Source organism: Balaenoptera acutorostrata, chromosome 15 (assembly GCF_949987535.1).
Source record: "Balaenoptera acutorostrata chromosome 15, mBalAcu1.1, whole genome shotgun sequence".
Classification (NCBI taxonomy): Eukaryota; Metazoa; Chordata; class Mammalia; order Artiodactyla; family Balaenopteridae; genus Balaenoptera; species Balaenoptera acutorostrata.
In genome coordinates, this window is record NC_080078.1 from 15,335,050 (window position 1) to 15,460,470 (window position 125,421).

The 125,421-nt window shown below is 43.2% G+C and overlaps 6 protein-coding genes, 2 non-coding genes and 1 pseudogene across 15 annotated transcripts; 5 read left to right on the forward strand and 4 right to left on the reverse strand.

Moving 5' to 3' along the window:
* Positions 1-4,720: 4,720 nt before the first annotated feature.
* On the forward strand, positions 4,721-4,794 carry LOC114238466 (small nucleolar RNA U3; annotated as a pseudogene).
* Positions 4,795-21,357: 16,563 nt separating this feature from the next.
* NUPR2 (nuclear protein 2, transcriptional regulator) lies at positions 21,358-22,218 on the forward strand. Its single transcript, XM_057530057.1, has one exon. The coding sequence runs from the start codon at positions 21,372-21,374 to the stop codon at positions 21,666-21,668; it is 297 nt and encodes a 98-aa protein (XP_057386040.1). The 5' UTR covers positions 21,358-21,371; the 3' UTR covers positions 21,669-22,218.
* Positions 22,219-27,585: 5,367 nt separating this feature from the next.
* CHCHD2 (coiled-coil-helix-coiled-coil-helix domain containing 2) lies at positions 27,586-33,607 on the forward strand. Its single transcript, XM_057530056.1, has 4 exons — positions 27,586-27,744; positions 30,258-30,507; positions 31,907-32,057; positions 33,310-33,607. The coding sequence occupies exons 1-4, from the start codon at positions 27,695-27,697 to the stop codon at positions 33,318-33,320; spliced, it is 462 nt and encodes a 153-aa protein (XP_057386039.1). The 5' UTR covers positions 27,586-27,694; the 3' UTR covers positions 33,321-33,607.
* A 2,311-nt stretch (positions 33,608-35,918) lies between these two features.
* PHKG1 (phosphorylase kinase catalytic subunit gamma 1) lies at positions 35,919-44,658 on the forward strand. Of its 2 annotated transcripts, XM_057528423.1 has the most exons (11): positions 35,938-36,081; positions 36,747-36,995; positions 38,283-38,374; positions 38,895-39,073; positions 39,507-39,561; positions 42,001-42,066; positions 42,344-42,507; positions 42,892-42,982; positions 43,119-43,272; positions 43,418-43,543; positions 43,913-44,658. In XM_057528423.1, the coding sequence occupies exons 3-11, from the start codon at positions 38,292-38,294 to the stop codon at positions 44,156-44,158; spliced, it is 1,164 nt and encodes a 387-aa protein (XP_057384406.1). In that variant the 5' UTR covers positions 35,938-36,081; positions 36,747-36,995; positions 38,283-38,291; the 3' UTR covers positions 44,159-44,658. The 2 variants fall into 2 exon arrangements, with proteins under 2 accessions (XP_007186550.1, XP_057384406.1); XM_007186488.3 differs by lacking the exon at positions 36,747-36,995 and having other exon boundaries at positions 35,919-36,081.
* Positions 44,522-64,378, reverse strand: SUMF2 (sulfatase modifying factor 2). Of its 4 annotated transcripts, none has more exons than XM_007186492.2 (9): positions 63,321-64,378; positions 60,391-60,547; positions 51,112-51,226; positions 50,634-50,678; positions 50,118-50,268; positions 49,200-49,255; positions 46,942-47,026; positions 46,617-46,761; positions 44,522-45,358 (listed from the first exon to the last, which is right to left on the reverse strand). In XM_007186492.2, exons 1-9 carry the CDS (start codon positions 63,385-63,387, stop codon positions 45,274-45,276), a joined length of 906 nt encoding a protein of 301 aa, XP_007186554.1. In that variant the 5' UTR covers positions 63,388-64,378; the 3' UTR covers positions 44,522-45,273. The 4 variants fall into 4 exon arrangements, with proteins under 4 accessions (XP_007186554.1, XP_057384408.1, XP_007186551.1 ...); XM_057528425.1 differs by having other exon boundaries at positions 46,942-47,047; XM_007186489.2 differs by having other exon boundaries at positions 50,118-50,391.
* Positions 64,379-64,524: 146 nt separating this feature from the next.
* Positions 64,525-74,126, reverse strand: CCT6A (chaperonin containing TCP1 subunit 6A). The gene is made up of 14 exons (XM_007186487.2): positions 73,889-74,126; positions 73,371-73,434; positions 71,830-71,964; positions 70,795-70,968; positions 70,146-70,249; positions 69,416-69,526; positions 69,027-69,186; positions 68,857-68,939; positions 68,098-68,194; positions 67,640-67,787; positions 67,084-67,217; positions 66,429-66,531; positions 65,172-65,244; positions 64,525-64,920 (listed from the first exon to the last, which is right to left on the reverse strand). The coding sequence occupies exons 1-14, from the start codon at positions 74,023-74,025 to the stop codon at positions 64,848-64,850; spliced, it is 1,596 nt and encodes a 531-aa protein (XP_007186549.2). The 5' UTR covers positions 74,026-74,126; the 3' UTR covers positions 64,525-64,847.
* Positions 67,452-67,591, reverse strand: LOC114238487 (small nucleolar RNA SNORA15). The gene has a single exon (XR_003623834.1). It is a non-coding gene; the product is annotated as a small nucleolar RNA SNORA15 (small nucleolar RNA).
* Positions 71,101-71,234, reverse strand: LOC114238490 (small nucleolar RNA SNORA22). Its single transcript, XR_003623837.2, has one exon. It is a non-coding gene; the product is annotated as a small nucleolar RNA SNORA22 (small nucleolar RNA).
* Positions 74,127-95,455: 21,329 nt separating the features above from the next.
* Positions 95,456-120,473, forward strand: PSPH (phosphoserine phosphatase). 4 transcript variants are annotated; one of them, XM_057528313.1, is made up of 7 exons: positions 95,458-95,736; positions 100,894-101,026; positions 114,915-115,073; positions 115,974-116,108; positions 116,574-116,719; positions 117,726-117,874; positions 119,975-120,473. In XM_057528313.1, exons 3-7 carry the CDS (start codon positions 114,934-114,936, stop codon positions 120,080-120,082), a joined length of 678 nt encoding a protein of 225 aa, XP_057384296.1. In that variant the 5' UTR covers positions 95,458-95,736; positions 100,894-101,026; positions 114,915-114,933; the 3' UTR covers positions 120,083-120,473. The 4 variants fall into 4 exon arrangements, with proteins under 4 accessions (XP_028023379.1, XP_057384296.1, XP_007186546.1 ...); XM_007186484.2 differs by having other exon boundaries at positions 100,972-101,026; XM_028167578.2 differs by lacking the exon at positions 115,974-116,108 and having other exon boundaries at positions 95,456-95,736; positions 100,972-101,026.
* The last annotated feature ends 4,948 nt before the right edge of the window (positions 120,474-125,421 follow it).

Genomic DNA, 125,421 nt, shown 5'->3' on the forward strand with positions numbered 1-125,421 from the left:
GGGGAAGGAAGCAAAGAAGGGAGTGAGGAAGAAAGGAAACAAGGGAAGAAAAGGAGAGGAAGGAAGGAAGGGAAAGGAAGCTGGCCCCTCCAGTTATAGGAGGCTGAGTCTGCCTTTCCAGCCCCTCCAATGTTTGTGCTCCTTACCCTGTGACTTCTTGACTTTCACTCTGCACCCTCTTCCTGGGTGAAACCATCCCCTCCCATGGCTTTCATCTAGTTGATGATCACACCAAAATAGGCATCTTCATCCTAGACTCTTCTTCTGGGTCTCTGACTTCCATACTGATGTGCCTACCAGAATCCACACTAGGATGGCCACAAGCATCCCAAATTTAACACGTCCTAAAAGCATCTTATTACAACCACCGCCCCCCCCACCCCTGCCGCCACAACGTGACCCTATTTCTGCATTTCTGTCTCTGTGAAAAGCACAAGCAGAAGCACCTGTTGCCCAAACAGAAACCCAGGCATTCCCTTTAATTCCATTCACCACCCCTGATGATTCTGTCTCCTCAGCATCTCCTACATCCATCCATCCATCCTCTCCATTTCTGCTGCCTCTCCCCTGGGCCCCTCCAGCTCTCCCACTGAGCTGTCCGCTCCTATCAGTGCCTTCTCTGCACAGCAGCCTGAGTGATGCCTCTACCCCATGAATCTGACCGTGTCGCTCCCCCATTTAAATACCTTGCCTTTGGGATAAAGTCCAAACTCCTTAACGGTCCCTGCTCTGTCCTACCTCGCAGCATCACTGTTTTCCCCTCTCCATTTTACCCGCTGTCTAGCCCGCCTGAATCTCTTCTGCCCCCCAAATCCCTCATGCTCTCTCTTCAGGGAGCCTCTGGAGTGTGTTATCCCCTCTGCTCGGAACATTCTTCTTAAACCCCTACTCTCAACTGGCCTTGCTTCTGCTCCTGCTCATCTGACGCTTGTCAGCTTTGACATCACCTCCTCCTGGAAGCCCACTCCGATTTGCCAAACCTAGGTGAGGTGCTCCCCCCATGAATGAATGGAGATTAGGGAGCACGAGTTATTCATGCTTAATTTCCCAATGCTGAGCTCAGCACTTGGTCTTGTTAGTATAGTGACAAAATTGTCACTGTGGGAGGCAAAATAATGCCCCCCACCCAAGACATCCTTGTCCTAGTCCCCATGTAACTATATTATGTTACAAAGGAAGGGCGAATTAAGGGTGCAGATGGAATTAAGGTTGCTAATCAGCTGACCTTAAAAGAAGATTACTTTGGTGGAAAATCTTGTCTAGGTGGGCCAGGTGTAATTACAAGGATCCTTTAAATGCAGAAGAGAGAGGCAGAACCAGAGGGATGGCATCATGAGAGAAACTCGACCAGCCATTGCTGGCTTTAAAGACAGGCCACATGGACTTCCCTGGTGGCGCTCTGGTTAAGGATCCGTCTGCCAATGCAGGGGACTTGGGTTCGAGCCCTGGTCTGGGAAGATCCCACATGCTGTGGAAGCAACTAAGCCCGTGTGCCACAACTACTGAGCCTGCGCTCTAGAGCCTGCGCACCACAACTACTGAGCCCACATGCTGCAACTACTGAAGCCCGTGCATCTAGAGCCCGTGCTCCGCAACAAGACAAGCCACTGCAATGAGAAGCCCGTGCACCGCAACAAACAGTAGCCCCCGCTCATTGCAAATAGAGAAAGCCCGCGCAGCAACGAAGACCCAGTGCAGCCAAAAACAAATTAAATAAATAAATTAAAAAAAAAAAAAGGTCCCAAGAATCAAAGTGTTTCATGGCCACCTGATGTGCTGTGTTTTGTGTCCTGCTGGAGACCTATAACCCAGCCGCTGCCTGATGCTGGGCTCCATGCACCTCCATATCAGAGCTGATAGGCTCTCTTCACCACGACCAAGCATTCCCAGAGTGCACCGGTCTATATATTATAAGCCATTAATACTGTATTTCAAACTAAGTGCTTGTTGCTATAAAGGCCCAGTAAGCACATTTACAATTTTTCCGTTTTTGCAAATTCTGAAGAAACCAAGAACACAACTCAAAACTGTGTTTTATTTTGTTTTCCTTTATGACAAGCTACTCTTAAAAATAAAAATTGATACCTCTGCATTAGTGTTCCTTTATGGTTTATTAGACAGTATTACCCCATATATCAGTTTATTTGGTGCTTGGAACAACTTGCAAATTATGATTATCCCCGTTTTTCAGGTGAGAAGTCAGAGGTTCAAAGAGGTTTTGTAATTTGCCCAAGGTCACACAGCTAATAAATGGCAAAGCCAAGACTAAAATCCAGGTCTTTGGGTAGAAAATACTACTCTCTCTACGTTGGAAAGAACCTTAGTGATATTTATGTATTTATTTATTTATTGGCTGAGTTGGGTCTTCCTTGCTGTGCACTGGCTTTCTCTAGTCACGGCGAGCGGGGACTACTCTTCGTTGCAGTGCGAGGGCTTCTCATTGCGGTGGCTTCTCTTGTTGTGGAGCACGGGCTCTACAAGTGCAGGCTTCAGTAGTTGTGGCATGCAGGCTTCAGCAGTTGTGGCTCGCTGGCTCTAGAGTGCAGGCTCAGTAGCTGTGGCACACGGGCCTAGTTGCTCCTCGGCATGTGGGATCCTCCGGACCAGGGCTCGAACCCGTGTCCCCTGCGTTGGCAGGCGGATTCTTAACCACTGCGCCACCAGGGAAGCCCCTTAGTGATATTTAACTCTGAGCCCAAATGAGAAACTGTAGCTCAAAGAAACTAAATGGCCTTCCCCAGGTCATCTGTCTGGCAGGCTCGTTTACAGCAAAGACAAAGCTTTCAGTCTCCACTCTTCACCCTCTACCCTAAGGATCTGCCATGTTCAAAATCACCCATATACCCAGAGGTATAGAAAGGACTTGAATTATTAATCATTTAGTGATTAGGTTGAATAACCTGAGAGATATGGGTCACATTCTCTTATCACAAACCTCCAAGGGACTCTCCAAACATCTCAGTTCTACTAAAATATTGTACTAAATATGCTTTTAAAAAGTGGGCTGAGGGACTTCCCTGGTGGTACAGTGGCTAAGACCCCGCACTCCCAATGCAGGGGGCCTGGGTTCGATCCCTGCTCAGGGAACTAGATCCCACATGCCGCAACTAAGAGTTCACATGCCACAACGAAGATCCTGCACGCGGCAATGAAGATCCCACGTGCCGCAACTAAGACCTGGTGCAGCCGAAAAAAAAAAAAAATATATATATATATATATATAAAAAATGTGTGCTGAAATCATCTTGGGACTGTACTGTGATATTCCCATGATGCTCAAATAGTATGCATTTTTCTGGGTTTTGGACAATGAAATTGATGTTACAGGGATTTTGTGACCGCTCTGCCTGATGCCAACAATAGATATGGTCTGTGAGAGTAAAATCTATGGATGTTCAGAAGAGGAGAGACTTAAATCAACTTCTTTGATAGAAGTACAGTGAGGGACTTCCCTGGTGGCGCAGTGCTTAAGAATCCGCCTGCCGATGCAGTGGACACAGGTTCCAGCCTTGGTCAGGGAAGATCCCACATGCCGCAGAGCAACTAAGCCCATGTGCTACAGCTACTGAGCCTGCACTCTAGAGCCCGCGAGCCACAACTGCTGAAGCCCACGTGCCGAGAGCCCGTGTTCTCAACAAGAGAAACCACCGCAATGACAAGCCCGCACACCGCAAGGAAGAGTAGCCCTGTTCACCGCAACTAGAGAAAGCCCGTGCACAGCAACAAAGACCAAATGCAGGCAAAAATAAATAAATAAATTTTAAAAAATAAATTAAAATAAACACTATGTATCAATAAATGCAGCCAAAATTCGGTTAACTCTCTTCACTGTTTAAAAAAATAAATAAACAAATAAATAAATAAATAAAATGGCATCTTCTTTAATAACAACACCCAGAATGTTCCAGACTAAAAAAGCTCTAATTTCACATTTGCTCAAGCACTGATTTGATGTAGCCAATGTGACTCCAATCTTGGATAAAGTGTGCAAACAACATAATTTTATTTCCTCATTTATCAAAACTGATTAGGGAAAAATTAATTAATGAGGGAACCAATAAGATGTTACAAGCTGCTCAAAGAATTCCCAAAACCGCATGTATACAATACTATCAAGAATGATAAAGATGTGGAATCTAAAATATGACACACATGAACTTATCTACGAAACAGAAACAGACTCCCAGACATAGAAAACAGACTGTAGTTGCCAAGGGGGAGGGGGAGTGGGGGAAGGATGGAGTAGGAGTTTGGGATTAGCAGAAGCAAACTATTACATATAGAATGGATAAACAACAAGGTCCTACTGTATAGCACAGGGAACTATACTCATTATCCTGTGGTAAACCATAATGGAAAAGAATATGAAAAAATAATGTATATATATGTATAACCAAATCACTTTGTTGTACAGCAGAAATTAACATAATATTGTATATCAAGTATACTTCAATAAAATAAAATTTTTTAAAAGAATGATAAAGTAAGTTTGATTAACAGATGAAAAACAACAACAACAACAACAGGCACCAACTGTGCAGGAGTCTCTCCTAATCCTTAGTAACAAAAACCTGATTGTACAGTTGGGGTGTTATAAGGGCTGTATAGTCAAAGAGGGACTGGTCTGACTTGAGATTTCTTTAATCTAGCTTCCCATTCTTGGTAGGATTGGGAAAGGCAGTACTATTTTTAAAAATCATTTAAGAGTTCCACAAAAATAAAGACTATACTTTCAGGGATCATTTCTATAGTTTGTTACTAGAGAAGTCTCGAAAACCATAACTCAAAAAGAGTCGTGTACCACAATGTTCATTGCAGCTCTATTCACAATAGCCAGGCCATGGAAGCAACCTAAGTGTCCATCATCGGATGAATGGATAAAGAAGATATGGCACATATATACAATGGAATATTACTCAGCCATAAAAAGAAATGAAATTGAGTTATTTGTAGTGAGGTGGATGGACCTAGAGTCTGTCATACAGAGTGAAGTAAGTCAGAAAGAGAAAAACAAATACTGTATGCTAACACATATATATGGAATCTAAAAAAAAAAAAAAAAGGTCATGAAGAACCTAGGGGCAAGACAGGAATAAAGACGCAGACCTACTAGAGAATGGACTTGAGGACACGGGGAGGGGGAAGGGTAAGCTGGGACAAAGTGAGGGAGTGGCATGGACATATATACACTACCAAGTGTAAAATAGATAGCTAGTGGGAAGCAGCCGCATAGCACAGGGAGATCAGCTTGGTGCTTTGTGACCACCTAGAGGGGTGGGGTAGGGAGGGTGGGAGGGAGGGAGACGCAAGAGGGAAGAGATACGGGGATATATGTATATGTATAACTGATTCACATTGTTATAAAGCATAAACTAACACACCATTGTAAAGCAATTATACTCCAATAAAGATGTTAAAAAAAAAAAAGTCTGTGAGGAAGTAGAGGTGAGCTACAACCTTGGGTAAGAGTCTCACTGTTCTATGTATATAAAGAAGTTAGAATGATAATGAACTACAGTGTAGTACATTAATTATAGCTATCTAAGGTATTCTGATATTAAAAATAAAATATTTTCATTTTAATAAAAGAATATTGAAGGTTATAAAAAAAAAAAGAATTCCACAAAAATAAAACTCAACCTTGACACCCCATATCCAGTCTGTCAGGAAATCCCGTTGATGATCTTCAAAATGTATTCAGGATCTGACCACTTCTCACCACTGCTATGACCCTGGTCAGAGCCACTATCATCTCCCACCCACATGTTGCTATAGCTTGGTCTCCCTGCTTCTACCCAAATCTTCCTGGAGTTTTCTCAACTCAGAGCAGCCAGAGGGTCCTTTTAAATCAGGAGACAGATTGTGTCACCTCTCTGCTCAGAACCCTTTCCTGATTTCCATATCAGTCAGAGTAAAAGCCAAATCCTGGCAATGACCTCCAAGGGCTCACATGATCTGCACGGACCCCAGCTTGTCAACTCTCTGGCCTCTTCCCCCACTTCTCTCTCCCTCACTCTCTCTGCTCCACTGGCCTCCTTCCTAAGCCTCAGACACACCAGACAGTTCCCTCTTAGGGCCTTCATTCTGTTCCTTTTACCTGAAATGCTCTTTCCCCAGGTAGACCATTAGCCAGCTCCTTCACTTCCTTCAAGACTTTGCTTAATTTTTACTTTAACGAGGCCAACCCTGACCACTCTACTTAATACTGCTGTCTATGCCCACCCCCACTATTAATTTCCAATTGCTGCTGTAACAAATCACCATAAACTTAGTGGCTTGAAACAACACAAGTTTATTATCTTACAGTTTTGGAGTAACAACCAAATCTGCCTTTTGGAGAGAGAACTTTGGAGGGCAGCATGGATGATGGATTGGATGGGGAGACAAAAAAGAAGAAAGGAGGGAGGGAGAGGAACAGAGAGGAAGGGAGGAAATTAGATCATTTCTGTTTACAGTTGACCCTTGAACAACACTGGGGTTAGGGGCACCCAACTGCCCAGTGAAAAATCCTCCAATAACTTTATAGTCAGCCCTTGGCCCTCTGTGGTTCTGCATCTGGATTCAACCAATTGCTCATCCTGTACTACTGTATATATTTATGCAGTGGGGAAAAAAATCCACATATAAGTGGACTTGTGCAGTTCAAACCCATGTTGTTCAAGGGTCAACTGTACTAAGATTTTTCTGTTATGTTTTGTTTTTTGGGTTTTGTTGTTGTTGTACTAAGATTTAAATAATTGTCACACACAGGACTTGACAATTTCAGTTGCCATAACCCAGACGGTAACAGTGGGCTTGAAGAGAAAGCATCCAGAGATTCTTAGAAGGTAGAATCAATAAGGTTTGTGATGACTGGTTTGATATGGATGGTGAAAGACTACGAGGTCTTGAGAAAAAGGGAATCCGTTTTTGTGGGTGCGTATAGTGAGTCTGGCTGGAGAGCTGTTGTCTTGGAGATACAAGACATCTATCTGGATAGGAGTAGAAGGCATCTGGGGAAGAGTCTGGTGCTAAAGAGACAGATTTTGAAGCAGATAGGGAAGGAGCAATTGAAGTTATGTCAGGGGATAATAAAGCAAAAAAAATAAAGCGGTGGGGGAACTGATTCCAGAACACTGAATATCACCTTCCTAGGGTGGACACTGGAGGAGATGTTAGAGCTGAGGGGGTGTCCCTCCCACGCCCAGCATGCAGGAGCCATGTTGCCTCCTCAGTCTTTCTTCCTAGATGGTGAAGCCCAGAGTAGAGCAGAAGACACCGTGAAGAAAAAGAAGGAACACACAGACAGCTGTTAAGTTCTTAAAAGTTTTAAATGGTGTGTGAAAAGTTAACAACATTCAAAGGCTTATGGGGAAAATTTAGACAGGAAAATGTTACCAGGAAATGTGAGATAGTTTCATTTTTTAATGATGTAAAGAGCTCATAGCAAATGTGAGAAGGAATCTAAAAGCCTACAGGGACTGGTTAGAAAACTGTAATCCATCCATATAATGACACACGACATGACCACGAAAAAGATTAAGGTAGATCAGTAGATATAAGCATAGGTGCCCATGATGTATTAAAGTGGAAAGTATGAAGTGACCTCCCTCCCACTACCCACCCCAAACTTTATTTTTTTAAATGTCCCTCTTTTTTTTTTTAATTTTATTTATTTACTTTTGGCTGCGTTGGGTTTTCATCGCTGTAGGTGGGCTTTCTCTAGTTGCGGTGAGCGGGGGCTACTCTTCGTTGAGGTGCACAGGCTTCTCATTGCAGTGGCTTCTCTTGCTGCAGAGCACTGGCTCTAGGAGCACGGGCTTCAGTAGTTGTGGCGCACGGGCTTAGTTGCTCTGCGGCATGTGGGATCTTCCTGGACCAGGGCTCAAACCCATGTCCCCTGCATTGGCAGGTGTATTCTTAACCACTGCGCTACCAGGGAAGCCCCCAAATTGTTAACAGTAATTATCTTTTAAAGTAAGAGTGTGGAGCTAAGGAGTAGAGGACAATTCTCACATCTTTATTTAAAAATAAGTATTGGGACTTCCCTGGTGGCACAGTGGTTAAGAATCCGCCTGCCAATGCAGGGGACACGGGTTCAAGCCCTGGTCCAGGAAGATCCCACATGCCGCGGAGCAACTAAGCCCGTGAGCCACAATTGCTGAGCCTGTGCTTTAGGGGCCGCAAGCCACAACTACTGAGCCCACGTGCTGCAACTACTGAAGCCCGCGCACCTAGAACCCCTGCTCCGCAACAAGAGAAGCCACCACAAAGCGAAGCCCGCGCTCCGCAGGGAAGAATAGCCCCCAATCGCCGCAACTAGAGAAAGCCCGCGCACAGCAATGAAGACCCAACGCAGCCAAAAATAAATTAAAAAAATAAAAATTTAAATAAAAGAAAAACTGACTTCTAAAAAAATAATAATAAAATAAAATACATTTTTAAAAGAAGAAAATTGGACAAAGACTTGAATGGCAGAAATATGTGGGCTGGGTTAGTGGTTCAGACTTGAGCAATGCACTTACATCTTGTAAAGGAAAAATTATGAGCCTCAAATGTTGACCTATATTATTTTTATTATGATGCTACTTAAATATGTACAAACAGAAAAGCAGATATAAATGCCTTATTCTAGGGCTTCCCTGGTGGTGCAGTGGTTGAGCGTCTGCCTGCCAATGCAGGGGACACGGGTTCGAGCCCTGGTCTGGGAAGATCCCACATGCCGCGGAGCAACTAGGCCCGTGAGCCACAATTACTGAGCCTGCGCGTCTGGAGCCTGTGCTCCGCAACAAGAGAGGCCGCGATAGTGAGAGGCCCACGCACCGCGATGAAGAGTGGCCCCTGCTCGCCACAACTAGAGAAAGCCCTCGCACAGAAACGAAGACCCAACACAGCCAAAAATAAATAAATAATTTAAAAAAAAATGCCTTATTCTAAAAAATAAAATAAATGTCTTATTCTTATAGCTCCTTGTACAAGGATAAAACCAAAGCAAGTTAGAAAATTAAATGTAATGGTACAGCAATACAAATATAAAATATAGTTTAAAAACAGTAAAATTCAAATGAGCAGCATTCAGTTAATATGATGGATGATGTTTTCTGAAAAGGAAATTCAAATTAAAGCCACAAGGTACCATTTCCTACCCACTAGAATGGCTAACATTGAAAACAATGACAACGCCTACGCTGGTTGGCAAAAGGAAGAAGAGCAACTGAAACATTCACACGTTGCTGGAAAATGTAAGATGGTAAAACACTTTGGAAAATCTGGCAGCTACTCATAAAGCTAAATGTCACCTACCACATGACCCAGCAATTTCACACCTAGATATTTTCTAGAAGAGTAATGAAAATATATGCTCACAAAATATACATGTACAAAGTCTTTTTATGCATACCATTTTTATTCTTAACAGCTAAAGATTGGAAACAACCCAATGACCACAAACAGGTGAATGGAAAAGCCAAGTATGGTATATTCATACAGCAGACTTGTACTCATCAGTAAAAAACAAGAGAATGCCAAAGCCTGATAGTGCAAAACTAGTTCCTGACTGTAACAAATGACTTTTTCTTTCTCATTTGGTGGTTACCAATGCCACATGCATTTATCAAATCAACCAATGAATTTGCAAAACCCAGTGAATGGGAACCCTCTTACACTATTGGTGGGAATGTAAATTGGTACAGCCACTATGGAAAACAGTATGGAGGTTCCTCAAAAAACTAAAAATAGAGTTGCTATATGATCCAGCAATCCCACTCCTGGGAATATATCCCGACAAAACTATAATTCAAAAAGATACATGCACCCTTATGTTCATAGCAGCACTATTTACAATAGCCAAGACATGGAAGCAATCTATTTACTTATTTATTTTTTTTAATTTTGGCTGCCCTGGGTCTTAGTTGCAGCATGCGGACTCTTAGTTGCGGCATGCATGCGGGATCTAGTTCCCCGACCAGGGATTGAACCTGGGCCCCCTGCATTAGAAGCCCGGGGTCTTACCCACTGGACCACCAGGGAAGTCCCAAGACATGGAAGCAATCTAAATGTCCATCGACAGATGAATGGATAAAGAAGATGTGATACATACACATACACACACACACACACACACACACACACACACACACACACATTGGAATAGTACTCAGCCATAAAAAAGAATGAAATATTGACATTTGCAGCAACATGGATGGACCTAGAGATTATCATACTAAGTGAAGTAAGTCAAAAAGAGAAAGGGACTTCCCTGGTGGTCCAGTGGTAAAGAATCGTCTTCCAATGCAGGGGACGCAGGTTCGATCCCTGATCAGGGAATTAAGATCCCACGTGCCACAGGGCAGCTAAGCCCGTGAGCCACAACTACTGAGCTTGCGCACCTCAACAAGAGAGCTCGCGTGCCACAAACTACAGAGCCCACACGCCCTGGAGCCCATACACCACAACTAGAGAGAAGCCTGCACGCCTCAACGAAGACCCGATGCAGCCAAAAAAATAAAAGAAAAGAAATAAATAAAATAAAATAAAATATATTTTAAAAAACAACAAAAAGAGAAAGACAAATACCATATGATATCACTTATATGTGGAATCTAAAAAAATGACACAAATGAACTTATTTATGAAACAGAAACAGATTCATAGACATAGAAAATGGACTTGTGGTTGCCAAGAGAGAGGATGAGGTGGGGGAGGGAATCGCTTTGCGGTACACCAGAAACTAACACAACATTGTAAATCAACTATACTTCAATTAAAATAAATAAATTAATTTTAAAAAATAGCGAATGCACACATAAGCTTTTTCCATGTAAGTTTTACTTAAAATATGTATAAATATAAACATATAAACATTAAGAAGTAATAGTATTTCAGAGTGTCTGAGTGGAGCTAATGAACTGAACGTTTGTGTGACTGTCACTTGAAGACAAGTGGCACTGGCAGCGTGGTTGACCAGCTGAAGGGAAAACAGAGTGCAGAATTGAAAGAAGTTTTCCACTATTTGACAAGGATGGTGACGAACATCAAAAAATTGGAGACTGTAATGAGGCCTCTTGGGCAAAATTCCCTAGAAGCAAAGTTTCAGGATAAATTAATGAAACAAATGGTGATGGAAATAGTACAATTGACTTTCTGGACTTTATGACAATGATGACAAGAAAAATGAAAAACATAAAAAAGAAATTAGAGAAACATTCCTTGTGTTTAATAAGGATGACACTATCTGTGTTGGTGCGACATAACTACATCACATGATAAAACACCTTCAAGAAAAGTTAACACATGAGGAGGTTGATTGATTAATCATGGAAGCACATATTGATAATAATAGTCAAGTAAAAACTGAAGAATTTGTATAAATGATGTCAGCAAAGTGAGACCACTGTAGAGAATATGTTAAAGTTCCTGTGCAAATTATTTGCCTTTTTTTTCTTGTTGTCAAAAGAATATGCATGAGTAGTCATTGGGACTTACGCCTCTGTGTTTTTCTTTTTTTTTTCTTTTAATTTTAATTTTTGGCTGCATTTGGTCTTTGTTGCTGTGCATGGGCTTTCTCTAGTTGTGGCGAGCAGGGGCTACTCTTCATTGTGTTGTGTGGACTTCTCATTTTGGTGGCTTCTCTTGTTGCAGAGCACGGGCTCTAGGAGCACAGGGTTCAGTAGTTGTGGCATGCAGGCTCAGTAGTTGTAGCTCATGGGCCCTAGAGCGCAGGCTCAGTAGTTGTGGTGCACGGGCTTAGTTGCTCCACGGCATGTGGGATCTTTCCGGACCAGGGCTCGAACCTGTGTCCCCTGTATTAGCAGGTGGATTCTTAACCACTGCGCCACCAGGGGAGCCCTATGTTTTTCTTCCTTATCTCACTGTCACTACCCTATACCTTATTTTTTTAAAATACATCAAGTAGCAAGGTGCACATGGCTTGCTAAATTACTTGTTCTCAAATTTTGAGGGTTTAGCATTCCTTTACATTTTAAAATTTTATGAAATCTCTAAGACTTTTTGTTTGTATGAGTTATATATATTAAAAGTTTCCATATTAGAAATTAAGACAGAATTTAAAAATATTTGTTCATTACAAAATAATAACAAAACCATTACAGGGGGGCTTCCCTGGTGGCACAGTGGTTAAGAATCCGCCTGCCAACGAGGGGTACATGGGTTCGAGCCCTGGCCCGGGAAGATCCCACATGCTGTGGAGCAACTAAGCCCATGCGCCACAACTACTGAAACCCACATGCCTAGAGCCCGTGCTCCGCAACAAAAGAAGCCACTGCAATTAGAAGCCCATGCACTGCAATGAGGAGTAGCCCCTGCTCGCTGCAACTAGAGAAAGCCCGCGTGCAGCAACAAACACCCAATGCAGCCAAAGATAAATAAAATAAATAAATTTATTTTTTTAAAAAAAAACCATTACAGGTTGACATATTTTAAAAATAATTATACTTTCCAAAACAAAAAAAGCACATCAGTGAGAAAAGTGGACTCACTTTACATTTTTGCATATCTCTTTAATGTCTGGATTAATAAAAGACAGCTGGATTCTCATATCAACATTCAATCTGTTGTGATATCACACTTCATGTAGCCTCTGGAAAATTCCACTCTACACTAATGAGAGAACAAGAGTGAGAGGCAGATAATGTCTTTAATAGTGTTGTTAAAATGGTTTTTACCTCATGGGTCCCCTTTGCTCACACTTTGAAAACCACTAACCTGCGTCCTTCAACACATCTAAACTTAGATGGAGTTGGTCAAATACAAGAACACCTAAGTTATGCCTTTTTAAAAATAGTTTTCTTTAGGGACAGTCAGCCTGTTGTTGTATATTTCAGAATTCTGAACTATAGAGAATCCACAACATATACGTAAAGTTGTGCTATTGCAAAGTGGGTTTATTATCCAAGTACTCATACATCATTATTTTTTTACTACTGATCCTATACCAGAAGCTTTGTCTTATATTGATACTTGCTTTTAAAGATTTGTTTGGCTCTTAAAGAAAATCTGCTTGTGGTACTATTTACCTCAAACAAGTTACATATTTGATTTCCAACTTAAAAATTACAATTAGTTTTGTAGGAAACTGACATACTATCTTTCAAAATGACTGTACAATTTTACATTCCCAGCAGCCATGAGAGTTCCTGTTGCTCCACATCCTCACCAATGCTTGGTGTTGTCAGTGCTTTGAAATTCAGCCATTCTAATAGGTGTGTAGTAGTATCTCACTGTTTTAATCTGCAATTCCCTAATGACATATGATGTTGAGCATATTTTCACATGCATATTTGCCATCTGTATATCTTCTTCGGTGAGGTGTTTGTTCAGATCTTTTGTCCACTTTTAGTCAGGAAGTTAGTTTTCTTATTGTTGAGTTTAAAAGAGTTTTTTAATATATTTTTGATACCACTCCTTTATCAAATATGTGTTTTGCAAAGATTTTCTCCCTGTCTGTGACTTGTTTTTTCATTTTGTTAACTGTCCTTCACAGAGCTTAAGTTTTTAATTTATTATTTATTTAATGCATGGTTTTTTAAAGTTATTTTATTTTATTTACTTATTTATTATTTATTTATTAATTTATTTTGGCTGCACCGGGTCTTAGCTGTGGCACATGAACTCTTAGTTGCGGCGTGCGTGCGGTATCTAGTTCCCCAACCAGGGATTGAACCCAGGCCCTCTGCATTGGGAGCACGGAGTCTTATCCACTGGACCACCAGGGAAGTCCAAGTTTTTCATTTCATTTAATTTTATTTTTAAAAATATTTTATTTATTTGTTTGTTTGTTTGTTTGGCTGCACTGGGTCTTAGTTGCAGCATGCAGGATCTTTTATTTTTCTATTTTTTAAATTTTTAAATTTTTTTATTTTTTAAATTGTTATCGGAGTATAGTTGCTTTACAATATTGTGTTAGTTTATACTGTACAGCAAAGTGAATCAGCTATGTGTATACATATATCCCCTCTTTTTTGAATTTCCTTCTCATTTAGGTCACCACAGAGCACCGAGTAAGTTCCCTGTACATGGGATCTTTTAGTGGCGGCATGCATGCCGGATCTAGTTCCCTGACCAGGGATCGAACACAGGTCCCCGTATTGGGAGCATGGAGCCTTTTTTTTTTTTAATTTATCTGTCCATGGCTACCATTTCCCCTAGGAGATGCTATATTCCAGCCTCCCCTGACATTTTATATCCCCCCACAGCTCCTGGCATAAGGCCTTGCAATATGGCAGGCTGCTGAGTCAATGTTGCAGCTCTGACTTCAGATTTCATCAGGGCAGTTTGCATTTCAGAAAGCAAACAGGAGAGGATGGACTCGGCCCGGCAATGGCCAACTTAGCAGTCTGAAGATGTGAGCTGTTCAAAATGTGGTCGATGCCTCTGATTTTCTGAGCCTACCTTTATTCCCAGGGCTCTTTGAATGAAACAAATTCACTTCTCCTTAGGAATCCTCAAAGCACACCGCCACTGAGGGTGGATTTATCTTTCTAGAACTCATATCTTAAATCTCCCTCTTTAAATCCTCTTCCTCTTTAAATTACCTCCCATCCATCTGCAGGGATAGCAAACACAGATCTCAGTGAGGCAGGCAGCCAGCTTCAATGAGGAAAGGAGGCCCATGCAATGTGGGGACCAGTGGGAATTGTGGCAAACTGAAAGGCATACACATTCAAAGGTTCTTAAAACTGTGCTGGTCAAACCAAATGTATGAACAGGAAGCCCAGTTCAATCACCAGCAGCCAATGTGGGGTGTTTGATTTATATTTTATAGCAAAAATTGCTCAGTATAAATTACAGGGCCCTTCAGGTCCAGCCACTCTTACCCATGTTCCTACACTCTGCTTACATGACATACTTTCACACATTCTCCCTGTCATCTTTGCTGGTTCATTCTTTTCCCCCCAACATTTATTGAGCACCTAATATGTACCATGCACTATAATATTAATAGATGCTGAGGAAACAAGGGTGAACAAGAGTTTCAGTCCTCATGGAGCTTGTAGTGTAGTGTCAACGAAAAATTAATCAGTCCATCTAAGAAATGGAAAATTTTATTCAAGCCAAATTGAGGATTATAACCTGAGAACAGCCTCTCAGAAAGCTCCAAGAACTGTTCCACCCATTAGAAGTCAAAGCACAGTTATATAAGTTTTTTTGAGACAAGGAGCTGTACATTAAGTGACGCATTATTGACAGTTTACACAATCCAGATCTGTGAGTGCAAAGTAGTGGGTCATCGTGACCCCTTACAAAATCAGGAAGGAATGTTATCTTTTAAGGAGTTGTCTTGTGGGTGCTAGGAGAATGTTGCTCTTTATGGCTGAGCAGGTATTTCTGCCTATGGGGAGGTTTGGTCGATGCATAATGCAGATACACAATGCACAGTAGAGGGGAGAGAGGAGGCCAAAGGGCAGAGAAAAGTTTTTATGTTTAAATTTTTCTTTTCTTGCTACGAAGTATGAATTTCATGTCATGGTAGTGAGGGGACATACATGTTAACAGACAGTCACCAGACTGTGATAAGCATTATGAGAAAAGTACCGGGTTTGACTGAAATATACACAAGGGCCGCCTAGCCAGATCAGAGAAATATAGGTTTGGGAAGTCTTCTCCGAGGAGTAGATATCTTAGCCGAGGCTAAGGATGAGCTAAGGAAGCAAAGATGAGAGCGAAAGGGTGAAGGTGGTGGTAGGGAGAGGGTTTCCTGGAAGAGGGAACAGTACTAATAAAGGTTCCTAAGGAAACATTCCATGTGGCTGAAGAGTAAGAATACAGGGAGGGGTGGCACAAGATGAAACTGAAAAGGTGAGCAGAGGCCAGATCTTTCCAAACCTTGTGGCCAAATGAGTCAGATTTTGTCCTAGGGGCAATGGGCAGCGACCAACAGTTTTTAATCAAGGACTCACATTTGTCTTTTAGAAGAATCTCTCTGGCTTCATTGTGGAGAAGAGGCTGAACAAGCGGTGGAAGCAAAGAGGATAATTAGAGGGCCCTCACAATAAACCAGCCAGAGACGGTGATGGCCTGGCATGAGATGTGGCAGTGGGGTGGAAAGCATGGACCAGACTTGGGAGATAGAATTGATATAACTCAGAGATTTAGTGATGGTGGGAAGAAAGACAAGAGGAGGTGTTAATAATGAACTTGGAGTGCCCTGATCCCCTCCTCATCCTTTCAGCTTAATTCTCTCAGTCTTCATGGACCCTCTAGGTATCTTCTTACCCACTACCCCCAATACTCTGTCCCACTATTGGTTTAGCACACCATACTGTATAATGGGGAGAGACTGGGCATCCTTCTTCCTTGCTGTGTTGGGCAGAGACCCCGTATCACTCAAGGTCAAATTGGGAGATGGAAGCCACACAGCAATTTGAACAGCGAAATTTTAATACATATAAGTGTTAACTATAATAGGGGATTTGAGTAAAGTGGGATTGGCTCCTAGTCAAAAAGTAAAGAAAACTCTGGAGAATATAGGATTGGCATATATAAGGTGGCATCCATCACCCCCTAAGCTGAGGTGGAGGACGAGGGCTGAGATCCAGACCTTGCTGGAGAGTTACACAGCTGTAGGTAACTGGATGGCACAGAAGTCGCTCAATGCTGGGCCAACTGTGAAACCGAGTGAGGCCCTGTGAGGCTCCCAGGTATAGAGGCCCTTTTGTCCCCTGTTTCTTATAGGCAAGACTCCAGTCTCCATGACCTTCCCTGAGTTCCAAAGGGCAGATTCAAACTGTTGCTAATCAAGGGAGGAGCAGCCAGGAAACCAGCTGAGGCGAGATGAAAGGGACCAGAGAAGCTCATCAAGATGAGGAGACCCACCACCTGAGAAGAGATCAAGGGAGTGCAAGCCTCGAACACACCCTAATCTTGTCTGAGACCCCACCTTTGAACCACTGTTGTAAAACCCCTCATCAAATCCTCCCGGGTTGGGACACATAGTTTTTCCAGGCAGGAGTCCCCCTTTGCCTGGCAAAGTAATAAAGCTATCCTTTTCTACTTTACCCAAAACTCTGTGTCTGAGATTTGGGACTGGTGTACAGAGAAGCTGAGCTTTACACAGCAATGGTAGTTGCTGGAAATTTGCCCTCCAGAACTTGCCAGAAACCTACCTTCTAGGGTGTCAAGGAAAGTCATTCTTGGAGAGGTATCTCAGTGGAGGCACCCTGACACAAAGCCAACCAAGGATGGAAGGATTCAGGGGAAAACTACTGGCTGGGTGGTGCTGGCCACTGTCACTGCAGGAGCGGGGCTCTGGAAGAGCTACATGAGCTGCAGAGCCCTGGTGCTGGGGAAGCCATCTGCACTGCAGGAGCTGAGCACTAAGGAATGCATGCATGCTGCAGGAGCCTGCTGAAAGAGTACATCAGAATGAGAAGGGAAACCCCTTCCTCCTGCAATTACTCTCCGGAGCCCCTCACCTGACAAAGACCAACATTGTGCCAACTGGTAAAGAAAAAAATACTTAAATGGTCCAGCTCCAATTTTTGCACAGCAAGCAATGAAGGGTGAATTTGGAGCCAAAAGGCAATAAATTGGTAACTGGCACAGACCCCATATTGTTTATCATAGCTGCTGGAGTACCACAGAGGGCTAAAAATCAATATGGCAAGGAAGGTTAGGAAAGGAGAAATGTATATTCAAGTCTGTTGCCCATTTTTAAGCTGGGTTGTTTTTTGGTTGTTGTTGAGCTGTAGGAGTTCTTTATATATTCTGGATACTAAACCCTTATCAGATAAATGATTTGCAAATACTTTCTTTCATTCCGTAAGTTGCTTTATCACTCTCTTCATAGTGTTCTTTGAAGCACCAAAGTTTTCAAGTTTGATGAAGTCTAATTTATCTATTTTTTCTTTTGTTGTCTGTGCTTTTGGTGTCATATCCAAGAAATCATTGCCAAATCCAATGTCATAAAGCTTTTCCACTACGTTTGCTTCTAAGAGTTTTATAGATTTAGAGCTTATGTTTAGGTCTTTGTTTCACTTTGAGCTAATTTTTGTATTGGATGTAAGGTAAAGGTCCAATTTCATTCTTTCGCAAATGGATATCCAGTTTACCCAGAACCATATGTTGAAAAGCATTTGATCATATATGCAAGAGCTTACTTCTGGGTTCTCTATTCTGTTCCATTGGTGTATATGTCTGCCTTATTCCAGTACTACATGTTTTGATTACTGTAGCATGTCTCTTAAATTCTGTGAAAAATTAAAAGTGGGGTTACAAAAAAATTTATAACAATAGGTTTTATTTATTTATTTTTGGCTGTGTTGGGTCTTCGTTGCTGTGCGTGGGCTTTCTCTAGTTGCGGCGAGCGGGGGCTACTCTTCGTTGCAGTGCACAGATTTCTCATTGTGGTGGCTTCTCTCGTTGTGGAGCACTGGCTCTAGGCGCACAGGCTTCACTAGTTGCAGCACGTGGGCTCAGTAGTTGTGGCTCACAGGCTCTAGAGCACAGGCTCAGTAGTTGTGGCGCACGAGCTTAGTGGCTCCGCAGCATGTGGGATCTTCCCGGACCAGGGATCGAACCCGTGTCCCCTGTATTGGCAGGTGGATTCTCAACAACTGCGCCACCAGGGAAGCCCCAACAATAGGTTTTTATATGTGCCCATGCATTTACCTTTAACAGGGATCTTTATGCCTATATCTGGCTACAAGTTACTGTCTCGCATCCTTTCATTTCAACCTGAAGGAATCCCTGTAGCATTTCTTGTAGGACAGGTCTAGTGGTAATGTGTGGGAGAGTGGTATGGGGGAGAGGGGTAATTGGATGAAGGTAGTCAAAAGATACAAACTTCCAGGTATAAGACAAGTAAGTACTAGAGATGTAACATACAACATGATAAATATAATTAACACTGTTGTATGTGATATATAAAAGTTAACAGAGCAAATCCTGAGTTCTCATCACAAGGAAAAAAATGTTTTTCTATTCAATTTTGTATCTATATGAGATGATAGATATTCACTAAACTTACTGTGGTCATCATTTCATGACGTATTAAGTCAAATCATTTTGCTGTACACCTTATACAGTGCTGTATATCAACTATATACCAATAAAACTGGAAGAAAAAAGGTATATCAGGGTAACCAAAGAGTCTAAATTCATGAGGGAAAGAATCCTAGCTAATAAATGTGGAAGAAAGGATTGAATTAGAAAATTACCATTTCACAGCCCCTAATGAGATAATAGCAAATGAACACAACAGCAAATAAAGCAATGAACTATGGTTGAAACTATTAGATAAAAGCTTAATGTGGAACTATACAATTGCAGGGGCAGGCTGTCACCACCTGAGCCTATTGATCACTAAAATTGGGACCATGAGCTATTGCAGGTCTCCTGGTGTGATACCAACACAGATCACCTCCTAGCCTCTAGAGCCAACCTCCATTTACACGATATGGGAGAGAGAGGAAAAAGTTAAACGACACGGCAAGGAAACAGAAAAATCCACAAAGTGGGGCATTTTACAGGACAACTGACCCAGTTTTTGCAGCAAGTCATGACACGGAAAAATGAAAAGGGCAGGGGCCCACCCTAGATTATAAGAGACTTAAACACCATACAAGAAAATTTCATGTGTAGATTCTGTATGTATTCTGAGTTGTATGTTTTCTATTGTCTTTTAGACAATCAGAGAAATTTGATTCTGGACTGGGTTTTAGATGATAACAGGGCCAAGTTGACTTTGTCAAGTATGAAAATGGCATTGAGGTTATGTAAAAAAAGTCTAGTTTTTTAGAGCTGTATATTGAGATATATAGGAGTAAAATGACATAAGGTCTGCAGCAGAGCAAAACAGAAAGGCGTAAAGCAAACCTGACAGGATCTTGATAATTGTTGAATCCGTGTGATGGGATACGGGAGTTCTTTGTTCTATTTTCACTTCTGAGAAGGTCTGAATATTTTCATAACAAATTCTAGAGAGAGTTTTAAAAAGAGATGATGTGTGGGAGAGTGGTAGAGGGATAACTATTAGTTTCTCTCTTTCCCAGTAGCAGGTGTAAGACACGTGGGTGGAAGAGAAAATCCTCTCTGCGTTTTATTAAAAACTCTCTCTTGGGATTTGCTCATTTAAGGAACTAACAAAATTGCCCTCGGAGCGTGGTATGTAGGCCACGCCCCACCAGGGATACTTCAGAGAGCAGAAAAAAAACTCAAATTGGCAACTTGGTCACAGACAGAAACTCAGCAAGATCAAATACCTGAAAAGGACTTTTTTAATTTTAAGTATTAAATTATTTTCGATCTATTAAAAAGAAAATCCCCGAGGGGATAGATGCAATTTTCGTGGGAAGAGAATTATCTGCGCTAGTTAAACCAAACCAAAACAAAGGCATTCGTCGCAATAACTCCCTGAGAGCAGCGTTTACGGAGACAGTAATTAGGTAATTAGACCGGGGAGTCACCGCAGAGCCTCGGGTGCCGGAGGGTGTTAATGACTTCTGCTCAGCTGTGCAGCTGCCCTCGGCGAGGAGGTAGGCCTGGCCTTTTCTGAGCGCAGGGCACTCGGCCTGATTCCTCTCGCCTCTGCAGCTCTCGGGGAGCATCCTTCCCCCAACGCCCGCGGGGCCGGGCGCACCCGAGGCTGGCGGGTGGGACGCTGGGCTCGCGCTGGTTCCCCCGCGCGGCCGCTACCAACTCTCGGCCCTCACCCCAAAACTGCCGGCGCATCAAGCTACCACAATTTTAGCGTCCCCTGGCCGCAGGGCTTGGGCACCTGCTGATAATCCGAAATTGCACGCGGTTCCCGGCCTTGCACCAGGCAGGGTGACTTTCCCTTCTTAATCGCTCGCTCGCTTAATACAGTTAATTCGTACCTCTTATCAAACACGTGGACTGTGGAAAGGAAAAAGAACTAATGTGTGTATGTCCCTACCAGCCAGAAATACTTTTAGCATTCCAGCGCATTTCCTTTCACTCCAGACATGTTTTAAAAATATATTACTGGGATACCAGAGATATTACTTCAGAAGCTCATTTTTCACTTTGCATCATTTATTGAGCACTTACTCCTGTCATCAAATAGCCTAACAAAATGTTCAATGCTGATAAAAGTCCGCCAGAGGAATGCACAGCTCCCTCACACTTGATACTTGGATAATTTCCCATTTTTGACCGACATAAACAAGTGTTTGGTCGAATTTTGCCAAATACCCTTCTCGCTCCGGCGGCGCACAGGCCGGGATGGAGGAAGGGATCACGGTTCCAGGTGCCAGATCGCAGAGGCCTCGCGCGGAGTACCTTCCCGGCTCTGTGACGTCGGCCCTAGGCCCCGCCACCTTCGGCGGAGCCAATCGAAGCGCTGTTGGGGGGGGGGGGGCTCCAGAAACTCGCGCGCGCGGGGGCGCGCGCGGGCGACCAGGAGGCCAGGCGCGATGGACCCGGCCTTTCCCGGTGTCCAGGGTCAGGCCCAGCCGCCGCCACCCGAAGCGTGGCCGCTGGTTGGCTCCGAGGAGGAGCTCTATGACTGTCCGGATTACTACTACCTGCGCGACTTCCCGGCCTGCGGGGCCGGGCGCAGCAAGGGCCGGACGCGGCGCGAGCGGGAACTGCGCACCAACTGGCGGGTGCCCGGCGGCCACGAGCGCAGGATCGCGCAGAAGCTCCTCAACGGCCAGCGCAAGCGTCGCCAGCGCCAGCTGCAGCCCCGGCCGCGCACCCGTCTCGCCTGAGCGCTGGTGCGTGCGGGCAGCCACGGGCCGGGGCCCAGGGCAACCGCGCGAGCGCCCTGGTAACGCTCCGGTCCGCCCCCTGCGACTCGAACGCGGCACAGTCGCCACCTCCTGAGGCTGCCCTGCGTAGCGAGTGATTAGCTGGGCCCCCTAAACTCCCAGCCTATCTCCCGGCGGCAGTTAAAATTCTACCTTTTGGAATTTTTTAGTTGGGTAGAAGGGGCTGGGAAACGCAGAAAACATCTTTCTAAAAATACAAGTAAGGGATTTACTTCCAGTTTTTATGCACGGACTAAAAAGAATAACTGATTTATGTTTTTGTCTGGTTTTCAACAGGATACCCATACCCGAAGGACCTGATAAAAGTATTTTCTGACTCCAGCTGTAACTGTGGTCCTAAGGGGAACAGTCCATGTTGCTCAACAGAACTTCTTTTCGACATCGCTTAAGTTCAGTATCTTTTCCTTACTGATTGTTAATTAAGTAACATCCAAGTGGGTATGCCTGTTTAGGGTTTTTAATTAAAAGAGCAGCAAGAATGGCATTTTAACTCTTCTGGTGTTTTGTTTTGTTTTTAAGTTGCTGTGGTAACTTGTTTCAAGTCCACAAATATTTGAGTTCTTATCTGCAAAGAAGGGGTGGCAAAGATGAATGCGGGCAGAACAAAGATAGGAATTTGTCAAGATTTCAACCCAAGTGTCATATACTACTGTGCAGGCTTAATATTTATTTGCCAGAATAGGAATATTTTAAATTGTAATGCTGTATGCTAGGTTCTCTGCGCTGCTGACCCCACAGCAATCCTTTAAAGCGAATGCTATCTCCATTTTACGGACGGGATTCTGAGGCACAGAACTCAAGTAACTTTCCAGAGGTCATACAGCTAATTAGAAAACGTGGCGTAACCGATACTCAAAAACATTCACTCTTCCCAGCATCACAGTTTTCCTCAACTGTAGACATCCTTCTGTGGTTCAGAACCACCCACAAACTCCATGTCCAAGAACTAGGGTTATAGTTTAAAAATTATGCAGAGTATGGCAGGGTCCCTTTTCTTTCTCTTCACTCTGCATTCAGTCAGGTCTCTGCGCCCAGCGGTGAGTCCTTTGTTGGGGGAGAAGGGTGGTGTTCTGGAAGGAGCAACTTGAATTTTAATCCTAGCTATGGGTGTTCATCAATCTGACATTCAGCAAACTTCTGAGTGGTAGCTACTTTCAAGTTCCACCACGCTTCAGGTTTTGCATTTGTAAAATGGGAATAATATTGGGTTACTTCGCCAAACAGGATTATAGATAAAATATATAAAATGTCTGACACCCTTAAGGGCTTGGCACATAACCGATGCTCAATAAATGGTAATTATTTTCAAGTTTACAGAACATGATCCCTCTTCTTCCTCTCTAGTCACGAAGTCTTTTTTTTTTTTTTTGGCCGCACCATGCAGCATGCAAGATCTTAGTACCCCAACTAGGGATGGAACCCTTGCCCCCTGCGTTGGGAGTGCGGAGTCTTAACCACTGGACTGCCAGGGAAGTCTTAAATTCTTTCACTCACTTCATTAATTCTTTTAAAATGTCTCCAACATTCAGGCAGTGTGGTATGGTAGGAGTCTTCGCTTTGGAGTCAAACACCTGTATGGACTTGGGCAAGTTGCTTAATCTCTAAGCATCTGTTTCCTTACCTATAAAATAGGGATGATACAGTACCTATTTCAAGAGTTCTTGTGAGGTATAAATGAAATAACGCACGTAAAGCTCTCAGTGCCTGGTATACAACAGGCACTCAAATAATTAGTAATAATGTTCCCATCACCACTGTCTTAGCCTTCAGGATTTTTTTCCTTACCCCTAGTCTCCCTCTGCTATATCTCAGACATGTCCAGATTAATTTTCAGAAGACCATTTTAATAATATAAAGACCCTCAGTGCTGCTCTAACTTTGCAGGCCAAAAAGCTTAGATGCCTTATATTATGCTGCAAATCATCTATTGGATTTTTTTTTTTTTTTTTGGCCGCGTCGCGTCTTAGCTGTGGTACATGGGATCTTCACTGCGGCACACGGGATCTTTCGTTGCAGCGCGCAGGCTTCTCTCTAGTTGTGGCGTGTGGGTTTTCTCTCTCTAGTTGTGCCACGCGGGCTTAGTTGCCCCGCAGCATGTGGGATCTTAGTTCCCTGACCAGGGATGGAACTCGTGTCCCCTGCATTGGAAGACACTGGACCACCAGGCAAGTCCCCATCTATTGGATTTTATTAAGTTTGTTTCTCACAACTTCCAAAAACACACTGGTTCGTGACACACGTCTTCTGTCCTCTAAATTCACCATATTCAATTCTGCTTCTTCCTTTGAATCTGTGCTGTGCTACTCAGTGCGCCCTTTACAATTTTAATTTTTCTAAAACTAATTTCACCTAAGTGAAAGTGGCACCAAGTGCCACTTTCTCCCTGAAGCCTTCATCCACACTGAATGTCCATTCCTTTAAAATCCTTTAGAACTTCATATAAACACCACTTAACCATTTGTTTTATAGTATTCTGTACTTTTAGATCAACAGTTTAATTCATTCATTCATTCTTTTTTGTACGATATGTGCAAGGCACTATTTCATATAACTATGTCTTAGTTGTCCAAAGAAAAAACTACATTTACAGTGTATGGACCTTAATGTCTTAAAACATCTCAGTTCCTACACAATTCCTGCTGTAAAGTACAGCATACCCAGACAGACATCAGCTATGTTAAAGCAACACTGTAAGATGTTCTAACTAGATTTTGCTCATTTTAGATACTAGAGCTTTTAAAATTTAAATATGGTCACTGTAGAAGTTATGTGTATTAGTTACCTATTGCTGTGTAACAAATTACTATCTCAGTTTCTGTGGGTCAAGAATTTGGGAGTGGCTTAGCTGAATGATTCTAACTCAGGGTCTTTCAGGAGGCTGGAGAGGAATTAGGCTCCACCTTTTGAAGGGAGTGTCAAGGAATTTGAGGACATATTTTAAACCACCAATGTAGGTTTAATTATTGTGTGTTCACTGTAGACAAATTGGAAAATACAGACAAGCCAGAAAAAAAAAAAAAAAAAAAAGGAAGAAAGAAATCACTATCCAATGGATAACATCACTACTGGGATGTATATAATTACAGCCTTTAAAATATAAAAGAACTTTCTCAAAATACAAACATACTATGTATACTACTTTGTAACCTGCTCTTTCACTTGGTATTTTGTGAAGATACTTCTCACTTCAGATATTCTTTCACAACATTTTGAATGGCTGCATAGCATTTCATTGTATGCATGTATTATAACTTATTTAACTAATTGTATACTGCAGGACACTTAGGTTATTTCACATTTTCCCTATTTTATACATTTTGTTAAATCAACATCCTTATGGCTAATTTCTTTCACATTCATGACTTTCTCAAATTCTTAGACATGGAATTTCTGGAACAGAGTTTGCACAGTTTTAAAACTTCTGATATTTACCACCTAATTTCAGTAGAATTTTTACTGCAATCATCAAAAGTCCATTCAGCCAAATATCTGTATCAAATATCTGTAACAATGCCTGCAAGAGTTCGTTGTTCAAATTTTGATCACTGTAATTGCATTTGTTGAGAATGACTGAGATCACTACGGAATAAGTTGTTATATAAATTTTACTAAAGTGTGAACTTCAGCACACCTAACCCGCCAAACTGCAAATGATAGGTAGCAGAATTCTATGTATTTTCAGTTCCCACTTTTTTGCTATTCATTTTAACTTTTTACATGTTCTTGTCTTTTGAACAGAGGTAATACATTAACTGTTTCAAAATCCAAGAGATAGAAAATGTTACCAGTAAAAGTCTCACCCCTGTGCCACTGCCTGAAGGCAACCAGTGTTATCAGCTAAAGATATTTTATGCATGTACACTATGGGCTTTTCTCTCCATTTCACAAATAGCACCCTATACTCAATTCTGCCCCTGGCTTTTTTTCTCTTGACAGTTTATCTTGGAAATCATTTCATATCAATACACAGAAAAACGTCTTTCTTTTTTATAGCTGCATATTGTGTGAATGTGCCATTAATTGTTTTTTAACCTGTATTCTGCTGACAGGAATTTAGATTGTTTAATCTTTTACTATCACAAAATAACCTTGTACAAACATCTAATTTTCTCTCTTCAATTTAGGAATTAATGACTTAGCTAAGTATGATTAAAATTGTCTCCGTTCTGGTCTGCATGCCTGTCTGTCCAAAGCTCTGCTCACTCTAAGCTCTTCTGGTGCCAGAATGTCCTTTATAAATAAGGTTTCTTTCTCCCATCTCTTTTTATGAATTATCCAAAGGCGAATACAAAGGCTTATCATTTGTAAACCTTTCATTTCTTTAAAAAGTTCTGTGAAAATAAAACTTTGTTTTTCACAAAAGTTTTTTGCATTATTTACCCCTCAGTTCCACAAACATTCTGCTGTTGCTGGAAAGGCTGTGTTAAACTCTGCTACCTCTGGTGGAAGGGGGAAATTTCTGATTGGCATCCAAGCAGAAATGGAGGTTCTACCTCTGCTTTCTCTCCTCCATAAATCCCACCCCACCCCCAAGGACTTTCCCATGAAGCCCCCCATGAAATGCCACTAGTTAACTTGTCCCCTACTGCAGAGGCGCTAAAATGTACTGTTAAAAGCATTTCAGGGCTTCCCTGGTGGCGCAGTGGTTGAGAATCCGCCTGCTAATGCAGGGGACACGGGTTCGAGCCCTGGTCTGGGAAGATCCCACATGCCGCGGAGCAGCTGGGCCCGTGAGCCACAACTACTGAGCCTGCGCGTCTGGAGCCTGTGCTCCGCAACGAGAGGCCACGATAGTGAGAGGCCCGTGCACCACGATGAAGAGTGGCCCCCGCTTGCCGCAACTAGAGAAAGCCCTCACGGAAACGAAGACCCAACACAACCAAAAATAAATTAATTAATTAATTTAAAAAAAAAGCATTTCACACCAAGTATCACTGAAGCACAGATCCTTGGGGCCTTTGCAATTGCCATTCCCTTTGCCAGGAATGCTCGTACCCTTGATAAACACAAGGCTTGCTTCCGCACTTCCTCAAGGACTCCATTCAAATACTTCCTCTTCAAAGACTCATGCCCTCTCCAACCCCTAACTCCCTACCACCCTTACCCTGCTTTCGCTTCATATCACCACCATCTAATTTATGTAGGTGTTTGTCTCTTGCCTCCCTGAATTTAAACTCCTTGGAGGTAGTCTTATTTCCTGCTCTATCTCCAGAACCTAGCTAGCACTTGGAGATCATTCAGAACATCTCAATTATCAGTGAACGAATACTCTACCAATTACGGGCACAAATTCTATAATATATGAAAGGGGTTTGAAAATGTATGAAATACATAAGTGTAAGGCATTATTACTGTCTGAATTTAACTTTCGTTGACTGGATCCACGGACAAAATACAAGTAGAACCAACTCAGCTCTGTCGATCCCTAAAGTTTTCCGTCTTATTATGTGCCCACATTGTGCCTCAAAAAATATTTACCCAAATGAGTAACTTAATGGTGAGAAAGGTTAAGTAACTGGCCCAAGGTCCAGCGACAATCACGCCAGAGCTCTGACTCACTCTCTCAAGATTGGAGCTGACCTACCATGTTAATAAGGCAAACGTTTGAAGGTAGTAGCGACGCTCCTTGTGCCCTAGGAAGCAAACAGCTCGCTGTTGTGACTCGCGCTAGGCTCGGAGGACAAGGTCTGCACAACAACACGGCCACTTCCGGTTTTCTAAACAGTCCTGGCGCCGAGCTCCCGACGTCAACCGTGCACGACAAGGCGCCGCCGTGACGTCCTGCTCTTCCTGTGACCTTCAGACCCGCGGAGACGTCGGCGAAAGGAAAGCCTCTGCCTGTGCTCTGATTGGCCGCGCGCTGAGTCCAGCCCCGCCTTCCGACTTCCGCTCTCGCTTGTCGCAGAAGCAGCCAGGGTCTCCTCCGAGTCTCGCGCTTGAAGACCCCGCTTCGCCACGCGTATAAGATGCCTCGTGGAAGCCGAAGCCGCACTTCCCGCGTAGCCCCTCCGGCCAGGTGAGGCCACCGCGAGGTTTGGGGCCCTGCCGGCGCCGTGACGCAGAGGGAGGTTGCGCTGGGCCTCGGGGCGGAGGGGCGGCGGGGCGGCGGGGGACGGGGGCGTCCGAAGGCTGGGGCGGCGTGGGCCCGCCTCCGGTCGCCGCAAGCTGGTTGTAGGGCTTTGGCTAGTTTTCCCGTTAGTGGCAAACTTGCTAATTTGGAATGTCCATGAATTATTACTTAAAATACTTAGAGTCCATTTTAAGTTAAAACAGGCCACTTCTAGAAAGAAATGGATATTCCTAAGTGTAATTTGGCTGAAACGTCAAAAATAGCAAGAAGAGCTTCCCTGGTGGCGCAGTGGTTGAGAATCCGCCTGCCAGTGCAGGGGACGCGGGTTCGAGCCCTGGTCCGGGAGGATCCCACGTGCCGCGGAGCTACTGGGCCTGTGCGCCATAACTTCTGAAGCCCGCACGCCACAACCACTGAAGCCCTTGTGCCTAGAGCCCATGCTGCACAAGAGAAGCCATCGCAATGAGAAGCCCGCGCACCACAATGCAGAGTAGCCCCCCCTCGCGGCAACTAGAGAAAGCCCACGCGCAGCAACGGAGACCCAATGTAGCCAAAAATAAGTAAATAAATAAAATTTTTTAAAAATAGCAAGAAAAAAAAGTGTAAGGTAGTATAATCAGGATAAATGATCGTATTTCAATTCAGTAAATAATCTTTGAGCACCTTCCAGGAGCAGTGAGCATTCTAAGGGCCCAGCCCAGTAGGGGACACAGTCACTAAGGCCTCACGTGTACATGACGTTTTCTAGTTCATAAAATACTTGTAAAATGTACTGCCAATTGCACCTCCTGATAGCCTCAGAGGTAGATGTTTTCCTGTTTTACAGGAATAAGGAAACTGGAGACTCAGAATAAGTGACTTGTCCAGGGTCATGCCACCAATAAGTAGAGAAGCCAGGTCTCAGACCTGAGTTTTCCGGTGACAAATTCAGGACATTTAGCAGAGTACCACGTTGCTTCTCTAGACTAAGGTGAATTGTGTTCAGACTGCATGCTAGGAGCGTAGGGAAGGAGTTCATTTAATGGAAAGACGCTGCTCTCCAAAGGAGGGGAAACCACATTTTTGTAAAGTTAGACCAGATACCACCTGATAGGAAGTGAAGTCATAAACTTTTGACCTAGCATCATTTGAGGGAAGAGCGCCAAAGGAAACAATCTAAAAATGCAGAGTTTGTGTAATCTGAAAGATTTTTGGAGCAACATTGGACATATTAGTGAAATTTTGAAGACATCCAAATGTTCTACAGTTGGGTAATAGTTGAAATCAGTTTAGGTATAACAGTTAAGGCAAGTCACTTCCACTTACTGGGCTTCAGTTTTCTAATCTGTAAAATGAAGGAATTGGACTAGTTTATTTCCCCATATGACTATCTTTCCGTGTTCATTCAATTGTTAGCAGCTCAGTGAGACCTCCCTTGACTGTCCTAAAATTGCAGCATCCCACAACATGCTGCCCTCTCTCTCAATATTTTTTTCTTAACATTTATTTGATCCCTCAATAGGATGTCAGCTCCACGAAGGTAGAGGCTTTTGTCTCATTAACAGTTATATTGATTTTTATGACGTATTGGAATAACTGTTCTCTAAAGATACTATAGACTTTGTGAATACATGGACATGGTTAGAAAAAAGCAGGGAAGAAAAGGTTATACTTGGTGATCACAACCGTAAAAGGTTAAAGAGAAAATGATGTAAATAGTTCAGGGAATTGTGTTCTGTAAGGTTTTCTTGTATGTATGTAGTATTTGCGTTTAATAATTTATTTTATTTATTTATTTTTGGCTGTGCTGGGTCTTCGGTTCGTGCGAGGGCTTTCTCTAGTTGCGGCAAGTGGGGGCCACTCTTCATCGCGGTGCGGGGACCGCTCTTCATCGCGGTGCGCGGGCCTTTCACTATCGCGGCCCCTCCCGTTGCGGGGCACAGGCTCCAGACGCGCAGGCTCAGCAGCTGTGGCTCACGGGCCCAGCTGCTCCGCGGCATGTGGGATCCTCCCAGACCAGGGCTCGAACCCGTGTCTCCTGCATTAGCAGGCAGATTCTCAACCACTGCGCCACCAGGGAAGCCCTGCGTTTAATAATTTAAAATGAAATCCTGAGGTTATTTTAATATACAAGGGATTTTCGTTTGTTTGTTTATTTAAGTTGACAATTTCCTGGGACTTCCCTGATGGTCCAGTGGTTAAGACTCCACGCTCCCAATGCAGGGGGCCTGGGTTCGGTCCCTGGTCAGGGAACTAGATCCCTCATGCTGCAACTAAAGGTTCCACATGCCACAAAGAAGATCCCGCGTGCTGCAACTAAGACCCACCCAGCCAAATAAATAAATATTATTTTTTAAAAAAAGAATATAGCATAGACTTAATATCCCATTGGATTTATTTAAAAAAAAAAAAAAAAGTTGACCATTTCCAAACTTGGTTGGGAGTGGGAACTTCATACTTTCTGTTCCTTTCTTTCACAGCCGGGCACCTCAGATGAGAACTGCGCCCAGGCCAGCGCCCGCAGCTCAGCCACCAGCAGTGGCTCCACCATCTGCTGTTGGCTCCCCTGCTGCTGCTCCCCGGCAGCCAGGTCTGATGGCCCAGATGGCAACCACTGCAGCCGGCGTGGCTGTGGGTTCTGCCGTCGGCCACACTCTGGGTCATGCCATCACTGGTGGCTTCGGTGGAGGAAGTAATGCTGAGCCCTCAAGGCCTGACATCACTTACCAGGTAAGATTTGGGGCAGCATTCTCTTCGGTGGTGTATTTTATGAGAAAACCTAGTTAGTTGTAAGTGCCTTATGTATTGGGACTGTCTCCACATGTGGAGAATGGTTTATCCATATTTGGCAGCAGTTGCGTTAGTACCTTACTTAGGTAAGAGAGTCAGAGAGTCCTGGACAAATGGTGTTTCTTCTCAAGGAGTAGAATTGTGGCAGTTCAACCTGATGCACTGTCAAACAGCCACGTTCCCCTTATTTTAAGTATTTTGGGGAATTCCCTGGTGGTCCAGTGGCTAAGACTTGCCGCTTTCACTGTCATGGGCCCGGGGTTCAATCCCTGGTTGGGGAACTAAGACCCCAGAAGCCGTGTGGCCTGGCATAAATAAATGAATGAGTGAATGAATGAATGTGTATATATATATATACACACATATATATGTTTTGTTTTGTTTGTCCTAGTCACGCTTAACTAATTCAGTCTCAATCTTCGTTAAGTGTTCAGAAATCTTTTTAATGGCTCTGTGCTCTCTCATCTCTTACCTGATATTTGCCACTGCCCTTCTTTCTGAGATATGTGAATTTTCTCCCCTAAGGAGCGTGGGTGTGTACTCTATTGTATTTCTGATGTACTTAAAACTCTCATCCATCTATTTTTCTACAGTAGGCCCATTTTTTCCTCCATGAAACGTCACTGAACCACTGGTCTTTAGATGCCCAGATAACCACTTTATTTGCATCTTTGTTCATGAATCTTTCTGATTACAACTGGGATTTTTGTTAAAGCTCATTTCCTTCTGCCTTTAATTTTTTCCACTGTCCATGTTATTAGATAGAAACTTTAATTTGCATCTGGTTCTAGTTCTGTTCCCCCAGTTAACCTCACAGAGTGGCTATTGCTCTTTGTTCAGGTATAAGTCTGATTTCCTTTTTTTTTTTTAATTTTTATTTATTTATTTATTTATTGGCTGCATTGGGTCTTCGTTGCTGCATGTGGGCTTTCTCTAGTTGCGGCAAGTGGGGGCTACTCTTCCTTGTGCGCAGGCTTTGGGCGGGGGCTACTCTGCTTTTCATTACAGTGGCTTCTCGTTGCAGAGCACGGGCTTTCTAGTTGTGGCGAGCGGGGGCTACTCTTCGTTGCGGTGCGCGGGCTTCTCATTGTGGTGGCTTCTCTTGTTGCAGAGCATGGGCTCTAGGCGCACGGGCTTCAGTAGTTGTGGCTCACAGGCTCTAGAGCGCAGGCTCAGTAGTTGTGGCGCACGGGCTTAGTTCTTCCGCGGCATGTGGGATCTTCCCAGACCAGGGCTCGAACCCGTGTCCCCTGCATTGGCAGGCAGATTCTTAACCACTGCGCCACCAGGGAAGTCCCTGATTTCCTTCTTAACAGTCCTGAATGTTATGCCTTTGCAGGAGCCTCAGGGAACCCAGCTGGCACAGCAGCAGCAGAATGGCCCGTGCTCTTTTGAGGTGAAACAGTTTTTGGAGTGTGCCCAGAACCAGGGTGACCTTAAGCTTTGTGAAGGTTTCAGTGAGGTGCTGAAACAGTGCAGATTGGCGAACGGTAGGTGATACATCAATCCATGGTTGAACTTGCATCTGCTTAATTCACTGAATGGTACCCCTGGACCTTATAAAACTTAGGGAGTCTGTGTTTGATAAATTAAACTGACAAATTAGAGGAGATATTGTTTAAATTACTCTAAAAATAATCTAACTCTTCTAACAAGGAGCTGGTCCAGAGTTTTCTAGTCATTATCTTAGGCTTTTACCTGCTTAAGGAAGAATCAGATTCAGTTACGTTGTGACTCTGATTCTTCCTTAGGCAGGTATAGATTAGTGTGCCAAGATCTTATTGTGGTTATTGCATAGCCTTAGTGCTGATTTCACCAAAGTCCAGGAATGAGCACAAAATCTGATAGAGCATTGTCATTCTGCGCACCTCATTTGAGAGGGGCAAGTTTATTAAATCCCTCAGTGGGACTTTGAGATTTAGGTTCTCTGGAATGTTGGCAGTCAACTTGTTTTTGTGTGATTTCCTCCTATCAACCTAAGAATTCACCATCTATTAAAAATGATTATTTTCATTTTCCCGCCTGCATTTTTATTTATTTATTTATTTATTTTATAGTTGTGCAGATTTTATTTAGAAACTTAGAAAGGGTTTTTGTGGATAAATCTATAGTTGATTCTCATGGAGTCACAGAGTATATTTAATATATACTGAGTCATTTTTCAGGCCTCTTATACTGAATTGGTCTAGGCCAGAGGTTGACCACCTGTGGTCCATTTACCAAAGCCATCCTGACACCTGTTTCTGTAAATAATTTTATTGAAACACAGCCATCTCCTATTCATTTAGGTATTGTGTATGACTGCTTCCCATGGCAAAGGAAGAGTTGAGCAGTTGTGACAGAGACTTTATGGCCCACAAAGCCAAAAGTATTTACCTGATTCTTTACAGAAAAACGTTTTAAAACCCTGGTCTGGGCCAGTGGTTCTCAAAGTTCCCCACCTTCATTTATGTAGGAAATAGGGGAGAAGTTAATCCTTACAGGTGGTCGAACTGTGGAATTAAGAGATTGCATGGCCAAGTTTATCAGAAGTCTTTGATGAAGCTACGTCTAATACCAGAGTAATTATGCTTCTGCTTCAAAGTGTAGAGTTGAGGTTTTATTGGTTGCAGGATGCCTTAAACAGCTTATGAAAGAAACTAATAACCTTGGGCTTCATCCCTGCTTTCATAATTTGGAGGACTTCTGTTTTTTTGAGAATACGTAGCTAGTGCTCTTCTAACAAACCTTTTCTGTTTGCAGGGTTAGCTTAATCAAGAAGTTCCAGTTGAAGGCATGGAAAATCATCTCTCATGACCACGTTGATTTAGCATTAAAAATATAATTGATAGTGAGGATATAAAGTGTGAAGCCACCAGTTAAACTGCTCCTCAATCATTAACAGCTTTTGTGCTTCAGGATTGCAGTGGAAGAGGGTATTCTCACCATATGGAAGCTCACTGAGATGATATTGAGTTTGGGGCTAGGCGGATGTTTGTGTGGCCTCTTAAACATGCTTTTGTTTGTGAATTAATTAGAATAAAGTGATTTTATTTCCAAATGTGTCTCAAGTATAAGGTTATAAATCACACATGGTATACACATGCTGAACAGAATGCATTTTGCAGAAGAACACAGTTGTCTCTACATGTCTTTAAGTGTATCTAGTCTGTAGTCTCTGGATGTTAAAGTAGTGGCCACCTGGAGGATCTGGCAGAGCTTCCTGAGGAGCTTTGGTAGAGAAATAGTTATGTGAGGAGTAGCTCCCTAGCAAACGTGCTGCTCATTAAAAAGATTCCAGGTGGTACAGGCCTTTGGAGCCAATGTTCAGGAAACTGAGCAGTAACGAAACTAAAATACTAACTGTTCTAATCAGGTGAATGATAAAGGAAATGTGGGAGCAGACCCATTACACGTGTGGGCTCCCTGTGGCCAGGTCAGCACTACATGGCATTGTTAACCTAGGTTATCCAGTTGGTTGGAGATGAAAATTCATTCTCAATACAGGCAGTTTCCCTGCAGCTGTTTTTATTCTGCTTAAGGCATTGTAGCTTCCTCTTCCTGAAAGACTCAAGTTGCCCTCTCCAAGCTGTCTTAAGTCCATGTTGGACTCAATTTGGGGTGCATCTTTTTTTTTTTTTTTAAATGAACCCAGCTCCATCCCTCACAAAGAGCTCAAAATTTCATTTACTTCTGGGAGTTGACCTCTAGTCTCCATTATGCTCTGCAGTTTTCCTACTTTCAAATATACCTTTCAGAGTTTACATTATCTGATTTTTTTTGCTGTTACTGCAAGGTGAGTGAAGTGCTGTTGAGAAAGTGAATTATTCAGTTGTTACCTCCTTGTCCTCAGCGGTGTTCTTAGAGTGCCCCATTCTGTACCTAATCACTCACTTCCTGAAAGAGGCCAAGACTACCTTGCCCAAGGACCAAAATGACCACAGACAATTCACTACTGGCCAGTCCCCCCGGCATATTCCCTCCTGGGTTCATCAGTGGGCTCCTTTGCCCATTTTCCTAAAGGCTCAGGACCTCTGAGTTCATAGTGTTAATGCCCCTTACGTCCAAGGCGTGATGCTGTATGGTGAGTACCCAAATATGGCTGAATCACTGAATCAAAGGAAAATGAACCACTGACAATAAAATGCAAGAGTCTGGCTGACCTGGCCTGCCCCTGGTGGGAGCCATGGCTACATAGAGAAGGTCACAGGGAATAATCCACCAGGTGTACTGGCCTTTTGCCCTAAAGTCAGAAGGGATTTTTATTATGTATTGAAAGTGTAAGCCAGCAGGCGTCTGCAGCTTAGAATCGGGGGAAAAAGGCTTATTGACAGTAAGTAAAAGGAGAGTTCAGTGTTTTCATCTTTGGAACCAGATGTTGCATCTCGATAAGCTGGAGGCCTTTAAGGATAGGGATAGAGTCATTTACAACTCCTTTCTGTATAGCAGTTAAGCAGAGTATTTCCCCAGAGTGGAAGAGATGGTGAGCGTGATACAATGGAAAGAGCACGTGGGCCTACATCTAAGGTTCACCTAGGCCCTCCTACTCACCTCATCGAGCAAGTCACATTCTCTCTAAAATTGGCTTAATACCAGAATTTTGGGGGCCCAATGAGAGTGCGTATGAAGTGCATTGTAAAATGCTCATTAAATGGGTTTTTGTGGGCTCAGCACCTGTATGAAGCAGTGTATTACCCCTTTCTTTGTTTGGTATATTAGAAGAACTAGGGGTTTGAAGAACAGGTGGCTTTAGAATGAGGGTGAGCATTTAAAAAGTGTCTACTTGTGTGCCAGCATGTTTCGTACATTATTTCCAACTCCGTCAGCCTCTTAAGCTAGGCTCGCACCGATGAGGACCCTCTCACCCAAAGAGCCTAAAGCCACACACGGTTAGAGCCCATGTGCTTTTCCTGGCCCATGGAGCTCCTCTCATTCATTAGAAAGTGCAGGCTGAAGTTAAGGATGAAATGGAGGCAGATGAGAGATGGAGTCCTGAAGGGAACGTTCCCTAGCCTTTGAGGTCTGCATTGGGTCAGGCAGCCACACAAACCGTAGCTGAGCGGGTCCCTGTGGCAGCCAGGGCTGCAGGGTGGGCACGCCAGTGTGCTGGGGTGTCTCCAGGGCTCTGCCCTCAGCACACACAGGAATGGCTCCCAGAGAAGCCAGCGTGTTCCCAGCGAGCTGGCTTTATCTCCTCTAAGCCTGGAGGTTGAGTGAGCTCCAGAGGGAAGGTGGGTCACCTTGTGCTGTCCTGCCTGCTCCCAGGCCGCCGGAGCTTCCCTCACCCTCCACCAGAGGTCGCCCCTGCTGAGCCTTGGCCTGCACCCCAGCTTTGCAGCTGGGATTTATTTTTGGCACATCAGGCTTCCGTCCTCAAGTAGCAAAGCCTGAAGGAACAGCAGCAAGATATCCTGTTCTGGCCACAAGCGTCTGCTCGGGACACGCTTCAGCTCTCTGTTGTCCCCTGTCCCCAGGGGGCTCCTGGACCTTTGGGATTCCTGTCACGTTCATTCCAGGGCCTGCGAGGACATAGAGGTGAGTAGCTGGGTGGGGAGCAGGAGAGGCTGTGGCGTAGAGAAGACAGAACCCCCCACATCCATTAGACCCACCTCTCCCTGCTTCTGAAGGCACATGGGCCCAGAAGAGTGGCAGCACTGATTCTCTAAGTTTCAGGGAGGGATGTCATGTTCCAAAAAGGACCAGGCTACCTACTCCCATTTGGGGACCCTTTCCAAAGGCATCTTCAGTAAGGCATGGGGAATGCAGGCGGGGGCAGTGGACAGAGGCACAAAGTTGGCCCCAGGTTAGGCCTAGAGTAAGGGGATGAGGCAAGATAGACCTCCGCCGCCCACCCCAGGAGACGGGAGTGCTGCTGGGGCTCAGTGGGGCCGGTTGTGCCAGGGAACGGGCCCTGATGGGACGGCATCCCGGCCTGGGTCCACATACACCGTCTGTGCAAGGAGGGCTGCAGGAAGGAGAGAACTTTCCTTGCCCAGCTTTGGGAGGTGGGGGGAGGAGGGGGAACAGATGCCCCTCGTGGGAACTTTAAAGGGCTTACCAGGGACTGGGCTAGTTTTTGTGGGGAACAGACACTGCGGTGCTCAGCTGGGGTTGCTGACGGGGGTGGAGCAGAGGCAGCTCCAGAGCCTGCTGCTGGCAGAGGACACTGTTGTTATTCTCATCCTTCCTCTGGTAACCAGGCACCCAGCAGTGGGGACTCCAGCCTTCCTAGAACAGCCGGCCTGTCCCGAGGCAGCCAGGGCTGCTGCTTGGCTGGTCAGCAAATTGGCCTCTTTGACAGGCCAGACCTTCTTGGACCCAGAAAGGGCGGTGGAAATGGGACCGGAGGCATCTTTGGCCCTGCTGAGAGGCAGCTCGTGCCCATTTTCTATCTGCCCCTCTTCCTGTTGGTACAGAATTTTCTCCATTCCTCAAGTCCTCGGTGTGAGGTAGGAGTTCCATACCCAGTGGCCTCTATGTTCCTGAAGCAAAGCCGGCCAGCTCCTCTGGGTCTAGGCCTGAGTGTCCTGGCTCCGTTGTGCCCCACACTGCAGCAGGACCACTCAGGGCTCATTGGCCATCATTAGGTAGGACACAGGGCATTCTGAGGACACGACCATCCTGCTGGCAGGAACCTGGACCAAAGGGACACCTCCAGCCATTGACTTACATCTACGGAGCAGCACCTGCGACACACCTGCACTGGGCACAGTGGGGAGGGATGGTTGGGATGATCTAGAGATGATCACGGTGGGATAGAGGTGAGACAACAAGTGATACCAGAGGCTGGGACCAGGACTCACCCATCAAACTCTGCATCAGAGCACCTGGCACAGTACTTCTCTGAGTATGAAAGGAAGGAAGGAAGGAGGGAGGGAGGGAGGGAGGGAGGACAGAAGGAAGGAAGGAAGGAAGGGTCAAGGGGGGACAGTGATCACAAAAACTAAGGGCGGAACGGGTGAGGAAGCAGCAATGGGAAGCACAGCAAGGCTGTCCCAGGAGGAGGGGTGTTTTCTGGGTAGGACAGTTACAAGTGGGGGAGATAAGGAGAGGTTATGGGAGCAGCCTATTTGAAAATGAAACCATGAAGCTTCTCACCTTTTCCAGAAGTGCAGAGAGCAGGCCGAGGAAAAGCAGGACCAGCCTCGTCGCCTCAGAGAGGAAAGAGCACTTTAATTTGTCCTTTGCAGAATTTCTCGGTGGCGCTTTCTAAAACCAAGCGTGTGCTGGCCCTGTCAGAACTAACCTTGCAGCCTGGTGGCCCGATTCCTGCCTCGAGCCTGAGCTTGGGGCTGGCTGCCCATCTATGGCTCCTATCGGGGAGCAACAACCAACAACGAGAACATGCCGGGAGCCACGTGGTCACCTGGGTTTACGAGAGCTTACAGCCCAGTGGGGAGGAGCAAGTTGGGCTCTTTCCAAAGCTTTTTTAAAAATTCATAAACATTTATTTTGAATATTCACAAGAGGCCAGACCTATGCCAGGAAATACGAAGATGAGGGAGAGGGACTTCCCTGGCGGTCCAGCGGTTAAGACTCCGCGCTTCCAGCGCAGGGGGCACGGGTTAGATCCCTGGTTCCTCTGGGTTCCTGATTACCAGAGGAAGGAACTAAGATCCCGCATGCTGTGCGGTGCAGCCAAAAAAAAAAAAAAGGGAGAAACGGTTTCAGCCCTCAAAGAGCACATCCCCCAGGTCAGGAAGGCTGCACCGCTTCTTTCTGTTCCCCTCTTTAAGGAGCTGAACATGACCCAGGACAAGGCACTGCCGGACTCCCGTTCCGCACAGGGTTTCTATGAGAACTACGAGCCCAAGGAGATCCTGGGCAGGTAAGGCCCGGACCTTCCCCATGAAGTTCTGTCCTGGGCTCCAGCCGGCACTGCGGGCGGGATCCATCTCTGCTTGACCCTGAGCACTGACCCCATTTCCATCCTGAGAGCACTGTCCACTTGGAGAATCTCTCAGTTCGGGGTCCTGCCCTCCTGCACCAGGATGGAGGAAGCGGGTATAAGAGCACCCAGATTAGAGACCTCTCCCAGCAAGGAGCTCCCCCAGTTTGGGGCCAGGGTCAGGAATCAGGTGTCAGAGAGAAGCTTATGGCCCTGAGAGGGTGCAGCTTCTTCCTCCGTGCTGAGAAAGAGCACTGAACTAGGAGCTAGGAGGCCCCAGAGCAGGCTTCCTCCTCTTGGGCTCCAGGCAAATCGCCCTCTCTGTGCCTTCTTCATCCTACCGTCCCCCAAAGCTCACAGGGAGCTGGGGGACAAGGCAGGACATCTCTGCTGCGGCCTGGATCTGGGCCTCCCCCTGGGCTGAGGGGGCCCGGGGATGATCTGTCCTCTGCACCCCCAGGGGAATAAGCAGCGTTGTCAGGCGCTGCATCCACAAGCCCACACGCCAGGAGTACGCTGTGAAGATCATTGACGTCACGGGTGGGGGCAGCTTCAGCTCCGAGGAGGTGCAGGAGCTGCGAGAGGCCACGCAGAAGGAGGTGGACATCCTGCACAAGGTCTCAGGACACCCCAACATCAGTGAGTGACGGCCCCGAGCCGCGGCGTGGTGCCCTGCCATGGGTCTGCTCTGATAACCCAAGCCGGGGAGTGTGGCCCCAGTGCAGCTAGCCAGAACCACCAGTGTCTCCTGCACCCCGAGGCCCTGAAAGCCCAGTGCCCAGAGGCTTGAGGCTCCCGGCTCCACCCTCACTGCTCCCGGGAGTCAGCTCTAAGCCTCCTCTTCCAGCCCCACAGAAGGGGTGACAGGCAGGGCTGGGTGCAGGTGCGGGAATGGGAGTGTGAAGTCCCTGGGTGCCCCCTCCCCTGGTGCGCCTCCTTTGAACACCATCGCGATACCCCTTCCGGCTTCTGAGTCCGGCTACAGCGGCCTTAGTCCCCTTCCCCCCGCGCCTCCACTGCCCCCGCCTGGGTTCCTCTGTTGCCTGAGACGAGTGAGCCATTTCCATTTCAGTACAGCTGAAGGACACTTATGAGACCAACACTTTCTTCTTCTTGGTGTTTGATCTGTAAGTACCCAGGCCTGGGGCCTATTGGAGAGGCTTCTATTGTAGTCCCCCACCCAGGGCTTCCTGGAGACGAGCAGCCAGCCCCTGACACCGTGGATGCCAAATAAGGCCACAGACGCTTTAGGCAGATCAGCCCCTGGAGTCAGGCTGCCAGGTTTTAGATCCTGGGTCCATCACTTATGGGCTGGATGACTTCTGTCAGTATCAGCTTTCCCATCGGTGTCGCAGGAGGAATAACGGCACAGTGACTGGCACAATGTAAATGCTAATAATTATGAACTACCATGATGATGACCATGGTGGTCCTTCAATACTTATTCTAGACGTTGAGGATACGCAATCCTACTTCATGCACTAATTTTCACAGGGCGTGAACAGAAAGCAGTCAAGTCATAAAACACACACAGAGTTACACATATATGTAAAGCTGAGCAGGGGTCAGAGGGAGTGGGCAGGGAATGCTCTCCAGGAGGTGACCTGAGCAGAGACCTGGATGAAGGGAGGGAGGGATCTGAGCCAAGACCTGGAGAAGGAGCCTCTAGCAGAGGGAACGGCCAGAGCAGGGGCCCGGCAGGGGTGGGTTTGGCATGTTTGAGGCTCGGCAAGAAAGTCAGGATTGGGGAGTGGAGCAAGCCTGTGGCGATGGCAGGATGCAAGGTCAGTCCGTACCAAAAAGCAGATTATGCAGGCATTTTGGAGGTAAGAATTTTTGGAGGGCCAAGGGCAGGAGGGTGATGTGATCTGACTTACTTTTATAAAGGATCCCACTGACTGTAAGGAGGCAAGAGTGGAAAGGAGGAAGCCAGCAATATGGGGGCAAGAGGCCCAGCAGGGAGACAGGTGGTAGAGATTGTATTTGGGATGTGGTTCAAAGATTGACGTCATCATCGTTGTCGTCAGCAGCAGCATCAACAGCAACATGTCACCATGTTTGTGCACCAACAGGCCTATTGAGATGAGCTCCTTGTCACAGGGCCCTCTGCCCCCAGGGACCAGCGGGCCTTTTAGCTGTGAGAGCCTCTGTTTTCTCAGGAAAGGAAAAACGATACTGTCCATCTCACCAGGCTCCAAGCATCAAATTCGAACAACACAAAGTGTTCTGTGAACCGTGCCCTCAGACTTCTTACCGTTTTTACTGGAAAAGGTTCCCAAGGAAGGGAACTCTCCAGCTCCCATGCCCCCACTCCATTGAGTCCTCACTAAAGGACACACACCTCTGTTGCACGAATCATTGTTGGAGAGCGGTCTTGACTTCTCCATACATAACTGCTAATTTAGGGACTAGCTTTACTTGAGAAGATTATTCAAGCAGATTTTGTATTGCTGGAACACTTCATTGTGTAGTCATACTGAACATGTGCAGTGTTAAGTTTTTCTTGGAGACACAATTTAACTTGGCCTGTGTGTACAATTCAACCACCAGCTCCAGGAAGGCAGGAGCCTGCTGATGGACCTTGCAGGGTCCCAGTGTTGTTGACTGGTAAATCTTTTTGCTGCTGCTGCTATTAGTGAGTTCTCCTAGCGTGTTTAAAATGGAATTAAAGTGATCAAAACTGGAGGCACACACTGCCTTTTAGGGACACAGTACCAATCGTGTATGAAACAAGGCTCACTTCTGTAATTCCTGGGTTGCTCCTCAAACAGAACTCAACTCCCCGCCCCACCAGTTAAGTTCAAGGATTTTCTTGCCTCCCTCAGATACTGGCCAGAATTCTTCCCTTGGGCGCTGCTTTTCCTGGAGGGGCAGGCAGGATGCACCTTTCCTATTTAACTTTCCTAGGACCCCTCCGGACTTGCCCAGCTCTAGCTGTCTCAACTCTGTTCGGTGGCACTGTCCTGTAGAGTCCTTGGGGGCAGCTCAAATGTCTCTAACCTTTGAAGAAGTTGCTTGGGGAAGCTATTTTTAATGCTGCCCCAAATTGCCCTTCAGGGTATAACTAGATGATTCTAGCAGAAACCTCTTTCTAGATCATCCCAAGTGAGAAAATGGAACCGCAATTCTTAATCCTAAGAAATCCTAAAATAGGTAAAACTGTTCTTCCATCACTACTGTTGCTTCTGTTTGTTCCTGGGGAAAACCAGGATACTCCTGTCCTTCTGATGTGGGTCTGGGGCCTTGTGCCAGTGGCTCAAGTTCCCTCTCCCCCCTCCCAACCCTGACTTTGACCCTGAGGGATCCCAGTCCATGCTGTCACTGCCACACACGGGGGGACCTTCGCACTGGTGCCATCCCCCAGCCCCCAGTCTCGTTCTTCTTTCAACCTTCCGAGACAGCCTCTCCACTCACTTCCCTAGCTCCTCCCCACAGACCTTGGTCCTTTGTGGGGAGCAGCCCACTTTGCCCCTGGAGGTGTTAGGGTGAGAAACAGTGTTCTGGGAGCAGGGTAAGGAGGGGGTAGCCTTGGGGCACATCCAGCTACAAACCCTCTGTCCCCACAGGATGAAGAGAGGGGAGCTCTTTGATTACCTCACTGAGAAGGTCACCCTGAGTGAGAAGGAAACCAGGTGGGGTCCACTTGCCCCTCTCCCTACTTCCGGCCTGAGTCCCTTGCTTAGGCACCGTGGTCTTGGAGGAGGCGTGGCATGCGCCCGTCTGGGTGGGCAGTGTGCTCCGCTGGCTTTGGTGGCCTCCTTTCCTCCTTGACTCAGCCAAGGTAGGCCTGGCCTGTCTTGAGTCCTCCCTCACTTGCAGTCCAGCTGGCTTATGGGCTTTGGTGTCCCTGCCTGTTACCTGACCCTGCAGAGTAGCAGATGAAAGTAACCTGTTCCTGTCCCACCCCAGAAAGATCATGAGAGCCCTGCTAGAGGTGATCTTCACCTTGCACAAACTCAACATCGTGCATCGGGATCTGAAACCTGAGAACATCCTCTTGGATGATGACATGAACATCAAGCTCACAGACTTTGGCTTTTCCTGCCAGCTGGACCCAGGAAAGAAGCTGCGAGGTCCGGTAACATGGCCTTGGCCCATGTCAGGGGCTCAGGCTCTCTCCTCAGCTCTCCTAGGAACAGAGGTTGCCTGGGTTTCCCCCCCCCAGAATAAAAATCCTACCATTTCAGGGCTGGGTGTTTCTTCCCCGGACTAGGCTGAGCCAAGTTCCCACTGCCTGCATTCCAGGCCAGGACAGCTAGAAGTGACCAGGCCACTGACGGTCCCCCATCGGGTGGCCACAGGACCCAGCACCCTGGCTCTGCCCTTGGCCCTGGGCCAGGCCCGTGTTCAGAGAGTCCCAGCCCAGACACCACGTCGGTTCCTTCTCCATTGTCTCTTTGGGCTTTCCTCTTCCAAGTGCCTCTGCTGACCTGTTCTGATGGAAACTGTCCCTGCAGAGGTCTGTGGGACGCCCAGTTACCTGGCCCCTGAGATCATTGAGTGCTCCATGGATGATGACCACCCTGGCTATGGGAAGGAGGTGGACATGTGAGTGTGTTGGGGGGAGGGAGGTGACCCGGAGGGACAGGGATGCCCCCACGGCCGGGATCACCTGGCTGGGGAGGAGGGCGCGGTGGGAGCTCCAGCTGGCCCTCCTGCCTTCCTCCCCGCCGCCCGGTGCCAGGTGGAGCACAGGGGTCATCATGTACACCCTGCTGGCCGGCTCCCCACCCTTCTGGCACCGCAAGCAGATGCTGATGTTGAGGATGATCATGAGTGGCAGCTACCAGTTTGGCTCACCAGAATGGGATGATTACTCGGACACTGTGAAGGACTTGGTGAGAGGAAAGGCCTCCTGGCTCGGGGGTCAGGCGAGGGGCAAGTACAGTGGGGAGAGGGGAGTGTACCGTGCATGCCACGGGATGGAGGCCCTGCCAGGAGGGACCCCCCATAGACGTCTTCCGTTCTGTCTCGTTCTCTCAGGTCTCCCGCTTCTTGGTGGTGAGCCCCAAAGGCCGCTGTTCGGCAGAAGAGGCCTTAGCGCATCCCTTCTTCCAGCAGTACACGGTGGAGGAAGTGCGTCACTTCAGCCCCCGGGGGAAGTTCAAGGTACTTAAGCTCGCCTGCCACTCAGGGGCCCGGGGCAGGTGCCGCAGGCCCCTGAAGTCCGAGCTCCTGGTGCCCTTCTTGGGGACTCCTTACGCCCACATGGTTTCCAGAGCACCCACCCTTCTCCTCCCGCCCAGCCCTGTGATGGTTGCAGCTCAACTTCTGGCTTCTGGCTCCGACAGCCTTAAGCCCTGCGCCTGCTGGTCGGGTGGGAATGGGGGTATCGGGGGTGGGGGGTGGGAACGCTAGGACAGGCCCAGCGGAAACCACACAAGCGTTCGTGGCAAACAAGCTCAGGGCCTGCCATCACGGACTGGGAAGGAAACAGGCCGCGGGGCGGGTCCAGCTCTCAGGCCAGGCCCTCCGCAGGTGATCGCCCTGACGGTGCTGGCTTCCGTGCGGATCTACTACCAGTACCGCCGGGTGAAGCCCGTGACCCGGGAGATCGTCATCCGAGACCCCTATGCCCTCCGGCCCCTGCGGCGACTCATCGACGCCTACGCTTTCCGGATCTATGGCCACTGGGTGAAGAAGGGGCAGCAGCAGAACCGGGCGGCGCTCTTCGAGAACACACCCAAGGCTGTGCTCCTCTCCCTGGCTGAGGAGGGCTACTGACGGGCAGGCCGGCAGGGCAGGTGGGACGGGGGTCAGGCCGGGAGGAGAAGCCACCGATATGGAGGGCACAGGAGTGAGAGCGTGTAGAGGCCTCTGTCCAGAGGGGGCACTTGGCCCCGGCCCGGACCCCAGGAGCTGGGGCCACTCTCCCGTCTTGGAGGCGTCACGCGGTGGTCAGTGCAGTTGGAGCCAGGCCCACGGGGTGGGGGACCAGCTGTGGTCCAGAACCAGGAGCACCCTGCCTCTCCGTGGCCCAGCCACACCACCATGTCCGCTTGTCCTCACGGGAGGCCCACAGTTAACGACACTCGGTGCACCGCCTTTAGGCTCCCAGGGTGAGGATGAAAGAGAACAGTCTGAGAATCGCAATCACAGGAGATTTTACTGACCTCACAAAGTCCAGTGACACCACGGGAGCAGGTTCTTCTCTGGGGCCATGTTTTTAGAGGCATAGGGCAGCCCTTACATAACTATTAATAGAAAGGGAAGCTTCTGCTGTTTGTCTTTGTGGAGTATTATTCACTCTGTGCCTCCCATGATACGCAGTTGCGCCTGGTAAATCCGTCGTTCTCCTAGACCCTTTTAAGACTGACATTGTGCTTTAAAGAGCCCACAGAACTGCATTTCACATACGGTGGAAACTAGGTTCCCTTGGAGGTGCATGAAACCCCACAAATAAAGCAAATGAAGGAATCATTTTCCTTCTACAGCAACTTGCCGGGAAAATAAGGAGACCTGGGGAAATTCTGCCTTGAGCAAACAATGTCAGGTCCCCGGGTCAGACAGCGAGAAAGGAGGAGGGAGCAGATTTAAAATTTTTTCACAAACTGCCTTTCAGAGCACTGTGCCCCAACTGTTTTGAGTATGTGGCCCCCACAAGGTCAATATTTGACCTCTAAGAGAAACATCCGGCTCCTGGGCACAATCAGTAAGTTGGGCCCCTTCTCCAAGAGACAGTGGCGCCCCTCCGCGGAGGTCAGGGTCCTTTCCTGCCCGGGGGAGAGGTGCCTGCCGCAGAGGATGGGGGAGGGGATGGACGCAGTCCCGAGTTTGGCTGTGTTTGGCATGTGGCCAGGGAGTGCCACGGGGGACTCCTCTCGTCTCTGTGTGGGTGCTCACAGCTCCCCAGGTGGTCGGCCTACGCTGGAAGCGCAGCGGAAGCCTAGGTTGTCTGAGGCTGAATCTGGAGTGTTGCCCATCCTGCCACCAGAGAAGGGGAGAGACAACGGACATTTGTTGAGAAAGGGACCCGGGGCCTTACCCAACTCTCCTGCTCCAGCTCCCAGGGCCTGCTGTGGTCTGGGGCGCCTGAGGACTGGTGGGGGGGCATACACAGCCTGGAAAGGAACCTAGTGTGAGGGTAGGGCCTGAGGGTGTGCCGTTCCTTGGGGAAAGGGGTAAGAAGGGCCCTTGGGACAGAGTGGAGGAAGTGAGGGTGGTCCTGAGAGACTGAACTGGAAGGAAGGAAAGGCCACAAGTAATAACTTTGACTGTTGGTAGTTTAGGATAACTCAGCCGAAGAAAACCTGTCGGCAAGAAGTGAGACTATCATAGCACCAATCAGTACCTCACACTTTCCAAAGAAGTTTCACATGTATTCCTTCATTTGCCATTTCCCTTACTGCTCTGGAAGGAGGGTTTTGTTCACCATCTCACAGACCCAGAGTCAGACACTAGAAAGATTTAAATGTCTTGCCCAAGGTCAACCACGGCTTCAGTGGCACAACAGAATCAGTGGCAAACCCAGTTTCCTGGTCCCCAGGCCAATACTTTCTCCACTACTTTGTCCTAAAGAAAAAGGTGAGGAAAATCCAGGGGGCTCAATGTATCAAATGCCTGCAAACCTGATACCCTGAGGCCACAGGAACAGTGGCTTCTCTACAGTCCTTACAGAACCCAGGAGCAGGAGGAGTTGCAGGGAGATTAACCAAAATAAATCTACAGATGAACAAAGTAGAAAGTCCTAGAAGGGGACTCGGGAGGCGGGGACTCTACCATTCAGGTGCCACCACTAGCCATCTGTGTGAAAAGAGCAGGTTCCAGGACCTTCCTGAGCCTATTTTTTCTTGATTGTAAAACAAATGGCTGTAGAAAATGACTTTTCATGTGCACACTCGTTGGAAGAGTCAATATTTCCATGGCCCCTGGCCATGACCTATTGATGTGGCCATTCCACTTCCCTCTCTCTGCAAGCCTAGCTCTGAGGACAAGAGGGGAAACCACATAATTAAGATGCTGGACACAGAGTCTGCCTTGGTGCTGACTGCTGGCAGGAAAAGGCACCAGCAGTCCTGGGCTCTTGGCTTTTCATGGCAAGTGTGGCTTGCTTCCTCTTCTGTACCCACAGCCCCCAGTGGAGGGGGAGGCACGGCAGCGGCGGCCATGCCAGATCTGGTGCCACCTGTGCTCTGGGAGACCAGGACCCAGACCCTCAGCCCCCAGCTACCGAGCCCCTCACCTGGTGGTGACCCGGGCCCGGTGATTGGCAGAGCCGTCCGCCGTGTCGATCCAGGACGCCCCCCGGAGGACACGCATGTCCTGGTCGGCAGGCTGGTATGGTGACGCTGTCCACTCCCACACGTTGCCCACGAGGTCAGAGAGCCCTGAAGCACAGCGGCGGGTCTGGCCCAGGCTGGGGAGCGCCACCCCCGCCCCTCCTGGCCATCGACGGCCCTGGGGAGCTAATGCTTCCCAGTGCTGCTTCTCTCCACCTCATCTTTCAGGCAGGACCGTCCCATCAACGAAGCTGTGAATGCTGACAGCAACCCGATGAGCAATCTTACCGTAGTTGTTCTGTGGGGGGAAAGCGTTCACCGGGGAGACTCCGTGGAAGCCATCCTCAGCCTTGTCACCCTTGGGGAACTTTCCCTGAGGGGGGAGAAATTTAGACTAAAAGATTTACCATCCTGTCCCAAGGCAGCTGCTCCCACCTGCCCAGAGGAGTTTAAACCAAGGCCATCTTGCAGTATGGGGAAGGGCACGGGGCAGTGACCCGAGGTTCCCACCCTGAGCTCCCAAACCAGCTGCCTCATGTCCTCCACCATGACCTCCTGGCTGGATTAGGAAGTGTGTCGTTTCCCCTGTGTCCACACCAGCCTGCCCCACTCCCACTTTCTCGACTTCCTCCCCATGTGCCTTGAGAAGAAAGGCTCTGCCTCCCCTCCTCCATGACCTGCACCCGTCTCCTCAGGAACCAGGATGCTCATCCTGTGCTCCCCTGTACCATCGCTTTCCCTTCTACCACCAACAGGCTTAACTCTCCCTCATCTGCTCTGACCCTGCCTTCCTCACCTCCTGCTTTTTACCGCCAAAATTCTGGAAAAGTAACCTGTATTTGCTGATGCAATTTGTTCAACCTGTTCATTCTGCTTCTCATTGAAATTGGAGTTCAGCTGCCCCTGCTCTATGGAGGCTGATCTTATGAAAGGGAAGATGAAGGGGCCACAATTTACTCATCGCCAACTATGTGCTAGGGCTGCTACATCTATGTCTTTAATGCTGACCAGGTTGTGAGGCAAGTATTCTCTCCCTTTAAAAAGCTAGCAACTGGGACTTCCCTGGTGGTGTAGTGGTTAAGAATCCACCTGCCAATGCAGGGGACACGGGTTCGAGTCCTGGTCCGGGAAGATCCCACATGCCGCAGAGCAACTAAGCCCATGCGCCACAACTACTGAGCCTGCGCTCTAGAGCCCGCAAGCCACAACTACTGAGCCCGTGTGCCACAACTACTGAAGCCTGCACTCCTAGAGCCCATGTGCCACAACAAGAGAAGCCACCGCAATGAGAAGCCCGCGCACCACAACGAAGACCCAACACAGCCAAAAAAAAAAACAAAAACAAAAACAAACAAAAAAAAAACTAGCAACTGAGACTCAAAACAGTTAATTTATCAAAGATCCCATGGTGAATAAGTCAGATAAGACTTTTTGCAAAGCTCTGATCCCAAGATCATCTAAAAGGTCAGTCTACCCCTCAGGCCCTTTTCAAGGCTTCACCCTAAAATGCTGGTGCTGGGCTCCCCTCATGCTGCAGAGTCCCCCTGGGGGATGTCACTCCTGCCTACAGTGTATGCTGTTGACTCCAAACCAGTTGCTCCGACCCAGACCTCTGTCCTAAGCTCCAAACTCATACTTTCAACCTCTTACTGAGCATATCCATGACCCAAAGGCAGCTTAAGCTAGGCTGATCCTAAACTGACCAAGTTCTATCCCTCTGACCCCCAACATGCATATTATCTATTCTGGATAATGGTCACACCAGCACCCTCTTGCCCAAGCTTGGATTCATGCTTGAGTCCTTCTCTCTTCCACTCCTCTATGTTTGGCGAAGTACCAAACCCTGTCTCTCCTCTCAGGCTGGCGTCTCCCACCTGGCTTCCTCTCGATTTCACTTCCACTTCATGCAAGTGTTCACATGCCCGGGCCATGGCCGCAGCCTTGGATTCAGAGACCTCCTGCAGCTCTACTTCATTTGATCCCACACAAATTTTCAACAATCAGCATCCCCCAAATCAAAATGATGTTGTCGCTCCCGTTTCAAGGCCTCTGTCGGCTCCCCACTGCCTGGAGGGTAAAATCTAAAACCACATCTTGGCACCCCTGGTCCTTCATAATCTGCCTCCAATCCACTGCCTACTTCATCTCCGATACCTCCTGTTTCCCTGTGCGCTAGCCTCTCCGAGTCTGGCATGTCTCTGAACACACAGCACCCTTTCCTAATCCACTGCTGACAGGCATGTTGTTTCCTCCACTTTTCTCGTGGCAAACTCCGGTTCACTCAGCTCAAATGGCATGTTCACTGTGAAGTCACGCCCTGCTCTTGCAGCACAAGAGAGCACACTCCCAGCACAGCCCCCAGCACACGCTGCACATCTTCACTATACAGCCCCACCACGCTGTCTTCTGCTTTACCCCTTTACCAGCTTTCAGTTCCATTAGAACACGAAGGCCTCTGAGTCCCACAGCCTAACACAGTGTCTAGCCCACAGCAGGTCTCAATCAACACTCTGAGAAGGGACAGGAGTGAGGAACGTGTGTCTTACCTGCCACAGGTTGGTGCGGTTTGGCTGGAACTCGTTTCCCCAGGGGTAAACCTGACCTGCCAGGAGGGCAAGGAGACAGCGGAGGAGGGAGAGGTGAGGAGTTGGCAAAGAAGGGAAAGGCAGAAAGAGCGAGGCAGCCGAAAGTAAGTGAGGAAGTGATGAGAACAGAAGAGTAAGATTACTTACTTTTACTTCCCACGCCCCTCCCTTCCACTCACAGTATTGCACTCGGAGGCCCTGGCTTCTGATTTGCTCCAGGACAGGACAATTCTAGGTGTAGTTCTGACCAATGCCATTCTGCAAACTATCTGTTACGAGCTCATGCTGGGATAAGTACAGAAATTGAGAGTAAGCATTGAGAAACTTGTTCGTTAGACTTAGACTGGATAAATGAACAAGCAACCTCATTTATCACATTCATAACTTTGACTATTGGTATAGCCAGTGTTCATTCAAAGACTGTGTAGAGGTGTTGAATATGGGAAATTGCTATTTCACTCTAACTTTGTTTAGCTAGGATTGCAAACTAACAAAGTTATAAGCAAATAGCAATGTTATATTAATCCCTATACAGCTATGGAAAAGGTATACAGTGTAGGTAATCCTTTTCTTTTTCCCTATGCTATGTTGTTCTGATTATACTTATTGAAATGGAACATGTCTGTAGACTCTGCAACAATTAAAAAAAATATATGTCTGGTTTTTTCATTCCATTTTCCAGTTATTAATTTTTATGCTATTTTATGGAAGTATTGGTCTGAGACGGACTAGAAATAACACCACCAACAACTGGTCCATCGCTACACAGTGTAAGCAGCACTGCTCTAGGGAGCACAAACCTGTCCTGCCCTTTAAAGCCCCCCATGCAAGGCAGGATGGGGAGAAAGAAAAAAGGGAAATCGCTTAGCATCTCTATACCCTTCAAGCCCCCTCGGGCAGCAAACTCCCACTCTTCCTCAATGGGCAGCCGTTTCCCCCGCCAAGCACAGTAGGCACGGGCATCATTCCAGCTCACGTGTACCACGGGGAGCTCCAGTTTCTCTCGGATGCCAGAGCCGGGACCTGCAGGCTGATAGCCAGGATGAAGTGAGACAAGCTTTTGGGAGCTCGTGGAAGTCTGAGGAAGGCTAGGCTTAGGGTGCCTGAGTTCAGCTTTTACCACAGATGGAGCAAGGAAGTGGGAAGAGAGAGCCTGGTGAGTGAGGAGAGGTCCAGAGTCAGAAAGAAGGACTAAACATGAGACGAAAGGGAGAAATGGGATGGGCCAGGGGTAAAAGGATTAGGGCAGAGAAAACAGGGTGGCTTGGCTGCTTCCCTGAACTTTCTCTGTCATCCTTTTAAACTCAGTATTTCTAGATGGGCAAGGGTCTAAGGAAGCCAGGCCTCCCAAGAGTCAACAGGGGTAGAAAACAAAGTAGAGGAACCAACCCTTACCTGCCTCCAGAATGCTCTTTCCACTGGAAGCCACCAGAGAAGAGACTGCAAAAAGGAAGGAACACGACTGAAAAGATGCTCTGACCCAGCGAGGGCACCTTCCTGACTGACACCCAGGAGGCAAAGCAGAGACTTCAGGCTGAGACTCAGGTGGTCCAAGTGAGGCTGTGTCCAAAATCTCACCACCCGTATTGGAGGGAGGCTTCTCAAGGGGTTCTCTTGCTGGTCCAGGGACTACCTTGAACCCTGTGTGTATCTGCATCTTTACAGAGTCTCTATATACAGAAACCAGCACAGGGTGAACTTCCTGGGAGTGTGTGTTCATCTGACTCTTCCAGGGTGGGTCTCTCTTGCTTCCTCCCTGCCTCTGGTTCTCAGGTTTGATTCTCTACTGTGGCCCAGGGGACCCCAGATCCCACAGGATCCTCTGTCTAGGTCCCACTCCCATCCCCTCAGTGGCAAACCTAGGTTCTCTTACCTGCATTTTCTGGGTTGCTTTGTTTCTAAGCTCATCGGAGACAAGGTCCTCAAAGACAAAGCTCCACCCAAACACCTCAGCCTCTGTCTGGTACTTTTTCTCCCTGACAAACTCCCTGAAAAGAGATGTTTCATATGGTTTAGCTAATAGGGTTCTGTGCTCCACCCTCACCCTCTCCTGCTCCAGAACACCTCATACACCCTTATCCTATTAGTCACACATCACAGAATTTTCATGAACTACAAGGAATTAACCTGAGAGCCTGAGCAGATTTTCTTTTAAAATCTGTTGCTGTGTGTGCAGTTCACAAACAGGAGAATTCACTCTTTTTGGTGTATAGTTTTGTGAGTTTTGACAAAGCACGTAGTCACTATCACAATCAAGATACAGAGCAGTTCCATCAACCACCCCCTAAAATTCCCCTATGCCTCTGCAACCACTGATCTGTTGTTTGTCTCTATAGTTTTGCCTTTCCCAGAATATAAATTCACATAAATTGAATGATACAGTATGTAGCTTTTGGGGTCTGGCTTCTTTCACTTAGCATACTGCTTCCAAGATTCATCCCTGTTCCTTTTTTTTTTTTTTTTTTAGTTTGTTGCCTTTCATTGCTGAGTAGTATTTCATTGGATGTATAGACCATATTTTGTTTATCCATTCACCAGTTGCAGGTCATCTGGGTTACCTCCAGTTTTTGGAGATAATGAATAAAGCTGCTGAGAAGATTCAAGGGTGGGAATGGGTCTCTCTTTGGAAAGGTCTTCGTCACATACCTAATGTCACAACAATCACAGGAGGGAGGCAGAACAGGGGTTATTATCTCCCTCTAACAGATGAGGGAGATTGAGTCAAACAAAAATGACTTGCCGAGATTTTAGAATGGATTTTCATATAGTTTGGTATGGCTGAGCAAATTTCAGCAAGCAGATTTCCAGGGTAAGATGGATTGTTTTCACTGGGCTAAGAGTACTCCATCTGTGCCAGACCTCTGATATGAGAAGACATTGTTCACCCATCAAAGGGGCACTGAGAATGGAGGAGGAGATGAGATTTGGTAGCAATAGCTATTTACCGACCGCTGACCACCTGAACGGTTTGAGACTCTTTTACCAGAGAGGCAAAGACAGATTATGGGTTCTAAGAAAAGTTTAGGGGCTTACTGGAGGTGACATTATATTTCTGTAATATAAAAGGTCAATTTAAAATATAAAAGAATGCATCTAGGGCTTCCCTGGTGGCACAGTGGTTAAGAATCCACCTGCCAATGCAGGGGACACGGGTTCGAGCCCTGGTCCGGGAAGATCCCACGTGCCGCGGAGCAACTAAGCCCGTGTGCCACAACTACTGAGCCTACGCTCTAGAGCCTGCAAGCCACAACTACTGAAAACCGCGCACCTAGAGCCTGTGCTCCGCAACAAGAGAAGCCACCGCAATGAGAAGCCTACGCAATGAACAGTAGCTCCCGCTCGCTGCAACTAGAGAAAGTCCACACGCAGCAACGAAGACCCAACACAGCCAAAAATAAATAAATAAAATAAAATTAAAAAAAAAAAAAAAAAGAGGATTAACCAAGATGGCGGAGTAGAAGGACGTGCTCTCACTCCCTCTTGCGAGAGCACCAGAATCACAACTGGCTGCTGGACAATCATTGACAGGAAGACCCTGGACTTCACCAAGGAGGATACCCCACATCCAAGGACAGAGGAGAAGCCACAGTGAGACGGTAGGAGGGGCACAATCAGAGTAAAATCAAATCCCATAACTGCTGGGTGGGTGACTCACAGACTGGCGAACACTTATACCACAGAAGTCCACCCACTGGAGTGAAGGTTCTGAGCCCCACGTCAGGCTTCCCAACCTGGGGGTCCGGCAACGGGAGGAGGAATTCCTAGAGAATCAGACTTTGAAGTCTAGTGGGAATTGATTGCAGGACTGTGACAGGACTGGGGGAAACAGAGACCCCACTCTTGGAGGGCACACACAAAGTAATGTGTGCATCGGGACCCAGGGGAAGGAGCAGTGACCCTGGGGGAGACTGAACCAGACGTACCTGCTGGTGTTGGGGGGTCTCCTGCAGAGGCGAGTGGTGGCTCTGTTTCACCGTGTGGATAAGGACACTGGCAGCAGAGGTCCTGGGAAGTTCTCCTTGGTGTGAGCCCTCCCAGAGTCTGCCATTAACCCCACCAAAGAGCACGGGTAGGCTCCAGTGTTGGGTTGCCTCAGGCAAAACAACCAACAGGGAGGGAACCCAGCCCCACCCATCAACAGTCAAGTGGATTAAGGTTTTACTGAGCTCTGACCGCCACAGCAACAGTCAGCTCTACCCACCACCAGAGCCTCCCATCAAGCCTCTTAGATAGCCTCAACCACCAGAGGGAAGACAACAGAAGCAAGAAAAACTACAATCCTGCAGCCTGTGGACCAACAACCACAGTTACAGAAAGACAGAGAAGATGAAAAGGCAGAGGGCTATGTACCAGATGAAGGAACAAGAAAAAACCCCAGAAAAACAACTAAATGAAGTGGAGATAGGCAACCTTCCAGAAAAAGAATTCAGAATAATGATAGTGAAGATGATCCAGGACCTCGGAATAAGAATGGAGGCAAAGATTGAGAAGATGCAAGAAATGATTAACAAAGACCTAGAAGAATTAAAGAACAAACAAACAGAGATGACCAATACAATAACTGAAATGAAAACTACACTAGAAGGAATCAATAGCAGAATAAGTGAGGCAGAAGAACGGATAAGTGACCTGGAAGACAGAATGGTGGAATTCACTGCTGCGGAACAGACTAAAGAAAAAAGAATGAAAAGAAATGAAGACAGCCTAAGAGACCTCTGGGACAACATTAAACGCAACAACATTCGCATTATAGGGGTCCCAGAAGGAGAAGAGAGAGAGAAAGGACCAGAGAAAATATTTGAAGAGATTATAGTCGAAAACTTCCCTAACATGGGAAAGGAAATAGCCACCCAAGTCCAGGAAGCGCAGAGAGTCCCATACAGAATAAACCCAAGGAGAAACACGCCGAGACACATAGTAATCAAAGTGGCAAAAATTAAAGACAAAGAAAAATTACTGAAAGCAGCAAGGGAAAAACGACAAATAACATACAAGGGAACTCCCATAAGGTTAACAGCTGATTTCTCAGCAGAAACTCTGCAAGCCAGAAGGGAGTGGCATGATATACTTAAAGTGATGAAAGGGAAGAACCTACAACCAAGATTACTCTACCCGGCAAGGATCTCATTTAGATTTGATGGAGAAATCAAAAGCTTTACAGACAAGCAAAAGCTAAAAGAATTCAGCACCACCAAACCAGCTCTACAACAAATGCTAAAGGAACTTCTCTAAGTGGGAAACACAAGAGAAGAAAAGGACCTACAAAAACAAACCCAAAACAATTAAGAAAATGGTCATAGGAACATACATATCGATAATTACCTTAAACGTGAATGGATTAAATGCCCCAACCAAAAGACATAGACTGGCTGAATGGATACAAAAACAAGACCCATATATATGCTGTCTACAAGAGACCCACTTCAGACCTAGGGACACATACAGACTGAAAGTGAGGGGATGGAAAAAGATATTCCATGCAAATGGAAATCAAAAGAAAGCTGGAGTAGCTATACTCATATCAGATAAAATAGACTTTAAAATAAAGAATGTTACAAGAGACAAGGAAGGACACTACATAATGATCCAGGGATCAATCCAAGAAGAAGATATAACAATTATAAATATATATGCACCCAACATAGGAGCACCTCAATACATAAGGCAACTGCTAACAGCTATAAAAGAGGAAATCGACAGAAACACAATAATAGTGGGGGACTTTAACACCTCACTTACACCAATGGACAGATCATCCAAAATGAAAATAAATAAGGAAACAGAAGCTTTAAATGACACAATAGACCACATAGATTTAATTGATATATATAGGACATTCCATCCAAAAACAGCAGATTACACGTTCTTCTCAAGTGCGCACGGAACATTCTCCAGGATAGATCACATCTTGGGTCACCAATCAAGCCTCAGTAAATTTAAGAAAATTGAAATCATATCAAGCATCTTTTCTGACCACAACGCTATGAGATTAGAAATGAATTACAGGGAAAAAAACGTAAAAAAGACAAACACATGGAGGCTAAACAATACGTTACTAAATAACCAAGAGATCACTGAAGAAATCAAAGAGGAAATAAAAAAATACCTAGAGACAAATGACAATGAAAACACGACGACCCAAAACCTATGGGATGCAGCAAAAGCGGTTCTAAGAGGGAAGTTTATAGCTATACAAGCCTACCTAAAGAAACAAGAAAAATCTCAAGTAAACAATCTAACCTTACACCTAAAGAAACTAGAGAAAGGAGAACAAACAAAACCCAAAGTTAGCACAAGGAAAGAAATCATAAAGATCAGAGCAGAAATAAATGAAATAGAAACAAAGAAAACAAGAGCAAAGATCAATAAAACTAAAAGTTGGTTCTTTGAGAAGATAAACAAAATTGATAAGCCATTAGCCAGACTCATCAAGAAAAAGAGGGAGAGGACTCAAATCAATAAAATCAGAAATGAAAAAGGAGAAGTTACAACAGACACCGCAGAAATACAAAACATCCTAAGAGACTACTACAAGCAACTTTATGCCAATAAAATGGACAACCTGGAAGAAATGGACAAATTCTTAGAAAGGTATAACCTTCCAAGACTGAATCAGGAAGAAACAGAAAATATGAACAGACCAATCACAAGTAATGAAATTGAAACTGTGATTAAAAATCTTCCAACAAACAAAAGTCCAGGACCAGATGGCTTCACAGGTGAATTCTATCAAACATTTAGAGAAGAGCTAACACCCATCCTTCTCAAACTCTTCCAAAAAATTGCAGAGGAAGGAACACTCCCAAACTCATTCTATGAGGCCACCATCACCCTGATACCAAAACCAGACAAAGACACTACAAAAAAAGAAAATTACAGACCAATATCACTGATGAATATAGATGCAAAAATCCTCAACAAAATACTAGCAAACAGAATCCAACAACACATTAAAAGGATCATACACCACGATCAAGTGGGATTTATCCCAGGGATGCAAGGATTCTTCAATATACGCAAATCAATCAATGTGATACACCATATTAACAAACTGAAGAATAAAAACCATATGATCATCTCAATAGATGCAGAAAAAGCTTTTGACAAAATTCAACACCCATTTCTGATAAAAACTCTCCAGAAAGTGGGCATAGAGGGAACCTACCTCAACATAATAAAGGCCATATATGACAAACCCACAGCAAACATCATTCTCAATGGTGAAAAACTGAAAGCATTTCCTCTAAGATCAGGAACGAGACAAGGATGTCCACTCTCACCACTATTATTCAACATAGTTCTGGAAGTCCTAGCCACGGCAATCAGAGAAGAAAAAGAAATAAAAGGAATACAATTTGGAAAAGAAGAAGTAAAACTGTCACTGTTTGCGGACGACATGATACTATACATAGAGAATCCTAAAACTGCCACAAGAAAACTGCTAGAGCTAATTAATGAATATGGTAAAGTTGAAGGATACAAAATTAATGCACAGAAATCTCTTGCATTCCTATACACTAATGATGAAAAATCTGAAAGAGAAATTATGGAAACACTCCCATTTACCACTGCAACAAAAAGAATAAAATACCTAGGAATAAACCTACCTAGGGAGACAAAAGACCTGTATGGAGAAAACTATAAGACACTGATGAAAGAAATTAAAGATGATACCAACAGATGGAGAGATATACCATGTTCTTGGACTGGAAGAATCAACATTGTGAAAATGACTATACTACCCAAAGCAATCTACAGATTCAATGCAATCCCTATCAAATTACCAATGGCATTTTTTACGGAGCTAGAACAAATCATCTTAAAATTTGTATGGAGACACAAAAGACCCCGAATAGCCAAAGCAGTCTTGAGGCAAAAAAATGGAGCTGGAGGAATCAGACTCCCTGACTTCAGACTATACTACAAAGCTACAGTAATCAAGACAATATGGTACTGGCACAAAAACAGAAACATAGATCAATGGAACAAGATAGAAAGCCCAGAGATTAACCCACGCACCTATGGTCAACTAATCTATGACAAAGGAGGCAAAGATATACAATGGAGAAAAGACAGTCTCTTCAATAAGTGGTGCTGGGAAAACTGGACAGCTACATGTAAAAGAATGAAATTAGAATACTCCCTAACACCGTACACAAAAATAAACTCAAAATGGATTAGAGACCTAAATATAAGACTGGACACTGTAAAACTCTTAGAGGAAAACATAGGAAGAACACTCTTTGACATAAATCACAGCAAGATCTTTTTTGATCCACCTCCTAGAGTAATGGAAATAAAAACAAAAATAAACACATGGGACCTAATGAAACTTCAAAGCTTTTGCACAGCAAAGGAAACCATAAACAAGACGAAAAGACAACCCTCAGAATGGGAGAAAATATTTGCAAATGAATCAACGGACAAAGGATTAATCTCCAAAATATATAAACAGCTCATTCAGCTCAATATCAAAGAAACAAACACCCCAATCCAAAAATGGGCAGAAGACCTAAATAGACATTTCTCCAAAGAAGACATACAGACGGCCACGAAGCACATGAAAAGATGCTCAACATCACTAATTATTAGAGAAATGCAAATCAAAACTACAATGAGGTATCACCTCACTCCTGTTAGAATGGGCATCATCAGAAAATCTACAAACAACAAATGCTGGAGAGGGTGTGGAGAAAAGGGAACCCTCTTGCACTGTTGGTGGGAATGTAAATTGATACAGCCACTATGGAGAACAATATGGAGATTCCTTAAAAAACTAAAAATAGAATTACCATATGACCCAGCAATCCCACTACTGGGCATATACCCAGAGAAAACCGTAATTCAAAAAGACACATGCACCCGAATGTTCATTGCAGCACTATTTACAATAGCCAGGTCATGGAAGCAACCTAAATGCCCATCAACAGACGAATGGATAAAGAAGTTGTGGTACATATATACAATGGAATATTACTCAGCCATAAAAAGGAATGAAATTGAGTCATGTGTTGAGACATGGATGGATCTAGAGACTGTCATACAGAGTGAAGTAAGTCAGAAAGAGAGAAACAAATATCGTATATTAATGCATGTATGTGGAACCTAGAAAAATGGTACAGATGAGCCAGTTTGCAGGGCAGAAGTTGAGACACAGATGTAGAGAATGGACATATGGACACCAAGGGGGGAAAACTGCGGTGAGGTGGGGATGAGGTGGTGTGCTGAATTGGGCGATTGGGATTGACATGTATACACTGATGTGTATAAAACTGATGCCTAATAAGAACCTGCAGTATAAAAAAACAAACAAAACAACTAATACTAAACTTTCATTGGGTTATTTGTATGGAAATATGTTAATATAAATGTTTCAGACATTAAAAAAAAAAAAAAAAAAAGAATGCATCTACCTAGCTAGCTATTTCTGGTTGTCATGATGCGGTGCAAGCCTGATCAGAAGTGATTTCTCCCTTGATTTTAATAACTTTCCTGTTTAAAAATATTTTTTTAAAAGCATATATAACATCATATTATAGAAAAACAAGGAAATAGAGGTAGGTAAAAAGAAAAAAACTAAAATCATCCATTATCACACCAACTAAGATATACCTGTCCATATTCTCTCCCTCTTCACCCCACAACCAAGGATTTTTAAATTGCTTTCAGAAGGTGCCTCCTGTAATTATTTTCATTTGGAAGTCACAAAAACATGAGCAGAATCCGTCACCTAATGCCATGTTGCAACTTCCAGCTCTTTTTTAATGCATACACATTCTATACATATAGTTTTAAAAAATGGGATCATTCCCTATTTAGTATTTTGTAACCTACTTTCTTCACTTAACACTTCAGAACTATCTCTTTTTGACAACAGGATTTTTGAGGGCTGCTAAGTAGTCTGTTATATTGATACAATATGTTTAAGTGATTCTAAAATTGTTAACATTTGTTTACCAGATGACAGTGTAAATGTATTAGTGTTGTATCAATAGCTAAATGTTTTTTGGCTAAATGTTTTCGGACAACTTTTAATTCTTCAAAACAAATCCTTAGAGGTGGAACCAGTGAGTCAAAAGGCCTGAGAGTATACTGACAATCCTTATGCTGATTTCAGCCTGTGTCTCCTGAATCAAATTCTCCCCAAAACTTCTTATCCTGAAAAGTTTTAAGTCCACAAATGTAACATTTAAGTCATTTCTCACATTTGCTTTATTGTCTTCCCATCTCCTCCTCTTCCTTTCCCTCTACTCTCTATATACTCCCTCCTCTACCATTTGAAGGTAAGTTATACATATGTCCTGGATCATTTTCTACTTTGGCCTACCCAAAACATATCACCTTGGAGACACTGACGCAGCTCAACATGGCTTCTTAGATTAAGCTGGAACCAAAATGTTTGATTCTGGAAACAACGCCATTTCCCTAAGTATATGTAAAGGGAATTTAAGGGACTCTCAGCTACTATGACCCTTCTCCCAATTCCTTCTCCCGTTGCAGAGGTTTCTGTTCAGTGTCTGGCTTCTGCCCATACTTCTCAGCGCTATACCCAGTGCACTGGACAATCCACTGGCTCGAGAGTCAGAGGATCTGAGTTCCAGGCCCAGCTCTGCCACTAACAGAAACTTTGGACTTCAGATACTTTTTTTTTTTTTTTTTTTTTTTTTAATCTTGGCTGCGTTGGGTCTTCGTTGCTGCACGCGGGTTTTCTCTAGTTGCGGTGAGTGGGGGCTACTCTTCGTTGTGGTGTGCGGGCTTCTCAGTGAGGTGGCTTCTCTTGTTGCGGAGCATGGGCTCTAGGCGTGTGGGCTTCAGTAGTTGTGGCGCAAGGGTTCAGTAGTTGTGGCTCGTGGGCTCTAGAGTGCAGGCTCAGTAGTTGTGGCACACGGGCTTAGTTGCTCCGCGGCATGTGGGATCTTCCTGGGCCAGGGCTCGAACCCGTGTTCCCTGCATTGGCAGGCAGATTCTTAACCACTGCGCCACCAGGGAAGTCCCTGGACTTCAGATTCTTCATCTTAAAAACGTAGACAACACTTATCTCTCTGTACCATTGCAAAGATGATATGTGGTAGTGAACAAGCTAATCTCCTTTTAGATATTATGATGAAGATTAGAATAGCCTTTACTTCTCCTGGAAGAACACTGGATGTACCTGAAGTCTTTGTTGGTGACAGGAAATATGTCGATGGCAAAGGGTTTTACCGTCACCTCCCGGACAGGTCCTTCACCATCTCTGCCATCTGGTGAATTTGTTCCCATCTGGAATCTCCCACCTGGTAGTTGGACCATGTTGGTCGTCTGCCCATTCCCTGCAGAGAAAAGAAGAGTCGAATATATATAAAAGAAGTGGCAATATTTGGATCATATGTAAAACTCATAATGCTATAATGAAAAAAACAATGGAGGCTTAAAAAATTTGGCTTTAGGACTTCCCTGGTGGCGAAGTGGTTAAGAATCCGCCTGCCATTGCAGGGGACACGGGTTCGAGCCCTGGTCTGGGAAGATCCCACATGCCGCGGAGCAACTAAGCCCGTGTGCCACAACTACTGGGCCCGCAAGCCACAACTACTGAACCCTTGCGCCACAACTACTGAAGCCCGCACGCCTAGAGCCCGTGTTCCACAACAAGAGAAGCCATCTCAATGAGAAGCCCGCACACCACAACGAAGAGTAGCCCCCGCTCGCCACAACTAGAGAACGCCTGCGTGCAGCAACAAAGACCCAACGCAGCCAAAATAAAATAAATAAATAAATGTATTTAAAAAAAAAATTTGGCTTTAAATTCTTGTTCTGTCACTTAATTCGCTGGGTGACTTTGGGCAAATTACTTAGTCTGGATTTCAATTTCTTCATCTGTAAAATGGGGATAATATCTAACTCAAATGCATGGCTGTATTAAAATAATGTGTGAAATGTTTAGCGCATGGTAGGTTTTCTTTCTTTTTTTTAAAATTAATTTTATTTGGTTGCGCCGGGTTTTAGTTGCGGCATGCAAACTCTTAGTTGCGGCATACATGTGGGATCTAGTTCCCTGACCAAGGATCGAACCCAACCCAGGCCCCCTGCATTGGGAGCACAGAGTCTTTTTTTTTTTTTTTTTTTTTTATTATTTTTGGCTGGGTTGGGTCTTCGTTGCTGTGTGCGGACTTTCTCTAGTTGCGGTCAGCGGGGGCTACTCTTTGTTGTGGTGCGCAGGCTTCTGACTGCGGTGACTTCTCTCGTTGCGGAGCACGGGCTCTAAGTGCACAGGCTTCAGTAGCTGCAGTACACAGGCTCAGTAGTTGTGGCTCACAGGCTCCAGAGCGCAGGCTCAGTAGTTTTGGCACACGGGCTTAGTTGCTCCGCGGCATGTGGGATCTTCCCAGACCAGGGCTCGAACCTGTGTGCCCTGCATTGGCAGGCGGATTCTTAACCACTGGACCACCAGGGAAGTCCTGGTAGGTTTTCAACAAATGTTTATTTCCTTTCCTTACCTCTCTATTCTTCTGCACGACAAGCTTTTGTCCCAGCGAGATAAATCTAAACACTATACTCTGAAATACATCTATCAACTTTCTACCCATACTACTGCTCATGTTGTTTCTCTGACTCCTCCTTTTCACTTGTTTGAACTCTTATCAATTCGTAATGATTTTCACCATTATATCATATGCTCCAGAAAGAAAAGAACTACATCTGTTTTGCCAGTGTATCTCTGGCACCTAGCACAAGTGCACAATAATTATCATCAAATGACTGAATGAACTGCCTTACACTTGCTGTTTGGATACCTCCAAAAATCATAGAATTAAAAGGATCTTTATTCCAACCCCCTCATATGACAGGAGAAAACCAAAACCCAAAGGGAAATGACTTAAACAGCTAGTTAACAGGAGAAACCCAGGTCTCCTTACTTCCAGGTCAGTGCTATTTCCAAAAGGTCACACTTCTCTGGCTTGACGTACTATTTCGTTGTTTCTACCTAACGGTGTCTAAGTATTATAATTTCCCTTAAGGCAGAGTCCACATCTTTTCATGTTCCCCAGTATCCCATCTTCGGCCCTTTTCTCATTCTCATTCTGACACGCTCACACATGATTTCGTCCATTTTAAGGGGGGTGAGGGTTGGAACAGAGAAAGCAGGAAATTCTCAGATTAAAAGGGAATTAAGAAACAACACATAGGGCCTTCCCTCGTGGCGCAGTGGTTAAGAATCTGCCTGCCAATGCAGTGGGGACAGGTTCGATGCCTGGTATAGCAAGATCTCACATGCCGCGTAGCAACTAAGCCCGTGCGCCACAATTACTGAACCTGTGCTCTACAGCCCTTGAGCCACAGCTACTGAGCCTGCGTGCCACAACTACTGACGGCCACAAGCCTAGAGCCCATGCTCCGCAACAAGAGAAGCCACCGCAATGAAAAGCCGGCGCACCACAACGAAGAGAGTAGCCCCCGGCTCGCGGCAACTAAAGCCCACACGCAGCAATGAAGACCCAACACAGCCAAAACAAAACAAAACACACACACACAATAGCAATATATGAATTTTATTTTGACACTAATTCAACAAATAAACTATAATTTTAAAACATTTACAGTAGGTGAACTTGAACACTAACTGGATGTTTAATGGTGTTAAGGAATACGGTTAATTTTTTAGGTGGGAAAGTGATACTTTTTTTTTCGTGACTTCTTGTTTTTTTGGCTATTCAAGTTAAATATTGAGAAATAAAATTGTATCGTGCCTCGATTCACTCCAAAATGAATTTCCCAGGGGAAGGAGAAAGTGGGAAGAGTCCCAAAGAAGCAAGATTAAAGCCATAAATTGGCAACCGTTTAAACTAGGCAATGGGTACGTGGTGGACGGGAGAGGATCGTTTTATTCTTTTTTTATGCTCAAAAGATTCCAGAATAATAAGTTAAAAGTAAAAAAGAAGTGAGATACACCTCGCCAAGTTGGCCGCCTCTGGGAGGCACCTCCGGCCGCTGCAAGATCGCGCAGGAGGCGGGCAGACCGGCCATCGACTCTTTCCCCGCCGGGGCCGAGCGCCCCACCCCTTTTCTCATGCCTCCAGGGGCAGTCGGGCAGGCCAGCACACTGACCTAGTTCGAGCCACGGGCCGGAGAGGAGCGACAGCAGAGTCAGCAGCGGCGACAGCGAGGCGGCCATGCCGGGAACACGACCCCGGAAGCCCTACGAGACGCGCCACCGTGCGGGTCTGCTGCGCACGCGCCCCGCGCGCATCACGTCGGCGGCCGTGCCCTGCGCACGCGTGCGCACTGCTCCTCTACGCGGCCCCATCTAGAAATTAGTACCGGGGCCGAAGCTCCAGTGTTGCCGGGCCAAGTAATTAAGGCAATTTTCTCAGCGTTGGGGTCGAGAGACCCTGCCATTCCAGAAGCCCCTTCTTTAGCTTGTGAACATTTGGACGGACTGATTTCCTTCCCTTTTGTGCCCTGGAGTACCATCGCAAGATCACAGAAAAGGTTTCAACTTCCAATTTATTGTACGCTCACTGTAGGCAACTGCGAAGTCCTCAAAACGCAAAGCTTAGCAACACACAACTTCCCTTTCAAGGTCTTCAAATATATTGCCACAATATATGTATTTTGTGGCAACATGTAGAAAAGAACAGTAATTTGGGTGAGAAAAATAGGACACTAGAGGGTTTGGGAGGGATAGCAGCCTAAGCAAGGTTCCGAGGTGCAAAAACACCTAGCCTGAAAATCTCTTACCTCACCTGGGCCTAGTCACCACGCCTTCAGCCATGTATTTAACCTCTGCCTTTCCTATTTTGCCACTTTAGACTTGCAGCTCTAGTTCCATCTTTCTACTCACTACAACGTAACATTTCTGGGAAGCAGTTTAGCAAAGCTACTTAAAAAGCATGAAAAGTCCAATTTATCCAATAGTTTTTTTTACTCAAAAGCAGCCGTCCCCAACCTTTTTGGCACCAGGACCGGTTTCGTGGAAGAGTTTTTCGAGGGGGGCGGGGGATGGTTCAGGCAGTCATGCAAGCAATGGGGAGCAGCAAATGAAGCTTTGCTTGCTTGCTCCCTGCTCACCTGCTGTGCGGCCTGGTTCCTAACAGGCCGCTGAACAGTACTGGTCCTCCGCCCAGGGGTTGTGGGGGACCTCTGCTCAAAAGGATTTATACTAAGGAAGCAGGAACGCTTTCAAAACCTTAAGTTACTTACGTCTTATTTATAACTAGCATAAAGATTGAAAACTTAAATGCTTAATGACAGGGAACTATTGGAGATAAATTAAAATACATTCATTAGAAGAATTATTAAACCATTAAAATGTTTTTCAAGGAATATTTAATACAGTAGATAATATATGCTTATCTAACATGTATTTTTATATCACTGAAACTAAAGAAAAACATCCTGTTTATTGGTAAGTATGGCCTGTATGTGTACACTACAGTGCAATTTAAAAAATACTGTAATTATAATTTCAGAACTTCAGAATCTGAACAGATGCCAGTGTTCTCTCCTTTTTTTATATGGGAAAAGAAAATCCTTTGAAAATCATCTGAAGCTTGGACAAAAATTCCATAGCTATATTCTTAGGATCACTCTGTAGAATCTTCATGATTCAGATGATACAAGGGAAGCTTCAATTCAACCTTTTAGAGAAGACATTCCAGCTCTCATGATCTCATCAACCAGGAGAATGTTGGTGGCAATCACAGTGCTGAAAAGGGGGGAAAAAATCAGACTACTCAGGTTTGAGGTATGAACTCTAATTCAACTCAATCTCCAACTAAATTGCACAAATTATATCCAGTCAAGTTTCCCCTTTCCTTTCCATACATAGAAGGCTCACTTAGTTGCTACTTTTGACTGATTACCTTTTCTTACGGAAAGAAAATTAAACAAAACACACCAATTTTAAAGAGTATGAATATTCCCCAAATGTTATAATTTTGGCTTTCCCAAACTTACCAGGAATGAAGAAGCTGTTTCTTTACACAGTAGTTATCCCATACGCCTACTTCTGCTGCTACCATTGGCTCACCTGAAAAGTAACCCAGTATTCTTAAAATCATATAGAGCAGGTCATAAGATCAGAATACTGTCTGAAAGAACTAAAAAGGGTATTTTGTGCTGCTTTACTCATCAGTGGTCACTCATTTCCTCCAGTATTATCTATGAGAACCCGAAGTTCCTCAATTAGCCCAATGTTGTACTCCAGACCATGACTCCTGTGCACAGCAGCTTTGATGAGCGGCTGACCTCTACTTAGAATGCTTCCAGTGATAGGAATGCTCTATTTGGTTATCAAATATTTGAACATCTCTGTATTTCTGGAGACGTTCCTATTTATCCATATTAAAGTATAGCACCTGAACTATAATCTGGCAAAACAGGCTTATCATTACCCTCATTCCAGAAACCTTTTAAATTAACTTAATTGGGAGACTGGGATTGACATATACACACTACTATATATATATAAAATAGATAATAACCTACTGTATAGCACAGGGAACTCTACTCAATACTCTGTAATGACCTATATGGGAATAGAATCTAAGAGTGGATATATGTATATGTATAACTGATTCACTTTGCCGTACAGCAGAAACTAACACAACATTGTAAATCAACTATACTACAGTAAAAGTTAATTTAAAGAAAAGAAACCTTTTATATTAACTTGAATGTAAATGATGCTGTTCACAATAGGTCTTACACATACTGCACAGATGTATCTCAGTTATCTCTCTCCCACTTTGTACTTGTATAATTTGGATTACACTGGCCTAAGATCAGGGCTTTACTCATTTTATTAGATTTGCTTCCCTCTTCCAGCATGTTTTGCTATCCTCAGCCTTTTTTCACCCATGAGTATGATCATGAAATGTATCATTTTAATCAAAGTCCCTGATAAAAGACAGTAAAGTAAGCTCAACATGAAACCCTTCAACATGAACCCAAACCACCTACCACAACTCAGCAATATCAACAAATCCGTACTCTTCTAAATTATTCAAATGTCTCCTCGATTCCCTTTATTTCTGTATCTAGTCATTACATTTTTGTATCATACTTTAGAACCCAGAGATCCCGGATAGCACTGGTGTCAAAGAGCAGAAGCAACTCCAAGATTCTTCTCTCTCCCATTTTTTTTATCCTTCCTGGTCTTACCTCACCTATAGTATCTAGTTCACCCCCTACAAATAGTCACATCCTCCTTACCTGTGTTCAAGTCTACACCCACAAGTTGACCTGATTCTGAATGTTCTGCTTTAACTTTAACTAGTGTTTCCTGAAGGTCAAAACCAGAGTTCTGAGCAAGAACCTAAAGGAAACAAATTTATTTAAAAGACAGGACCTAATAAAAGATAGTCAAGTCTGTAATAAATGAACAGTATTTCCAATTAATAGTTAAAAAAAAACAAAACAAAAAAACAAACCTTTAATAAGTGAAAACAGACCAGTATTTATGTTCACTTCAGAGAATGACTAGATATACATTACCAACAAACTCACTAATCCACCCCAAGCCCGGCAATACACTGGTCATAAACCGTACCCTAAATAAGCATACAATAGAAAAATCACAGTATTAACCTTAGTTTAAAACAAAAATAAAAAGCAAGCTTGTACCCCTACACTGCAAACCCCCTTAAAACAGCTATCTCTTGCCATCTGAAACATCAGATATTCAAGCCTCCCCTCCAGAGGAACCAATACATCTAGATAATGAGAAATACCTGTTCTAGTGTTTGGGTGAAAACTGATGAACCCTATTTATTCAAAATCCACATTATGAAAAAACCCACATTAGCAAAAAGTTTTCATCAGATGAATCATTTTGGTGTAGTTTAGAAAACAGTTAAAGCATTCACACCTTGGGAATAATGAGCAATGCATCAGCAAATGCTTGAACTCCAAGTTGGGCCCTGCCCTTTACACTGGGCTTGTATTTAATCAGGGCTTCTGCCATTGCCACTTCCACTGCACCAGCACCTGGAACTACACAGCCTGTTGGGTGGGAGGAAGAGAGAAATGCTAAGCTACAAAGAAAATAAAACTGCAGAGGCAATTTTAAGAAAATATATAAATTAAAACACACACAGGAAATCCACTAATTTGAGAATTCAGTATAACCACAGCAATTTTAATATTACATTTGAAAGCAATACAGGCAACATATCAAACAGCAAAATGATTTAACTAGCACATGGAAAATCCTGAAAGCTTAGTATTAGCTCATTTATTTGTATCCCCTTTTAACAATAGCATGCCATGAAAAAACTTAGCATACCATCATAGCCATTTTAAAGGTAAAACTTTACTTTTGCATGGTGTCTGGCTGTGTAAACTACTGATAAAAAGAACACAGTATTCAGCCATGCCTTTTAGACTAGCAAAAGAATACAATTTAAATACAGTGACCATCTTACCATCATCAATAGCATTTTTAACAGCCCTCAAGCCATCTCTTATTGCATCTTTGATCTGAGTAAGTGTGTGCTTATTTGGTCCTCTGATCAATAATGTGACCGAGCGAGGATTGTTACAGTTCTCAATGAAGGTGAACTTCTCTTCTCCCTGTGTGAAGAGACAGTATTTTCAAAAACCAGGATACGGTTATGCAAAGAATGACGAGAGGGCCTTATGAAGGAATAAGTAGCATATTAATAGGGCACAGCACTGATCACATTAAAGCAAATAATTTCTTTTAAAAAGTCACATAAAAGAAATGTGATTTTCCCATCAATGGCTTATCATTACTACATATAAATCATCAAAATGTATATTAACAAAGCAAAAATATCATCCGAAGTTTGAATGAATTTTTAACTACTGAAGAATTCATGAGCCAAAAAATAGTATTATTTTGGAAAGAAAATACACTTACCAATGTATATTCATAGACAAGTCCTGCATGTCCCAAACAATCAGGATTTAGGTCATCAAGAGAATTCAGGGCTACCCCACCACAAGCAAGAGTCAGCCTGAAATATTCAAGTGTTTTAAGGGAGATGCAGAAGGGATTTTATTAGTTATGTTTAGAAATTAATATTTTTAGAAAGCAATCTTTTTCAGAATTACACGCGAAAATCATATTCTAAAATATATTTTAGCTTAAGCCTTTCCATTCACCACCAACTAGCTGAAAACTGGTCTTTTCTCCTAACTCTCTATTTAAACCACTCCTAAGTCAGCAAATACTCCTCTGATATGAAATCTAAAGGTGCACAGAGCTCTTTATCATGGTGAGCTCTTTGGAAGAAAGTATTCCTCTGAAACCCTTGATGCTGTCTCTTGACATGGAAAAATACGTACCGTATAGGTCATCGTTTAAAAATGAAACAAGTATATCAACAATCATAGCAGCACTATTCACAACAGCCAAGGTAGAAACCCAAATAAACGTCCACTGACAGATAAATGAATAAACGAAACTAAATGTGGTATACCCATACAATTGAATATTATCCTTAAAAAGAAATGTGATCCTGGAAAACACAGGTAAAATGATAAATTTTATATTATGTATATTTTATCACAATAAAAAATAAGAAAATCACAAAAATAAGAGGGAAAAAAGGAATAATCTAAGTTAACTTGCAAAATAAGTGAAATTCATGTCACACAGATAATCTGCTATCCGTACCTTTCCATATTTCTCCTTTTAGCTCTGCGCAGAGCTACTATGCCTTCTTTTGCAAGAGCATCTAAGGAAAAGGGGTCAATTCCCTGTAACAACAACAAAAAATAAGTTTCAATATTTTACCTTTAAAATAAAAATAGATACACACTAGTTTATAAAACAAAATTTCTCACCTTTTGATTAATAACAACAAATCCTTTATCTGAATCACCACAGACTTTCTTTTTCAGGTCTATTATTTTTTTAACTCTGTCTTCAATGAATTTTCTTTCAGCTTTCACTAGTTTCTCTCTCTCCTCTGCACTCTTGTAAAAAAAGCCAGAATTCACTTCTCTAAAAAAAGGAAGTTACAGAAAGGGGAGGAAATATTTAGCAAATAGTCACCGAGCTCCAATTCCACCCCTGGTACGTTTTCAGAGGCTATTTCCTGTAATTTTCTGAAACCCCATTGAGGCAACTGTCCGTACAGCGGGGAAACTGAGTCTCACAAAAAAGTGACTTGCCCCAAATATCAAGCTCTTCCACCTCTCTTCCATTTTTAAGGAGCTATATATAAACTCACGTTTTTTCATATTCTAATGACACGTTGCATGTGAGGATGTATGCATCTTCTACTCTCTTTTTCATATCAGGATGCCGTGCCCCATGGTCCAAAACAAGACCTCTGATCAAGCTGTTACAACACATAAAAATTATATTCTTATTGATTTCCAGATGGGGTGTAACATATGCTAACAAAACTAAAACACTGAATTGAGACTGTATTGTTAATTTTCACACAATCAGCTTTATTTCTTGAGCTATTTGAATAGGACTTTTGGGTAATACCAAGGAAGGTTCAATTGTGAAAAAGCAGAATTCCAGAACATGACAAAAACAAGCCATTCAAATGAAAGTAACAACCCTGTCTTGTGCAGAAGATTCCGCAGAGAAATAGTCACAAGTTTGGTAGGCTATTAAACTGTGATCACCTCCTTTAAAAAATGCTTTCAAACTAGGTCTTTGAAATAATTTTCTTTAAAATTCCCTGAAGTCTCCCACATGCTCGGTTCAATAAATGCCAAATGACTGATGTAGTTGACTTTCCAGAATCATTCTATGTAAAAATACATTATACCATTAACTTCATTTCAAGAGGAAATACTGATACTACTGAGTAAATGAAATACTCATCTAGGCAATATATGTTAATTCAAAGACAAAAAAAAAAAAACAACAGGCAAAATATATGTATTGTATAAACTCCTTCAAGTTTGTAAACACTTTTTATTTCATAGCATTCTACCACCTACCTTGTATCGGTTTCAGATTTATGTTTCATCTCCATGATCTCAACCATGAAGAGGTCAATAGGTTCATCTTGTTTTTTAATGGCTAAAATGGAGTCCACTACAGCCTGCAACAGAGTATAACCATTCAATGAATTTGACTAGCAGAAGTTGAGACACTTATGTTGTTTATTCTTCAGAAAAGTTTAAAGTAGACAGTTTCTCATCTTTAAAAATCTCTGAAGTGATCTAAGTCTTTTTTTACACGCTAATAGAATGCATTATTTGTGAAGGGCTGAAGTCATCTACATTTCTGACATCTCAATTTGTAATTACCTACAGAATCACTGACATCTCTACTATTAGTAGCTTTTTAATAAGGAAATCTCCATTTTAGAAACTCCATTTACTGAAAGCTCTGATTATACCTTTATAACCTGGCCAGGTATGCTATTACGATTTTCTCACTTTACTTATTTTTTCTATTTTTAGGGCCACAGATCAGGTTATCACTGCCACAAAAATGAACCTACTTACTCCACACAGGATGGTACTGTGAAGACTTCAGATGGCATTCTATAACTGGAATTAGTAAGAATACTGATGTTTCCAGTTGCCAGGGGTTTTCAGTATAGGTGTAATGTACCAGACACATACAAAATTTAACACATACCTCTGTTAAGACATCAGCAAGTTCAGCATGAACTTTAGTACGTAGAGATGTTCTGGCCACATCTATAAGTGTTTCCCTGTCCATCTCTTTGCTTACTTTGACTTGTTCCAAAAACTGAAGTGCCTTTTCCTTTGCAGCTTCAAATCCTTCTGTAATTATTCTGGGATGAAGACCCTGTAATAAACACACAATTACAAAACCGCCACTAACAACAGAGACCTTCAGTTAGATGCAACTATAGTTCACGATAAAGCAAATTTATGAAGGGATATTCTGGATCATTCATACCCTTAAACACAATTAATATAATGTGCTGACTTTCTGAATACATTTAAAAGGATAAATAGTCCTTTCAATGCAGAGGAAAAGAACAGACATTGCTCTAGCACAGAGTCAAAGCCAAGGGAACTATAAAGCACACTTGGGTGTTCACTGTGCAAACCACAAGGGATAACGCCCAAAACTCAAAACTGTGTCATAACAATTGGCAGTCAATAGGACCATTATATCTTTCCTATAGGTGATATGAAATTAATTCACACCATTTACTAATAAAATAAACAGGGAGACTAAGAGTCTGCTTTCTCTCTCTTCCCAGGAAATTCTTCCTAACATCAGATTAGTACTCACTGAGGTTTGCTTTAACCTTGGAACTACTGAGGGCTAAAAAAGTTGTAGTATTCTTATTTAAATTCAAGGTTTTTGTTAGCTTTTTCCTTAAAAACATGCCTAATCCTGAATATTCCATTTCTAGATCACAATTATTAATCTGTTATAGGCATATAAAAACTGTATATGCAATGCAACTTGATAAAAAACACCTTTCAGGCCAAGGAAGATTCTTCAACTCATCCAGGATCACAGTAAATTTGTGTCAGAGTAGGATACAGACCCTTGTTCCCATATTTAACCCCATGCTCTTTACATTCTATTATATGACCTCAGTTACTACTAGCACATCAGTTTTTATAAGTAAAACTAAGATTATTTCCTATACACAATAAAATATCACAGAAACACGAGAATCATGTATACTTCAGAAATGTAGAGATCCGCCTGCTTCAGGAGCTCTCCAATAATTAGGACATTGGAAGTGGTACCATCACCAGTTATGTCATCCTGGGCTGTTGCTACTTTGGCTATTAAGGAGGCTGTTGGGTGTTGAATTTGCTGCAGGTAGAGAAAAAAAAATGAAAACAGTCCAAATATACCTTAAAATGTGTGAAAGGCTAATCTATCTGCACAAAATGCCCAAGTGTACAGCTACATATTACTCTAATTAAAAACTCACCATTAGCTATCAGTTTATGATGACAGAAACACCTTCATATATAAATTTGTTTCCTTCTCAGATTACCTCCACTTTACTGATAAGGAAATGTGAGACCCAGTTAAGGTTAACTCAAGGTGATAGAACTAACAAGTAAGAGCAATAATTTCAAATCCATGTTCCATGCATGCCTCTTTATGACAAATTTAAGATTCTTGTGAGAATAAACCAAGTGCCTTTTAAATGAAAGCCTGGCTGCCCAGTTTACTTGGCACTGAACAAATAATTAAAATGAAAAAAAAAAAAAAAAGAAAAGAAAAACTTAGCCTCTTTAGCAAAGATCATCAGTGGATGCTAAGTCACTCTGGAAAGGTTTTGGAGAAACAGAATATTCATTATGTTTGTCACCCACAGATTCTTAATTACAAAGGCTCCAACATGGCTCCTGCACTGCTTTTGTCTTCTTATACTCCTTTAATCCTGTACAGTTGTCCAGTCTTTTATGTATTTGGGGACACTCACAGTTTTAAGAATCTAAGCAGACTATCTCATTCAATTAGGGAAAATTTTAAAGTCATGTAGAGACGGCTTTTCTGACATCAAGTTTAAACTAACTATGACTCTATTGTTCTCTGCTAGCACAGGCCACCACTTAAGCCACCAAACAAAAACTACACCTTCTAGGTTAGCTATTCCTTACTGAAGATATTTACAAACACCTGGAACGTTGAAGGCATGATACACTATTATCAAAACCCTAAATTTCACTCTAAACTCAAAACATAGGCAAGTCATTTCCTTTTCTAGGATTTGAACTGTTAGGTTTTGGAAACCTAGAGATGAGTAAAATGACTGCTCCTCTCAGTAACCTCAGATTCTTAGTCACTGGGACTTTAAAAATGGTAGTTTTATTTCTCCTCCAATTGGTGGTGAAGTGTGATACAACAGAAGTGCTGTTTGAAAAAGTATAACCATCCTGTTGCATTTTGCCTCCCTGATTATGTCAACTGCTCTCAGTTTTTATTAGAATTTTAGTAATTAAAACCCTTTAACGAAGGCCTTAAATGGCAAGGGTAGGGGATTCAAAAGGAAGTTCATTAGACTCCAAGGCTCCTCACTGTACTGGACTATCAACAACAGTACTGATTACATTTTTTCTACTTCTTCCGTTATCTGGAAAACTACCTGTTGAGAAGAATGAAAATTATTTTCTCCTACTTTGTAAACGAATAATAAAAGTCTTCCTACAAATCAAATGTACTATGGAAAACCAAGACATTTTGGACCTAGTCTAGCAGCCTCTCACCATTTCATGAAGCAGCACATTTCCGTCTTTAGTGAGCTTGATGTCTCCAGCACCAGAAACAAGCCTGTTCAATGGGCAGAAATGAATCACAGTGTGACTTTTTCAATGGAGACCAAATTAAGAGGCCCATAAAAATTGGGCTTTACCCAGATCCTCAAGAGCTGGGGCCAAGGGTTGGTTCTCTGCTTCCGGTAACAGGAATGGTGCAATGCCCACCCCCTCCCGTCTGGGGAACAGTCCTCAGGGTCTCTTAGGTCCCAAGCGCGCCGTGGGGGGGTGGGGGGAGGCCGCGCCGCGCACGCGAGCAGCTTTGTTCTCGGCGGAGACGGAATCGACCACCAAGGAAACAGCCAGGGCAAGAAATAGGACCGACCCGGGACAATGCTGGGAAGAAAGGCCACCGCGGCGAGCGCAGAGGCCCGAAGGCGGCGGGCTCCAGGCCTCGGTTCCCGGCGCAGGCCCGCGACAGCGCGAGGTGCGCGGTGCCCGCCCAGCCCTCCCCGCCAGCCGCGCCTTACATCTTCATGGTGCCCTTAGGCCCCAAGTTGGTCCTCAGCACGTCCTGCAGCCCCCGGGCCGCGCTGATGTTGACCGCCAACGCCGCCTGGGCTCGGGCCACCTCAGCCTTGGGATTCAGGGTCTTCACGGCCGCCATAGCTGACCCAGCAGAAGAAAATGGGAGAACCCGGCGTCCGGAAGGCCCAGAGCCGGTTCAGCGTGGCCGGGAGGCGCTATCCGGGTCTTCTGGAAAAGTCGGGTGCGCCGGGCCCGCCTCCAGCGTGCCCGCGCGCCGCCGCCATTGGGCCTCGGGTCGGCCGGTGCCGCTCATTGGGTCGCGGCCGCACGTAGCCCCGCCCCTCGCTTTGGCCGCGGCGCCATTGCGCTCGGGAGGAGCGTGTTCCCCCGGCAACCAGGGCTCGCGGGGCCCCCGTGAACTGCCCAGCGCTCGGTCTTGCTGACCCCGGACCTGAGAGCGTAGGCGGAGCGGGCTTGTTGGCCGCGTGCGTCAGGGCGTGAGGGCAGAGGCGGCTGCTCTTCCCGGAGGTCTCCGGCCGCAGGGTGTAGGGTGGGCCTCCTCCCTCCCCCACTCGAGCCGTTTTCCCTTTTTCTCGCCGTGCTGCTTTCATCCCGGTCACTAGTTTTCTTAACTGTGTACTGTGTGCTGGACGGTGTTCTAGGTGCTGTGGGGGTTACAAAGTGGATCTGATAAGGACCCTCGCCCAGTATCCTAGGTGTTTTAGGCGTAAGGAAGACGAAGAGATATAATGCGAGGTGGAAAGTGCTAGAAGCCTTTAGAAAGCTATCTGATTGGTGCGATGGCAATTGAGGAAAAGCAAGAGTCAGTCCACACTTCGGGCACACGACACAGTGCTGAGGCTTCAGACCCTCAAGGCAGTTTTGAAAACTCAAACTTCGTTGAGCAGTGGTGTCCAGCCTTTGAGAGGACTCCTTTATTCTGAAAGATGTCCACAAGTGTTTTCTAGTATCCAGTTCCCGCCCCCTGCCTAGATACCAGGTATTCGCTAATGTTTTGTGTTTTATTTTTATAGGTAATGACTAAAACTGTTCAGAATTCAGAAGGTGCCAAAGGGTATATGGTGAAAGGTCTTCCTCCCTCCTCTAGTTCAACTTCCTCCTGGCATGTACCTTTAGCTACATAAGTTTCCTTCAGATAGTGTGAATTCCCCAGATGCTCTCCGAATTTCTAAATAAATACGTATATAAATATAAGAAATTTCCCCCACACAAAATGGCAATTTATAATACGCACTATTGGGTGTGTTACACTTAAAGTATCTTGGAGATTGTCACATATCAATACAAATACGTCTTCCTCATTCTTATTAACAGCTGCATGATATTCTTTATAAGAATGACCTGATTAGCCAGTCACCTACTGGTTAACATTTAGGTTGTTCCCAGTCTTCTCCTAGCAACTACCGTGGTATATAATGCTTTTAAGTGGCTTTGTGTATTTGAGAATCACAAAAGCATCTAAGTTTGAGTTACACAGTAGAAGGAGATGCATGATTAGTTCTGGAGATCCTTAATCCTCAAGAAGCAGGTAGCCTAGTTAGGGAGATAAACTTGTAAACAAATGACAGTAAAGTATAGGATGTTTTATTTAAGGGATGAATGCAGTGCTCTGAGCACAAAGGTATTAACTCGGAGTATCAGGGAAGGCTTCTTGGAGGAGGTAAGTTTTGAATGATACATAGATACTTTGCAGGAGAAGAGGGCTTAGGAGAGTGATATCAGACAGAGCCACAGCGGAAGGGCCTGGCATGCCCAGCGGAAGGTGGGTGGATAAAGTTTGCAAGAGACAGATCTGGTGAAGTAGCTTGTCCTGACTGTTAGGGCCTGGTTTGCTTATTAAGAAGTCTGGGCCTAAGCCTGCCAGCAGTGAGAACCCACCCAAAGAACTAGTGATGAAGATATCACTGGAGGTGGAATGGAGGATGAACTAAGGGAGAAGACTGAGGATAAGGCAATCAGAAAGAAAGGGGTTGAAAAGTCCATGCAGAAGGTGATGAAACATTTTTAATAACATAAATAAGGGGGAAAATCATGTTTTAAATAGCATGTATAATATGTTCTCAGTTTTTTAACCATTCCCCATGCATCTATACAAAAAAGGACAGAGGATATGCATCAAAATATTAACACTGGGGACTTCCCTGGTGGTCCAGTGGCTAAGGCTCTGCACTCCCAGTTCAGGAGGCCCGAGTTCCATCCCTGGTCAGGGAACTAGATCCAACGTGCTGCAGCTAAAAGATCCTGTGTGCTGCAACTAAGACCTGGCGCAGCCAAATAAATATTTAAAAAAATATTAACATTTACTATATTAAAAAAATTCATAATGTTTTCATTTTTGCAGCTCCCCCAATTTATGTATCCATAAAAGCGGGATGCAGAATTATATACATGAAAATATGAAATATACAAAGTATGTCCAGTGTCTTATTTTTATGAAATCATGTATATGCACATATGATTTCATAAAAATATTAAATATTTAGGGGACTTCCCTTGCGGTCCAGTGGTTAAGACTGCACTTCCATTGCAGGGGGCACGGGTTCGATCCCTGATCGGGGAACTAAGATCCCGCATGGCACTGCCAAAAAAATGCATATATATATATATTAAATATTTATATATATAAAGGACAGGAAGGATATCCTCAAAATGTTGAACATTTTGTTTCTATCTTTGCCAATTTTATAGGTGAAAAATGGTATCTGAAAGTTTTAGGTTTTTTTTTTGGCTGCACCGTGCAGCTTGCAGGATCTTAGTTCCCCCACCAGTGAAAGCGTCGAGTCCTAACCACTGGTCCACCAGGGAACTCCCTTATAGTTTTGTTTGTTGAGGGTGAGGCTGAGCATATATCTTATATGTAAGAGCCATTTGTAGGTTTTTTTCTGTGAACTATTTACGTCTTCTGTTTTCCTATTTGGTTTCTTATGGATTTGCAGGAGCTCTTTGTGTTTTCTGTGTTGCAATTAATTTGTCCCGGTGTTATTTATATTTCGTATTTATGCCTTTTTTTCCAATTAAACATTAAAATTTTTTTCAGGTAGTCAATTGTATCTTTTTTCTTTTATGTGTGTTTGAAATTTGTGCTATACTGTGTAAAACAAGCTTTACACACAAAAAATATTTTTAAATTTCTCCCATGTTTTCTTTTGTATTTTTAAGGTTTTGTGTTTCATTTTAATCTTTGATTCATTTGGAATTTATTTTATTTTCGTAAGGAATGAGATAATCTGTGATATAATAAAAATATATATTTGGTCTTTGTCTGTGGTTCCTGGAACAGAACTAAAACCATTTGTTTTCTGAGAGATAGGAGGGTCTTTTGTTATCCATTACAGTCCCGTTTAGAATATACCTGAGTCTGTGCTATTGAGGTGAGTCAAGGTAGGGACCCTAGATAGCCTCAGGGTGGGGGCTGGTCACTAGGAAGACCAAACATGTGATTAGAGGATGGGAAGTCTCAGCCCCGTGCCCCCAACCTCTGGAGAGTGGAGTGGGGCTGGAGATGGGTTATAAAAATGCTTGAACAGTCAGTGTGAGTGAACCCATTGATGTCCTGGCAGGGTGGTACATCCAGAGGGCATGGTAGCTCTGCATCACTCCCCCAGTACCTTGTCCTGTGCACCTCTTCCATTTGGGTGTGCCTGAGTTGTATCCTTTCTAATAAGCTATTAAACCTAAGTCAGGTGATTTCCTGAGTTGTGGGTCAGTCTCAAAATTTTTCAGTTTCCCCTAAGAAGGGTATTTTGTGGGAACCCCCGAATCTGTAGCCAAGTTGGACAGAAGTGTGGGTAGCTTAGGGACCTGGGACTTGCAACTAGTGTCTGAGTGGAGGCATTCCTGTGGGTCTGAACCCTTAGCTGTGGGGGTTGCCCTAACTCCAGATAGTGTCAGGATTGAGTTGCTGGACACCCAGTTGGTGGTAGAGAATCAGATAGTTGGTTTCTGAGAATTGGTGCTTGGGAAAAACTCACACAGAATCCAATTTAATTTTTCTTCCAGAATAATTAATGTTTTCCACAGTTAATGTGTAATGTAATTATTAGCATATACTACATACCCAGATGTATCTGGATCTACTTTGGACTATATTCAGTTCCATACTGTTGTAAGTTTCAACACCATATTGTTTTATTTACTATAGTTTTACAGTATGTTTCAAAATTTGGTAGGGCCAGATCCTCTTCATCAACCTTTTTTCAGAAAATTTCTGGCTATTTTGCATGTTTGTTTTTCTTTTTAAATAAATAATAGAATTAATGTAGTTTTTAAAAATCTCTTTTTTTCATTACTTTTTAAGTAAAATACATGTTTTAACAGGTGGAATATTCAAATTTATGCAGTGGAAGTGGAGATAGCAAAAGGCCAGGGGCTAGAGGCATTTCTCACATAAACTTGCTTACCTGCTGAATTAGCAGTTTGTTTGTACTATAACTGTTATTTGTAGGTGCGACTTAGGGTAGGCTTAAAGTGCTGGGTGGTGATTTGAGTTCAAACAATAAACTGTATTTTTTCAATACTGTAAAAAAAAAAAAAATTGACTGAATTTCGAAACATGTGCTACATAGTTACAATTTCTAGTCTAGGAGTCTGAAGAGGTCAAGGAGATTCCAGAAAAGGGGCAGGTTTTGTATGGGGAGGTGAGGTAACTATATTGATTTTGGGTAATGTTTCTTCTGTTGTTGGCCATTCATTCTCTGAGTGTCTACTGTGTTGCCGAGTACTGTGCTTGGAGTAAATATACACATGAAAAGAGAAGGCCCCTTCAAAGACTTCCCAGTGTAGAGAGACAAACACACAATAACATACATGATATATGCAATATACTAAAGGCCTGTTATGGTATGTATAATCTCAGTGCATGCTATTTAGAGAAGACTTCCTAAAGCAAATCTTTTTCTTAACTATTGAAAAAATATATTTGATTTTCTTATTACAAAAATAATACATAATCATTTTGGAAAAAGTAGCAGAAGCAAATAAATTTAAAATAAATTCATAATCTCATCGCTCAGAGGTGACCATTTGTGATGGTTAATTTTATGTGTTAATGTGGCTGGGCCATGGTGCCCAGATATTAGTCAAACATTACTCTGGACATTTCTGTGAAGGTGGGTTTTTTTTGGATAAGATTAACATTTAAATTGGTGGATTTAAAATTTAAACATTAAATTTACTCTATTGTAAAGTAGAGTATCCTACAATAACGGGTGGGCCTCCTCCAACCAGCCGAAGGCCTTAATAGAGAAAAGGCATATCTCCCCCTAGCAAGAATAAATTCTGCTAGCAGACAGCCTTTGGGTTACCAACACTCTATGATCATGTGAGCCAATTCCTTAAGATAAATCAATCTGTCTCTCATTTTAACGTGGATGATGCCCTACATGTCTTCACTTTAACAGTAGATACGCTGTGAGGCTGTATATCTATATATCTAGATTGATATGTATAGATAGATATCTAGATACACATTCTGTTGGTTCTGTTTCTCAGGAGAATCTTGACTAATACAGATTATGGTGCTGATAAGGCTTCTAAAGGGGCAGAATATTAAGGATGAATTTTCTGAATTGGTTCTGGGGTTTTTGGAATTGGCTCTCTAATATTAGATTTAAAGACTAATGATTCTGTTTCTAATAATAAAGAGAGTAGTAGTAATGGTATAGTTCATGGCATGTTATGAAAATAGAAATATGCAAAATATCCCAATTGGATGCTCCTAATCAAACACAAGAGGCAAGGACCTGGGTAACCATATATGTGATGCCTTCGAACATTTTTGTCAAGCTAATGAATATAATGAGGTTGGCTGGTTGCTTCTAATGTCACTGGACAAAGTGGGGGAAGAAAAGGATGAGATCAGGGATTCAAATTCCCAGCTTAAGCAATATATAAATCACCTGAAAGCTTCTATGTCTATCCTGAAAGAGACTTTTAGCTCCTATAGCCACAGGGCTGAGATTGCTGAAATCTTATCATGTGAGTGGCTGAATTACAATGCAAATTGAAAAGTGAGGGCATTATGAGGAAGGAATGGGATCTGAAATTTCGAGTGGGACGTGTGAGAATACCCTGATGAAGCTGGGGACATTGAGCCCCTACATTCTGTTGAATCGTCTTTGCCAGTAGAAGCAGCCTCTCTAACCCTGTCTGTGGAGATTTATGCTACGTTGCTCTATGAAACTGTTATGGCCTCCCCTGAGGCAGTTGCCTTGCAAAATACTGGTGATTCTCTTCAGGACTCACCCCTTTTTGCTTCTGAAACTGTAACTAAAGTCTCAGTAGGCCCTGGAGGCACAAGTAAGTTACATGAAGAAGTGGCCTAAATGTCCATGATCCCAACTCATGCTATCTTACCTTCTCTCTCTCAGCCTGCACCTGTGGCCTCATAGGAAGTTCCCTGTGATCAGTTGACAGAGGATGAGAAAACTTGGGCCTGGTTTACTGATGGTTCTGCAGGACATGCAGGCTCCACCTAAAAGTGGGCAGCTGTAGTACTATAGCTCCTTTCTGGGACATTCCTGAAGGATAATGGTAAAGGGAAATCCTCCCAGTGGGCAGAACTTCAAGCAATGCAACTGGTTTTTCATTTTGCTTAGAAAGAGAAAAGGCCTGATGAGTGATTATATGCCAGTTCATGGGCTATGGCCAATGCTTTGGATGGTCAGGGACTTGAAAAGAAACATGATTAGAAAATTGATGACAAGGAAGTCTTGGAAAGAGATACATGGATTGACCTCTCTGAATGGGTGAACAACGTGAAGATATTTGTGTCCCATGTGAATGCTCACCAAAGGGTGACCTCAGCAGAGGAAGATTTTCGTAAGTGGCTAGAATAATTTATTCTGTGGATACCAGTTGGCCTCTTTCCCCAGCCACCCCTGTCATTGCCCAGTGAAGTTATGAAAAAAGTGGCCCTGGGGGCAGGGGTGGAGGTTATGCATGGGATCAGCAACATGGACTTCCATTCACCAAGGCTAACTTGACTACCCCCACCGCTGAGTGCTCAATCTGAGCACTGAGGTTGAGTGATATGACACTCAATCCCTGATATGACACCATTCCCTGGGGTGATCAGCCAGCTACGTGGTGGTAGGTTGATTACACTGCACCATACATCTGTCATGGAAGGGGCAACATTTTGTTATTGGAATAGACACTCTGGATATGGATTTGCTTTCCCTGCACACAATGCTTCTGCCAAAACTACCATCTGTGGACTTAGAGAATGCCTTATCCAGCATCATGGTATTCCACACAGCATTGCTTCTGTTCAAAGAACTCATGTGATAGCAAAGGAAGTGCAGCAATGGGCCCATGCTCATGGAATTCACTGATGTTACCATGTTCCCCACCCTCCTGAAGCAGCTTGATAGAATGGCAGAATGGCTTGTCCAAGACTCAGGTATTGGGCTAGCTAGGTGGCAGTCCCTTGCAGGGATGGGAAAAAGTTCTCCGGGAGGCTTATATGCTCTGAATCAATGTCCAATATACAATGCAGTTTCTCCCATAGCCAGGATTCACAGGTATCTAGGAGTAGAAATGAGAGTGGCAGTCCTAATGACGCACTAGTAAAATGTTCGCTACCTGTCCTCATGACCTTATGCTCTACTAGCCTACAGGTCTTAGTTCCACAGGGAGAAATGCTTCTACTAGGGGACACAATAATAATTCCATGGAACTGGAAATTAATACTGCCACTCAGCCACTTTGAGCTCCTCATGCTTCTGGGTCAACAGGGAAAGAAGAGTTTTACTGGGCTGACTGGGGTGATTGATCCTGACTACCAAAGGGAAATTGAGGAATTCTCTGGCGGCCCAGTGGTTAAGACTCGGCGTTTTCACTGCGGGGGCCCATGTTCGATCCCTGCAGGGAACTGGGATGCTGCAAGCTGCACAGTGCAGACAAAAACAGCAGCAACAACAACAAAACAAACAAAAAAACAAAGGGAAATGGGACTACTCCTCCACAACACAGATATGTCTGGGATACAAGAGATCCCACAGGGTGTCTCTTAGTATTACCATGCCTGTGATTAAAGTCAGTGGAAAACTATAACAACTCAATTCAGGCAGGATTACTAATGGCCCAGGACCCTTCAAGCATGAGGATTTGGGCCACTCCAACAAGTAAAGAACTGTGACTAGCTGAAGTGCTTGCTGAGGGCAGCAGGAACACAGTATGGGAGTGGAAGAAGGTAGTTCTAAATACCATCGGCAACCACACGACCAGTTACAGAAACGAGGACTGTATTTGTCATGAGTATTTCTTCCTTATGTTATTATTAATACGTGTGCGTGTGTCTTGAGCAAATATCTTTGTTTTCTTCTCTCATTCCTTTATCATGTAACATAGTCATGGAACATTATTGACTTTATGTCATAGTATTTATTGTTAACTTTATAGCATAGTTATTAAGTTATGGGATATCAGGAAGAAGAATAAACATCACCCAAGGACTTTGCATCCTCTTCTGGGGAAAGGGTTAGGGTGTTTTCAGTTGTCTATGCAGGAGAGTTGTATCATGTTCGGCAAAATTATGACCTTGTTATTGTCTTTATTCAATTATTAAATTTGAGGAGATGCATATGAGTGCCAACTAGACAAGGGGTGGACTTGTGATGGTTATGTGTTAACCTGACTGGGCCACAGTACACAGATATATGGACAAACATTATTCTGGATGTTTCTGTGAAGGTGTGTTTTGGATACGATTAACATTTAACTCTGTGGACTTTGAGTAAAGCAGATTATGCTATATAACATGTGTGGGCCTCATTCAATCAGTTGGAGACCTTAATAGAACAAAAACCTTACCTCCCCCTAGCAAGACAGAGTTCTGCCAGCTGACTGCCTTTGGACTTGAACTGCAGCTCTTCCCTGGGTCTCCGGTCTGCTGCCCTATCCTGCAGATTTTGAACTCACCAAGATTCCACGGTCACGTGAGCCAATCCCTTAAAGTACCTCTCTCTCTCTCTCTTTCTCTGTCTCTCTCTGGTGCGTGTGTATGTGTGTGTATAGTACAGGTATACCTCGTTTTATTGCACTTCATTTTATTGCATTTCACAAATATTCCACTTTTTACAAATTGAGGGTTTGTGACAACCCTGCATTGAGGAAAGTCTACTGGTACCATTTTTCTAACACCATTTGCTTATTTCATGTCTCTGTGTCACATTTTACTAATTCTTGCAATATTTCAGATTTTTTCATTATTATTATCTTTGTTATGGTGACCTGTGATCAGTGATCTTTGATGTTACTGTTGTAGTTATTTGGGGGCACCATGAAACCTGCCCACATGAGATGGTGAGCTTAATAAATGTGGGCATTCTGACTGCTCCATCTACCAGCCATTTCCCCATCTCTCTCCCTCTCCTTGGGCCTCATTTTCTGAGACACACAAATTTTTTTTTTTAATTTCATATTTCAAATTTTAATTTTTTTGAATTTTTGAATTTTATTTATTTTTTATACAGCAGGTTCTTATTAGTTATCCATTTTATACATATTAGTGTATACATGTCAATCCCAATCTCCCAATTCATAACGCCCCCCCCACCCCCGCCACTTTCCCCCCTTGGTGTCTGAGACACAAAAATTTTGAAACAGGGCCAATTAATAATTCTACAGTGGCCTCTGAATGTTCAAGTGAAAGAAAGGGTCGCATGTCTCTCATGTTAAAAGCTAGAAATAATTAAGCTTAGTGAGGAAGGCATGTCGAAATTTGAGACAGGCTGAAAGCTAGGCCTCCTGTGCCAGTTAGCCAAACTGTGAATGCAAAGGAAAAGTTTTTGAAGGAAATTGCAAGTGCTACTCCAGTGAACACACAAATAAAAAAGCAAAACGGCCTTATTGCTGATATGGAGAAAGTTTTAGTGGCCTGGTTAGAAGATTAAACCAGCCACAACATTCCCTTAAATCAAAGCCTAATCCACAGGAAGGCCCTAACTCTCTTCAATTCTATGAAGGCTGAGAGAGGTAAGGAAACTGCAGAGTAAAAGTTTGAAGCTAGCTGAGGTTGGTTCACGAGGTCTAAGGAAAGAAGCCATCTCTATAATGTAAAAGTGCAAGGTGAAGCCACATGTGCTGATGTAGAAGCTGCAGCAAGTTATCCAGAAGATCTAGCGAAGATAATTAATGAGGCTGGCTACACTAAATAACAGATTTTCAATGTAGATTAAACAGCCTTATATTGGAAGAAGATGCTGTCTAGGACTCTTATACCTAGAGAGGAGAAGTCAATGCCTGGCTTCAAAGCTTCAAAGGACAGGCAGACTCTCTTGTTAGGGGCTAATGCAGCTGGTGACTTTAATTTGAAACTAGTGCTCATTTACCATTCTGAAAATCCTAAGGCCCTTAAGAATTATGCAAAATCTATTCTGCCTACGGTTTATAAGTGGAACAGCAAAGCCTGGATGATAGAACATCTGTTTATAATACAGTTTATTGAGTAATTAAAGCCCACTGAGACCTACTGCTCAGAAAAAGATTCTTTTCCAAATATTACTACTCACTGACAATACACCTGGTCACCCAAGAGCTCTGATGGAATGTACGATGAGATTAACGTTGTTTTCATGCCTGCTAACACAACATCCATTCTGCAGTCCATGGATCAAGGAGAAATTTTGACTTTCAAGTCTTATGACTTAAGAAATAAATTTCATAAGGCTATAGCTGCCATAGACAGTGATTCCTCTGATGGATTTGGGCAAAGTCAATTGAAAATCTTCTGGGGACTTCCCTGGTGGTGCAGTGGTTAAGAATCCGCCTGCCAATGCAGGGGACATGGGTTTAAGCCCTGGTGCAGGAAGATCCCACATGCTGTGGAGCAACTAAGCCTGTGCGCCACAACTGCTGAGCCTGTGCTCTAAAGCCTGTGAGCCACAACTACTGAGCCCACGTGCCACAACTACTGAAGCCCGTGCACCTAGAGCCTGTGATGTACAACAAGAGAAGCCACCACAATAAGAAGCCCGTGCACCGCAGCGAAGAGTAGCCCCCTCTCGCCACAACTAGAGAAAGCCCCTGCACAGCAGCAAAGACCCAACACGGCCAAAAATAAATAAATAAATAATTTTTTTTTAAAAAAGAAAAGAAAACCTTCTGGAAAGGATTCACCATTGTAGATGCTATTAAGAACGTTAAGAAAATATTTGTAATTTATGGGAAGAGGTCAAAACATCAACACTAACAGGAGTTTGGAAGAAGTTGATTTCAACCCTTATGGATGACTTTGAGGGGTTCAAGACTTCAGTGGAGGAAGTAACTGCAGACGTGGTGGAAACAAGAGAGCTAGAATTAGAAGTGGGAGTCTGAAGATGTGACTGCATTGCTGTAACCTCCAGATACAACTTTAATGGATGAGGAGTTGCTTCTTATGGTTGAAGAAAGAAGATGGTTTCTTTTTTCTTCTTTACTTTTTAAAAAATATTTATTTATTTATTTTGGCTGCACTGGGTCATGTGGACTCTTTTTTTAGTTACGGCATGTGGGCACTTAGTTGTGGCATGTGGGCTCTTAGTTGTGGCATGCGTGATCTAGTTCCCTGACCAGGGATCAAACTTGGGCCCCCTGCGTTGGGAGCATGAAGTCTTAACCACTGGACCACCAGGGAACTCCCAAGAAAGTGGTTTCTTGAAATGGAACCTATGCATGGTGAAGATGCTGTGAAGATTGTTAAAATAACAAAGGATTTAGAATATTACATAAACTCAGTTGATAAAGCAGCAGCAGGATTTAAGAGGACTGATTCCAGTTTTGAAAGAAGTTCTACTGTGGGTAACATGCTATAAAACAGCATTGCACGCTACAGAGAAATTGTTCATGATGGGAATGCTCAATTGATGCAGCAAACTTCATCACTGCCTTATTTTTAAAAAATTGTGACAGCCACCCCAGCCCTCAGCAACCTGATCAGTCATCAGATTTCAGCAATACGCTCCACCAGCAAAAAGATTACAACTCACTGAAGACTCAAATGATAGCAGTTTTTAGCAGTAAAGTATTTTTAGATTAAGAGGTGTACTTTTTTTTTTTAACAAATAATGCTATCACACACTTAGTAGACTACATTATAGTGTAAACATAACTTTTATATGCACTGGGAAGCCAAAAAATTTGTGTGACTTGCTTTGTTGTGATAGTCTCTTTATTGGAGTGGTCTGCAGTATCTCCAGGGTATGCCTGTACACACACACACACATCCCTATATATGTAAAGATATATATATATATATATATATATATATATATATATATATATACACACATAACAAAAATCATACAGTATTTGTCTTTTTGTGACTGAATTATTCCACTTAGCAGATGTCCTCAAGTTTCATTCGTGTTACAGCATATTGCAGAATTTCCTTCCTTTTTAAGGCTGGACAACATTCCATTGATGGTATATACCACATTATGCTTATCCATGCATCCATTGATGAACACTTGGGCTGTTTCCATGTTTTAGCTATTGTGAATAGTGCTGCCATGAAACGGGTGGACAAATATCTCTTCGAAACCCTACTTTCAATTCTTTTGGGTATATACCCAGAAGTGGAATTGCTGAGTCATATAGTAATTCCAATTTTAATTTTTTGAGGACCCATCATACTGTTTTCCACAGTAGCTGTACCATTTTACATCCCCACCAACAGTGCACAAGTGTTCTAATTTCTCAACATCCTCATCAACACTTGTTTTCTGTTTTTTGATAGTAGCCATCCTAATGGGTATGAGGTGGGTATCTCATTGTAATTTTGATTTGCATTTCCCTTATGATTAGTGATGTTGAACTCCTTTCATGTGCTTATTTGCTATTTGTATATCTTCTTTGGAGAAATATCTATTCAAGTCCTTTGACCATTTTTGAATTGGGTTGTTTTTTGTTGTTGTTGTTGAGTTTTAGGAGTTCTCTGTATATTCTGAATATTAATCCCTTATCAGATGTATGATTTGCAAATATTTTCTCTCATTCTGTGGGTTACCTTTTTACTCTGTGGATACTGTTTCTTGATGAACAAGATTTTAAAATTTTCATGAAATCCAATTTGTCTATTTTTTATTTTGTTACGTGTGCCTTTGGTGTCATATCCAAGAAATCATTGCCAAATCAAATGTTTTGAAGCTTTTGTCCTTTTTATTCTAAGAGTTTTATTGTTTTAGGTCTTACATTTAGGTCCTTGACCTATTTTGAATTAATATTTGTATAAGGTGTTAGGTCAGGGTCGAGCTTCATTCTTTTGCATGTGAATATCCAGTTTTCCCAGCACTATTTGTTGGAAAGATTGTTCCCCCCATTGAATGGTCTTGGCACCCTTGTCAAAAATCCTTTAACCACAGATGTTCATTTCTGAGCTCTCTATTCTATTCCATTGGTCTATATGTCTGTCTTTATGCCAATACCATACTGTTTTGATTACCATAGTTTTGTAGTAAGTTTTGAAATCAGGAAGTGTGAGTCTTCCAGTTTTATTCTTCTTCAAGGTTGTTTTAGGACATATACAGGGTCCCTTGAGACTCCATATGAATTTTAGGATAGGTTTTTCTATTTCTGCAAAAAATATCATTGGAATTTTGATAGAGATTACACTGAATCTACAGATTGCTTTGGGTAGTATTGCCATTTTAACAATATTAAGTCTTCGAATCCATGAATATGGGATGTGTTCCATTTATTTATTTATTTATTTTTTCAAACATCTTTATTGAAGTATAACTGCCTCACAATAGTGTGTTAGCATCTGCTTTATAACAAAGTGAATCAGCCATACATATACAATATGTTCCCATTTCTCTTCCCTCTTGCATCTCCCTCCCTCCCACCCTCCCCATCCCACCCCTCTAGGTGGTCACAAAGCACCGAGCTGATCTCCCTGTGCTATGCGGCTGCTTCCCACTAGCTAGCTATTTTACATTTGGTAGTGTATATATGTCCATGCCACTCTCTCACTTCATCCCAGCTTACCTTCCCCCTCCCCGTGTCCTCAAGTCCATTCTCTACATCTGCATCTTTATTCCTATCCTGTCCCTAGGTTCTTCAGAACCAATTTTTTTTAGATTCTATATATATGTGTTAGCATACGGTATTTGTTTTTCTCTTTCTGACTTACTTCACTCTGTATGACAGTCTCCAGGTCCATCCACCTCACTACAAATAACTCAATTTCATTTCTTTTTATGACTGAGTAATATTCCATTGTATATTTGTGCCACATCTTTTTTTTTTTAACATCTTTATTGGAGTATAATTGCTTTACAATGGTGTGTTAGTTTCTGCTTTAAAACAAAGTGAATCAGTTATACATATACATATGTTCCCATATCTCTTCCCTCTTGCATCTCCCTCCCTCCCACCCTCCCTACCCCACCCTCCCTATCCCACCCCTCTAGGTGGTCACAAAGCACCGAGCTGATCTCCCTCTGCTATGCAGCTGCTTCCCACTAGCTATCTATTTTACATTTGGTAGTGTATATATGTCCATGCCACTCTCTCACCCTGTCACATCTTACCCCTCCCCCTCCCCATATCCTCAAGTCCATTCTCTAGTAGGTCTGTGTCTTTATTCCCGTCTTGCCACTAGGTTCTTCATGACCTTTTTTTTTTTTTCCTTAGATTCCATATATATGTGTTAGCATACTGTATTTGTTTTTCTCTTTCTGACTTACTTCACTCTGTATGACAGACTCTAACTCCATCCACCTCACTACAAATACCTCCATTTCGTTTCTTTTTATGGCTGAGTGATATTCCATTGTATATTTGTGCCACATCTTCTTTATCCATTCATCTGTCGATGGACACTTAGGTTGCTTCCATGTCCTGGCTATTGTAAACAGAGCTGCAATGAACATTGTGGTACATGACTCTTTTTGAATTATGGTTTTCTAAGGGTATAGGCCCAGTAGTGGGATTGCTGGGTCATATGGTAGTTCTATTTTTAGTTTTTTAAGGAACCTCCATACTGTTCTCCATAGTGGCTGTACCAATTTACATTCCCATCAATAGTGCAAGAGGGTTCCCTTTTCTCCACACCCTCTCCAGCATTTATTGTTTGTAGGTTTTTTGATGATGGCCATTCTGACTGGTGTGTGGTGATACCTCATTGTAGTTTTGATTTGCATTTCTCTAATGATTAGTGATGTTGATCATCCTTTCATGTGTTTGTTGGCAATCTGTATATCTTCTTTGGAGAAATGTCTATTTAGGTCTTCTGCCCATTTTTGGATTGGGCTGTTTGTTTTTTTGATATTGAGCTGCATGAGCTGCTTATATATTTTGGAGATTAATCCTTTGTCAGTTGCTTCGTTTGCAAATATTTTCTCCCATTCTGAGGGTTGTCTTTTCGTCTTATGGTTTCCTTTGCTATGCAAAAGCTTTTAAGTTTCATTAGGTCCCATTTGTTTATTTTTGTTTTTATTTCCATTTCTCTAGGAGGTGGGTCAAAAAGGATCTTGCTGTGATTTATGTCATAGAGTTTTCTGCCTATGTTTTCCTCTAAGAGTTTTATAGTGTCTGGCCTTACATTTAGGTCTTTAATCCATTTTGAGTTTATTTTTGTGTATGGTGTTATTGAGTGTTCTAATTTCACTCTTTTATGTGTAGCTGTCAAGTTTTTCCAGCACCACTTATTGAAGAGCTGTCTTTTCTCCATTGTATATTCTTGCCTCCTTTATCATATTTTGATCATTCTTTATATATTTATGTTAATTGGAATTCTACTGTAAGGAAGATCTTTCCCTTCTCCCCTTCTCTCAAGGATTCTTGTTTTATTCTTAGATTGTAGTCAGTTATAGTCTTTATTTTGATCCTCAAATTAGGAGCTCTTCAAATTGGCTCTTTTGTTTTTTGACTTGTCCCCATCATTTTCTGAGCACTTTACTTTTTGGCAGCACAGTACAAAATGTTCCAAACGCATCTTGTATTTTCTTAGCCCCAGCTGTGAAACCAGCCATTTCTCCAAAGAGCTCTGGACTTCTTATTGGTTAATCGTATTTGGAAAGTAACATCTGGATGCTAGGTATGCTTACTGCTACTAGGGTGTCATTGCCACTAGACTCTCTCAGCAGAATATTTGTATGAACACATACACATCTATATCAATCTGCATATATAGAAAAACCATCCATTTATACTCATACTTTCAATTCTAATCCAATACCACAAGGTTCATTCTAGTACTTCCCCTTTCCTTATTTGTAACTTCTTTATACAACAGTGAGATATCATTCAGTATAGTTTTAATTTGCATTTCATGTAAGTGAAATTGAGCTTCTTTCCTATGTTTTTTTTTTTTAATGTTTATTTATTTATGACTGTTTTGGGTCTTCGTTTCTGTGCGAGGGCTTTCTCTAGTTGCAGCGAGCGGGGGCCACTCTTCATCGCGGTGCGCGGGCCTCTCACTGTCGCGGCCTCTCTTGTTGCGGAGCACAGGCTCCAGACGCGCAGGCTCAGTAGTTGTGGCTCACGGGCCTAGTTGCTCCGCGGCATGTGGGATCTTCCCAGACCAGGGCTCGAACCCGTGTCCCCTGCATTGGCAGGCAGATTCTCAACCACTGCGCCACCAGGGAAGCCCCCTTTCCTATGTTTTAAAGCCATTTGTTTTTCTTTATCTGAGCACTGACTGTACATCTTCTCTCATTTTTCTATGGATTATTGGTCTCGTTCTTTTTTCTAGGACTTCTTTTTATATTAGGGAAATTAGTTCTGCATATATGTTTTTCTCACTTCATGATTTGTCTTTTTTAAAAAATTAATTAATTAATTAATTTTTGGCTGCATAGGTCTTCGTTGCTGTGCCACCAGGGAAGTCCCATTGTGTTTTTAAATATCAAGGCAGAATGTATACTCAATCACAGCTTTCATTTTTTCTGTGGCCAACAGTTTTCTAGTTTTCTATTGTGTATTTTTTGTCTATGGGTAAGATTAGCTGCTCTTTTCTACCATTTTAATAGTAATTTTGTATGAAAGGTTGCATTAGACTGCATAACAAAATACCACAGACTGGGTGGCTTAAAAAATAGAATATTTTTCCCTCAAAGCTCTGCAGCCTCGAAGTCCAAGATCAAGGTGTCGGCAGGTTTGGTTTCCTCCGAGGCCACTCTCCTTGGCTTGCAGATGGCTGCCTTCTCACTGTGTCCTCACATAGTTTTTGTTCTGTGCACACTCGCAATTCTGGCATCCAAATTTTCTCTTTTTATTAGGACCCCAGTCAGATTAGTTTAGGGCTCAATCTACAGAACTCATTTTAAATTAATCATCTCTTTAAAGACCTTATCTCCAAATAGAGTCACATTCTGAGGTACTAGGGGTTAGAACTTCAGCATACAAACTTCTAGGGTACACAGTTCATCTCATAACAAAGGTGTTTGTCACTTTCTTCTTTCTTTTTTTTTTAACATCTTTGTTGGATTATAATTGCTTTACAATGGTGTGTTATTTTCTGCTGTATCACAAAGTGAATCAGCTATACGTATACATATATCCCCATATCCTCTCCCTCTTGCGTCTCCCTCCCACTCTCCCCATCCCACCCCTCTAGGTGGTCACAAAGCACCGAGCTGATCTCCCTGTGTTACGCGGCTGCTTCCAGCTAGCTATCTATTTTACATTTGGTAGTGTATATATTTCCATGCCACTCTCTCACTTCGTCCCAGCTTACCCTTCTTCTTTCTTTTTTTAATCCATTATTAAATGAATTGTGTTTTCCAACCATTTTCAAGTGTCTTCTGTGAAGGAAGGGCAAGAGAGACCAAGGTAGTTTTCCAGGCTTCACAGTGCAAAGGTTTTCAGCTGCCACAATCAGACTGTCTCATTCAATGTGGCCCTTTTTGTAGTTTTTGTGTAGCCCTGCTTTCTTTGCTTCTCTGTTCTAAACAGGGCTTTTGCCCCAGACCTGTGCTCTCTGGCATCATCACTAGTCATTGCACACAGGAAACATAGCCCCTGCATTTTAGGTGAGCTCTTTATCTACTTTCTGAGATTTTCATATCTGAGTTTCCCAGACATTCTTTTGGACATTCTGTACCTCCTCTTTCTACTATGTTCCCTATAGCTTTAACCCAACCTCAGTTCATTTTATCTCTACTTCTGCTCTGATTGTTTAGAACAGCAAACATTTTCACTTTCGCATGAACTTCTCATCCTCAGTGAATCTATTTTCTCATCCTCTGGGAGTCTATTTTTGCTGGTGTTTTCTGGGATCTGCTGCTGCTGGTTCCCTTAAACACTCCAAGAGTCTCTCGCCATGCAACCTCTGCCCAGTCTCAGCTGCTCTTGGTAATCCTTACTCAGGTCTTGTAGTCTCCTGCTGCTCTTTGTCTCCTAGTATTGCAGAATATAGGATTTTCATGTTTTTTTTTCCCTTCCTATATTTCCCTGTTGCTTTATATAATTTGTGGGGTGGAGGGCGGACATTCAGTCATACATAACTGCAGTACCTATATCATAATCATATTACTTTGTAATGTAAAATTTCCCCATTTTTCTCCATTATAAAGATAGCTGTATATTTTCCCTAATGCCAAAGATAATACATAATGCATAATCATGTAGAAAATTCAAGTCATACAAAAGAGTACAAGGAAGAATGAAAATCATTGAGAGGCAACTACTCAACATTTTGGTAAACATTCCAAACGTCTCTCAGTTATACACAGATTATAAGAATAAGCTCATACTGTACATGCTGTTTTGTATTCTGCATTTTTATTCAATAATATGTCCCAAAGTTCTTCTTTGTCAATAGATATAGATTTACACCATTCTTTTTTTTAATTATCAGAATTTATTCTTCCAAGCAACTATTATGACCTAAGAGAAGTTACTTTAAATATATTTTTAAATTTTATTGAAGTATAGTTGATATACAATGTTGTGTTAATTTCTGCTGTACAGCAACATGATTCAGTTATATATATTCTTTTTCATGGTCTTTTCCATTATGATTTATCACAGGATATTGAATATAGTTCCCTGTGCTATACAGTAGAACCTTGTTGTTTATCCATCCTATATATAATAGTTTGCATCTGCTAATCCCGAACTCCCAATCCTTCCCTCCCCCACCCACCCTCCCCCTTGGCAACTACAAGTCTGTTCTCTATATCTGCGAAACCAAATAAAGTAGAAAGGTAAATTCTTCATTCCTTTTACTCCCCAGGATTAACTACTCCCCAGAATTAACAGCTATATGCAGACATAGATATATAATCATATACCGCACATGTTTATAGACATACACAGAGTTTTCTTTGTTCAAAAATCGGAATTAAGCTATATATAATGTTCTGCAACCTGCTTTATTCACATGACATATCATGGACATATTTTCAGGGTGTGACATTTTGAATGTCAATGTTTACATTAAATTGTATTTTTTCTTTAAGTATATTCTTTTAAAATGTTTATGATGTTTTAATATAGGCATTTAATGTATTGATATAAAATATTACATGTATTATAAAATATTTTATGTATACACAGATACAAAAAAAGTCCTGTATATGCACTGCCCTTAAAATAAAGGAATACTGTCAATACCATTAAAGAACTAAGTCTATTTATACTCTCTTTCCAGTCTCATTTCCTTTTCTGTCCCTAGAGGTAAGTACCATTCTGAATTTTATGTTATGAGTTATCGTTTATGATATTAAGGGATATTATCTTTTTAAAGTTTCCAGTCAATGACTATTTATATATATACAGTACTGCTGTGAACATTCTCCTGTGTGACTCTCAGTACTCATGTATGAGAGTTTCTTCTGAGTGCATTCTTGAGGTAGAATTGCTGGGTCATAGAAAATGTGCAGGTTCAATGTTGCTCAATAATACTATATTGTTTTCTAGAGTGACTGTTCCAACATTCTGTATTTCAGAAGGCTATTTTATTAGCACTGAATTACTTTTTTTTAAAAATAGTACTTGATTCTAACATAGTTAATCATTAGAAAATTTGTTAGCTTATAAAAATGTGATCTATAGAAAACCTTTCAGGAACACTAGTATTACTTGTATTACTTTTTAATAGCCAGTTATGATTAAAACTTTGCAAAATAACTTGCTAATGTTTTGATTATGACTTCATTATACTATATTGTGTTTGGTTTAGGTGTGCTATTTAACATATTCCAGAAGAACAACAATAAGCATATTATAATCTGTTTACATAGTTATGCCTTGTCTGATTGTTACATGTATTACTTCCTGATTGTTACATGTATCTGTGACCGCCCATTAGCTTCCTCTGGGCACCATTTTTTTTTTTTTAAGTGGTATGTGTTCTAGCTAAACAGTGCCTACAACACTGCCACCTCACACCCACAAGTGTTAATACAGGTGTAAATGTGAGGTGGGTACAGGGACCGTAAATAGCTGACAGATTTTATTTGGTATATTTTATCTGCAATCTATTTAATATTCAACATCTATGAAATATGAATAATAGCAAAAATGAACTCTTTTACTGTTTCACATTTATTGTACTTGGGTTTCTTTTCCTCTTGAAATAAATTCTCAGTTACTATTTTATACTTATATACAAGTAAATATTTGGTGTTTAACATCTTGTTTCTTTTATTATACTTATTTCTAAATTACTTATAAAATATAAACAAGTTCTTGACTAGACTGTTATTTTAGACCCCTTTATTTTGCCCTCCCCTACTAATTGTATAATCTTTTACCTCATATTTCAAAACATCAAAATTCCTCCTTTCCATCCTTCATCAAAACCATATCTGGCAGATCTGGGAGAAGTTAAACCGGGTGTGCCCCAAACCTGTAAACATTTTCTTACTAATGAAATCTGAGAACATTGAACTTCAAAGGCACATGTGACCACGGAGCATCAGGACTTTTGTTTCTGGTAGAATTGTGTTTTTTGAGGGGTCCTGTAGCAAAGGGCAGGGATGCTGTGACCGAGCGAGTCTTGCTCCAGCAATTGCATCCCCTCTGCCTGAATGACCAGTTTTGGAAGGAGCCTGCAGACGTGACTGTCAGTATCTGAGGTTTCAGGTTGTGTTTTAGGGTAGGACCTCACTGCCCAGCTCCAGCCAGCTGTACCCAAAAGTAAATGTTTGGGGGCAATCACTCTAATTTATTGTAGTCAACATAAAAGTAGCTGGGCAAGTGACACCTAGAAGAAAATAAGATGACAAAAAAAAAAAAGTGTGCAAAGACTCATTTCGTCACTCACGGTTTTTCGCATTTGCGAATGTACGTAGTTTTTGAAGTTCTCTTGGGACCTACATTCCTACAACAGCGTAAAGCCAAACGTGGATTTCAAAAAAGGTCCCTAAGGGGCTTTCGTTAATTGCAAAATCAGTGCAGAGGTCCCTCGCTTCTCTCACGTACTCTTATCCCAAGTGGTGGTGGCGGTGGGGAGCGCTTGGGTAGCACGCGAGCTCTTTTGTTCCTCCTCCGCAAAGTGGAGGTGGTGTGGCCCGAGGCTTTGCGGGATAGCGTCCACCGCGGAGTTCAAGTCTAGGTCCGCTAGCGCTGAGCCCCCGGAGGGAGGAGGGGGCGGGCTCAGGGAGTCCCTCCTTCGGGGGCGGGGCCAAGGGCTTCTTCGCTGCCCGGCCCTGCAGAGCGGAGGTCTGCAGGCTCCAGTTTAGTAAAGCGCATGCAAACCCGGCCAGAAGCCACCGCACTTATCAGCAGATCTCATGATTGTTTGGTAAAGGCTCTGCGGGTCTACACAGGTCACCTCCCTCGGAACTCCGCGACTCCACGTCGGAGCCAGCCCTCGGCCCCCCTGCAGTCGGACGGTTACAGCCGCGGGAGACCTGGAGGCGGTGGCAGCGGCCCAGGAACTAGCAGCAGCGCCCGGGTAAGTCTGGGCATGTGTTTATCTCTCTGTGTGCCCAACTTTCTGATTACCGGTCTGCCTGTCCTACACCCAGGGCCTCTGTGATTCTACATTTATTTTCCTTAATCGGGATAGATAAAATATTTCATGGGATTCCAAGGCTTTTTTTCATCCGTTTACTTTTGAATGGTTTTCACTTGTTTTATCCCACTGCTGCCTGTTACCAAACAGCATGAATGAGTGATGCAATCCTACATAGGGGAGTCATCAGTACAAGAGTAGGAAAATCTCCAGAATTTAGAGTTGCAGTGTCTGACTTCATCAACTTCTTTACCATTGGAATTAGAATTTTAAATGTGTACTTACCAGATACATTATTGTAAAGGTAGAGCTTCAAGCTGGGAATTAAATAAATAATTCTTCTATTCATTAAACTTATGTACTATGTTTTCTTTATATGTGACTTGCACGTTGTGTTTACTCTTTAAATATTTGACTGACCGGTATTGGAATGAGGATCAGGGAAGAAAAATTAAATCCAGGATTTCTACATGTTATTACAACTGCCTGGTGTGTTTGCAATATAATGATCATAGTCCTGTCACTTTCATGTTGGGAAACAAAGTAGTCCGGACGTTTTAAGTTTTCAGTTTATTTGATACATGCCTAATAACTTTTTTTAAGCTAACGTTTTATTGATGTATAATTTAATGCAATAATATGCACCCATTTTACGTGTACATTTTGATGAATTTTGACAATGTTGTACACACTTATAATCACCACCACAATAAAACACTTCCATCACCCTTAAGTTTTGTAGGGCCTCTTTGCAGTCAGATCCCCCCACTTCTAGCCCTACTGGCCTGATTTTTGTCATAATAACATTTGTTTGTATTTTCTAGGGTTTCATATAAACAGAATCATATTGTACGTACTCTTTTGTGTCTGGCTTCTTCTGGTCAGTATAATGTTTTCTATATTTATTCATGTTACAGCGTCATTAGTAATTCATATCTTTTTATTGCCGAGTAGTGTTCTATTCTAGGGACGTAACACACTGTTTATCCATTTATCTGTTGGTGGTCATTCTAGTTTTGGGCTATCATGAATAAAGCTGCTTTGAATATGTTTTTTGTTTTCTTTTTTTTTACATACATTTACTTATTTATTTATTTATTGGCCACACCGCACGGCACATGGGATCTTAGTTCCCCGACCATGGATCAAACCCATGCCCCCTGTACTGGAAGTGTGGAATCTTCACCACCGGACCACCAGGGAAGTCCCATCCCTTAGCTGCTTCTTTTTTTTTTAATACATACTTTTAATTAATTAATTAATTTTTGCCTGTGTTGGGTCTTCCTTGCTGCTTGCAGACTTTCTCTAGTTGCAGCGAGTGGGGGCTACTCTTTGTTGCGATGCGCGGGCTTCTCATTGCAGTGGCTTCTCTTGTTGAGGAGCACAGGACTCTAGGCACTCGGGCTTCGGTAGTTGTGGTTCACGGGCTTAGCTGCTCCGCGGCATGTGGGATCTTCCCAGACCAGGGCTCGAACCCATGTCCCCTGCATTGGCAGGCGGACTCTTTTTTTTTGTTCTTTTAAATTTTAATGCACATACTTTTATAATTCTTTATTTATTTATTTTATTTTTGGCTGTGTTGGGTCTTCGTTTCTGTACGAGGGCTTTTCGCCAGTTGCGGCAAGCGGGGGCCACTCTTCATCGCGGTCTGCGGGCCTCTCACTATCGTGGCCTCTCCTGTTGCGGAGCACAGGCTCCAGACGCGCAGGCTCAGTAGTTGTGGCTCACGGGCCTAGTTGCTCCGCGGCATGTGGGATCTTCCCAGACCAGGGCTCGAACCCGTGTCCCCTGCATTGGCAGGCAGATTCTCAACCACTGCGCCACCAGGGAAGCCCCGGCAGGCGGATTCTTAACCACTGCGCCACCAGGGAAGTCCCCTGAATATGTTTTCATTTCACTTGAATAAATCTCCAGGAGTGGGATTGCTGACTCTTACGGTAGATAAATGTTTAATTTCGTAAGGAACTGCCAAACTGTTTTCCAAAGTGGTTGTACCATTTTACATCCCCACCAGAAATGTATAAGTGTTCCAGTTGTTCCATGTCCTCACCAATACGTGGTATTGTCAGTCTTTTTTATTTTTGTTATTCTTCTTTTGAGTTTATTTGCACATCTTTTTTGAAATGTCTATTGCTTATATTTTAATGGGTTGTTTGTTTTATTGAGTTGTAAGAGTTCTTTATTCTAGATACAAGTCCTCTATCAAATATATGTATTGTGAATATTTTCTCCCATTCTGCGACTTGCCTTTTTTTCCCTTTCTTTCTCCCCCCCCCCCCATAATGGTGTCTTTTGAAAAGCAGAAGTTTTTAATTTTGAGGAAGTCCAATTTATCACTTTTTTCCTTTTATTATTCATGCTATTTGGGGTTTATGTGAGAAAATTTTGCCTACCTTAAGGTTGTTCTATTAGTGTCTATTGCTGCATAATAAATTATCCCAAAACTCAGCAGCTTAAAATGACAAACGTTTATTTTCTCACTTTCTGTGGATCAGAAATCTGGGAGCAGCTTAGCTGGGTGGTTCTGGTTTAGGGTCTCTTAAGAGGTTGCAGTTGGCCAAGGTCGACTTATCTGAACACTTTATTGGGGGAGGATCTGCTTCCTAGAGCACTCACCTGGTTATTGGCAGGATTCAGTTCCTTGAGGGTTGTTGGACTGAGGTCCTCAGTTCCTCACTGGCTGTTTGCTGGATGTTCCCTCAGTTCTGCCACATGGGCCTCTCATTGGGCAGCTACCAACATGGTAGCTGCCTTCCCGCAGAGCAAGGAGTGGGGGTGCTGGGGCAAGATGGAAGCCACATTCCTTTTTTTTTTTTCTTTTTTTGAGATTAACTCACTTTATTTTATTATTTTATTTTATTTTTTGGCCTCACTGTGTGGCTTGCAGGATCTTAGTTCCCCGACCAGGGATTGAACCCAGGCCCCAGCAGTGAAAGTGCCGAGTCCTAACCACTGGACTGCCAGGGAATTCCCCGAGATTAACTCACTTTAAAAAACCCACTTTTATAATATTTTCTAATTAGAAGTAATTATGGATTCACAGAAGGCTGCAAAGAAATATACAGGGAAATCTCATGCATTCCTCCTTCCCCCATGTCCCTTCCCCCGAAGACAACATCCCAAGGAACTGACATTGGCACAATCCATAGAGCTTGTTCAGACCTCACAGTTATACACACACTCATTTGTGTCAGTCTAATTTTGCAGGTGATATCCTATCACCTCTGCCTCACTCTATTCACTGGAAGAGAGTCACTATAGCCAGCTCACTCTCAAGGGTAGGGGGTTACAGATGGGTTGGGATAGCAGGAAGTCGGTTCACTAGGTTTTTTGGATTTTTTGTTTTTTGGCCTCGCTGTGTGGCTTGCGGGATCTTAGTTCCCTGACCAGGGATGGAACCTAGGCCCCCCTGCAGTGGAAGCACAGAGTCCTAAACATTGGCCCACCAGGGAATTCCCACTAGGGGCCATTTTAGAGGCTGCCTACCACAGGTGTGCAATTTTCCTCCTGTGTTTTAGAAGTCTTATAGTTTTAGCTTTTGTGTTTAGGTCTTGATTCATTTGGAGTTAATTTTTGGCATTGGACTACAAGTTAGGGAAGAATATACATTTCAAGATTTCTATATTTTATTAAAACTACCAGGTAGGATTTCAATATAATAACGATCAGAGTCTTGTCATTTTCATGCTGGTGAAACAAGGGACGTCTTAAATTTTCACATGATCTAATACATGCCCAATTAAAAAAAAAAAAGGCCAGTAGCAAAGTATGAATTCTAAATTAGAAGAGAAATAGAGCGGGCCTTTATAGTTAAACCAATGGATCAAAGGAGAAAGAATAAACTCTATTAAAGAAGCAAATTGGAAATATTCCTTTTCTTGTCCTGCCATTCCTGGCAGTGGGTTCTCCTTAAGAACAGCAGCTTCCGGGGAGGGTCGCTAGGGTGCAGCTCTCGCGGGCCTGCAGGGGAGTGGGATTCAGAACACCTGCAGAAGCCAGTCATGCTCAGCAGAGTGGGAAAGAAACGCTAGACTTGCATGCTCAGGTACGAAGCTTTGAGTACACTTTGTACTCTTCCTCCTTCACGGGAGTATTATCCTGTGTGACTCTGCTGAGAGAAGGGTACACCGAACCCTTTCTGAGTTCAGTGAGGACTGTATTTGAACCTTCCAAATGATTTATTTCCATTCTGGCTTCCTTCCTTTGTCAACCTCTACTTTGCTTTTTCTTGCCGCCTGTTCTTAACTATTTCTTTGTATCTCTTTTTTTCTTCTGAGATTTAGCACCTTTATCCACTTTTTTTTTTGCTGCTTTGGGTTTTCGTTGCTGCGTGCAGGCTTCCTCTAGTTGTGGCAAGCGGGGGCTACTCATCGTTGCGGTGCTCGGGCTTCTCATTGCGGTGGCTTGTTGTGGAGCACGGGGTCTAGGCGTGTATGCTTCAGTAGTTGTGGCTCGAGGGGTCTAGAGCGCAGGCTCAGTAGTAGTGGCACACGGCCTCAGTTGCTCCGCGGCATGTGGGGTCTTCCCGGACCAGGGCTCGAACCCGTTTTCCCTGAATTGGCAGGTGGATTCTTAACCACTGCGCCACCAGGGAAGTCCCTATCCACTTCTATTTACAGTTTAAATGATGAGGATTATAATTTGAAGTTGTTGGCTTCGTTCCCTTGTTATTGGGCAGCAGGACTCCCCTCTGACTGTTCTTGGAATGTTGTTGACTTTCCTCATTTTGAAGAAAGCAGGGACCATTTTGTAGAGCCTGTAATGGACCTGTGTTGGCTTCTCTGTATTTGTATTGTGTTTTCCCAGTAGATCCTCTTTCCCTTTCTCTCTCCTTCTTTGAGCCTAGCTAATCAGGTGTAGGTGATTTCCTATCAGACTCGAAGCTTTTGCAGAATTAAAGCCACAGAGGAGTGTTTCCTCCTCTGCGTGCTTCAAGGAGACAGAAGTGAAGGGTTTCCCAGGGGAAGCAGTCTTAGGAGACTTTGCAGCTGACCCTCCTTTGTACCAGTCCTGCTAGGAGGGACAGTGAAGCTAGACGGTCTCCTCTTTCTTCTCCTGTGTCTGGACCTTGACATTCATGTCCCTGTTTTTTTCTAGGCTCTTGCTCTTGCAGAACTCACAAGATCTCTCTTAAAGAAATCTGTAGTCAGAACTTTATGCTGTGTTTTCATTCAGGAAAGAAGCAGGAAGAGAAGAGTATTGTCTCCTAGGAATCCAGCCCTGGAGAAACGTGAGTCCAATTTGTCTTCTGTTTTCATTGTCATTGTTGTATATTTATCAGTTAACAGTTTAATATTCACTGAATAAAAAAGAATTTCTTGCTGTAACCTATGTGGCATGCTTAAAAATCTCAGGTTCCCCGAAGAATAGCTGTTCTTTTTTAACATAAAATATACTATAATGCATTGACCAGAAACCATAGTCCTAGTTGCAGGAAGGCTCTTTGACGCTCCTCTGATTCAGAAACCTCTCAGCCTCCACTGGGCATTGTTTCACTGCTTGGAGGGCCCCAAACAGACTCACCCCGAAGACCAAAGCCACCCCAGGTGACGCCCGTCTAAGCCCAGGAAGCTTTGCTCTGTCGGCTTCCTGAACCTCTGTACCAGCTTATATTTGTTCTTACACAGGTGAAGGTAAGAGGTCAATCCCAGCAAAAGAGGAAGTTGGTGCAGGTGATCTTAGATGCCTCTTGCGAGATACTTAGATGGAAAAGTTGGAAGAGAGTTTGGATGAGCAAGTTTTTCTCCTTTTATCTAAAACCAGACCTCCTAAGGTTGGCCATGAAGGAAAACTTGTTTTTGAACCTTTGGAGCTGGGGGTGAGAAGGGGTTGTCAGCTGTGGCTTCTTTACCAGTTGGCCCTCTGCTTCCCCAAGATGGACCTGCTTGAGGTCGGGTGGGCAGGAGTCCTGTCCTGAGACACAGAAGGCAGTGGTCCAGTGGTCGGGACCAGGCCTGGGAGCTGCCATGTCTAAGCACAGACCTTTCCACCAGGATTTCTTCCACCCCCGTCCTGTCCCCCTTCCTTGCAAGGGCCAGATGTGAGAGATCCAGAGTCCATTCTCCAGCAACGATTTTTCTAATGTACACAATTCACTTTGAAGCAACTGAACTTACTCAGCAGATTTCCCCTCTGTCCCCTGGAGCTATGAGAATTTTGACTTTGTATGAATCATGAGTCACTCCTGGTGGAGACAATGAAAAAAAGAGGGAACCAGAAGTGAACAAGGAGGCAGAGCATTTTACAGTGCGGGTTGGGAAGCGCTAAAGGAAGCTGAATTTGTTCTGCAGTCTAAGCAGGGGATTGAAACCCATGTAAGCTGAGGGGTGGAGGGCATATCCCCTGGCATGAGCATTTAGTGGGCAAAGTTAGGGTCATATAATCCAGCTCCATCTGCTAGGGAGGGCATGAAGAAAGACTCAGTCTTCCATGTAACTTCAATGTAACGTTTGTGTATGGCTGTTAGCATAACTGGCACCATCATGGACCCTTACAGTTTCTCCTGTCCTTCCGCTGACCCTACCCAGGACTGTACTGTGCAGTGACTCACTTCTCTGTCATCAAGGGCTTTGTAGTTAATAGACATTGTTTAATAATCATTAGGACCAGGTAGCCTCTATGCTCTGTTAGTCCCCAAACAATGATGAAGCCCTCCCCTGATGTATTGCCGGCACCCACGAGATACTTACCCATTCATAAATCTTGGTTTGGGAGTGCGCAGCCTGTTTCCATGCGCCTACCTCCAAGCACTATAAAATTGTCCCAATGGCCCCTGGGTGGTGGGAAGTGCAGCTGCGAATGCTTCTGGATTGTTGTCCACCCAATCCAGATCCCACCCTCTGAGTAAGTTACCTGTGATAAACCGATCCATTGATTATACAGAGCTGCCTGCCTCATTTTTTGGTCTCAAGGTGCCTTCTCAGTTTGGTGGGCACTTTTCGTTCCCTCTGTCCTCCAATAGTTTGTCTCAAAAATCCTGTCTTTGGAATCAAAATCGGTCTTTGGAACCACAGTGCAACCCAGGATGCAGGTGTCAGCAATTCTGAGTCATAAGTCAGGACTAATGTTCATCTGGGTCTGTGAAAATCAGTCCTCACTTTATTTGAGGAAATGTACATTTCCTTTCATATTTGAGGCTCATGATCTGGTTGAAGCTATTGCTGATATCAGTGGTTGGAAAGAGGCTAAAGGTGTTGGCTTTTCAAATGTGAGCAATAATGATTTGTCTGATCATCCCAACGAGACTGGGAACCTCTTGAAGATGGTGCCCATTCTGCATTTCCCAGGACTTGTGCTAGGCACAGAGAGGCACTGTGGATTGGCTTCATCTTCTTACATCTTTGAGGCTTCAGGAACCTGTCAGTCATTCTCAGGAGTCTTGCCCATTCTCCATTATTTGTATTGTCTCCTGTACATTCTTTTTCTTTCTTTTAAATTTTATTTTATTTATTTTTTTATACAGCAGGTTCTTATTAGTCATCAGTTTTATACACATCAGTGTATACATGTCAATCCCAATCACCCAATTCATCACACCACCATCCCCACCCCCCCGCGGCTTTCCCCCCTTGGTGTCCATACTTTTGTTCTCTACATCTGTCTCAATTTCTGCCCTGCAAACTGGCTCATCTGTACCATTTTTCTAGGTTCCACATACATGCATTAATAGACGTTATTTGTTTTTCTCTTTCTGACTTCACTCTGTATAACAGTCTCTAGATCCATCCACGTCTCAACAAATGACCCAATTTCATTCCTTTTTATGGCTGAGTAATATTCCATTGTATATATGTACCACATCTTCTTTATCCATTCGTCTGTCAATGGGCATTTAGGTTACTTCCATGACCTGGCTATTGTAAATAGTGCTGCAGTGAACATTGGGGTGCATGTGCCTTTTTGAATTATGGTTTTCTCTGGGTATATGCCCAGTAGTGGGATTGCTGGGTCATATGGTAGTTCTATTTTTAGTTTTTTAAGGAACCTCCATACTGTTCTCCATAGTGGCTGTACCAATTTACATTCCCATTAATAGTGCAAGAGGGTTCCCTTTTCTCCACACCCTCTCCAGCATTTGTTATTTGTAGATTTTCTGACGATGCCCATTCTGACTGGTGTGAGGTGATACCTCATTGTAGTTTTGATTTGCATTTCTCTAATAATTAGTGATGTTGAGCAGCTTTTCATGTGCTTCTTGGCCATCTGTATGTCTTCTTTGGAGAAATGTCTATTTGGGTCTTCTGCCCATTTTTGGATTGGGTTGTTTGTTTCTTTAATATTGAGCTGCATGAGCTGTTTATATATTTTGGAGATTAATTCTTTGTCCATTGATTCATTTGCAAATATTTTCTCCCATTCTGAGGGTTGTCTTTTCGTCTTGTTTATGGCTTCCTTTGCTGTGCAAAAGCTTTTAAGTTTCATTAGGTCCCATTTGTTCATTTTTGTTTTTATTTCCATTACTCTAAGAGGTGGATCACAAAAGATCTTGCTGTGATTTATGTCAAAGAGTGTCTTTCCTATGTTTTCCTCTAAGAGTTTTATACTGTCCGGTCTTACATTTAGGTCTCTAATCCATTTTGAGTTTATTTTTGTGTATGGTGTTAGGGAGTGTTCTAATTTCATTCTTTTATATGTAGCTGTCCAATTTTCCCAGCACCACTTATTGAAGAGACTGTCTTTTCTCCATTGTATATCCTTGCCTCCTTTGTCATAGATTACTTGACCATAGGTGTGTGGGTTTATCTCTGGGCTTTCTATCTTGTTCCATTGATCTATGTTTCTGTTTTTGTGCCAGTACCATATTGTCTTGATTACTGTAGCTTTGTAGTATAGTCTGAAGTCAGGGAGTCTGATTCCTCCAGCTCCGTTTTTTTTCCTCAAGACTGCTTTGGCTATTCGGGGTCTTTTGTGTCTCCGTACAAATTTTAAGATTTTTTGTTCTAGTTCCGTAAAAAATGCCATTGGTAATTTGATAGGGATTGCATTGAATCTGTAGATTGCTTTGGGTAGTATAGTCATTTTCACAATATTGATTCTTCCAATCCAAGAACATGGTATATCTCTCCATCTGTTGGTATCATCTTTAATTTCTTTCATCAGTGTCTTATAGTTTTCTACATACAGGTCTTTTGTCTCCCTAGGTAGGTTTATTCCTAGGTATTTTACTCTTTTTGTTGCAATGGTAAATAGGAGTGTTTCCTTAATTTCTGTTTCAGATTTTTCATCATTAGTGTATAGGAATGCAAGAGATTTCTGTGCATTAATTTTGTATCCTGCAACTTTACCAAATTCATTGATTAGCTCTAGTAGTTTCCTGATGGCATTTTTAGGATTCTCTATGTATAGTATCATGTCATCTGCAAACAGTGACAGTTTTACTTCTTCTTTTCCAAATTGTGTTCCTTTTATTCCTTTTTCTTCTCTGATTGCCGTGGCTAGGACTTCCAAAACTATGTTGAATAATAGTTGTGAGAGTGGACATCCTTGTCTTGTTCCTGATCTTAGAGGCAATGCTTTCAGTTTTTCACCATTGAGAATGATGTTTGCTGTGGGTTTGTTGTATATGACCTTTATTATGTTGAGGTAGGTTCCGTCTGTGCCCACTTTCTGGAGAGTTTTTATCATAAATGGATGTTGAATTTTGTCAAAAGCTTTTTCTGCATCTATTGAGATGATCGTATGGTTTTTATTCTTCAATTTGTTAATATGGTGTATCACATTGATTGATTTGCGTATATTGAAGAATCCTTGCATCCCTGGGATAAATCCCACTTGATCATGGTGTATGATCCTTTTAATGTGTTGTTGGATTCTGTTTGCTAGTATTTTGTTGAGGATTTTTGCATCTATATTCATCAGTGATATTGGTCGGTAATTTTCTTTTTTTGTAGTATCTTTGTCTGGTTTTGGTATCAGGGTGATGGTGGCCCCATAGAATGAGTTTGGGAGTGTTCCTTCCTCTGCAATTTTTTGGAAGAGTTTGAGAAGGATGGGTGTTAGCTCTTCTCTAAATGTTTGATAGAATTTGCCTATGAAGCCATCTGGTCCTGGACTTTTGTTTGTTGGAAGATTTTTAATCACAGTTTCAATTTCATTACTTGTGATTGGTCTGTTCATATTTTCTATTTCTTCCTGGTTTAGTCTTGGAAGGTTATACCTTTCTAAGAATTTGTGCATTTCTTCCAGGTTGTCCATTTTATTGGCATAGCGTTGCTTGTAGTAGTCTCTTAGGATGCTTTGTATTTCTGCGGTGTCTGTTGTAACTTCTCCTTTTTCATTTCTAATTTTATTGATTTGAGTCCTCTCCCTCTTTTTCTTGATGAGTCTGGCTAATCGTTCATCAATTTTGTTTATCTTCTCAAAGAACCAGCTTTTAGTTTTATTGATCTTTGCTATTGTTTTCTTTGTTTCTATTTTGTTTATTTCTGCTCTGATCTTTATGATTTCTTTCCTTCTGCTAACTTTGGGTTTTGTTTGTTCTTCTTTCTCTAGTTCCTTTAGGTGTAAGGTTAGATTGTTTATTTGAGACTTTTCTTGTTTCTCAAGGTAGGCTTGTATAGCTATAAACTTCCCTCTTAGAGCTGCTTTTGCTGCATCCCATAGGTTTTGGATCATCGTGTTTTCATTATCATTTGTCTCCAGGTATTTTTTGATTTCCTCTTTGATTTCTTCAGTGATCTCTTGGATATTTAGTAACGTATTGTTTAGCTTCCATGTGTTTGTGTTTTTTACGGTTTTTTTCCCTGTAATTCATTTCTAATCTCATAGCATTGTCATCAGAAAAGATGCTTGATATGATTTCAATTTTCTTAAATTTACTGAGGCTTGATTGGTGACCCAAGATGTGATCTATCCTGGAAAATGTTCCGTGCGCACTTGAGAAGAAAGTGTAATCTGCTGTTTTTGGATGGAATGTCCTATAAATATCAATTAAATCTATCTGGTCTCTTGTGTCATTTAAAGCTTCTGTTTCCTTATTTATTTTCATTTTGGATGATCTGTCCATTGGTGTAAGTGAGGTGTTAAATTCCCTCACTATTATTGTGTTACTGTTGATTTCCTCTTTTATAGCTGTTAGCAGTTGCCTTATGTATTGAGGTGCTCCTATGTTGGGTGCATATATATTTATAATTGTTATATCTTCTTTGTGGATTGGTCCCTTGATCATTATGTAGTGTCCTTCCTTGTCTCTTGTAACATTCTTTATTTTAAAGTCTATTTTATCTGATATGAATATTGCTACTCCAGCTTTCTTTTGATTTCCATTTGCATAGAATATCTTTTTCCATCCCCTCAGTTTCAGTCTGTATGTGTCCCTAGCTCTGAAGTGGGTCTCTTGTATACCGCATATATATGGGTCTTGTTTTTGTATCCATTCAGCAAGCCTGTGTATTTTGGTTGGAGCATTTAATCCATTCACGTTTAAGGTAATTATTGATATGTATGTTCCTGTGACCATTTTCTTAATTGTTTTGTTTTTTTAGGTCCTTTTCTTCTGTTTTGTTTCCCACTTAGAGAAGTTCCTTTAGCATTTGTTGTAGAGCTGGTTTGGTGGTGCTGAATTCTCTTAGCTTTTGCTTGTCTGTAAAGCTTTTGATTTCTCCAACGAATCTGAATGAGATCCTTGCCGGGTAGAGTGATCTTGGTTGTAGGTTCTTCCCTTTCATCACTTTAAGTATATCATGCCACTCCCTTCTGGCTTGTAGAGTTTCTGCTGAGAAATCAGCTGTTAACCTTATGGGAGTTCCCTTGTATGTTATTTGTCATTTTTCCCTTGCTGCTTTCAGTAATTTTTCTTTGTCTTTAATTTTTGCCAGTTTGATTACTATGTGTCCTGGTGTGTTTCTCCTTGGGTTTATCCTGTATGGGACTCACTGCGCTTCCTGGACTTGGGTGGCTATTTCCTTTCCCATGTTAGGGAAGTTTTCGACTATAATCTCTTCAAATATTTTCTTGGGTCCTTTCTCTTCTCCTTCTGGGACCCCTATAATGCGAACGTTGTTGCATTTAATGTTGTCCCAGAGGTCTCTTAGGCTGTCTTCATTTCTTTTCATTCGTTTTTCTTTATTCTGTTCCATGGCAGTGAATTTCACCATTCTGTCTTCCAGGTCACATATCCGTTCTTCTGCCTCAGTTATTCTGCTATTGATTCCTTCTAGTGTAGTTTTCATTTCAGTTATTGTATTGTTCATCTCTGTTTGTCTGTTCTTTAATTCTTCTAGGTCTTTGTTAAACATGTCTTGCATCTTCTCGATCTTTGCCTCCATTCTTTTTCCGAGGTCCTGGATCATCTTCACTATCATTATTCTGAATTCTTTTTCTGGAAGGTTGCCTATCTCCACTTCATTTAGTTGTTTTTCTGGGGTTTTAACTTGTTCCTTCATCTGGTACATAGCCCTCTGCCTTTTCATCTTGTCTGTCTTTCTGTGAATGTCGCCTCCTGTACATTCTTATAAGGTTCTTTAGCCCATTCCATTTATCTCATTTTAGATCCTCTAACATCATTTGTTTGTGTGTTGCTGGCTTTCTCTCCATTTACAAATGGCTCATTCTCCATGCTCAGTGGAACTGCACTGCATTAAGCACTGCTTCGCTGCTGATAGACTTCTGTCTTCTAGGCTTTTATAGTGAGCCTGCTTAGCCATGTAATATTAGGTTAATTCCCGCTGGACCAGAGCCAAATGGGTGTTTCTCAGGCACAGAGTGGGATATGGAGCTCCTTCGAGTTCGCTGGCTTGGTGGGAATTTGACAATTTATGAAACTTGTTTCTATCTGCTGGTCTCCCAAAGAATGGGCAGACTGTCTTCTTTCACTATTTCTCTAATAATTAGCAATGTTGAGAATCTTTTCACCTGCCTGTTGGCCATATGTATGTCTTCTTTGGAGGATAGTCTGAATTCTTGCTGAAAGTCTTTGACATTTCCTGGGTCCACATTACTCTTCCTTCCTTCCTTCCTTCCTTCCTTCCTTCCTTCCTTCCTCCCTCTCTCCCTCCCTCCCTCCCTCCCTCCCTTTCTTTCTTTCTTTCTTTCGCTGTGTTGGGTTTTCATTGATGCATGCAGGGTTTCTCTAGTTGCATCATTGCAGTGCGTGGGCTTCTCATTGTGGTGACTTCTCTTGTTGTGGAGCACGGGTTCTAGGCGCGTGGGCTCAGTAGTTGTGGCACACAGGCTTAGTTGCTCCCGTGGCATGTGGCATCTTCCCAGACCGGGGGTCAAACCCATGTCCCCTGCATTGGCAGGCAGATTCTTAACCACTGCACCACTAGGGAAGTCCCCACGTTACGTTCTTAACAATGTCTAACCTTATTTAATTCTGCTTAATTTATCCACCTCTTTTATGTTGTCTCTGTGCATTTGAGACCCAAGTTTCCGTTCTTTGACCATCATTTAGGAGCTGTATGACCTTGGGTAAAGCATTTAACTTCCTTATACCTCTATTAGTTAATCTGTGAAATGGATGTATTAATATTGTTCCTGCAGGAAGGCATGGGACTAGCCCCAGATAATGGCTTTGAGTTTCCTTCCAACTTCAGAATATATGATATTGATTCTGTTTCTCTGTTATAGCCATCATTGCTTGTTAAGGATTTTAATTTTAGGGTAATAGCACACTAAATTGGAATTGTTTTATTGAGAATAGTAATCTACTCGATTCTGTGTTCTCAGTAACTGCTTAGATTCAACTCTAATTCATGAAACATTTAATTTTAGCACCCACTGTGCTGGAAACAGAAAGATAATTCAGTCAAGGTCCCTACCCTGAAGGAACTCACATTCTAGGAAGGGAATGGGAGTGATTAATTAATTCTCTGAGGGGGTTATGAAGGAGCTAGTACAGGGAAAATAATTTAATCTGAACCTTGAAGAATAAATAGGGATTTTCCCATTAGACATGAGTAATTAGGTAATTTCAGGCAGAGGGAACAGCATCTGCAAAGGTACAGAGAACTAAAAAATCATGACATGTTTAAGGAACCAGAAGTCCTCTGTATTCCTTGAGCATAAGGTGTGGGTGTGTGTATGTGAGTGTATATGGGGGGAGAAGAGCAATGGGGAATATATTGGTGAAATAGGACTCAAATCATGAAGGGCATAAATGAATAACAGAGACATTTTGTTAATTTATATGCTAATGGTGAGGAATGGATGAGCAAGGGCATCATGAGGTCTGATGTGATTAACCTGATTTGATTCTTCAGTCCTCAGCAGCCAAACCTGAACACAGGCAGGCACAGCAGTATAGTTAAAATTTAAGTGCAAATGACTATGTTAAAAAAAATGTCTTTACCTTTAAAAAATACATACTGAAATATTTTTGTATGAAATGATATAATTTGCTTTGAGATAAATCAGATTTATCTCAAAGGTGGAAGTGTGTGGGTGTGACATTGCGATTTGTAATAAACATATATTTGGTCCTGTCCCATTTCTGGCACAGAGCTCCTAAAACCCTTGGAATTTCCTGTGATGAGAGGGATAAAGATGTCTCTTATGTTAATGAGGTGACTTTTGGACCCACCTAAGGATGGGGGCTGTTTGCCATGAGAGCCAACCATGTGATTAGAGGGTTGGAACTTTTGGTCCCACTGCCCTGACCTCTGGGGAGGGAGGAGAGGCTGGAGGCTGAGCTTAGTCACCAATGACCAATGATTTAATCAATTATGCCCTTGTAATGAATCCTCCATAAAAACTGAAAAGGATGGGGTTCAGAGAACTTCTAGGTTGGTGAACACATGGAAATTTGGGGAGAACGGCATGCCTGGAGAGGGCATGGAAGCTCCATGCCCCTTGCCACATACCTTGCCCTGAACATTTCTTTCATCTGCTGTTCCTGAGTTATATCCTTTTAGAATAAATCTAGTGAAGTTCTGTGAGTCACTCTAACAAATTAATCAAACCCAAGGAGGAGGTTGTTGGAACCTCCAGTCTATAGCCAGTCAGTCAGAAGCACAGGTGATAATCTGGACTTGTGGACTTGTGACTGGCATCTGAAATGTGTGTGTGTGTGTGTATGTGTGTCAGGGGTGGAGTGGGGTCAGTCTTGTGGGACTGAACCCTTGACCTGTGGAATCTGATGCTCTTCCTATGGGTAGATAGTGTCGGAATTGAGTTGAGATGTAGGATACCCTGCTGGTGTCCGAGAATTGCTTGGTAGTGTGGGAGCCCTACCCTCCTAATGTTGGAATTGGGGTGCAGAACCTTTTATAGTGGGGTTGATGAAGCAAGATTTGCTATGATTGTTGAAGCAGGATGATAAATACATGGAGTTCATGTATTCATACTTTCTATTTTTGTATGCATTTGAAATTTGCCACAATAAAAAGTTAAAAAAATGGTTAGTTGTGGGTATGTAATTCACAATTTTATCACTTATTTATTCATTCAACCTTCAGAATTAATTGAGCATCTACTCAAAAGAAGTTCAAAACAATAGGTGTTTTGGAAAATTTTGGATCTTAGTATAAAGAGCTTGCAATCCAAGAGTGGAGGTGCTATGCACATAAATCAATTTAAGATAAGTTGGAATATTATGAATTCCATATCTTAAAAAAACAGATCTACATGAAGTACTGTGGAAGTTCTGGGGAGAGATTTTTTTCCAGCTCAGGGGAATCAGGGAAGACTTAATAGTGAAGATGGCATTTGAGCTTTATTCATTCACTTAATTCAACCGATATTAATGAGTCCTACTGTGTGCCAAATACTGTTCTCAGTCCTAAGGATCCAACAGTGAACAAAGCTGATAAAGATCCTACTCTTGTGAAATTGACATCCTAATGGGAACAGATAGACAACACATAATAAACATAAGTTTTATCGTGTGTTAGAAGATGAGAGATGTTACAGAAAAAAGAAGTAAGGCATCGTGAGGGAGGCTAGTAATGTTGTGGGTAAGGTTAGGGACGGGGGGTTACAGTGGTAAACAGGGTGGTCAGGTTGACATTTGGGCAGACTCTTGCCAAGGGAACTGGCCAAGTGGATATTCGCGTGAAGAGCCTTCCCTCCAAGGGCATGGCTGGAGCAAAGGCCCTAAGTGGGGAGTCTGCCTGGTGTATTTGCAGAGCAGCAGGAGGACCAGCGAGGCTGGACCAGAGTGAACCAGGGGGAGAGGAGTTGAAAATGAGGCCAGAGAAGTAATGGGGAGGGCATGGTGGTGGTGGTGCCAGAGTTGGCGGGCAGACCTTCTAGGTAACCATAAGAACTTCGGTTTTTACTTTTAGTAAAATGAGGAGCCAGTGAAGGATTTTGAGCCAGAAGTGCAGCATGATTTGCTTATAGCTTACAGTGATTCTCTGGCTGTTATGTTGAGAGCAAATACTGGGGTGGGGACCTTTTAGGAGGCTTTTGGTATAATCTTGCCAAGAAACATTGGTGACTCAAGCTAGAACGGTAGCAGTGGATGTGGTGAGAAGTGGTCATATTTTAGTTAGAGCTTAAAGGCAGAACCAACATCATTTCCTGAAAGATTGGATGTGGGATTTGAGAGAAAGAGAAATGTCAAGGGTGACTAAAGAATGGAGTTGCCGTCAAGGGAGAGAAGGAAGGCTGCAAGAGTGACAGTTTTCTGGGGGGAGGGAAGAGCGGGAGTTCAGTTTTGGGCATGTTAAGTTTGGGATGTTTACCAAACATCTGAGTGGAAGTCAGGTAGGTAGTTGGAGTTTAGAGTTTGGGAGAGAAAACTGAGCTGCAGGTGTACATTTGGGAGTTACTGTCATAGAGACAGCATTTAAAGCCATGAGCCTGGATGAATTAATTCATCTAGGGAGTGAGTATAGGTAGAGAAGACCAAGGACGGACCATGGGCCATTGCAACATTAAGAGAACAGAAGAGAACCAACCAGCAAAGGAGCTTAGCCTCAAAGAGCCAATGAACTGTGAACCTGGGAAGTCAGTCCTCTAAGTTGAGGGATCAGCTTGAACAAGAGCGTGATGCTGGGGGAAAAAACAGATTGTTGATAACCAGTAGCAGATGTGTTTAGTATTCATGTTTTTTAAGAATAGTTTTCTGTTGAATGGAGACTTATTCACATTTAGGTTGTTAATGTTAGTGCAGAGTTTAAGATTCTATTATCTAACTGGATTCATTAGTTTACCCTCCCTTGCCTGTTTTTATTGGGTCTCTAATGAAACTCACATTTCCTGTTTGGAGATCTGTCTTGTAAGGGGTCAAACAAGGATCAACAATTTTTTTTTGTAAAGGGCTAGATAGTAAATATCTCAGGCTTTGCAGGCTGTACAATCTCTGATGCAGCTACTCAACTTGTCTGTTGTAGTGGGGAAGCTGCTATAGACACATAAATGATGAACATGGCTGTGTTCCAATAACACTTTATTTCGGACACTGAATTTTGAATTTTATGTAATTTTCATGTTTCACAAAATATTATTCTTCTATTTTTTCCAGCTACTTAAAAGGTAAAAAAGTCATTCTTCGTAGGCTGTACAAAGATAAGTGGCAGGCTGGATTTGGCCTACTGGCTGTAGTTTGCTGACCCCTGGCTTAAAAGATTTTTTTTTCCAGGTCAACTTTGAACCAGATCATTCTGCCAAATGCATTGGTTTTTTATTTATTTATTTATTTATTTATTTATTTATTTATTTGTGGCTGTGTTGGGTCTTTGTTGTTGTGCGTGGGCTTTCTCTAGTTGTGGTGAGCGGGGGTTACTCTTTGTTGTGGTGCACGGGCTTCTCATTGTCGTGGCTTCTCTTGTTGCGGAGCGTGGGCTCTAGGTGCGCAGGCTTCAGTAGTTGTGGCATGTGGGCTCAGTAGTTGTGGCTTGTGGGCTCTAGAGCTCAGGCTCAGTAGTTGTGGCACATGGGCTTAGTGGCTCTGCAGCATGTGGAATCTTCCCAGGCCAGGGCTTGAACCCATGTCCCTTGCATTGACAGGCAGGTTCTTAACCACTGCACCACCAGAGAAGCCCCAAATGCATTGGTTTGAAATCAGTTACAAAGTGGGTTGGCCCGACTCCTTTGAGTCTGTTTTCAGCCACTGTTTATGCTGATTTGCATTGTCTGTGTGGCGTTGTACATGACATATTAGTCTCTTTGATGGGTGAGTGGTCTGGGTGACCTCTAGGATCTAGTTCACGTCCACGATTCTAGTCCAGTGATTTTCTTAAAAAAAAAAAAAAAAAAAAGAAAGAAAGAAATACTCAAAATTCTTTTGAAACTATCCTCCATAGCTTCTGCAGCACTGTGGTCTCCCAGAGTTTCTTCCCGTGACCTCTCCCTCTCATTTTCCTTCTCAGGCTCCTGACTTGAATGTCCAGTTCCTGCGCTCTGTCCTCACGCCTCTTCTTTCTCCCTTTTTCCACTCTCCCTGGTGACTTCCATCAGGCTGTGACTTCAGTTACCACCTCTGCACCAGAGACTAACACGTGTGTGTGTAGCTCTGACTTCTCTTCTGAGGTGGAAAGCAAGGTCTCCCATTAGCTAGAAGTTAAAATCCAAACTCCTTGGCCCGGCCCGCACTAACTCCTCGTGCACTGCCTGGCAGCTGGACTGGGCTGTTGGGCCGCTTCCAGCACGTCATCCATCCTTCGGCTGCGTTGCCTTTGCCCTTGCTCTTCCCTCTGCTAACATTACCCTCTCTCTTTGCTGCCGTCTCCCTCCCTGCTAATTCCCAGCACACTCCAAATTGATACCCTGCCCTTTGAGAACCCACTCAGAGGGCCACTTACTCTGCAAGATTCAGCTTAATGCCTGTACTTCTTGGAAGCCCTGTTTCATAGACAAGGTTCAACATTTCCTCTGTGTGCTCACGGTAACTTATGCACATTTACATTGTAGCCCTTGCCTTATTGCTCTGTTAGGTCAAAAGTCCTTGAATACTGGTTGAACATCAAATATATTTATAAGTTGGTACCTTCACTAGACAATTCTTGGGAGCAGAGTTTGGGTCCCGCTAATCTTTGTAACCCCAGAGCCTGACATTTAGAAGATGCTTAATTTGTGTTAAAAAAAAAAAAAATGAATGACTCCATGAGGACATGCTTATATGGGCTACACTGACTTGGATACAAATTAAAATATATTGACAGTCGTAGGCAAAATTAGACCTTTTTATGACTCTATTTTATGTCTTTAACTATATTTATCTTCTTCTGTTGTAGGAGGAGAATTCTTCCCAAGATGGTCTCCCATTCAGAGCTGAGGAAACTTTTCTGTTCAGCTGATGCAGTGTGCTTTGATGTTGACAGCACAGTCATCAGGGAAGAAGGAATTGATGAGCTGGCCAAATTCTGTGGAGTTGAGGATGCTGTGTCAGAAATGTAAGAACAGTATTTATTCACCTTACGAAATGATAAAGAATTGCAAAAGAAGAGTGACTTTTGGATGACATGCAGGACCAGAGCCACAATTCCCTGATCTTAGTCCCTGCCTATGAAACATGGGCACTAGGCTTTTTCCTCCGCCACTGAGAGCTGAATTTGGTAATGTACATCATCCAACCATCCATTTATACAAATATTTATGGCAAAAAAATATATGGTTGCCTCTGACAAACAAATATGGATGACATACTCTTAGCTTGGTCAGGGGAATGATGACGATAAGTAACCAAAGAAGATGACCTGGGGGGGTCTCCAGGGGTCCAGTGCTTTGTGTCATGGTTGAAAGTGTGGCCTTAGTGGTTTGCTAGAAAGCTAGTTACGGTTCAGAGCCTCTCCATGGGTGCCTGGATGAGAGTCCCTCCCTCCCTCCTGCCCCCCCCTGTGCCGCCTGCAGTCACTAGGTCATGGACCATTTCATGTTCAGCTTCCTTTGATGCAAGAGTCCCTGGCCTCTGGTTTCTTTCTTGGTTTACAAACGCTCACAGCTTCCAAGGCAGGTACCTGTGGATAGTATATGTGGTTTTCTTAGCTCACTGGAGGGTGTATTTGTGGATGCAAAGGATAAAGGATTCTCTTTACTGATGTCTTTTGCACCTTGGTATCGTTTGCTCTGCAAAATAGACTTAGGCTATTTTGGCTTCAAAATATTAACGTGATTCTCAAGCAAACCTTCAATAGTTTATCCCAGGCCTTACTCACTCCCATGGCCACGTACCACGTCTGTTGTACGGTGGGGCACCTTCCTTGTGCGTGCACCTTGTGAGGAGCTGGGGAGGGTAGACGTGTAAACTTCAAAGACAGCACTTGGCTGGCCTGATTTTTGGGTCTTCCTCCTAGGACACGGCGAGCCATGGGCGGGGCAGTGCCTTTCAAGGCTGCCCTCACAGAGCGCTTAGCTCTGATCCAGCCCTCCAGGGAACAGGTGCAAAGGCTCATAGCAGAGCACCCACCACACCTGACCCCCGGCATAAGGTAAGGGGCTCCCTGGTCTGGGTACACTGTCTCCCCATCAGCACCTGCATTTGGGGGCACGTCCTCCTGAGGGTATCTCACCATTACTTTAGAGCTCCCTTCTTTGTGGTTCCTTCGGTACTTGTATATGGTCTTGTCTGCTAGTTGGTCCTGCCCACGTCTGCCCTCCCTCTCTCCCCACGGAGAGCCCAAGCCTCCTCTTCTTCTTGTGTTTCTGGGTCCATGGGCAGAATAGAGTTGTGGAATGGTTTCCTAAAGTGGTCAAGCCCCACCAATTTCTAAGTGCTTTTAGAAAAACATATATAAAACATTAATTCATTAGGCAGTATACCTCGTCTGATTTACCTTGGGCAAATGCATTTGGAGAAAAAAATATATTTGAGTTTCCTTTTCATGTTTCATGTTTTCTCTTTTATATTAATCAGCATTTGGTATTTTATATGTTTTTTGTTTTTATTTTTTCAGGGAGCTAGTAAGTCGCCTACAAGAGCGAAATGTTCAGGTTTTTCTAATATCTGGAGGCTTTAGGAGCATTGTGGAACATGTTGCTTCAAAGCTCAACATCCCACCAACCAATGTCTTTGCCAACAGGCTGAAATTCTACTTTAATGGTAAGTCTTTAATAGTAACGTTTTCTCCTTCTTATCAGTTTTAGTGTTCAATATCCTAGGAAATGTCTGTTGGAACGCAGCTCAAGCAAGGTGGCATCAGAGTTAAATGCTGCGATAAAGGATTCTCTTTATGATGTCTTTTGCACCTTGGTATCGTTTGCCCTGCAAAATAGACTTAGGTCATCATCTCTCCTACCTTCAGTATCCATATAATCATCTATCTGTATATAAATGTCTGTACTTAGTAAAATGTTAGTTCCTATGTAACCCACGTGACTTATTTTGTTATGCATCATATTTCAGTTCTATGAAAGCTCTCATGTATCTGAATCAATTTAGACTCAGGAAGGAGAGTTAATTTGTGAGCAAGTCGCTGCACTTTAGCTGCCTTTGGAGGCACCTCCTGGCCCCTCTCTGGACCATCACAGAGCCACAGCTGTAGTTTTCTGTCATCTCAAGATGTCTCCAGTTATGTCAAGGGGTGGCTGACATTCTTAAAACCAAATAATATTAATTAAAAAAAAATTAAATGTGTTAATAGAATAGTTTTTAAGGGTCTATAGATAGAAATCATTAAAAAAAAAAGTAGAGATAAGTGTGGTAATTACTGTAAGAATGGAAATAATCCATCAAATATAAATTGGAATCTCTTCTTAGATGAAATTGTATATTAACATGTTTTAAATTAATATATTACTATTTCATGGTGTTCTGCCACCTCAACAAGTTTTGAGAATTATGACACTGGAAGCTTAGAGGATAAAATTAATTTACCCCAAGATGTTTATCATCTAAAGCAGTAACCTTGACAAGAGGTATTTGTAATTTAAAAGCAAAGCTTGTTCATTCTGAGGAGTAAGTGTGGAAGTCCAGGCTGTGTCACTTTACTGAAGGCCGTTTTTAGCTTTGTGAGTGACAGGAAGGTGAGGCTATCATCTACGCAAAAGGCTGGCCCTACTGATACAATCCTGTGGATCTTTAACACTGTTTTAATGGCTCTTTTAAGGTGAATATGCAGGTTTTGATGAGATGCAGCCAACAGCCGAATCTGGTGGGAAAGGAAAAGTTATTAAACTTTTAAAGGAAAAATTTCATTTTAAGAAAATAGTCATGATCGGAGACGGAGCCACAGACATGGAAGCCTGTCCCCCTGCTGTATGTATTAAGTGTACTAATGTTTTTGCGGTTGTACTTTTACTGTTGACAGCTGACTCAGAACTCAGTACAATTTGTGAGAGTTAAACAGAAACCTGTATCAGCCTAAAATAAAAAACCAAAATAAATAAAACAAATCCAATCTCAATATATTAATTGGCTTTTTGCAAACCTAAGGAAGGTTGCAAATAAGGAGCTTAAAAACCTTTTAAAACTTCCAAAGACCCCTTGTCCCTGGAGGATGGCTGCCACCTCTTAGCCCAAGGATGTGCTCAACAAGGTTTGGCTTCATTTCCACAAATAATGCAGCTCTTATACTATAACCAAAATTTTAATGCTGTTTTATAATTGATAAACTATTTCCTCATACGTTATCTCATTTAATCCTCATAACAGCCCTGTGAGGTAAAAGTATTATCTTCTCCTTTTTACTGATCAGGGAACTGAGGCTCAGGGAGGTTTGATACCACGCCCATATTAAAGCATTTTATTCTTCTGAATTAACATTGTTTTCTGAGACTAGCAGGAAACAAATGCTATATAGCCAATATCTTAACTATCACATGTCCATTTCACGTACGACTTTGACTATATTGTTCTAACTTAAGAAAAACTGAACCAAAAATACGGTGGTGAACGTTTTACTACCTAGTTTCCTGAGTTCTAAAAATAGCATCTTTCTCTGTCAATGATTAAGCATTCGTGGTTAAAGAATCCTTTGGGATCCTTCTAACACTACTTGAGTCAGTTCGAGATAACACATTCTTAGACGATTTATAGCCAATGTTGGGGGTCGACTAAGTAGTGAACGCCGGGCTAGTTGAATGAGTACAAGGCATAAAATGCAGGGTTCTCTCAGGGGGCCCCTGATCCCGGTGTCCAGAAAGAGCAAACTTACAAATTCCAGATGATCCTACCAGTCAGAAAATGATACAGCCTGACTGAGCCAAGAGAAAGTGGTGTGCGTGCAGGTGTGTGGCCCTGGAAGGTGGTCAGAGGAACCTGTGCCCTAAAGGACGGTTAGCAGCCTGCATGTGGAGGCCTGGCAGGACTTGGCGGGGTGGGTGTGTGTGGAACTTCTAGAGGGAGGGGAAGCAGCAGAGCACAGTATGTACTAGCACGGTCCTAGGCACGAGTGAGCTTTCTCTTCAGCAAGAGAAGAAGACCCCACATACCAGGCACTCTGGTGTTACCTTTGGGTCCTGGGAAGCCCTGGAAGGCTTCTGGACTGAACAAGTCAGTGTGTTAGGACAGCTGAGTTGGTGCTGGCATGCAGAAAGGGCTGCAACAGAGGCAGGGAGCTCAGTTAGAAGGAGGCTAAATTTAACTAGAAGGTAAGCATCTAGTTATTCCCCACCCCACCCCCCTTGTACGGTATGAAAATAAAAATGAAGACAAAGGTCAAGTAAGAGAATTTTGTACTTCTAAATTCGTGTATATTGTGTCTGTAGCCTGGCAGAAAAAGAGAAAATACCATTTAAAAAGATCATTGACTAAAAGAAGGTATCACTGAGCAGAAATTAATGAAACAATGTAACTTTAAATAATTCTACCAGTGGAAAGTAGAGTGCTGCTAACATACTCTGGGGTTGTCATCTCCTTCAGCCCAGAATAACATGCCCTCCTGGGAGGGAGGTCCCTCAGTTTCACCCAGGACGCCAGCCGGGAGATACCTGCTCTGGTCCTGATTCCAGGCCCCGGGCATTTCCACAGCACCACAGGCTTCTCTTTGATCTTCTTTCTCTGAAATTGTCTGGCCTGGATGTGATTGCCACCTAGTTTAGAACTCAGATGTTTACCGCCTGGTGTGGTTTTATTTTTGTAAGCAATTGTGTTGGTTTTAAGAGGGCTTCAGTTCTCCTGAAGCCCACAATGTCCAGCTGAATGCATCTGCAGCAGTGGTGGTCAGACTCATTCATTCTCGGGGCAGGAGTGGGGAAGGAGGCTCCCAGGGAGCTGGGGAGGGAGGTGCCCCAGGTGAGGCTGGGCTCACCTCTCTTTGCACAGAGTTTATTCTTTTAAACAACACTTACTGCCCTAGGCTGCTGCTGTATCTTTCTCTCTCTCTTTTAAACTATTTCCCTTTTGTTCTCTTCTTAGGATGTTTTCATTGGATTTGGAGGAAATGTGATCAGGCAACAAGTAAAGGACAACTCGGAATGGTACATCACTGATTTTGTAGAGCTTTTGGGAGAACTGGAAGAATAAGATCCGTTTTTATACAGTTCATAACAACTTCAGGTTAATTTTTAAAAGTTATACAGTTTGATACTGTTTGCTTCCAATTGCATATTAGGACTTAATATATAAATTTAGTACTGATTATCTGTACTTCCAAGTAAACTATAGTTAGGGCTCCTAGAACATTGTGGTTCGTTTTTTTTTTTTTTTTTTTTAACTGTAGTTCTGGTATTATTATGACCATTTAATTACCTGGAGAGTTTTATAATTTGAATTCTTTATGTATTTTCCTAGCTATATTTTATTTGAAGCCTTTTGAAGGTGGATAGTAAACACCTTCATTATTGGAAATATGGATTAGGCAGCTTTAAGTGAAATTGGTTTTCCCTTTATATATAAATAAAAGTTTATCCACATATCAGAACAGATTTGTAGAATTTTTTTTTTTTTTTTCTTTTGAGCCACACCACGCAGCTTGTGGGATCCTAGTTCCCCAACCAGGGATTGAACCCAGGTACTCAGCAGTGAAAGCACGGAATCGTAACCACTGGACCGCCAGAAAATTCCCGATTTGTAGAATTTTTAATTCTGCCTATCATGTATTTCAGTATCCAGTATTTCAAGTACTTAAGTATTTGAGTAGAAACGACCTCCGGGCAAGGAACCAAGGAGTCGAGACCCTCCTGAGCACAGGGCAGAGTGCTTGTCACAGTGAATCCACCACTCAGCCCCCGCCACTGAGGGAAGCGCTGGGCCAGAGGGATGGAAGTGCTTTTACGACCTCTTGGTATTTGTCATATAGGGAATGTTACAGAGATTTTTTAAAAAAGATAACCATGGCGCCTTAAACAAAAGTACTGACCTTAAAAAATGGATATTTGATAATTACATGAACTAGGAGAACTAAAAACAAGTTTTACTCATCCCAAATGAAGATCAGTATTTTCCCTTAAATGAATTAAGAAATAACTCCTCAGAACATATATGAACCATTTCTTTCTTACAGAGGACTTGGGAGGACCTGAAAGCCCAGGTTCATGTTTATTCTGAGTAGCGCCTTGAAAGGGACATTTAAGAACATGCTTTGAAAGTAGGAGATTATATTCTCTCCCTGGTGGGGAAGCGGCGGGGTGGGGGTGGGGGGAAGACAGAGACACAGGTTTAGGAAGAGGCAGGCCATGAGTGGATACTATTGGATAATTAAGTAGAAAAGGCCGGAAGGGTTTAACATTGGAAGTTATTTGAAAAATTTATAATTTAACCAAATAATCAAATTTGGCCAAATTGTCAGATAATTATTTAGCCAAATAATCAAATCAGATGAATCAAGCTTCCTTCCAGATCAAAGTTTCTGTAGGAGAGCCATGAAATCAGTTTGGCAACCTTTAACCGAGACCCCAGACAGCAAGGCAGTTGTTTCATAATTGTGAGTGCTTGCTGGCAGCTCTCTTCGAAGCTGTTTTGCGGTGTTGGCACTCTCAGAGGTGCAAAGTGGGCAGGGCCAGGCATGCCAGGCCTGTGAAGCGTGCTTCAAACTGTTTCAGCCTCTGCTACCACCCTGTGTGCATAAGCTGGAGCAAGCCAGGTGGGCAGGTTAACTTCTATGAGCTTGTTTCCTGTCTGTTAAAAATAGGGCAGTGATATCTGACCTCAGGGCTATGAGAATCACATGAGGAACATGTGAAAACACCTTGGAAAATGTGAAAATAAGCAGTGTGACTTCTGGTGAGATCACTCCCCAAGTTTTCTGAACCTGATCATAAAGATTCTGAGGGTCATAGAGGCGAAAGCCACCATGCCGTGCCGTCCGTTCTAGCCGCCAGGCCTTTAGAGCCTGCCCTCCACTGGGCAGCAGCCTGCACGGGGGGGGGGGGTGCGTGCTGAATTTGGCTCAGAGGAGTCTGATCTGCTGAGGAATCGTGATACCCACAGAGAACCTTTTATACCAATTATACAGCCCCTCCTCTGGCCCCCAGGCTGCCCAGCTCTCACAAGCTGCACAAAAGCAGCAGGGACAGTCCCTTCTTTGTTGTGTCAGAGGGGTGAGTTTGAAATGTCCCAAGAACTGTGCTAACCTCTTTCATGCTTTTCTAATTCTGGACTCACTGGAAACAGCGACCGAAAGGCTCTCCCAGGAGTTATGTATATGGTGACACCAGGACAGGATTCAGAAAGCAGTGGCAGTGTTATGTGGCTTCCTATCCTTGTGACACCCACCATTTTTCATTCTGATTATGACCATTGGGTTATGTAAAAAGAAAAAAAATTGAGAATTGGGTTCTCGCTCTCTCTTGCAGTGGAGACAAGTGTTTCTCCATGACATCTAGGGAGGCCCACTTGGCTGCCATTCCCAAGAGCAGGGGACAGCATTCTAGACCTGGGGCAGGAGTGTAGCAAGAGATTCCAGAGATTGAAGTGGTCGGCCTCAGTAAGTGATGGCACGGCATGGTGGCTTTCGCCTCTATGACCCTCAGAATCTTTATGATCAGGTTCAGAAAACTTGGGGAGTGATCTGACCATAAGTCACACTGCTTATTTTCACGTTTTCCAAGGTGTTTTCACATGTTCCTCATGTGATTCTTATAGGCCTGAGGTCATATCACTGCCCTATTTTTAACAGACAGGAAACAAGCTCAGAGAAGTTAATGACTGCTACAAGGTCACATTCAGAGCTGGAACCCAGGCCCGTGATTTCCACAGCATTCCTTATCTTATGCATTACTAGAGTGTTAACAGTTTACTGGGGCCGAGAGAATCCACCCTGAACTGTGACCACAAGTGTTAACATGTATTAATACAGTAGATGAAATTTTACTTCCTACGATGGAAGTCCTGTTTTGCAAAAAATACAAGTGGTTTCATTTTTTTAAAAAATTTATTTATTTATCTATTTATTTTCGGCTGCGTTGGGTCTTCGTTGCTGCGCGCGGGCTTTCTCTAGTTGCGTAGAGCGGGGCTACTCTTCGTTGCGGTGCACGGGCTTCTCATTGTGGTGGCTTCTCTTGTTGCGGAGCACCGGCTCTAGGCGCGCGGGCTCAGTAGTTGTGGCTTGCGGGCTCTAGAGCGCAGGCTCAGTAGTTGTGGCGCACGGGCTTAGTTGCTCTGCGGCATGTGGGATCTTCCCCGACCAAGGCTCGAACCCGTGTTCCCTGCACTGGCAGGCGGATTCTTAACCACTGCGCCACCAGGGAAGCCCCAGTGGTTTCATTTTTAACGGTTAACTGAACTCTGGAAAAAGTACTAGTTTTAGTACTAGTTAACAGAGGACTGTTCAGTACTTTGCTTATCACAGTTTCCAACTCTGAACATATTTCTGTATATGTTTATTGTCTTTTAAATTGTTTTTATGGAGCTTATCTAGGCAGAATGTATTTCTAAGGATTTCTAGAATATGAAAATAGTAGGAATAAAGGCACGGCAGTATCTGCTTTCTGAGAGTACCATGTATTTTCCAATTAGAACTGACAGTATCTATAAAGATTGTTTTTTTTTTCTTTTTTGCCGAACAGCGCTGGGATCTTAGTTTCCCCGACCAGGTATCGAACCCGCGCCCCCTGCAGTGGAAGCTCAGAGTCTTAACCACTGGACCATCAGGGAATTCCCAGAACTGACAGTCTCTATACTTTCCTTTTCCCTTCCTTCCCTTTCTCCCTCTCTTCCTTCTGTCGACTCATCAAGCATATTATTGAACATCTGCTATGTCTCAGCCAGAAACTGAGAGTATAAATTTAATAAGAAATTTAAAAGTTTAATGTAGAACTGAAGAAAAGGATATTTCACAGGCAGCTGTGAGAATAAGGGAAAAGAAGCAGATTCTGTCAAGTGCTAGTTGGGAGGAGAGCGAAGTGTGGTTCCAAGAGGGCTTTTAAAAAGTAGTAGGGGTGGGTTTCGCTGGTGGTGCAGTGGTTGAGAATCCGCCTGCCAATGCAGGGGACATGGGTTCGAGCCCTGGTCCGGGAAGATCCCACATGCCGTGGAGCATCTAAGCCCATGCGCCACAACTAGTGAGCCTGCGCTCTAGAACCCACGAGCCACAACTACTGAAGCCTGTGCACCTAGAGCCTGTGCTCCACAACAAGAAAAGCCACTGCAATGAGAAGCCCACTCACCACAACTAGAGAAAGCCCGTGCACAGCAACGAAGACCCAACACAGCCAAAAATAAAAAAAATAAATAAATAAATTAAAAAGAAAAATAGTAGGGCTGATATCACATGAACTATAATTAAAAATTATTTGGCTTATATAAGTAATAACCACCAGACTTATACCCAATGAATGGAAAGTGAGTTTGGAAGTTTTGAATATTGCCAGGGAAAATTAATAGTTGGAAAAATTAATATAATTTGTTCTATTCTGGGGGTTTAATAAAAGAATTTGACAAATTGGGCAAGAATTGCTAAAATAAAGTGTTAATTTGATAAATTAGCTTATTAATAGAATGTTCCTGTCAAAAGTCACCAGGTGACCACTGTGTTGCTAAATTAATGATCCGTTGTCAGCCTTCATCCAACCCAGCCTCACAGTAGCATTTGACACAAGTGATCTCATCCTTGATGGACTTTCTTCACTTGGCTTTCATGATATCCCACTTCCTTGAGTTTCTTCCTGTTTCCCTGGTGGTGTCTCACTCTCCCTTCCTGGTTCGTCCTCACCTTGGTCCTCTTCTCTGTCTACATTCACTTCCCACTGACTTTATTTTTTAAAAATTTATTTGTTTTTATTTTTGGCTGTGTTGGGTCTTTGTTGCTGCACGCGGGCTTTTCTCTAGTTGCAGTGAGCGCAGGCTACTCTTCGTTGCGGTGCGTGGGCTTCCCATTGCGGTGGCTTCTCTTGTTGCGGAGCACGGGCTCTAGGCATGCGGGCTTCAGTAGTTGTGGCTCGCAGGCTCTAGAGCGCAGGCTCAGTAGTTGTGCCGCATGGGCTTAGTTGCTCCGCGGCATGTGGGATCCTCCCGGACCAAAGCACGAACCTGTGTCTCCTGCATTGGCAGGTGGAATCCCAACCACTGCACCACCAGGGAAGCCCGGCTCCTTCAATTTTAAATCTCAGCTTTTCAGCAGGGCCAACTCTGATCAAACGTGTATAATATTACGTACCGCCCCTCCCAACCCACCCTCAGATTCCTGATCTCCATTACCCATTCTGCCTTCTTCCACTACAGCATTTATCAACTTCTACCATACCATGTAACTTACAGGGTTTTTTATTTTAATTGCCAGTCTCCTCTCACTGGACTGTAAGCTTTGCAAGGGCAGGGATCATGTTTTGTTCATGTTCTTCCAAGTGCCTGGTGCTTGGCACATAACAGAAGCTCAACGTTTATTGAGTTGAATGAAGACTAAAGCCCAGTGTGGGGCTTTTTTG

What these genes read in the sequence shown, in the direction of transcription:
- NUPR2 (XM_057530057.1), top strand. Translation starts at nt 21,372, where the DNA reads ATGGACCCGGCCTTTCCCGGTGTCCAGGGTCAGGCCCAGCCGCCGCCA.
- CHCHD2 (XM_057530056.1), top strand. Translation starts at nt 27,695, where the DNA reads ATGCCTCGTGGAAGCCGAAGCCGCACTTCCCGCGTAGCCCCTCCGGCC. An exon ending in CGCGTAGCCCCTCCGGCCAG is followed by an intron (nt 27,745 to 30,257) that starts GTGAGGCCACCG and finishes TTTCTTTCACAG; the next exon opens with CCGGGCACCTCAGATGAGAA. An exon ending in GGCCTGACATCACTTACCAG is followed by an intron (nt 30,508 to 31,906) that starts GTAAGATTTGGG and finishes ATGCCTTTGCAG; the next exon opens with GAGCCTCAGGGAACCCAGCT.
- PHKG1 (XM_007186488.3), top strand. Translation starts at nt 38,292, where the DNA reads ATGACCCAGGACAAGGCACTGCCGGACTCCCGTTCCGCACAGGGTTTC. An exon ending in CCCAAGGAGATCCTGGGCAG is followed by an intron (nt 38,375 to 38,894) that starts GTAAGGCCCGGA and finishes CTGCACCCCCAG; the next exon opens with GGGAATAAGCAGCGTTGTCA. An exon ending in CCCAGGAAAGAAGCTGCGAG is followed by an intron (nt 42,508 to 42,891) that starts GTCCGGTAACAT and finishes CTGTCCCTGCAG; the next exon opens with AGGTCTGTGGGACGCCCAGT.
- SUMF2 (XM_057528424.1), bottom strand. Translation starts at nt 63,387, where the DNA reads ATGGCCGCCTCGCTGTCGCCGCTGCTGACTCTGCTGTCGCTCCTCTCC. An exon ending in TGCCCGAGGGGGCTTGAAGG is followed by an intron (nt 49,256 to 50,117) that starts GTATAGAGATGC and finishes CCCTCCTGGCAG; the next exon opens with GTCAGGTTTACCCCTGGGGA. An exon ending in ACCGCACCAACCTGTGGCAG is followed by an intron (nt 47,048 to 49,199) that starts GTAAGACACACG and finishes TAAATCTTTTAG; the next exon opens with TCTAAATTTCTCCCCCCTCA.
- CCT6A (XM_007186487.2), bottom strand. Translation starts at nt 74,025, where the DNA reads ATGGCGGCCGTGAAGACCCTGAATCCCAAGGCTGAGGTGGCCCGAGCC. An exon ending in AAATCTGAAACCGATACAAG is followed by an intron (nt 69,527 to 70,145) that starts GTAGGTGGTAGA and finishes GTGTTGTAACAG; the next exon opens with CTTGATCAGAGGTCTTGTTT. An exon ending in TCATTAGAATATGAAAAAAC is followed by an intron (nt 69,187 to 69,415) that starts GTGAGTTTATAT and finishes TCCTTTTTTTAG; the next exon opens with AGAAGTGAATTCTGGCTTTT.
- PSPH (XM_057528313.1), top strand. Translation starts at nt 114,934, where the DNA reads ATGGTCTCCCATTCAGAGCTGAGGAAACTTTTCTGTTCAGCTGATGCA. An exon ending in CACCTGACCCCCGGCATAAG is followed by an intron (nt 116,109 to 116,573) that starts GTAAGGGGCTCC and finishes TTATTTTTTCAG; the next exon opens with GGAGCTAGTAAGTCGCCTAC. An exon ending in GCTGAAATTCTACTTTAATG is followed by an intron (nt 116,720 to 117,725) that starts GTAAGTCTTTAA and finishes GGCTCTTTTAAG; the next exon opens with GTGAATATGCAGGTTTTGAT.